Source organism: Bubalus kerabau, chromosome 18 (assembly GCF_029407905.1).
Source record: "Bubalus kerabau isolate K-KA32 ecotype Philippines breed swamp buffalo chromosome 18, PCC_UOA_SB_1v2, whole genome shotgun sequence".
Lineage (NCBI taxonomy): Eukaryota > Metazoa > Chordata > Mammalia > Artiodactyla > Bovidae > Bubalus > Bubalus kerabau.
Window position 1 is genome coordinate 25098512 of NC_073641.1, and position 144179 is coordinate 25242690.

Sequence of the window (144179 nt, forward strand, 5' to 3'; positions counted from 1 at the left end):
CATTTAACCTTGGTAGCAATTCTGTTAGGTTGGTACTGTCAACTACAAATTGGCATTTGCCATCTATCTCTACACAGATTAAATCATTTATGGCTGCAGCTGCTGATTTTCAATGCCTCCTGAAAGGAGTTCAGGAGGTCAGAGCAGAAATGAGGCATTCTGTGCTCTGGGAAAAACTGGCAGGACAGGTCTTCAGATGGTTAGGTATTTTTAGGAGCTGATTTCAAGAGCCCAATTCTTGTATCTCTTCATAGCTAGAAAAGCACTAAAATCCTTTCTGGTGATGACTGCTCCTTGTGACTAGCAGAAACCTGCAAAAAAAAAAAAAAAAAAAAGTGCTTTAGTGCACATACTTCCCTTTCACCAAAATCCCGGATATATGGATCTTTCCCCTACCTCTTTGAAGCAGTTTCTCGGAGGTATCTGAGGTGCTGTCTCCTGTGCTATTGTCTTCTGCTGCTGCAGAGTCGTGTCCGACTCTGTGTGACCGTATAGACAGCCGCCGACCAGGCTCCTCCATCCATGGGATTTTCCAGGCGAGAGTACTGGAGTGGGTTGCCATTGCCTTCTCCAGTGCAATTGTCTTCATTTTGCCCCAAATTAAACTTAACTTGCAACTCTCACATTTTACACTTTTTTAAAGTTGACAGTACTGTTTTCTTCTCATTTGATTGAAGAATCTGAGAAGACCTGCCCAAGTTCATAGACATGGAAGGTAGCAGCACCAGTATTCAAACCCATGCAATTTGAAAACAGAAAATACACGTAACTGGTATATATTGCCCCTAAATAAATGTCCATTAGATCTAAATGAAATTTTTAAGTTTTTTTTTTTTGGCTATGTTGGGTCTTTGCTGCTACATGGGTTTTTCTCCAGCTGTGGCGAGCAGGGGCTACTCTGTAGCTCTCTAGTTGCAGTTCGCAGGCTTCTCATTATGGTGGCTTCTCTTGTTGCAGAGCACAGGCTCTAAGGTGTGCAGGGTTCAGTAGTTGCAGCACATGAGCTCAGTAATTGTGGCTCCCCAGCTCTAGAGCACAGGCTCAATAGTTGTGGCACACGGACTCAGTTGCTCTGCAGTACCTGGGATGATCCCAGATTAGGGATCAAACCTGTGTATCCTGCATTGGCAGGTGAATTCTTTACCACTGACCCACCAGCTGGTGCTGCTGCTGCCAAGTCGCTTCAGTCGTGTCTGACTCTGTGTGACCCCATGGACAGCAGCCCACCAGGCTCCCCCATCCCTGGGATTCTCCAGGCAAGAACACTGAAGTGGGTTGCCATTTCCTTCTCCAATGCATGAAAGTGGAAAGTGAAAGTGAAGTCGCTCAGTTGTGTCCGACTCTTCTCGACCCCATGGACTGCAGCCTACCAGGTTCCTCCGTCCATGGGATTTTCCAGGCAAGAGTACTGGAGTGGGTTGCCATTAAGCCCCAAGTATTTTTTAATTTTAATTTTTTTAATTGAATAATACTTTATTTACAATGTTGTGTTAGATTCAAGAGTATAGCAAAGTGATTCAGTTACATATACTATTTTTTTCAGATTATTTTCCCTTATTGTTGGTGTTCAGTCACTAACTCGTGTTCAACTCTTTGAAACCCCATGGACAGAAGCACACCAGGCTTCCCTGTCCTCCACTATCTCCCTGAGTTTGCTCAAATTCATGTCTGTTGAGTCGGTAATACAATCCAACCATCTCATCCTCTGTTGCCCGCTCTCCTCTTGCCCTCAATCTTTCCCAGCATGAAAGTATTTTCCAATGAGTTGGCTCTTCAAATCATGTGGTAAAAGTATTGGAGCTTCAGCTTCAGCCCTTCCAATGAATATTCAGGACTGATTTCCTTTTGAATTGACTGGTTTGATCTCCTTGCAGTCCAAGGAACTCTTAAGAGTCTTCTCCAGCACCACAGTTTGACAGCATCAGTTTGGCGCTCAGCCTTCTTTATAGTCCATCTCTCACATCCATACATGAATACTGGAAAAAACATAGCTTTGACTAGACGGACCTTTGTTGGCAAAGTAATGTCTCTGCTTTTTAATATGTTGTCTAGGTTGGTCATAGCTTTTCTTCCAAGGAGCAAGTGTCTTTTAATTTCATGGCTGCAGTCACCATCCACAGTGATTTTGGACCCCAAGAAAATAAAATCTGTCACTGTTTCCACTTTTTCCCCCATCTATTTGCCATGGAGTGATGAAACCGGGTGCCATGATTTTAGTGGTTTTTTTTTTTTTTTTTCCATGATCTTAGTTTTTGAATGTTGAGTTTTATTTAAGCCAGCTTTTTCACTCTCCTCTTTCACTTTCATCAAGAGACTCTTTAGTTCCTCTTAACTTTCTGCCTTTAGGGTGGTATCATCTGCATATCTGAGGTTGTTGATATTGACTGTAGTTCCCTGTGCTATACAGTAGTTCCTTGGTTATCTGATTTATATATAGTAGTGTGTATATAAAACTCCTAATTTATCCCCCCTCATTTAACATTTTATAATTTTGTTTTAAAATAAATACACCCATAAAAGGCTGAGCTAGAATACAATCCAGTCACTCTCTGGAGGTTAGATACAGGATGACAGGAAGCAGCAAGAACCAAACACACAATGGAGCTTTGTCTCTTCTGCAGCACAACCCCCGAGCTGGCCTGGGACTCACTCCCTTAGCTAGACACAAAACAGGCCCACTTTCCTGTGTTTTAAAAATTATCTAATCAACTAGGAGATCATAATTTGCTTTGTGTTTTACTGTATCTGAATCCTCAATATAATGAAGAACCTTACAATTGTTAATTTATGGGTATAATGTGTTCAAGTCTATTATATCATTATTGCCCTCCAATAGCCTGCCATTCTTCCACAAAAGGCGCTGGCCTTGAGTGTGTTTCTTGATACACACACCATTTATCTTTTAAGCTTCTCATCTTACTTTGAAAAAATATTTATCAAAGTGAGCCTAAAGGTTCATTTTCCAGACCACTAGTGGGAAAGAGAAAGGTTGTAATGAAATTTGTTTTTATTTGGTATTTTTGTCACAGATTGGGAGGTACAAATTGCAAGAAAAACTAGTTTTTTAGCATGTCACCAACTCTGAGGTTCTCTGATCGATCACACCCAAACATATTTATTAACTTAAAAATATATATCATGGCAAGGTTCTTTTATGTAAGACTTGGACCGAAGCCGCCACTATCTGCGGTAATCTCACATGGAATTATTGTCACCGAGCCCTTCACGTTCCCTGAGGAACTCCTACGCTTCCCCAGTCCCCAAGGACAGCCGGCGGTCCCTCGCGGCTCCGAGGTCCCTGGGGAAGGCACTGAACGCAGGCCAAAAGAGCCGCGGCAAGAAGTGAGGACGGACGGCGCGGGTAGCACCCGAGCTTTAGTTCACGACCCCGTTATTCCACGGAAAAATGGAACATTCCGCTCCTTCCGCCCGCAGAGGGGAGGTGGGGGAACCCTTCGATCTAGTCTGGGAGAGGCGACGCGGGCGCAGCCACCGGAATCCGGGACGCCAGGAACCGCGTTACGGGAATAGCAGCCGCTCGGAGTACCGCCTCCTCGCCTTCGGGCTACAGCTGAGCCAATGCCGGAGCGCGCCGGGTATCACAGAGGCCAATCAGCTTACAGAGTCCAGGACCAAGTCCGGGGGCGGGGCGTTACGGGGCGCCGCGGGGCGGGGTCAGGGGGCGCCTTGCCCCGCAGCGGGAGGAGGGACGCGTGCCGCGTCTGCTGGAAGGTCTGGGGAGCTAGCCGGAGCTGGGGCGAGGAGCCGACAGGCCCGCGGAGCCGCGCGGGGAAGGCCCGGGCGCAGCTGAGCTTGGGGCCGGGGCTGCTGGCCGACGGAGTCGGCCGGGCCGGGCGCCGAGTGGGACGTGCTCTGTGGAGACGCGGAGGAGCGAGTCACCGCGGCCTGAGGTGAGGAGGGGCCTTGGCCGGGTTGAAGGGCCGTGTAGCCGGAGGGTGAGGGCTGCGTGGGGGCGGCCGGGTCGGGGGACTCGAGGGGGCCGTACTTCTCCGGGAGTGGGGCGCCCCGACAGCGCGCGCCCCAAACTTCTTGTTACCCCAGCCTGGAAATCCCCACATTCCTTTCTCTCCCTGTTCCCACATCTCCGAATTTGATCTCCACAAGTTTATCACCTAGATTTCCCAACGCTAAAAAAAGCCTCACTTACACAAACACACACACACACACACACCCCTTCTTAAGCCTCTAGTTTCCAACGCCTTTCTTGACTCTACCCCTTTTGGCTACCAAGTCCCCGGTTTCCTTCGGTTCCTCTTCTATCTCCCTTAAATTCCATTAGCCCCGCACTTGACCCTTCATTTTCATCTCGGAGATTAATTTCCTTTTCATCATTGTAACGCTTCAGCATTGCTGAAAGTTACACCGTGTACTAAAAGTCTTCACTAATGCCTCTTTTCATCTTTTGATTGCTTACAGAGCCAGGCCCTAATGAACCCCACATATCACTATATCCTAAAGGCGCCGGATTTTAAAAAAATTCTATCACCCCCTCCCCCAAGTTTAAAGATCATTCCAAGCAGCAGAGTTCTGTTTTTCAGTATTTTTTCGAACTGAAAAAGAACAAAATCTCAGCTTAAAGACAAGACCTGCCACTTTTGTTCTTTTCTTCTTCCCATTTCGGTTTAATTTGTGTAGTATTGGGCATTTCAGTGATTATACTGCTTTAAAATAATTGTTAGGATGCCAGGATGAAATTCTAAAAGATTGGAGTGTTTGGTTTAGTCAGTACTGTAAACAAACCCTTTAGACTGTGTGACTGCCAGCTTCAAGTTGGAACAACTCTTAATTTGAAATTACTGACTCAGATCATCATATGAGCTATTCGCCATTATCATAATTTCTTAAATTCATGTTAATTCCTATTTGGAAGTATTTTTGCACTGTAAACTGGAATACTACAATTATAGAACCAACTTGCTATTAGGTTAAATTGTGCTTTCCAAATATTTCTCTTTGGGGACAATTTTGAATACTTGTTTTTAATCACAAGTGGAAGAAAAAATTACTGGATGGAGAAAGTGTCATAAAAGATGAATTTTGTGGTAGAATTTTTCCTTCATCCCAATTCTGTGTTATTGACTCTACGTGTTTAATTTTCTCATAGGTAATTTAGAATATACATGGCTAATTTAATACATTTTCTTACGTACTGAAAAATGTGTTCAGTTATTTATGAATTACCATATTTTCAATTTATTTAAAATTTTTCCAAGGGAATTTACATTTCAGTTAAATGTTAGGGTGGATGTCAATTGTCCTATACCCGTGAAATTGATGTTACAGTACACGCTTTATAAAGAAGGAAACTAAAGCTCAGTGTCCCTTTGAAACCTAGATCTGTAATTCCAAATCCTGCACTCGCAATCAGTCATTTTGTCATGCTAACACGTTTCTCGTGGAGGGTCCACTGCTACAATTTGGTTTGGGAAGAACTCCCCAAAATTCCTCTGCAGGGAGGGTTTTTTTCCTCCCAGAAGCTATTTGAGAGCGGCTTATTTTAATGGGACTCAGAATTCCCTGGCGCTAATACATTTGCAGTTTGGCTCATAGAGAAGCATGGAATGTTCTCCCAGTCTTCTCCATTTCTTTGATTGCAAAGACATTTTGATCAGAGTTGAAGTTTCTACTGAGCTTTATTATTTTGCATAACAAGTACTAAGCACTTAGTTACTGTAAAAACTCAGAAAGGTGCATGAATTGTCCTTAGGACCTTCAAAGAGTTTACAGCAATTGGGTAGACATTTTGTGAAAAACAACAAGGATGCAAGGTAGTTTTAATTAAATGCAGAGTGATACAGAAGATGCTATAAGTATCCAGATTAGGAAGTAATCATTTATGGGTTGAAATGATCAAAGGATTTACCAGAGGTCATCAACCTTGAAACCTGAGTAGGTGGTGGTTTAGTTGCTAAGTCCGACTCTTTCAACCCCGTGAACTGTAGCTTGCCAGGCTCTTTTGTCCAAGGGATTTTCCAGGCAAGAATACTGGAGTGGGTGAAACCTGGGTAAGATTTGGATAAAGGGAAAAATGAAAGGAGCCCATTCCAAATAGGGGTCAATGTGGAAAGGGTCAAAAATAATCCAGGTATAGTAATCATAGTAGTACAATGTGTGTGTAATCCTTATTTTGTGTCAGTCACTGTTTTGAACACTTTGCTTATATTAATTCATTTAATCTTCATAACCTTATAAAGTAGATCTTATTATTTTCCTTTAATAAAGAAAGAAGCTAAGGCATAGAGAGCTTAATTAACTCATCCGGTGCCACAGGGCTATTAAGTGGTGGTTGTTATTGTTTATTTGCTAACTCGGTTTTGACTCTTTGCAGACTCGTAAACTGCAGCAAGCCAGGCTTCCCTGTCCTTCACTATCTTCTAGAGTTTGCTCAAACTCGTATCCATTGAGTCAATGATGCCATCCAACCATCTCATCCCCTGTCACCTCTTTCTCCTCTTGCCTTCAATCTTTCCTAGCCGCAGGGTCTTTTCCAGTGAGTCAGCTCTTCACATCAGGTGGCCTAAGTATTGGAGCTTCTGCTTCAGCATCAGTCCTTACAATGAATATTAAGGGTTAATTTCCTTTAGGATGGACTGGTTTGATCTCCTTACTGTCCAAGAGACTCTCAAGAGTCTTCTCCAACACCACAGTTGGAAAGGATCAATTCTTCAGTGCTCAGCCTTCTTTATGGTCCAACTCTCACATCCATATATGACTTCTGGAAAAACCATGGCTTTGACTAGATGGACCTTTGTTAACAAAGTGATGTCTTTGCTTTTTAATACACTGCCGAGGTTTGTCATGGCTTTTCTTCCAAGGAGCAAGTGTCATTTACTTTCATGTCTTCAGTCACCGTCTGTAGTGATTTTGGAGCCCAAGAAAATAAAATCTGTCACCGTTTCCACTTTTTCCCCATCTATTTGCCATGAAGTGATGGGACTGGATGCCATGGTCTTAGTTTTTGAATGTTGAGTTTTAAGCCAGCTTTTTCACTCTCACCTTCATCAGGAGGCTCTTTAGTTCCTCTTCTCTTTCTGCCATTGAAGTGATATCTTCTGAGGTATATCCAGAATTTATACCTAGACATCCTGACTTCAGAATCTGAGCTCCTAAAACTGGTAAGTATACTGCCTCTTCATATAGTATACTTGAGTGACAGCTGGAATAATATGGCCATTCCAGGAGGTCTTTTAAAACCCACTCTTAATTGTCCACTGTGTGCTTCAGAGGGCTTCCCTCTTGGCTCAGTGGTGAAGAGTCCACTTGCCAATGTAGGAGATGTGAGTTCAATCCCTGGGTCTCGAAGATCTGCTGGAGAAGGAAATGGCAACCCACTCCAGTCTGCTTGTCTGGGATATCCCATGGACAGAGGAACCTGGCAGGCTGCAGTCCATGAGGTTGCAAAAGAATCATACATGACTTGGCAGCTAAACAGCAACAGTCTGTGCTTTAAAGTATGTTAGATTCTCAGGATATAAAAAATATAAACAAATTACAATGCAAATGCTGTGGATCCTGTTAGGGAACTGTATACAAGTGCTTTGGGAGCAAAGATGTTTATGGGAGTGGGGAGGAATTCCACAGAAGAGATAATGTTTCTTCTGAGTTATAAACAATTAGTACAAAGCAGAGTTTGGGGAAAGACATTTCTAGAGTCAAGGATAGCATTTGTGAAAGCACACTCTGAAAAACATAGAGCTTGAGGGCAAAATCTGAGTAGAGGGTTTTGATTTTTCATAAGATGGACGTGAGTTTGGGTGAATTCCGGGAGATGGTGATGGACAGGGAGGCTTGGAGTGCTGCGATTCATGGGGTCGCAAAGAGTCAGACATGACTGAGCAACTGAACTGAACTGAAGAATAGATTTAAATATTAAAAAAGAGAAATTGGACAAGCACACTGAAACCAAATTTTCAAGTTCTTAAATAGCTAAAATATTGGGCATTATTATTTACCCTTTAAAAAGCTATGAGGAAAAGAGTGACAAGTTTGAAATATGTTTAGAGATATTTCACCCATCAGTAATAATATTCAGAATGAGTTGGAGGGAAGAAAGAGACCAGAAGGAGGAAGGCAGTTTGTAAGAACTGAGGTGATCAGTGCCTGAATTAGTTGGTCATGGAAGAGGGTAGAAAAGAAAAAACAAGTGGAAAAGATTATGAAAGAAGATTGAATAAGATTTGTAACTGAGAATAGCCAGAATGTAATGGGTAGGCAAGAGACAATGAGGGACCCTACTGTAGAAAATTCAAGAAGGATGTGTTTTTAGATGAGGAGTCCCTGATAGCTCAGTTGGTAAAGAATCCACTTGCAATAGTGGACACCCCGGTTTGATTCCTTGGAGAAGGGATAGGCTACCCACTCCAGTATTCTTGGGCTTCCCTTGTGGCTCAGCTGGTTAAGAATCTGCCTGCGATGCGGGAGACCTGGGTTCAATCCCTGGGTTGGAAAGATCCCCTGGAGAAGGGAAAGGCTACTACTCACTCCAGTATTCTGGCCTGGAGAATTCCATGGACTGTATGTATAGTCCATGGGGTTGCAAAGAGTCGGACAGGACTGGGTGACTTTCAGAAAGCTGATTTTTTTTTTTTAAGTGGGTGCATTTATATATTTATGTGTGTGTTGAATATGTATTTTTAGACCTATTAAACTTATTTGAGTTACAGGCAGAATATCCAAGATGATGATATATAACTGAACTTAGAAGGAAGATCTCAGAATATTTGAAATTATTTTGTGTGAAGGTAGCAGGTGAAGTCATACATTTTCAAAGAAGTTGGTATTTTAAAAGAAGAATAGATGTCAAATACTTTTGGGTACATTCATAGCCAGAAGATAAGACCTAGCAGAGAATGCTGTGAATGAGACAGTAAAGTGAATAAAGGAAAGAATTCAACCACTGATACGGTTACATAGAAACTGAGAGATATAAAAATTCAGGAAGCAGAGATAATGTGAAATGCTTCAGAATGTTTATGATATTGTTAAAATGGCCATAGTCTCTTTTTTATTCTATTTATCATATCTTAGTGCAATTTCATGAGAAATATTAGCCAATTGACATGAGTAAGAGAGCTCCATCCCTTGAAATGTGGTACATTATGGATTATTGTTTTAAAGCTGAATGTATATATATCCATAGAAGGAGCTTCATTCCTTTCAGCACAATGAATCTGTTGCCCTGTGAAAATTTGAAAATTCTGCTTGTAAATTCTCATTTGTTTTTGACCCAAATTAACTAGTTTCACCATTTGCTCTAAGATAGATTGGTTTTATCATTACTTCTGAATAATGCATTTCATATTGGTCTTCTTAGCAGTCTGTTTTTGTTTGGATGTTCTGTGGTCTGTGTTCCCCTATAGTAATAACTTGTAAAAGGCTTTCTCCAACTCTCAGGTCAAAAATATACTCTGTATTTTCTTCAGTAGTCCTACAATTTTGGTTTTGCATTTAGATCCTTAATCAATCTGGGATATATGCTCTTTGTTTTTTTGCTTGTGGAACCAGTTGTCTCAATGCTATTTGTTGAATATTCCTCTATTTCTCCAGTGATATCAGTAGCTTTTTTTCCCATAAAATATTAAATTCTTATATACACAGAGACATACACATACACACTTGTGTCTGTTTCTGGACTTTTTGTTTCTATGCCAATGCCATGTTTTAATTACTATAACTTTATAGTATGTCTTAATAGATGTAACATCAAGTTTCTGTTTATTCTTTTTGAAAATTGGCTTCTGGCTGTTCTCTAATATTTTATGTAAAATTTTAAGTTGGTTTGTAAAGTAAACCACATTGCAAGTTAAAATTGTATTGTATTAATATGTTTGTGAAGAACTGATGTGTCTATATGTGTGTATATATAATTTTTCTTTCCATGGTGTTTAGGTCTTACTAATGAACAATTTTTAGTAAAGTTTTGTAGTTTTCTCCATAAACTTCTTGCATTGCTCTGATTTTACTGTTTTGCTTAGATATATTTTATTATTTTAAATGCTCTTGTTAATAGGATTTTGGTTTTCTATTACATTTTCTAACTGGATATTGCCGGTGTATGGGAGAGGTTTTTTTCATCATCTTTTTGTTCAACTGTTCTGTTATGCTGTCAGTGGTCCTAGTAGTTTGTTAATTGATTCCCTTTGTTTTCATATCATCTACAAGTTTTTCTTTTTCCATCTTTATATCTTATCAGTTTATTATTTTTTAAGTCTGCTAGAACAATGTTGAATAAATGATGACTCAAAGCATTTTGTTTGAAGCCTGACCTTAGTAAATGCTTCTTTTTATCTTTAAATATAATGTTTACTATAGGTTTCTGATAAAGTACTGTGGCAGAAACAGCAAGAGCAGCACTGCTAACAGCTGTTACTGTTTATTGAGTATGAGGCAAATGGATTCTAAGCAGTCTGTGTGTGCTGACTTATTTACTCCTGACATTTCAGTAGGTGGTGGTATTATCCTCATTTTTATAGGTAGGGAAAATGAAATTTAGAGCTAATAAATAACTTGATTAAGATGTTTTACAAAAAAATAGAGGATCTAGAATTTTAATACAGGCAGTCTGATTATAGAGTCCATCCTCTTATCTATTTCATCAAGATAAATATCCATCTCTTTAAGTTTTAGTTTTCAATACTTTGTTGTTATTTAAAAATCTTAAGTGAACAGTTGTTGAATAGTATGAGTTGCTTTTCAGGCATCTAGTGCAATGATTGTGGTGTTTTCTTTTTAATCTTTTAATAAATCTAGGGGATAGCATTGGCGTATTTTCTTGTGCTGAAAGATACTTGTGTTGTTTAGGCAGAATACTTCTTCAGTTCAGTCACTCAGTCATGTCCGACTCTTTGTGACCCCATGGACTGCAGCATGCCAGGTTTCCCTGTCCATCACCAACTCCCAGAGCTTACACAAACTTATATCCATGGAGTTGGTGATGCCATCCAACCATCTCATCATCTGTCATCTCCTTCTCCTCCTCCCTTCAGTCTTTCCCAGCATCAGGGTCTTTTCTAGTGAGTCAGTTCTGCATATCAGATGGCCAAAGTGTTTGAGCTTTGGCTTTAGCATCAGTCCTTCCAATAAATATTCAGGATTGATTTCCTTTAGGATGGACTGATCTCCTTGCTGTCCAAGGAACTCATAGAGTCTTCTCCAACACCACAGTTCAAAAGCATCAATCCTTTGCTGCTCAGTTTTCTTTATTGTCCGACTCTTACATCCATACATGACTATTGGAAAAACCATGACTAGAGAGACCTTTGTCAGTAAGGTAATGTTTCTGCTTTTTAATATGCTGTCTAGATTTGTCATAGCTTTTCTTCCAAGGAGCAAGCATCCTTTAATTTCATGGCTGAGGTCACCATCAACAGTGATTTTGGAGCCCAACAAAATAAAATCTGTCACTGTTTACATTGTTTCCACATCTGTTGGCCATTAAGTGAAGGGACCAGATATGATCTTTTTTTTTGAATGTTGAGTTTTAAACCAGCTTTTCACTCTCCTCTTTCACTTTCCTCAAGAGGCTCTTAAGTTCCTCTTTGCTTTCTGCCATAAAGGTGGTGTCATCTGCTTATCTGAGGTTACTGATATTTCTTCCAGCAATCTTGATTCCAGCCGGTGCTTCATTTGTGTGGCATTTTGCATGATGTAATCCGCATATAAGTTAAATGACCAGGGTGACAGTATACAGGCTTGACGTACTCCTTTCTCAATTTGGAACCAATTTGTTGTTCTATATCTGGTTCTAACTATTGCCTCTTGGCTTGACCTGCATACAGATTGTTCAGGAGGCAGATAAGGTGGTCTGGTATTCCCATCTCTTGAAGAATTTTTCACAATTTGTTGTGATCCACACAGACAAAGGCTTTAACATAGTCAATGAAGCAAAAATAGCTGTTTTTCTGGAATGCTCTTGCTTTTTATATGATCCAGCGGATGTTAGCAATTTGATCTCTGGTTTCTCTGCCTTTTCTAAATCCAGCTTGAACATCTGGAAGTTCTCAGTTCACGTACTGGTGAAGCCTGACTTGGAGAATTTTGAGCATTACTTTGCTAGCATGTGAGATGAGTGCAATTGAGTGGTAGTTTGAACATTCTTTGGCATTGCCTTTTTTGGGACTCGAATGAAAACTGAGCTTTTCCAGTCCTGTGGCCACTGCTGAGTTTTCCAGATTTGCTGGCATATTGAGTACGGCACTTTCACAGAATCATTTTTTAGGATTTGAAATAGCTCAACTGGAATTCCATCACTTCCACTAGCTTTGTTCATAGTGATGCATTGTAAGGCCCACTTGACTTTGCATTCCAGGATGTCTGGCTCTAGTTGAGGTGAGTGATCACACCATCGTGGTTTCTAGGTCATTAAGATTTTTTTTTGTATAGTTCTGTGTATTCTCACCATCTCTTCTTAATATCTTCTGCTTCTGTTAGGTCCATACCATTTCTGTCCTTTATTATGCCCATCTTTGCATGAAATGTTCCCTTGGTATCTCTAATTCTTTTGAAGGGGATCTCTAGTCTTTCCCATTCTGTTGTTTTCCTCTATTTCTTTGCATTGATCACTAAGGAAGGCTTTCTTATCTCTCCTTGCTTTGGAACTCTGCATTCAAATGGGTATACCTTTCCTTTTCTCTTTTGCCTTTCACTTCTCTTCTTTACTCATCTTTTTGTAAGCCCTCCTCAGGCAACCATTGTGCCTTTTTGCATTTATTCTTCTTGGGGATGGTTTTGATCAACGCTTCCTATACAATGTCATGAACCTCCGTCCATAGTTCTTCAGGTGCTCTATCAGACCTAATCCCTTGAATCTATTTGTCACTTCCACTGTATAATAGTAAGGGATATGATTTAAGTCATACGTGAATGGTGTAGTGGTTTTCCCTACTTTCTTCAATTTAAGTCTGAATTTGGCAATAAGGGGTTCATGATCTGAGCTACAGTCAGCTCCTGGTCTTGTCTTTGCTCACTGTATAGAGCTTCTCCATCTTTGGCTGCAAAGAATATAATCAGTCTGATTTCGGTATTTACCATCTGGTGATGTCCATGTGTAGAGTTGTTTCTTGTGTTGTTGGAAGAGAGTGTTTGCTATGACCTGTGTCTTCTCTTGACAGAACTCTGTTAGTGTTTGCCCTGCTTCATTTTGTACTCCAAGGCCAAATTTGCCTGTTATTCTAGGTTTTTCTTGATTTTCTACTTTTGCATTCCAGTCCACTATGATGAAAAAGACATCTTTTTTTGGTGTTAGTTCTAAGAAGGTCTTTTAGGTCTTCATAGAAGGCAATGGCACCCCACTCCAGTACTCTTGCCTGGAAAATCCCGTGGACAGAGGAGCCTGGTAGGCTGCAGTCCATGGGGTTGCGAAGAGTTGGACACCACTGAGCGACTTCACTTCCCCTTTTCACTTTCCTGCATTGGAGAAGGAAATGGCAACCCACTCCAGTGTTCTTGCCTAGAGAATCCCAGGGATGGCGGAGTCTGGTGGGCTGCCATCTATGGGGTCGCGCAGAGTCGGAGACGACTGAAGCGACTTAGCAGCAGCAGCAGCAGCAGAACTGTTTAACTTCAGTTTCTTCGGCATTAGTGATTGAGGCATAGACTTGGATTACTGTGATGTTGAATGGTTTGCCTTGGAAATGAACCAAGATCATTCTGTCATTTTTGAGATTGCACCCAACTACTGCATTTCAGACTCTTTTGTTGACTCTGAGGGCTACTCCATTTCTTCTAAGGGATTCTTGCCCACAGTAGTAGATATAATGGCCATCTGAATTAAATTCACCCATTCCAGTCCATTTTTGTTCACTGATTCCTAAAATGTCGATGTTCACTCTTGCCATCTCCTGTTTGATCACTATCAGCGTACCTTGATTCATGAACCGAAGATTCCAGGTTCCTACGTAATATTGTTCTTCACAGCATCGGACTTTCCTTCCATCACCAGTCGCATTCACAGTTGGGCATTGTTTTTGCTTTGGCTCCGTCTCTTCATTCTTTCTGGAGTTATTTTTCCTCTCTTCTCCAGTAGCATAATTGGGCATCTACTGACCTGGGGCATTCATCTTTCAGTGTCCTATCTTTTTGCCTTTTCATACTGTTCATGGGGTTCTCAAGGCAAGAATGCTTAAGTGGTTTGCCATTCCCTTCTCCAGTGGACCACATTTTGTCAGAACTATCCATCGTGACCCATCTGTCTTGGATGGCCCTACACGGCATGGCTCATAGTTTCATTGAGTTAGACAAGGCTGTGGTCCAAGTGATCAGTTTGGTTAGTTTTCTGTAATTGTTAGCATACAAAGAATAGTCATAATCGAGAGACTCAACACTTGGTGGTGAAAAGCAATGATCTTGCAAGATGGGAAACAAGTGAGCCTGTGATTGAACTGGCTTACCACCTTGAGAGGGCTTCCCTGGTGGTGCAGTGGTAAATAATCCACCTGCCAATGCAGGAGATGCAAGACATGCAGGTTTGAGATCCCCTGGAGAAGTAAATGGCATCCCACTCCAGTATTCTTTCCTGAAAAATTCCATGGACTGGGGAGCTTGTACTGTCCATGGGGTTGCAAAGAGTGAGACAACTGAATGACTGAGCGTGTACACGTGAACACACACACACTACATTGAGTTTCCAAATCACGTCAAAGGTAGGGGAAATCCAGGTCTAGGCTAAGCCCAGTGGATACTCTTTGAGTTGAAGATGATGACTAGGGACCCCAAGATGGGTGGAGTTCATAGAAGAGAATATTGGAGAGCTCTTGAAGTAAGAGCATTCTTGAATGCTTCAGCTCCCCCCTTCAACTATTGAGCCAAGTACTGACCAGTGGATGCATATAAAGAAACTGCTGGAACTTCCCTGGCAGTCCAATAGTTAAGACTTTGCCTTCCAGTGCCAGGGGTGCATGTTCTATACCTGGTTGGGGAGCTTAAATCCCACATGCCTCCAAGCCAAAAGCCAAGACACAATATAGAAGCAATATTGTAACAAATCTATTAATGTCTTTTTAAAAAAATGATAATGAAAGATATTTTAGATATACAAAAATTCTAAAAATTTATCACCAGTTGACCCATATTCTGAAAAGAATGTTAAAGGAGTCCTTCAAACAGAAGGGAAGTATCATATGGACATGTGGCTCTTTACAAAGAAGTTAGACACTCTGAGAATGGTAACTACATGGGTAAATACATAAAATTTTCCTATTGTTTAAGTCTCTCTTAAAATAATTGTTCAAACAAAATATGCATGGGAAGTTTGTAACATACAAAAGTTACATTCCAAAATAGCACAAAGTCAAGAGAGGAGAAATGTATGTTTACTCTTAAGAGTTTACTTTACATGAGGTGATAACAGTATCACATGCTGGAAGATTGTGATATGTTTAAGATGTATGAAAGTGAAAATGTTAATCGCTTAATCTGTCTCTGTGATCCCGTGGAACAATGTATATTATAAACCATGAAGCAACCTCTAAAATAACAAAACAAAGAATTATAGATTATAAGTCAACCAAAGGTGACAAGTGAAAAACACACAAAAAAGCTCAGTTAACAAAAATAAGGACAGGACTTCCTTGGTGGTCCAGTGGTTAAGACTCTGTGCTTCCACTGCAGGAAGTACAGGTTCCATCCCTGGTCAGGGAATTAAGATCCTGCATACTGCACCCTGCAGCAAAAAAAAAAAAAAAAAAAAAAAAAAAAAAACCAGGAAACAAATACATGCTGCTTACAAAACCAAAGCAAAACAAACACCAGCAACAAAGAAGATAGTACTCTAAATATGAAGAGATAAACAGTCTAAACATAAAGAAGGGGGAAAGAGACATCTATCAATAGTGCCAAAAAAGCCAAAATATTTACTCTGTGGCACTGTAGGTAAAAAGCTGAGATATGTCAAGAACTATCAGCTGCCACCAGAAGTTTTGAATAGGCGAAGAAGAAATCTATCTAGAGTCTCAGAAGGACTTTTGATCTCCAGAATTTTAAGAGAATAAGTTTAAGTTTGTGGTACTTTGTTACAACTGCCCTAGGAAACTAATACTTTCTTGGTGTCCGCAAAATAGAGTGTAAGCAAATGAGGCAGGATCTTGTATGTTTTGCTCCATTCTATATTCCTAGTATCTAGAATCATATTCAGCATCAGTTCAGTTCAGTCGCTCAGTCGTGTCCGACTCTTTGCGACCCCATGAATCACAGTATGCCGAGCCTCCCTGTCCATCATTTATTTGTTGAATGAATAAACTGAGTTCATTTTTGAAGCAGGTGCATAACATATACTGCTGTAATAATATACATATACTTTAATTCGGGGCTTCCCTGGTGGCTCAGTGGTACAAGAATCCTCCTGCTAATGCAGGAGACATGGTTTTGATCCCTGGGTCAGGAAGATCCCCTGGAGAAGAGAATGGCAACCCATTCCAGTATTCTTGCCTGGGAAATCCCATGGACAGAGGAGCCTGATGAGGTGGCAGAGTTGGACATGGCTTAGTGACTAAACATCTTCATTGACTATGCTAAAGCCTTTGACTGTGTGGATCACAACAAACTGGAAAACTCTTCAAGAGATGGGAATACTGGACCACCTTACCTGCCTCATGAGAAATCTGTATGCAGGTTAAGAAGCAACAGTTAGAACCAGACATGGAACAACGAACAGGTTCCAAATTGTGATGGGAGTACATCCAGGCTGTATATTGTCACCCTGCTTTTTAACTTATATGCAGAGTACTTCATGCAAAATTCTGGACCGGATGAAGCACCAGCTGAAATCAAGATTGCCAGGAGAAATATCAATAACCTCAGATATGCAGATGACACCACCCCTTATGGCAGAAAGCAAAGAAGAACTAAAGAGCCTCTTTATGAAAGTGAAAGAAGAGAGTGAAAAAGTTGGCTTAAAGCAAGCTCAGCATCAAAAAATGAAGATCATGGCATCCAGTGCCATCACTTCATGGCAAATAGATGTGGAAACAATGGAAACAGTTATTTTCTTGAGCTCCAAAATCACTACATATGGTGACCTCAGCCATGAAATTAAGACACTTACTCCTAGGAAGAAAAGCTATGACAAACCTAGACAGCATATTAGAAAGTAGAGACATTACTTTACTGACAAAGGTCTAGTCATGGTTTTTCCAGTAGTCATGTATGGATGTGAGAGTTGGACCATAAAGAAAGCTGAGTGCCGAAGGATTGATGGCTTTTGAACTGTGGTGTTGGAGGATTCTTCAGTGTCCTTTGGACAGCAAGGAGATCCAACCAGTCAATCCTAAAGGAAATCAATCCTAAATATTCATTGAAAGGACTGATGCTGAAGCTGAAGCTCCAATAATTTGGGCACCTGATGTGAAGAACTGAATCACTGGAAAAGACCCTGATGCTGGGAAAGATTGAAGGAAGGAGGAGAAGGGGACGACAGACGATGAGATGGTTGGATGGCATCACCAACTCGATGGACATGAGTTTTGAGTAAGCTCTGAGGGTTGGTGATGGACAGGGAAACCTGGCTTGCTGCAGTCCATGGGGTCAGAAAGAGTCAGACGTGACTGAGCGACAACTAAACTGAACCATTCTGTCGGTTTTAAAACAGGATAAGCCCTCAAATCAAAAAAGCAAGAGAATTCGAGAAAAACATCTACTTGTGCTTTATTGATTAAGCCGAAGCCTTTAACTCTGTGGATCACAACAAACTGTGGAAAATTCTTCAAGAGATGGGAATACGAGACCACTTACCTTCCTCCTGAGAAATCTGTATGTAGGTCAAGAAGCAATAGTTAGAACCCGACATAGAACAATGAACTGGGACTTCTTGTTTCAGAGTTTTGTTATGAGACTATAGTGCATAAATAGAAAGATTGCCCTTTTTCAAAACTATAGAGAACCTCTCTACAGTGTAAACAAGGTACTTGCTAGGGTAGTGGGTCAAGATGACATGACCACATAGTACTCTGCATGCAAACTCAGTTGCTGTGGTGTCCGACTCTTTGTGACCCTGTGTATTATAGCCCAGAGGCTTCTCTGTCCATGGGATTATCCAGGCAAGAATACTGGAGTGGGTTGCCATTTCCTCCTCCAGAGCATCTTCCCAGCCCAGGGATTGAACCCATGTCTCCCACACTGGCAGGCAGATTCTTTACCACTGAGCCACCTGGGAATCCCCTCATAGTACTCTACCAACATGCTCATATATATGTATTTTTTGTTCTGTTGCTTTGATGAACAGTTGAATGACATGGTAGATTTTTCTATTCTAGGACTATTCAAAGTTGGGAAGTGAAGGAGTAAAACAGGTAGAAAAAAGGGATCCTGCAACTAGTTCTTTTTTATAGCTTTACCTGAGACAGTCTAAAGAGTTCACTATGAAATTGCTTTGTTATAGATTGACTATTACCTGGTTAGGGAATATAAAAGTGCAGTTAGTATTAATATTTCATAAAATAATACTGTGTTTCATGTGTAGTACTGTGAAGTTCTCATCAAGAAGTTAGTAGTTTTATCTGGGAGAGATAAAACTTCCCAGTTTTAAAAAACACATTAAGTGGTTTTTAATTTAAATTTTATTTACTTTCTAGTACTGAAGCCACAGGGTACTAAGTTGGAAAGGTACAAAGACTGTACTGTATAGAGGTTCCCTCCCAGTCTAGTGTCTCAAACAGCCCGTGGCAGCTAGTATTTGAATTTTTATCCTTCCTGAGATATGTTATGCACATATTTAAATTAGTATGTGTTTTGTCTTTTTTGCTGTGTCTTTGTCCATGAATAATAAATACACTGTTTATACTTTAGCAGTGTATTTTAGATACACTTCTATCTGTGCACTTCTATATCTGTACATTTTTTATGACTACAGCATACTATATTTGTATATGTCATAGTGTACCTAGTCCCTTATTCACAAACATTTAGGTTGCTCCTGCCTTTTACTGTTAAATTGAATGCTTTAGTGAATAACTTTGTATATGTGTTGTTTTGCTTATATCCATAGGATACTGTAGTAGAAGTAAAATAATTAGATTCAAACATGTGTACTTTAATTTTGATTGATAGAGCAACACTGGCCATACACCTTGTGTAGGTAGGGTTTTTGTTTTTAACTGAGGTCTAATGTACAAACAATGAAATTCATAATTTTAGGTGTAGGATGTGAGGGGAAGGCTATGCTAGTTTACACTGTAACTATCAGTGTATAAGAATGCTTTTATGTCATATTTCACAACACTTAATTACTTTTTAGTTTTTAATTTTTTTGCCAGTACTCAAGGTGAGAATATTGCAGTAATTTTGTTTGTTTACTATTTTTACGAAATACAACTTATACACAATGAAGTCCGCACACAGTGAAGCCCACAGATCATAGAATAGAGCCCATGGCCACTAACCCAGCGCGTCCTCTCTGCCCTTGCACTGCCCTCCCCACAGAAGTGACCACTGTCAGGACCTAGCCCCTTAGATTTAAGGTAGCCTGTTTTTGAACTTAATATAAAGGAAATCATATAGACCCTACTTTTATTGCATTTGGATTCTTCTGTATTATATGTGAAATTTAGTTATGTTTCTGTGAGTACCTTTAATTTATCCTTTTTCATTGCTGTGATTTAGTTAGTTGAATATACTGCAATTTATTCTACCGCTTGTGGATTTTTGGTTTGGTTCCTTCTACTTTTCAACTTTTATGAATACAACTTCTGTGAAAATTCTTGTACATTTCTTGAAGAAATTTAGCACTCATTTCTTTTGCTTGGACATGTTTTCTGCATAGGTTTTGTTTGTTTTTAATTGAGGTCAATTTATAAACAATAAAATTCACTAACTTTTAGTGTACAGTTATTTAGAAAGCAATTTCCCTTGGGTCTCTTGAATTTCTGCATGTCTTATGAGCAATAGCTCTAACTGCCTTTTCTTCCAGACTTATCTTTTCAAGGATATTGAAAGACAGAAATGGTATCTCTTCATAAAGCAAAGAGCAGGTGTCTGACAGCCGTGGAAAACAGATGCCATGTTTCCCTCCAAAGTAGAGGGCAGGTGTACTTGTGTGTGTGTGTTAGTTGCTCAGCCGTGTCTGACTCTCGGCAACCCCATGGACTGTAGCCTGCCAGACTTCTCCATCCATGGGATTTTCCATGCAAGAATACTGGAGTGGGTTGCCATTTCCTTCTCCAGCAGGTGTGCTTCCTGCCATTTTAAAAGATTCAGGTTTCCAATAAGCTTAGTCTTCCTCTCCTGGAACACAACCCTCTGCGTGTACAGGTGTTCCATGACACTTTTCACAGTGTTCTGTGAATTGGGGTTTGGGCAACTGGCACAGGAAAATGCTGTTAATTCTGACTGGTGTTCCTGGTATGGGTAATAAAATCGTATGTAGCTGACTCAAGAGTCTCGTGTCTTCTGCCAGTGTCCATGGAACTAGCAGGTTAACTTGTAAGCAGGATCAAATCTCAGAGCCTTCACAATTCTTGACACAATTTGGTAAATTTTGACAAATGTATAAAGTCTTATCACCACCGTAGTCAATTCATAGCACATTTCTGTCCCCACAAGCTCCTTTGTGCCCCTTTATATCTATTCCCCTTTCTCTAGTTTTGCCATTTGTTGAATTTCTCATACATAGAATTTTACATTATATCAGTTCAGTTCACTTGCTTACTCATGTCCAACTCTTTGTGACCCCATGGACTGCAGCACGCCAGGCCTCTCTGTGCATCACCAACTTCCGGAGTTGACTCAAACTCATGTCAGTTGTGTCGGTGATGCCATCCAACCATCTGATCCTCTGTCATCCCCTTCTCCTGCCCTCAATCTTTCTCAGCATCAGGGTCTTTTCGAATGAGTCAGTTCTTGGCATCAGGTGGCCAAAGTACTGGAGTTTCAGCTTCAGCATCAGTCCTTCCAATGACTGTTCAGTACTTATTTCCTGTAGGATGGGCTGGTTTGATCTCCTTGCAGTCCAAGGGACTCCAAAGACTCTTCTTCAACACCACAGTTCAAAAGCATTACTTCTTTGGCACTCAGCTTTCTTTATAGTCCAACTCACACATCCATACATGACTACTGAAAAAACCATAGCCTTGACTAGATGGACCTTTGTTGGCAAAGTAATGTCTCTGCTTTTTACTATGCCATCTAGGTTTGTCATAGCTTTTCTTCCAAGGAGCAAGCGTCTTTTAATTTCATGGCTGCAGTCACCATCTGCAGTGATTTTGGAGCCCCCCAAAATAAACATCTGTCACTGTTTCCACATCTATTTGCCATGAAGTGATGGGACTGGATGCCATGATCATAATTTTCTGAATGTTGAGCTTTAAGCCAACTTTTTCACTCTCCTTTTCCACTTTCATCAAGAGGCTCTTTAGTTCTTCTTTGCTTTCTGTCATAAAGGTGGTGTCATCTGTATATCTGAAGTTATTGATATTTTTCCTGGCAATCTTGATCCCAGCTTGTACTTCATCCAGCCCAGCGTTTCTCATGATGTACTCTGCATATAAGTTAAATAAGCAGGGTGACAATATATAGCCTTGATGTACTCCTTTCCCTATTTGGAATATAGCCTGTTTTGTATGGCTTGTTTCATTCAACATAGTGCTTTTGAGATTTGTTCATGCTCTTGCCTGTATCACTAGTTCGTCCCCTTTTATTGCTGAGTAGTATTCTATTGTATGGATATACTACTGTTTGAATATTTGTTTATCCTTTCACCAGTTGATTGACATTTGGATTGTTTCTAGTTTGGGGCTATTATAAGCAAAACTGCTGTAGGTTTGGATATTAGTCTTCATGTGGACATTTATTTTTATTTCTCTTGGATACATTATTAGGAGTGGAAATGCTAAGTCTTATGATGTGCTTTTAATTCGTAAAGAACTGCCAAATTGTTTTCCAAAGTGTTTGTATCATCTTACATTCCTGTCTGGCTTGTTTTAATTTGTATCTCATTATGAGTGAGATTGAAAGTATCATTTCATATGTTTGAGTTACTTGTGTTTCCTTCTCTATAAATTGCCTGTTTGGCTCATCTTGCATGTTTTCTTCTAAACAGGGAAGGTGAGGTGTTGGAATTTTTGTAATGATTTGTAGGCATTCTTCATATATTGGGATAATTTTGGTCAGGCTATGAATTACAAGCTTCTTTTTTCTTATTTGGCTATTATCTTTTGAACTTGCCAATGGAGAGGTTTTGCCATGTAGAAATTTGTCTCTCTGAACTCTTGAGTCTCACAGAGTATTTACTAGCAATGTAAGACTTCATAATATAGAAACAGGATTGCTCTTTTAATTGACCTTAAAGTATAAATTGGGCTTCCCTGGTGGCTTAGTCAGTAAAGAACATGCCTGCAGTGCAGACCTGGGTTTAATCCCTGGGTCCAGAAGATCCCCTGGAGAAGGAAATGGCAACCTACTCCAGTATTCTTGCCTGGGAAATCTCATGGACACAGCAGCCTGGTGGGCTCCAGTCCATGGGGTCACAAGAGTTGGACATGACTTAGTGACTAAAACCACCAAAGTATAAAGTATGTTTCCCAGCTGTATTTTATGTAGCCATAACATTAGGGGGAATAAAGAAAAATATTCTGAAGAGTTCAGTTTGTTTTCTGCATTCTCACAAGAATTTTACCACCTTTTAGAAAACAACTATACAATGGAAACAAAAGAGCTTTAGAACTTGTGTCTTTATTATGCATAGTAAGAGTAAAAATATTTAAAATAATATTGCATGTGTCTTTTACAGAAATATCTATGCAAGATGTTCACATTGCAAACTTGGATAGTGCAAGCCTTGTTTATTTTCTTCACCACTGAATCTATAGGTAAGGTTCATGAGATATCCTACCTCCCAATCCCACAAATTAGGTTTGTGTATTGCTGAATAATTATATAATTATGCTTACATATTTATTCTTTAGGATCATTATTGAAAGAACGATGTTGCCTTAAAAATGGACTCAAGTTAAAATGCTCTTGACAAATTATAATTTGTATAATTTGAGTTGAAGCAGTCAGTAATCTTAAATCTTGTTCAGCTGTACTAATAGTAAGTTTAATATTGAGAAGGAAAAAAGAGGATTTTGTTTATTTTTTTAAATAAAGAAACAGAATCAGGTTTGTTAACTTTTAGCACTTCACTCCTTAATAGCCAAAGATGTCACTGAGCAGCAGTGAGATTGTGATATCAGAAGAAAGATCACTTAGAGCAATATTGCTCCAACTGGTCCACAGCCTGAGAACTGGTTATTATTGGTCCATAATGAGTTGAGTACAGAAATTAAGAATAAAGGTTTAGAAACACTTTTAACAATTTGACATAGCCATGATATCTATGGCTATGTGATCAATGGACTTGCCTCATCAAACATAATATAAAACAAAAGTGTATGTCTGTAAAGGATTGGGTGAAGAAAACCTAAACTGATCCTTCACCCCAGATAATTTGAGAAGCATTGCTCTAAGTCAAACCCTCTTCAGATTCAAGAATGCAGCCTCTTTTTAAACACTGGAAATGATACAAACCTTAAGGTAAAATTTTTTCTCATTTAAAAGTCTTTCCTTAGTCTTAAACCCAAATTTTCTTCCTTGTAACTTTTCTCATTAATCTTAAAAATGCTTCTATTGTAGGTCCACTTTCCTTTTCCACTGTTCAAGTCTTCAAGTATTGAAGGAATGCTTTCTAACCTCTCTCTTGCCCAAATTAAATTTACCTAGTTATCCTAATTATTCTTTGTAGGACTTGACTTCCAGTCTGTATGCACTGATTACCCTCCTGACTCTTCCCTTGATTTTCCATATCATATTTAACATATAATACCATCCCACTTAATTCTAGTGAACAACAATGAAACTTTAGCCATCACTTAATCTGTGTCTCGGTTTCATGATCTGTAAGATGGGGATAGTAATGTCTCTAACTTCTAGGGTTATTGTGAGATTTAAATGAGTTGATACACAGAAGGCATTTGAGCAGTACCTGGCCCATAGTATGCTTTATAAAAAGGAATGTAATAATATATTTATTATTAAGGTTTGAATAAAATGCACTTAAGGAAAAAATATATCAGAACTCGACATATTCTGAGTATAGTGATTTTATTATTTACTTTTGAAGGATCATTTTTATTAAAGCAGCATAATTTTTTGCCAGTTAAGATACACTGTAGTTTTATGTTAAGCCATCTACCAGTCATTGAAAATTCTCAGATTGTTTTCACGTCAATTACTTTTAAGCCATTTCCCCTTCACTCTATATTTATTTATCAACCTAAATAGAAGATGATTTTGCCAAATTTATTAGCCTATCAGTCTAGTCCTTAAGCATAATTTTGAATCCTGACATTATCCAAATTGTGGGCAATCCATTATAATCTTTTGCTGATTTGATAAGTGTGTGTGTCTGTTTTTCCCCTAAGTTGTTGATAAAAAGGTTGAAAATAACAGGACTATATTATCTGTTGCTGCCAGACAGATTACTCTAAAGCTTCATGCCTTAAAATGGCATTACTTATTATTTCTCATGGTTTATGTGTGACAGGCTCAGTCAGACACACAGATTCTTCTTTTCTCTGTGATATTTGGGCCCTCAGCTAGAATATTCAGAGATGAGGAGCTGGAGTCATCTGAAGTCTCTTTCACTTATTATGTCTGGTGTTGATGCTGGCTGTAGATTCAGGGCTTTGGGGCTCTTGGCTACAACACCACATGTGGTCTGTCCTTGCGGCCTTGGCTTCCTTACATGTGGCTGGGTTCCATGGCAAATGTCGCAAGAGAAAAAGAGAGCTAGTCAGTAGTTGCATTTTTTTATGATCTAGCTTTGGAAGTCACTTAGCACACTCTGTTGGCTGGGGCAGGCATAAGCACCCTTAAAGATCTGAGAGCAAAAGGGAAACCTAGATCCCATTTCTTTGGGAGGAGTATTAGTCACTTTGTAAGATGAGCATGTTGAATGGGATACATTTATAAGTATGACCTTTGGAAAGTACAGTCTGCCCCAAGGTTTGAGGGGAGGCACTTCAGCATACTCCTTTAGCTTCCCTCTCATTGACTTATTTTAGTCAGTGATTTTTTTTATATGTAGGTAATCAATCAAGTGAAAATGTTTTAGTTTGAAGTTACAAAATATCTGTTTTTATAGATCAAGAGTAGTAAAAAAATCAGCCTAGTAACCCTGTAAAAGTAGGTTTCATTTGGCACAGGATGGTTTCAGTGAGCCTGTGCTTCATTTCGAAAACTGGAACATTTGCCTGTTTCTAGTATTTCTTATTCTGTGTGATAAAAAACTGTTATTTAGTCTCTGGCTATATCTCATGTTCTTTAGTACTCTGAAGTATATTTCCTAGGTAAGGTTCCTTCTCATTATTAAAGAGAAAGTCAAACAGGAATGATTTTACCAAGGAACAAAGTGCAATTGGAGGAGTTTTAAGGACTTGCTCATTGTCACAGGGTAACTTACTAGTCTGTCACAGGATGGACATTGAAGGAGCTTGTGCGCTAGGACTTGCCACAGCCATGCATCAGTAATGGAAGGCCACTCAGACAGGCTGCAGCATAAGCTTTGAAATAAACATTTTAACTCTGGGCCTTATGAGCTTAATGACAGATATGGAATAAGAAGTTAATTGTTTAGTTTTTAAAAGTACTTTTATCCTTTGTGCAGTCTAGCCTGGGACCAAGTTGAGAATTGGAAGAATCTGTTTGATATTTGAGATTTACTCCATAGAAGTATCTCAGCGTTCTTTATAAAATAAACAATTGAAGTAAATTCTCTCTAAGGTTTTTGTCAGTTTTTTGATTCTCTGGTTCTATACATCTTTTACCTTAACTGCTAGAACCAGTCACCTCTGAGAGGCCTTTCCAGAGTCAGTGTGACTAAATTACTTGTCTCTGGATAGTGGTAGTAATGATGATTTGTTGTTGTTTAGTCGCTAAGTCATATCCGACTCTTTTGCAACGCTAGGGACGGTAGCCCACCAGGCTCTTCTGTCCATGGGATTTCCTGGGCAAGAATACTAGGGGTTGCCATTTCCTTCTCCAGGGGATCCTCCCGACCCAGGGAGCAAAGCTGCATCTCCTGCACTGGCAGGTAGATTCTTCACCACTGAGACAGCAGGGAAGCCAAGCAGTGGTGACAGGCTGCCATTTACTGGAGGCCTTTTGAAGACCAGGCACTGTAGTAGGTTCTTTCCATAACTAATATCTGATCTCAGTAAACTCTCAAGATAGCCATTATTATCTTCATTTTCCAAGTGAATAAATTAAAGCTGTTAGAATTTCAAATTCCATTGGCAAATGAGATTCACTCAAGAAAACTGCCTTAAGTTTCTAGATAGTGAGAATAGAGAAGGAGCATAGAATCATGTCAGGTATTGAGCATTTTATCTTGATGGTAATAGGTAGGCACTAAATAATTTAAAATAGGTAAATGGCATAATCATTTTTGAACAGTAACTTTGGGAGCTGTATGTTTAAGATAAACTAGAAGGAGGTCAGATTGTGGTGTAATACGATAGCCTGAGTGCCAGCAGCCAAAATAGGGTTGATGAGAAGAGGTTGCTATACATACTAAGAATATAGAAACAAAAAGACCCAGGGAGTGTGGGAGGAGGCTAATTAGAGAGTGAGGACTGCAAGGTTATCTGGCCTAGGCGACCGGATGGGAGTAGTGTCTCAGCAGCAATAAAGTGAGAAGAAGAAAAAATAAGTTTGGAAGGGACTGTGATACATAGTCTATGCCTGACCAGTAATACTGAAGAAGCTGAAGTTGAACAGTTCTATGAAGACCTACAAGACCTTCTAGAACTAACACCAGAAAAAGATGCCCTTTTCATTATAGGGGACTAGAATGCAAAAGGAGGAAGTCAAGAAACACCTGGAGTAACAGGCAAATTTGGCCTTGCAGTACAGAATGAAGCAGGGCAAAGGCTAACAGTTTTGCCAAGAGAACGCCCTGATCATAGCAAACACCCTCTTCTAACAACACAAGAGAAGACTCTACACATGGACATCACCAGATGGGTCAATAGTGAAATCAGATTGATTATATTCTTTGCAGCCAAACATGGAGAAGCTCTATACAGTCAGCAAAAACAAGACTGGGAGCTGACTGTGGCTAAGATCATGAACTCCTTATTGTCCAATTCAGACTTAAATTGAAGAAAATATGGAACACCACTAGACCCTTCAGGTATGACCTAAATCAAATCCCTTAAGATTATACAGTGGAAGTGACAAATAGATTCAAGGGATTAGATCTGATAGAGTGCCTGATGAACTATGGATGGAGGTTCATGACATGGTACAGAAGGCATTGATCAAGACTATCCCCAAGAAAAAGAAATGCAAAAAGGCAAAATGGTTGTCTGAAGAGGCCTTACAAACAGGTATGAAAAGAAGAGAAGTGAAAGGCAAAGGAGGAAAGGAAAGATATACCCATTTGAATGCAGAGTTTCAAAGAATATCAAGGAGAGATAAGAAAGCCTTCCTCAGTGATCAATGCAAAGAAATACAGGAAAACAATAGAATGAAAAAGACTAGAGATTTCTTCAAAAAAATTAGAGATACTAAGGAAATTTTCAGGCAAAGATGGGCACAATAAAGGACAGAAATGGTATGGACCTAACAGAAGTAGAAGATACTAAGAAGAGGTGGCAAGAACACACAGAAGAACTGTACAAAAAAGATCTTCACGACCCAGATAATCATGATGATGCAATCACTCACTTAGAGCCAGACATCCTGAAATGCGAAGTCAAGTGGGCCTTAGGAAGCATCACTACAAACAAAGCTAGTGGAGGTGACAGAATTCCAGTTGAGCTATTTCAAATCCTGAAAGATGATGCTGTGAAAGTGCTGCACTCTATATGCCAGCAAATTTGGAAAACTCAGCAGTGGCCACAGGACTGGAAAAGGTCCGTTTTCATTCCAGTCCCAAAGAAAGGCAATGCCAAAGAATGCTCAAACTACTGCACAATTGCACTCATCTCACATGTTAGCAAAGTAATGCTCAAAATTCTCCAAGCCAGGCTTCACCATTTGGAACTGAGAACTTCCAAATGTTCAAGCTGGATTTAGAAAAGGCAGAGGAACCAGAGATCCGATTGCCAACATCTGCTGGATCATCGAAAAGGCAAGAGAGTTTGAGAAAAACATTTATTTCTGCTTTATTGACTATGCCAAAGCCTTTGACTATGTGGATCACAACAAATTGTGAAAAATTCTTCAAGAGAAGGGTATACCAAACCACCTAACCTGCCTCCTGACCAATCTGTATGCAGGTCAAGAAGCAACAGTCAGAACTGGACATGGACAACAGACTGGTTACAGATCGGGAAAGGAGTACGTCAAGGCTGTATACTGTCACCCTGCTTAGGCTGGATGAAGCACAAGCTAGAATCAAGATTGCCAGGAGAAATACCAATAATCTCAGATACTGCAGAAAATGAAGAGGAACTAAAGAGCCTCTTGATGAAAGTGAAAGAGGAGAGTGAAGAAGTTGTCTTAAAGCTCAACATTCAGAAAACTAAGATCATGGCATCCGGTTCCATCACTTCAGGGCAAATAGATGGGGAAACAGTGGAAACAGTGACAGACTTTCTTTTCAGGGGCTCCAAAATCACTACAATGGTGACTGCAGCCATGAAATTAAAAGATGCTTGCTCCTTGGAAGAAAAGCTATGACCAACCTAGACAGCTTATTAATAAGCAGAGACGTTACTTTGCCAACAAAGATACATCTAGTCAAAGCTGTGGTTTTTCCAGTATTCATGTATGGATATGAGAGTTGGACTATAAAGAAAGCTGAGTGCCAAAGAATTGATGCTTTTGAACTGTGGTGTTGGAGAAGACTCTTGAGAGTCCCATGAACTGCAAGGAGATCCAACCAGTCCATCCAAAAGGAAATCAGGCCTCAGTATTCATTGGAAGGAATGATGCTGAAGCTGAAACTCCAGTACTTTGGCCACCTGATGCCAAGAACTGACTCATTTGAAAAGACCCTGATGCTGAGAAAGATTGAGGGCAGGAGAAGGGGATGACAGAGGATCAGATGGTTGGATGGCATCACCAACACAACTGACATGAGTTTGAGTCAACTCCGGAAGTTGGTGATGCACAGGGAGGCCTGGCGTGCTGCAGTCCATGGGGTCACAAAGAGTTGGACATGACTGAGTGACTGAACTGAACTATGATACATATAATTTTAGACATGTTCATTTTAAAGTACTTAGGAAATATCTTGTAAGCCACTGAAAACAGGAAATTAGAGTCAGAAAGAGGGGTTTATATGTCATCAACATGGAGTAGGTCATAGGAATTAATTTTTTTATATAATTTGGTTCTTTGTTTTTTAATATGAGATTATATCCCATATACTTATTGTTAAAACCAGTGTATTTGGTCATATTATTTTACTCTTCCTGTTTTTATTTTGCTACACCCTTGCTCTTTACTTTTTGTCTGATTTTGATGTATGAACAACATATACTGTCTTTGCATGCCCCCATCTGCACCCTCAAAGCATTCAGGACTGGTGAGAAGCAGAGATCATTGCCTGTCTTCTGGTGGGTCTATTTAGTGTGAGTTGAAAAACAGAATTGGTGGCAGAGCAAATATGAATCCCCCTGCAGGCAAACTTATTTCCTAAAGCAAGGTAGAATGTTATAAAAAGGGCTGAAATTTGCATAGGTTTTTTTTCTTTTTTTTGGTAAAATCCAGTTCCATCTGCCACGTAATTGATATAATTATTTTCAAATTTAGACATTAAATTCTGGTGATACTAACTTTCACTGTGTTTCTTCTTTTTCTGTGTCTTTAGAGATATTTTAATGATGATTGAGGAACTGTACTGATATAGAATGTCATTTTGTACCAGAAAAATGCAGTCTATTCTTACATTTTCTGTTATTATTCCTTTCCAGGTGAACTTATAGTTCCATGTGCTCATATCCACCCTGAATCTTCAGTTGTACAACTTGGTTTGAATTTCACGGCAGTTTGTGTGCTAAAGGAAAAATGTATGGATGATTATCATGTGACTGCTAATGACATTTTCTGGAAAACAGGCCGTGTACCTATTCCTTATGAACAATATAGTGTCATAAACAGAACAGCATCTAGTGTCACATTTCCAAATATAACTTTAATAAATGCTCTGCTCACTTGCAACATTCGTATGTTTGGACAGATTAATCGGAGTGTTTATGGAATCAGAATCATTTCAGGCTGTAAGTTTTGTTTTACTTTGTTTATTTCAGACTTTGTCATGACTGTTGAATTATATCTTTAATGTCCATTTTCTTTTGGTCTTTTTGAAATGCAGTAACTGTCAGCTCAGTGAGTTTTGAACTGTTTTTTCTTTTTAATGTTTTAAAAAAAATAAGCTTAGAAGTAGAACTGCATTTGCATTACAAATATATAAAAGCCTAAGGAGTAACACAAGTTTAATATTTCTCCTGAAAGTCAAGCATCTGTCAGCTTTCTAGAAAAATACTTTGACAAGATATACCCACCAAAAATGTTGAGTTGAAATCTGTGACTGAGCTCATAGTAACTTTCAATATCCCTTAGTTGTGGAGAAAACACAGTGTAAAGCAACTATCTGAAGAAAGTGAATCAATACTGGAGAATCCTTTTACATTGAAGTAGACAAATAAATTTACTATGATCCAAGAATGTATTGCCAAATTTGTGGATCATCTAACACTATAATTTTAGCATTTGCTTTCTCTCCAGCAGAGTTTGGGAAGGGAGAGATATAAATGAATCATTTTTGCTTCTATTTACTTGCCTCTTACTAACATTCAAGTATTAGTTTCTAAAATACACTTGAGAAGTCAGTTGATAATGCTTTCCAGCTATAAATGAAAGTTGACTTTGTGTAGAAAGTTAATTTGAAACATAGCTATTAATGACAAGTATGATAGAAAATGTATGTTACTATCTAAAATGTTTGAATTTACTTAGAAAAGAAATTAGTTTTTTAGTCACCAGTTTTTCATGATGTCTTTTCTTGGTTTTGTTTTTTTCTGTCTGATTTTGGTTATCTTAAATGTCTAGAGGAGTATATAAATTGCATGCTTTTTGTGAATATGAAGCTTTTTGAAAATTGCTAATTTTTCCCTTTTAGTGCCTCCTGAAAAACCTAAAAATTTGAGTTGCATTGTGAATGAAGGAAAGAAAATGATGTGTCAGTGGGATCCTGGAAGGGAAACACACCTGGAAACAAACTACACTTTAAAATCCGAGTGGCAAGTTATTTTAAATTTGTTGTACATTCAATTTATTAAGTTTGCCTTTGTGGTAGAATTTTTATCTTGTGACGTAGTATTATTAAATGCAAAGTTTTAAATGTTTTATTTAACTTTTTATTTTAGAACACCTGAAACATGAAAGTAGAAAGAATAGTGTAAGAAATCCTCACACTCATCACCGAGCTTCAGTAATTATCAGCCCATTACCAGTCTTACTTTATATATACCCCACACTTAAATTGTTTTAAAGAAATAGACATCATCTCATCCATAAATATTTTAGTACTTTTATGGAAAAGATAAGGACACTTTATAAAAAATCCAAATATAATTGAAAATACTCTCATATTGTTACATTTTTAATTAGTGTTCAAATTTTCCCAGTTGTCTCATGAACGTATGTATATATTTTTATACTTGTCAAATCAAGATTTAAGTAATCACCGTATATTGCCAATTCATATATCTTGTCTGTCTTAACCATAGGTTCTACCTTCTTTCTTTGCAGTTCAGTTGTTAAAATAATGGTTTACATTATTTAACACATTCTTCTGTCCCTTTATTTACTATAACTTTCCATTAGATCTAGACATTTAATCAGTTTTTTCCCCCAAAAAAATAATTCATAGTAGTTATATATATTTTCATTAGGAACTACCATATAATGTTTGTTTTTGTTTTTCTTATATTAAAATTTAAGCAATGGTTTCAGGTATTACAGAATTTCCCTTTAGTTTTTTTTCTTCAAATATAAAGAAAAGTTGAAAGAATTTTACAGTGAACATTTATACATACTCATTACTTAGATTCTACAGTTAACATTTTATTGTACTTGTCTCCATCTACCAACCCATCTTGTTTTAATGAATTTCAGAGTGAGAGACATCCATATACTTCCACCCTTAATCACTTGAGCATTTACATCATTAATTAGATTAATTAATCCCTACATGACTGAGCGACTTCACTTTCACTTTTCACTTTTCATGCATTGGAGAAGGAAATGGCAACCCACTCCAGTGTTCTTGCCTGGAGAATCCCAGGGACGGGGGAGCCTGGTGGGCTGCAGTCTATGGGGTCGCACAGAGTCAGACACAACTGAAGCGACTTAGCAGCAGCAGCATCTTCCAAATTCCAAAGGTAGATGTAAGGGATTTTTCTCCTCATTCTGAATTCATATTTAAACATTTGATGTCTTGTTATTTATTGGCTGCACCAGGTCTTAGTTGCAGCATGCAGGATCTTTGATCATCTTTGCATCATTCAGGTTCTTTAGTTGCAACATGCAAACTCTTAGTTGCGGCATGTGGGATTTAGTTCCCAGATCAGGGGTGGAACCCTGACCACCTGCATTGGGAGTGCAGAGTCTTAGCTACTGGACCATTGGGAATTCCTGATTTGATGTGTTTTAATCCATTACAGTTATTCTTCTTAATACTTAAATTGTCCCATCTTTGGTTAGTGGGAACTTTTCAGATTGGCTTATCCTTTTAACACAACTTCATGAGTTCTTTGATACCTTCCTGATTTCTGAAGTGACAAGGTGTTCCAGGTTCATCTTAATATGTTTTCTGTTCCAGACCTAGAATCAACCAATTCCCAAGTAGTCATGGTTCCACTTAGTGTGGAATACAATTAATTACTGGGTTGTTATTTCTAGGCTTTTTTAGTGGAAAGAACTAAAAATGTTTTTAAGATAAAATACATCATGAACTCGTACTGGTATTTCCAATTTAAAATCCAGACTATAGGTTTTTAGTTAATTTATCTATCTAACATCTATATCTCCTTTCTTCGAGCTGTTTCATTTTGCTTGTGGTTTTTAAGAATTTTCTTCATTGTATAACGTAATAAATTAATCCACACAAATTTCTAAGACAAAGTATGTTTATAGAAGTCTCCGTTCCCTGTTCCTTTACCTTATTTACCCGCTCCTTCCAAAGGTTACCTGTTTTGGTTTGGTTTTGATTTAATATATATATGCATACGTATGCATATATATTCTTAATTGATGCATGATTTAAACGTATGTGAGTAAATTTAGTCATATCACTTTAAACTTTCTATGGTAATAGAAATTAGAAAGTGGTTGAGTGGTTGGAAAGGGGCTGAGGGAATTTTCTGGAAGGATAGAAATTCTATCCCTGCTCTATCACCTCCTAGCATATTGTGTTTTGAAAAAGCATACTGTGCTTAAAGAAAAACATTGCTGATACTGTAAAGATTCTGTTCAAGGAAAGGAAAAAAACTGGACTAATATCACTAATAAGTTTTGAAGAACAGTCATTGGGTTAGAGCATAAGATTCTAAATATGATATTCTTGGAGTAAAATTTTGAAAATAATCTTGTGTTTTAAGATATAGATCAAACTCAGTTTTAAAGAAAAACAGGTGAATTTTTAACAGATTTTGTTTCTAGTGTTCAATAGTTTGTTTTAAATGTATTGAAATTAACTTATTTATTCTAAGCTATGATAATCTGGGTCTCATCAAACTCTTTTCAAGTAAGTTTTTCACTCTAATTTATTCAAATCCATTTTTAATTACTGATTTTACCATTTTTGTATTTAGGGCAACAGAGAAGTTTGATGATTGTAAAGCAAAACGTGACACCCCCACCTCATGCACTGTTGACTATCCTCCTGTGTATTTTGTCAACATTGAAGTCTGGGTAGAAGCAGAGAACGCCCTTGGGAAGGTTGCCTCAGATCATATCAATTTTGATCCTATAGATAAAGGTATTTATAAACCTAAATTTGAGAATTCATTAGAATATACAGTGTCTTATAAATTAGTTTTGAGTTTAATATATAAATAATAAGCATTTATTTTCTTAGTGACTTCTACAAACTAACTTTATCAACATTAAAAATACTTTGGGGAAAGAAAAATATCCATAATCCAACCACACTGACAGCTGTTTTTACTTTTAATATTATCTCTTATATCTATTCAGATATCAAACATCTTACAGCATTATAGTCATAGTGTATATGCTTCATTTTTATACTTTTTAAAAATTCCATATGTCATCACTATTTAACTTAATGTCTGAACCTGAAAATATTAACAAATGTAATAAATTGACAAGGAAAAGAACTAGAATTTCTTTAGGAACCTTTTCCTTCCATTATTGTAGTATGGTATAGCATTTTTTTAGACAAATTTGTTCATTTGGTGAGAATAAATGCATAGCATATTATGAAATAAAATATAAAGAGTATATTGGACTTTGTAAGAAGTTGTAAAAGTAAACCATGGTAAACATTAGGATCTTTTTTATTTTTCAGTGAAGCTCAATCCACCACATATTTTATCAGTCAACAGTTCAAAGGAACTGTCTAGTATTTTAAAATTGACATGGACTGATTCACGTTTTAAGAGTTTTATAACGCTGAAATATGACATTCAATATAGGACCAAAGATGCCTCAACTTGGAACCAGGTAAATAGAAAGTTACTGTTTATTCAAATAGTCTTTTCTTTAACCCACTAACCTAAAAGTCTCAGTCATTTTCTGAATGTCTTAAATTTCTGGTTATGTGAAGTAGTTTGCTTGACATTTCTAGATCTGTATTTCAAGCAAGGACCAATAGGAAGACATCCAGACAGAGAATACAATTTTGCTCAGCACAGTAGATTTTAAGTGAAATATGGAAGTGATGCAGAATGAGAAGGAGTAGCATTTCTAGTGAGAGGTGAAAGGACCACAGATAAGAGGAAGCAGATTAGGTAGAGGAGTAAGAATGAAGAGATTATATGGGTAAGGTAGAGCAGGCATTAACAAACTATATCTGCAGGCCAAATTCAGCCTGTCATCTGTTTTTGTAAATAAAGTTTTATTGAAACACAGCCACAAACATTTGTTTACATATTCTTTCTGATGATTTTTGTGCTACATAGAAAGAATTGAATAACTGCAACAGAGACCATCTGGCCCACAGCCTAAAGTATTTACAGTCTAGCCCTTTATAGAAAGTTTGCCAACCCATGAAATAGAGGGATTATAAGATTGAAAAATAAAAGGACTGTATACCCAAAATTACAACAAACTGTGGAAAATTCTTAAAAGAGATGGGAATACCTTACCTGCCTCCTGAGAAGCCTATATGCAGGTCAAGAAGCAGCAGTTAGAACTGAACATGGAATAATGGACTGGTTCAAAATTGGGAAAGGACTACGTCAAGACTATATATTGTCACCCTTCTTATTTAACTTACATGCAGAGTACATCATTTGAGCTTTCCTGGTGGCTCAGATGGTAAAGAATCTGCTTGCAGTATGGCAGACTCAGGTTCAGTCCCTGGGTTGGGAAGATCCCTTGGAGAAGGGAATGGCCACCCACTCCAGTATTCTTGCCTGGAGAATTCCATAGACAGAAGGGCCTGATAGGCTACAGTCCGTGGGGTCGCAAAGCTGGACACGACTGAGCAACTAACACAGTAATTTTAACTTTCTTTCACATCATGTGAAATGCTGGACTGAATGCGTCACCAACTGAAATCAAGATTGCTGGGAGAAATGCAGATAATACCACCCTAATGGCAGAAATTTGAAGAGGAACTTAAGAACCTGTTGATGAAGGTGAAAAAGAAGAATGAACAAGCTGGCTTAAAACTCAGCATTCATAAATCTAAGATCATGGCATCTGGTCACGTAACTTCATGGCAAATAGATAGGGAAAAAATGGAAACAGTAGCAGATTTTATTTTCTTGGGCTCCAAAATCACTGTGGATGGTGACTGCAGCCATGAAATTAGAAGACACTTGCTCTTTGGAAGAAAAGCTATCACAAACCTAGACAGTGTATTAAAAAGCAGAGACATCATTTTGCTAACAAAGGTCCATCTAGTCAAAGCTATAGTTTTTCCACTAGTCACATACAGATGTAAGAGTTGGACCATAAAAGAAGGCTGAGCACCAAAGTATTGATCCTTTCAAACTGTGGTGCTGGAGAAGACTCTTGAGAGTCCCTTGAACTGCAAGGAGATCAAACCAGTCAATCCTAAAGGAAATCAACCCTGAATATTCATTGGAAGGACTGATGCTGAAGCTGAAGCTCCAGTATTTTGGCCACCTTGATGTGAAGAGCCAACTCACTGGAAAATACCCTGATGCTAGGAAAGATTGAGAGCAGGAAGAGAAGGCGGTAACAGAGGATGAGATGATTGGATGGCATCATTGACTTCGTGGACGTGAATTTGAGCAAACTTCGGGAGATAGTGAAGGACAGGGAAGCCTGGTATACTGCAGCCCATGGGGTTGCAGAGTCGGATTCGACTTAGTGACTGAATACCACCACCACCACCCATCTTATAACAGATGATGTTACAAGCAGAAGAAATACTAGGAGCTTTTAATTTAAAAGGTTATCATCATAGCATTGAGATCTGCATACTACTCTCTGCTGTAACTCCATTTAACATTAACAGTATGCCTTTGCTTTGTTTCTCTGGTTGCAATAATGAGCTCCGAAGGGAATTGAGCCCGTGACCTTCCTGCTTCTGTCCTCCATTCCACATGGACTCAGAATACAATCAGAAAAAGCAACAAACTAAAGTGGATTAATGCTTCATGTTGTACATGAGAATTGTACAGAGAAGATACATACCAGAAGTTCTTCAAAATTTTTTCAATATCATAGAATCTTAATCCACTTGTAGAAAAAAGACTGACACATTTTGTATTCAATATTGAAATCTCAGAGTGGTAGAAAGAACCTGTTATTTATGTTTGAAGTGAAGTGAAGTTGCTCAGTTGTGTCCTACTCTTTGCGAGCCCATGGACTGGGGCCTGCCAGGATCCTCTGTCCATGAAATTCTCCAGGCAAGAATACTGGAGTAGGTTGCCATTTCCTTCTCCAGGGGATCCTCCTGACCTAGGGATCGAACCTGGGTCTCCTGCATTGTAGGCAGACGCTTTACTGCCTGAGCCACCAGGCAAATCACTACATCTGTGTTTAGTCTACTCTTTTTTTTTTCTGAAAATCAAGTTTATCTACAAAGATAGCTTTTGTTTTTCGTAATTGGGCTGGTTATCTTCCTTTTGCCCGTCTAGATTTATATTCTACCTTTCTTCACCTACTCTTTGTCTTGGGATGCAGACCTGTATGGATTTTATCTGTTGGTTGTGGAGGGGTCTTGGCAAGAGGGAGGAGAGAGAGAAGTGAGATCATATTTTTTGTGCTGCTTCCTCCCTAAAGCTTTCCTGTCTCAACCTAAAGTCACTACTTCTCTCAAGTTAACCCTTTGTGATGCTGTTCTTCCAGGTTCTGGTACCACCCCTCTTCCCTTTGATTCTAAAGGTGGTAACACCACTAAGCCCCAGAGTACTGCCTGTACTGTCTAATAAGGTTTCCTACACTCTGCTCGTATTTCCTTTAGTAAGCCCTCCTTGAATTAAATTTTAATTGGAATTTCTCTTTTTCCTGTTAAGACCATGAGTGTTATAGGAGCATAGAAGAAAGAAATAAAAAAAGGATAAAAAGATTAATAATACTTGTTTCCATATTTCCCAAACCTATTAAGTTTTACTAATTTTGACTGCTTTTTTCACTTGAATTTATTTCTCTGCAGAGCTTGAGTCAAATTAGTCTTTTTTCATTAGTTATTAGGCTTGTTTCATTAATTAGCTTCTAAATATTAGGCAACTTAGAAGATCTGTAATAAATACCTCTGGATTTTTTGTTGGTCAATTTGCTTTGTTTTCAGGTTCCTCCTGAAGATACATCATCTACCCGATCTTCATTCACTGTTCAGGACCTTAAACCTTTTACAGAATATGTGTTTAGGATTCGTTGTATGAAGGAAGATGGTAAAGGATATTGGAGTGACTGGAGTGAAGAAGCAAGTGGTATCACATATGAAGATAGTAAGTAAATAAATATATGAAGAAAAAAAATTTTTGACTATAAATTTTATCTACTTTTAATAATATAGACTTCATTGCATCTTTTGTGATCATTTTATTCAAACTGATATTTTATACTTTTTAAAGGACCTCAAGATGTAAAATTTAATATACATTATTGATAGTACAAATCTGTTTAATATAATTAAAGGAAATTGTGAAATGGTATCTTAGCTACAATGAGAAAACCATTAATAGTTGGTAAATCCAGAACATTTTATTAAAGGAGAGGAGTCTCGAAATATCTCTAACTAGAGGATCATATCCTGAGTCTTTAAAATCATACTACCTACCAAAATGTGCATTAGACCTTCACTATCAAAAAGATAGCTGTACTGTAGTTTTTATTCATTTTTTTATCAGTACTTAATAAGCCCCTGAAAAAGCATCATTGCATTTTGATCAGTTGGTTTATTTTCATTTTCCCTTTGTTTTTCATGATAATACAATGCATATAGGTAGAATCCAAAAGGCATAAAAGGATACACAATATGAAGTAAGATTCCTTCCCCAAAGCATCTGATGTTACTAATTTCATCTATAACAATCAAGAAATAATCCTATGGAGGGGGGAAGACAAGATGGCAGAGGAGTAGTAGACATGGAGTACACCTCCACAAATGTTTCAGGAATACATCTTCAGATTCAGAAGATCTTTCAGAACACCAGCTGAGAGCAGGCAGGAGTCCCTGATCCCTGGAAAGGAATGTATAGATCCACACAAAACTTGGCAAGATGAAAGAAGGAAGTGAGAAAGAGGAGAGTAAGCAGGGCTGGACCTGTACTTGGAGGGTGAGGGAACTGAAGCAGGGGTCAGATCACCACATTTGGGGCATTGTTTGGGATGCAGGGAAGCATTTGAGGCTGTTAGAGAGTGCAGCAATTGATCTGTGACAGTCTGAATGGAGTGAGAACCACACAGATGATCCTCGACACATCCATATGTATCCCAGACAGGAGTGCAAGTCCTCTGGAATGCATGGTGGCTGGGAGCTGAAATGTAGGGATTGGGGAGCAATCCCAGGGTGAGGTCTGCTGTTGACTGCAGGGAGATGGCCCCTGGGGACGTGAGGGAGGAGATTGCAGAGGGGATTGCCTTTGGAGGAAAGTCAGGTAGTCATGGAGGTAAGGTGATACTGCTGAGTCACATGCAGGGGATGCAGCCATCACTGTAGTCTCTCTCCCCACATGCCAGCTGATTAACAGAGAAAGAACCCAGAGAGGGTGGCCCTTTGAGTGCCTGACACACTGAGCAACAGAGAAGCACCCCAGCCAGCTTCCCTGGTGGCTCAGACAGTAAAGTATCTGCCTGTTATGCTGGAGACCTGGGTTCAATTCCAGGGTTGGGAAGATTGCCTGAAGAAGGGAATGACAAGCCCCTCCAGTATGCTTGCCTGGAGAATTCCATGGATAGAGGAACCCAGTGGGCTACTGTCCATGGATTGTAGAGTCAGACATGACTGAGCGACTAACACTTTCACACTTCATCACCACCCTGGGGGGACCTCTGAGTGCCTTCTTTGCCAAGAAACAAGGAAAGGACCAGCCAGGGAGGCCCTTTGAGGCTACAGGCCACGAGAGGTTAGAAAAAAACTCTTAATAGTGCCACAGCTCCTGCATCTGGCATCTCTGCACACTTTGTGCCTCCAGGGTGAGAGGGTAACAGGCAGGAAGGCTAGGGGTCTCCAGACGGAGGAAATAGGCTGCAAGAGTCAGACATTTTTTCTCTCAAGTGGCAGGAGGAAACAAACTACAAGTGACAAGATTTTTTTTCTCTTCTCTATACAAAATTATACCTTTTGTGTATATACCCATATATATATATATACCCATATATATATATATATGGCTTCCCTCACAGCTTAGTTGGTAGAGAATCTACCTGCAATGAAGGAGACTTGGGTTCGATTCCTGGGTTGGGAAGATCACCTGGAGAAGGAAATGGCAACCCACTCCAGTATTGCCTGGAGAAGCCCATGGACAAAGGAGCCTGGCAGGCTAGTCTATGGGGTTGCAAGAGTCGGAAATGACTGAGCGACTAAGCACGCGCGCGCACACACACACACACACACACACACACAACCGATACTGGCTCAACAAACCGGTATGTTTTACTCATACAATTGTTCTCCTAATCTATGTTAATGAGACTATGTATTTTTTTGGAAACCTGCCTTGCTTCAAGACTCGTGTCAATCATTTTAAGGCCCAGGATGACTCACCTTGTGCCAGTGTTATCTCAGAATGAATGTTGTGGGTGAGGGGTCTGGTACCATTCTCTGAAGTTTTGAGACATTTCCTTTCTCTAATTAGCAGCCTGCTAGTAGGTGTATATATATAGAACTTCCTGCTGAAGACCAGCAAGGGAGCACTGTTTCTGCCCCCTTCTGATGTCTATGTCAGAAGTCTTCTGTCTCTTTTATACTTTAATAAAACTTTATTATACAAAAGCTCTGAGCGATCAAGCCTCGTTACTGGCCCTGGGTTGAATTCCTCTCCTCTGGAGGCCAAGAATCCTTGCGTCTTTCATGGCCCAGCAACAACCTTTCAAGGGTCCTCACAATCCAAGCAACTATGCTACCTCCACACTTGATCCCTACTGGGGCAGAGCTGCCCGAGGCTAGAAAAAACCCTAACAAACCTCCTGTGTCCATGGCCACAGGCTCCCCTGTGCTGCCAAGGTCCCCATGATCCAAGTAGCCTCACCACCTCCATGCTTTATCCTCTCTGGGGCAGAGTGGCCAGAGGCTAGAAAAACCCTAAGAGCACTATATCTCCTGTACCCGTGACTACCAGCTCCCCTACGTTCCTGGCACTGCCAGGGTCCCCATAATCGAAGCACCTCTACACCCTGACCTCACTGAGGCAGACCCAAGTCCTCCAAGGCAGCCTCAGGAGCAGACTCCTGTGGACAACTCACATTCAGAGGAGGGGATAAAACCACAATTGAACTGTGGGGGCAGTGTGGCTAAGGAAGAGGATTGAAAACCTTTCACCTTTCCACCAGCTGTACAAGCTGCAGATTAAACCTACACAGTCAAGTAGGCAGACTCTGTGTGTACGGAATATATAAAAGGAGAATGAGAATTCCCACAAAAGAAAATGCCTCACTCTGGCAGCTGTGGACATTGGAGGCAAGAACATTCAGGAATAGGGCCAGATTACAGAGTCTGAGCTGTCCCCACAGCAGGTCCAGAGACCAGCCCGATATTGGAGGGCATCCTAGGGAGGCAGAGGTGATTCATAGTGAGGGGAAGGATGCTGACAGTTGAGATCAGAGAAAAACATTATTATTCTGATTGATTCTGTAGTTGGTTCTGGATTTTTTTTTCCCTATTGCTGCAGTGGTTCATTTTATTAACTCTAAGCTTTGGAGAACTTTTTTTTTAATCACACTTTATATTTCCTTTATATACTTCTATGTCTGTGTTGTCTTTTTGCAGTTTTATGGGTTTTTTCTTTTAAAAATTGTTTTGCTTGTTTATTTTTCTTATTGTTCTTTTCCTGGTATATTCTTTAATATATATAAACCTTTTTAAAAATATACTTCTCTTTTGCCTTCCTTTTCTTTCACCCTGTTCATTAGTCTGTTTTGGTTTTTTTTTTTTGCTTTATTCCCCAGTTGGCAGTCTGCTTTTGTCTTGTTTTCTGATTTGTGTTTTGTTTTTAATTGGTTGATACCATTTTTGGTTTCCTTTGTTCACCACCAGGTCACTCTCTTATATTTTCTTTTCTTTTCTTTGGACTGTTCTGCGTGTGTGTGTGTGCGCGCACCTTTGTTTTTGACATTTGTCTGATTTTGTATTTACTATTTGGGATTCATTTTTTGTTTCTTGTTTTGTTTTCTGTTTTGTGTGTGTGTTGTGAAAGTGAAAGTCACTCAGTCATGTCCGATTCTGTGTGACCCCATGAAACTGCAGCCTGCCAGACTCTTCTGTCCATAGGATTCTCCAGGAAAGAATACTGGAGTGGGTTGCCGTGCTCTTCTCCAGGGGATCTTCCCGACCCAGGGATAGAACCTGGGTCTCCTACATTGAAGGCGAATTCTTTACTATCTGAGCCACCTGGGAAGCCCTGTGTTTGTTTCAGTCCTCTTTAATGCCATAACAAATGGCTTATGGAGTCTTGATTCCCTGGCCAGATATCAGGCCCTGAGCCTTTGGAGTGAGAGGGTTGCATCCAGGACCCTAGACTGCCAAAGAACTCCTGACCCCATGAAGTATTAATCAGTGAGAATTCCCATGAAGACTTCCACCTGTATCCAGGACCCAGCAGCACCCAGTGCAGGATTCTTCACCCAAAGAACAAGCAAAACAAAGACAAACCCAGTCATCGGCAGACCAGCTCCCCACAGACACCTGAGAATACCACCTTACACAGCCCTGCCCATCAGAGGGAAAAAAACTCACCTCCTCCCCTCAGAAGGCAGGCACAAGTCCTTCCCAACATAAAGCCTACCACTGGAACAACCTTACCCACAAAGGGCAGAAACCAAAAGGAAGAAGGAATACAACCCTTTATAAAGGCTGGGAAAAGGAGACTCAAACACAGATGTCATGACGGTATGGTACTGGCACAAAAACAAAAATACAGACTGATGAAAGAAGATAAAAAGCCTAGAGATAAACACACGCACCTATGGGCACCTTATCTTTGACAAAGGAGGCAAAGATATACAATGGAGAAAAGATAGTCTCTTCAGTAAGTGGTGCTGGGAAAACTAGACAGCTACCTGAAAAAGAATGAAATTGGAACACTTCCTAACACCATACAGAAAAATAAACTCAGAATGGATTAAAGACCTAAATGTAAGACCAGAAACTATGAAACTCTTAGAGGAAAACATAGGCAAAACACTCTTTTAACATAAATCACAGCAAGATCCTCTATGACCTACCTCCTTAAATAATGGAAATAAAAACAAGTGGGACCTAATTAAAAGTTTTTGTACAGCAAAAGAAACTAAAAACATGGCAAAAAGGCAACCCTCAGAATGGGGGAAAATAATAGCAAATGAAACAACTGACAAAGGATTAATCTCAAAAATAAACAAGAAGCTCATGCAACTTAATACCAGGAAAACAACCCAATCAGAAAGTGGGCAGAAGACCTAAGCAGACATTTCACCAAAGACGTACAGATGGCTGATAAATACACGCAAAGATGCTTAACATCACTCATTATTAGAGGAATGTAAATCAAAATTTAAAATTACGATGAGAAATCACCTTATACCAGTCAGAATTGCCATCATCAAAAAAATCTACAAACAGTAAATGCTGGAGAGGGTGTGGAGAAAAGGGAACCCTCTTGCACTGTTGATGGGAATGCAAATTGATACAGCCCACTATGGAGGACAATATGGGGATTCCTTTAAAAACTAGGAATAAAACTACCATATGACCCAACTGTCCCATTACTGGCATATACCCTGAGAAGACCATTATTGAAAAAGACACATGTACCCCAGTGTTCATTGCAGCATGATTTACAGTAGCAAGGACATGGAAGCAACCTAGATGTCCATCGATGAATGGATAAAGAAGCTGTGGTACATGTATACAATGGAATACTACTCGGCCATAAAAAGGAACACATTTGAGTCAGTTCTAATGAGGTGAATGAACCTAGAGCCTATTATACAGAATGAAATAAGTCAGAGAAAAATAAATGTTGTATATTAACACATATATATGGAATCTAGAAAGATGGTACTGATGAATCTGTCTGCAGGGCAGCAATGGAGATGCAGACATAAGAGAACAGGCTTGTGGCCACCAGGGAGAAGGAGAGGGCTGGACGAATGGAGAGAGTAGCATGGAAATATATATGCTACCATGTGGAAAACAGATCGCCACTGGGGATTGGCTGAATGACTTAGGGAGTTTAAACCAGTGCTCTGTGACAATCCAGAGTGGGATGGGGTGGGAGGTGGGAGCAAGGTACCAGAGGGAAAGGACATGTGTGTACTTACGGCTGATTTATACAGATTGTTACATGGCAGAAACCAACACAATATTATAAAGCAGTTAGCCTTCAATTAAAATAATTCTATGGAATACAGATTTTTTTCTGAACATTTTCTTGTCACGGTCACCCTCTTGAGGTGTGAGTGGCAGCAGCTATGACTTTGAAACCTTCCCTACCTCCTAAATGCCTTCACTTCCACAGAGCTCTGCCAAAGGTTTCGTGAAAGTTATGTGAATTGAGAATGTCAAACGCAGAAAAGTAAAGTACCATTCTCCACTACAAATTTTCTCTTATTCTGAAAAATGCCAAGAAAGAAAGTAATCCTACTCTTGCTGGTTTGGGAGTCAGATACCTTTGTCTTGGCTAAGTATTTTGAAACTGGTATTCTTGAAGAGTTTAAAAGTACGTTGATCAGTTTGGAGGAGTTCCTAAACTACTTTAAGATGTAGACGAAATATTGGGGTTCATACTTGTGTGCATTTTCTGAAGAGATGGCACATAACCTTTGTCAAATCAAAAGAGATTTCCTGGTGTCCAGAAAGCTATGAACAATTGGATTATGCATTTCTTCAAATTAGTGAAAGAAGCCAGAGTTTTTTTAACATCTGATATTAAAAAACATCAGTTTTTGACCATTTCTAGCCTCTAACATTTCCTTTATAGTTTTGTGTTCTTTATTCTCTCGGGGCACTGCACTGCACTCATGTATGTGTCTGTTCGACCCCCTGCACCAGCAGCTTTCCCCCAGCCTTTCTGGTGTGCCTTTCCTCTTTGTTTTGTCCGCCTGTAATTAACTTCTTCATAGTCAGCACAACACTGCTTAGATTTTACTCAGATTGTTTTTTATTCTATTTAATGCCATATTTTGCAATTATAAAATTTTTGAATTTTTAAAACCTAATTAGCAATCGGATTTGGTGTTTTGTAAAGTGCTTTTTCACATGGTTGGTGATTATTACAACAATTCTGTGAATTTATTTATATTATATTCCATTACATTGACTCCCACTATAAGGTAATAAACTTAATACTAGGCTTACTCCATTTATTTTGTCTTATATCCTTAAATATATTCATTTAGGGATTGTACACATGTATTTAAATATATTTCAGTTTGACTTTTAGCAATAAGAAAGTGATACATCTTTGGTTATTGCTTAGGATATATTTGTACCTTTACAGTTTTAAGATTACTAAAGAGTTGCAATATAATCTAAATTGCCTAGCTATTACCCTGATTAAAGGTATGAAGTCCAAGACATATGCTGAGGTGGGAAAATGCTGGTGTAAACAAAGAAATAGAGACACCATATCATTGAAGGGCAAGAATATTAGAAACAAAGTAAGAATAATTTCTAGGATTTTAGCTTATCTTGTTATAATAGAAACTTTTATTTTAAAAATTTTATATCATTTCTTTAGGACCATCCAAGGCACCAAATTTCTGGTATAAGATAGAGCCATCTCATGCTCATGGCACTAGATCTATACAACTCAAATGGAAGGTAAGAAAAAAATATTGACTATATCCTTTTATCTCATAAATATATTTTATATGGTATCATGGGTGGCGCTTAATTTTTGGTATCAAATAGTATTTGATAACTTTAATAAAAATGCAAAGCTTTATGTATACTAAAAAAAATGGTTCATAAACTGCCAGTGATACCTCATAGATATTTCAGCATAATTCTGTGAAAGTTCTATAAGGGGCCTGTGTTTTATCAAACTTTCCTCAGTGCCTCATAAAAAATAATTAACATTTGGGGTAGTCAGAATGTATGCTGGTAATAGGAAATAAAGTTGTTGTGCACTCCATAAATGGTCATGAGTGGATCATGCTAAAATAAGGTAGAAAGAAAAATATTCAGACTTAAAGTAGTTGAGGCCAGCATACCATCAGTGAAGAATTGTATCGAGAACTAATAGCTAACAGAATGGTGCTACTTTGCCTCTTCGTTGAAGCCATGCTTTTACTCTTCATTCGGTGTGAAGTAGTTTCCCTTCAGTAGTGAGTGCAAAGTAAGGTTGCCAGCCCCTTGCAATTAAATATTCAGAGATTTGACATAATAGAATTTGTGAACATGAAGAAAAACATTACCTTTATTCAAGATTTATGAAATATGTTTTAAAAGTAAATTGTTTTATTACAGACATTGCCTCCTTTCGAAGCTAATGGAAAAATTTTGGATTATGAAGTGACTCTCACAAAATGGAAATCACATTCACAAAATTACACAGTTAAAGACACAAAACTGACAGTAAACCTCACAAATGATCGCTATGTAGCAACTCTGACAGCAAGAAATCTTGTTGGCAAATCAGATGCGTCTGTTTTAACTATCCCTGCCTGGGATTTTCAAGGTTTGTCCCTAAGATGGAGCCTCACTTACGAATGGTAAAGGGTAGTTAGGTATGGACAGGACTCCTGTAAAAACATAAGTATCCTAAGACTATGTTCTCAGTATCTACGGTGGTTAAATTTTTAGAAATCAATCCGCAGCCAAACCGTTCCATCATTTTGTGGTTCACTTAAACTTTGCACTAAGCTACTTAGTTCGTTTAAGCATTTTATGATTATTTGTCTTTTTAAAAAAATATATTTTTTAGGTTTGAGGAACCTATTATATACATTTAACTTAAATATATTGTTTTTCTATAGCTTTATCTGTAGCTTTCAAAGAAGAAGAAAATGCAACTTATATACACAAAATACTTGCAGAATTTTGGGAAAGGAATTAACGTTTGAAAATAAATTGACTGTTTATAAATTAGTGCTTTTATTCATGGAAATACAGTTTAATCTTATGTGCTACGAAAACGTGAGAGCAAGATAGATCACATGCTTATGAAAATGAATGTAAAATGTTGGAACTTCAGAGTTTTAAATGTTCATTTATCATATCAGTGTTCATACTTTGTTTTTTTTTTTAAAGCTACTCACCCCGTAACTGATCTTAAAGCATTTCCCAAAGATAACGTGCTTTGGGTAGAATGGACGGCTCCAAATGAATCTGTAAACAGATACATACTTGAGTGGTGTGTGTTATCTGATAAATCGCCCTGTATCCCAGACTGGCAACAAGAAGATGGTATTGTACATCACACCTATTTAAGAGGTATATCTTGCTAGAAACACTTAAGTCGATGTCCTTTTTCTAGTTCTTTAGACAGATTTTTCTTGTACTTATTCTTTTCTGCTTTGTAGGCTTTGTGGTCCACTGAAAAGACTTCCAGTTTATCATTGTTACTTACTAGTTAACTCATGTTTACTAGATTTGTGACTCTCAGCAAGTCACACTTATTAACTTCACTAAACTGCAGGGTCTGTTTATGGACTGCTGCTGCTACTAATCTCTTCAGTCGTGTCCGACTCTGTCCGTGACCCCATAGACGTAAGCCCACCAGGCTCCCCCGTCCCTGGGATTCTCCAGGCAAGAACACTGGAGTGGGTTGCCATTTCCTTCTCCAATGCTAATTGGGGTTAATACTATCTTCTTGTAATACTCTCCTGTTGTTTTGATCATCAAAGGAATGCTCACAAAACTGTAAAGTAAGAAAAACACAAGGTAATCCAATCTCTGCTCCTAACTAGTATGTTCTCTGTACCTGATTTAACTTCATCCTTTAATGAGAAAAATTTCCCTGAGCATCTGGATGGCTTGTTAACTTTTTATAGCTGTTGAACAAGGGAAGCAGAATCAGAACTTAGATTTTCTTGTCTTTTAAACTGGAAGTACTAATGAAGGACAGAAAGTAAGCGCTCCAGTATGGATTGCTCTCATTGCAAGTTACTACTTTTCAAGTAGCTTTAAAGTGATAGAACAACTTTAAAAAGAAAACAAAGCACTTAGTTTGTATGTGTGTAAAGAGGATAACCATTAGAATTTAGCTACCATTTGCATTCAGCTATAAATAATATGATTAGTCACAGGAAAGGTGTTAAAAATATACTGTTTATATATAGCCATAAAGAGCTTTATTCATAACATAGGCTGTTTGGCCCTCATTAACCCATTATTTTGAAGAAGGCAATGGCACCCCACTCCAGTACTCTTGCCTGGAAAATCCCATGGACGGCGGAGCCTGGTAGGCTGTAGTCCATGGGGTCGCTAAGAGTCCGACACGACTGAGCGACTTCCTTTCACTTTTCACTTTCACGCATTGGAGAAGGAAATGGCAACCCACTCCAGTGTTCTTGCCTGGAGAATCCCAGGGACGGGGGAGCCTGGTGGGCTGCTGTCTATGGGGTCGCACAGAGTCGGACACGACTGAAGCGACTTAGCAGCAGCAGCAGCAGCCCATTATTTAACATATAATTTTACTAATCCCACTTGTCTAGTTGATCAGTCTTGTCCAAGTAAAAGCAAAGTAGAGCTAGAGAGGAAATAGATTGCTAATAACTGGACCATGGATGGCATACATGCTCAGTCATGTCGGACTCTTTGCGACCTCCTGGACTGTAGCACACCAGGCTCCTCTATCCATGGAATTCTCCAGGGTGGGTTGCCATTTCCTCCTCCGGCTCTTCCCCACCCTGGGACTGAACCCGCATCTCTTGCATCTCCTGCATTGGCAGGCAGATTCTTTACCACTGGTGCCACCTGGGAAGCCCTAGCTGGACAATAGCTGGACAATAGAGCAAAGGCTCTGGAGACCTTCCGTTTGTGCAGGTATTCCCACAGAGCTCAGTAGGCCTGGTAAAACATCACTGTATAAGCAGAATATAAAAATTATCTTCCTGATAATATTGAATCATTAAGAAAATGACTGTTTATGAAGACAAAGAAGCATATATAACTTCATGAATAAACAGTTAAGGAAATGTAAGTTCCTGTTGAAGGTGTAAACTGCAGTTTATAAACAAAAATAAATTTTTTGTTGTTGTGTGCTAAAGACAGAGTACTTTGTAAATTTGGAAAGACTATAAAGAAAGGAAGTATTTAAGATAATTTTTTCTTTTAAAATTCTGTTGTTGTGGGAAATAATACCTAATTCTCTTTTTCCCCAGTCACCGGTCCAACCACAGCCATTTGTGCTTTCCCTAGCTCTGATTAGTGACATCTTGCTCATAGGCAGTTCTCAATTAGGTAAAATGTACAAAAATTGTCAAACTATAAGAAAGACCCATTTGATAAATCCTGAATATAAATGCAGTCATTTGTTACTTTTATTGACAGTATAAATATTTTTATTCACTTACTGGCAATAAAAATAACCTTTTATTTTCATAAAGATTTACTCTGTTAAACTTGAATCTAGTACACAAAAGGCAATGTTTACTTAAAAAGTTGTAGTTTTAAAAGAAAGTTCAGTGGTAATCATTTCATAATGTAAGCAGATGTCAAATTTATGCTGAGAGGGATTGGAGGCAGGAGGAGAAGGGGACGACAGAGAATGAGATGGCTGGATGGCATCACTGACTCGATGGACGTGAGTCTCAGTGAACTCCGGGAGTTGGTGATGGACAGGGAGGCCTGGCGTGCTGCGATTCATGGGGTCGCAAAGAGTCGGACACGACTGAGCGACTGATCTGATCTGATCTGATACCTGAAATTAACATTGTATATCAACTGTACTTCAATTTTAAAAACATAAATGAATAAATAAAAGAAAATTCAGTGGTCATGAAACTATAATGTAAAAGTAAGCAGTAGAGTTATTTTTTTTTTTCATTATAAGGAAGAAAATGCTTAATCTACTATTCTTACTTTAGGAAACCTAGTAGAGAGCAAATGTTACTTGATAACAGTTACTCCAGTATATGATGATGGACCAGGAAGCCCTGAGCATATAAAGGCATACCTTAAACAAGCTGGTAAGTCCAGCCATACTTTCTTTGAAAAACCATTGCATTTTGTACTGACAAAGACATTTTTCCTTTTTAAATAAGGGTATGTCTCATTATGTTCAAATAATTCCATGATAATGAAATTTTACCAAGTTCTAATGGTTTACTAAATTCTTATGCTTTTCAGTTCGTAAATACCTTATTCTGTTTCAGCACCTTCCAGAGGACCTACTGTTCGGACAAAAAAAGTGGGGAAAAATGAAGCTGTCTTGGAGTGGGACCACCTTCCTATTGATGTTCAGAATGGATTTATCAGAAATTATACTATATTTTATAGAACCGTCATTGGAAATGAAATCGGTAATAAAGCTATATCAGTTATTAAGAATCAGGTGTTTTTTCTTAGGCTTTTAAATACTAATATAAGTCGTCTTGTGTTTTTTACATCTTAATATAGCATTTTATGCTCAGAAAAGAGATACGTGAAAATATGCCTTATGGTTGCCTTCATGATCCTACTAAAAATACATTGTTTTCTAGTGAAATATGGTTTGATTCCTTTTTCGTACTCTCCCAATGTCAAATATAGGCCAAACCATGCAAGAGTAGTTGGTTAAAGTGCACTTACTGCTTTCTTCCAGCTGTGAATGTGGATTCTTCCCACACAGAATACACACTGTCCTCTTTGACTAGTGACACTCTGTACATGGTACGAATGGCAGCCTACACAGATGAAGGTGGAAAGGATGGTCCAGAATTCACTTTTACTACACCAAAGTTTGGTAAGGAATAATCATGCTTGAGTTTTCCTTTTTTCTCTTTTCTTTTAAAAATTTAATCAGACTAAAAATGGGCTTAACTTACACGCCAAAATTTTGTTTAAAGTGCATCTTTGCTGCTAAGTCACTTCAGTCGTGTCCGACTCTGTGCGACCCCATAGACGGCAGCCCACCAGGCTTCCCCGTACCTGGGATTCTCCAGGCAAGAACACTGGAGTGGGTTGCCATTTCCTTCTCCAATGCATGAAAGGGAAAAGTGAAAGTGAAGTCGCTCAGTCGTGTCCAACTCCTAGCGACCCCATGGACTGCAGCCCACCAGGCTCCTCTGCCCATGGGATTTTCCAGGCAAGAGCACTGGAGTGGGGTGCCATCGCCTTCTCTTTGGATTCATATAAATGATGTGTTCATAAAATTTTTGTTTTGTTGTTTGGTTATTTCTTTAAACTACAGAAAATTTTTTCCATACTTTGCTGTTGTTCCTTCAACTGCTTCTAATTTCACCTGTACTCTATAAATCCAAAAATAATTTGTTTATCTTTCTAAATGGGTTCATTTTTTTCACTGGCAAAACTTGGGTATGGTCTCACTTAGTCAGACAGGCACAGAGACGCTTCTGGAAGTAACATCGAGTTGGCTGCCCAAGGAGAGCCCCAAGTTCAAACCTGTATTGGTTGGTGATGGTGGTACTGGAAAAACTACATTCATGAAACGTCATCTGACTGGTGAATTTGAGATGTATATAGCTACCTTGGGTGTTGAGGTCCATCCTCTTGTGTTCCATACCAACAGAGGACTGATTAAGTTCAGAAATTTGGTGGACTGAGAAATGGCTATTATATACAAGGTCAGTGCGCCATTATAACATTTGATGTAACATCAAGAGTGACTTACAAGAATGTGCCTAGCTGGCATAGAGATCTGGTATGTGTGTGTGAGAACATCCCAATTGTGTTGTGTGGCAACAAACTGGATATTAAGGACAGAAGGTTAAGGCAAAGTCAATTGTTTTCCACCGAAAGAAGAATCTTCAGTACTATGACATTTCTGCCAAAAGTAACTACAACTTTGAAAAGCCCTTCCTCTGGCTTGCTAGAAAACTGATCGGAGACCCTAACTTGGAGTATGTCACCATGCCTGCTCTTGCCCCGCCAGAGGTGGTCATGGACCCAGCCTTGGCAGCACAGTACAAGCATGATTTAGAGGCTGCTCACATGACTGCTCTCCCAGAGGAAAATGCTGACCTGTGAGAAAGTGAAGCTGGGCGCAGCGTCGGAAGGCTAGTTATATAGGCAACTGTCCTGTGATGTCACTGGCGCAGCGTGTTTGCCACTTTATTACATAGCTAAGCAGAACATGTGCTTAATCTTTGTTGCTGAAGGAGATGGATGGGCTTTGGAATGAATGTGGCTGTTTAAAAAAAAAGCTTCATTTTTTGGACCTGCGTATTTAGGCGTTTTGGAACACAGTTGTTTCCTCCTTGAGTTTCAAATATAAGACTGCTGTAGTCACGTGACTATATTGAGAGGTGAAATCTTGTTTGTTACTGTCATTCTTATTCCTTTTCATTTAGAATCAGGATAAAGTTGTATTTCAACTATTTTAAAAAACTTGGGTATAGTCTCTTCTCTTGTTCTTCCTTTAATGGGCAGGTTGCCTGGAAAATTCCACAGACAGAGGAGCCTGGCAGGCTACAGTCCATGGCAAAGATTTGGACACGACTGAGCAACTAACACACACAGGCTGTAAAGACTAATCCACGCTTGCAGTCTCATTTCTGTACCTCCAGCTCAGTTTTTAACCTGCTGAAACCAGATTCCCACCCACCCACCCACCACTCCACTGAAGCCTCTCTGCTGTCACACGTGGAAGACCTCTTATTCGTCCTGTCCAGTGCATGCTTTTTTAGTCATCTTTTTTCCTTACACTTGCCAACATTTGATCCTTCCTATTGGCCTGTTCATCCTTGAAACAGTCTCTTCCCTTGGTTTATTTTTCTAGTAGCAGTCTCCTGAGTCTCCTCCTTGTGTGGTACTTTTTTCTTGGTCTCCTTTTCTGCTCTTTTAAATGTTCTGTATTCTCCAGAGCTCTGTTCCTGGCACTGTTCTCTTATCTTCCATTTCAGAGTCCCTGTTTAAGACTTTAGCCACCCTCTCTGCTCTTCCCAAACAGGTTTCTTTGTTCTATGTCACAGCTCTTTGCCAAACCCAGAAATTTAGGGTTAGTTGTAGTAAATGTCTTCATCTCTTTTTTCACTTACATAAACTAAAGTTCAGTTGTTCATGCTTTCTAATTACTGCTTGTGCATGCCCTTTCATAATCTCTTTCTTTGACCCTAAACTTCATTTTCCCCGCCTTTATGTCTTTTCCCAGTACATTCCCCTATACCTTTTCTTGTTTTGGCTATTCCTGTGGCCTCCTTCGGAGAAAGCAATGGCACCCCACTCCAGTACTCTTGCCTGGAAAATCCCATGGACAGAGGAGCCTGGTGGACTGCAGTCCATGGGGTCGCTAAGAGTCGGACATGACTGAGCGACTTCCTTTCACTTTTCACTTTCATGCATTGGAGAAGGAAATGGCAACCCACTCCAGTGTTCTTGCCTGGAGAATCCCAGGGATGGCGGAGCCTGGTGGGCTGCCATCTATGGGGTTGCACAGGGTCGGACACGACTGAAGCGACTTAGCAGCAGCAGCAGTGGCCTCCCTACAGCAGACTTAAAATGCATTCTTTCCTGTAACTGCTACATTTTGAATCATTATTAAATTACCTTATTTTATTATAATTGTTTTTGTCATATCCAAGCACCAACACAGTGAATGATAAATAGTAAGCTCCATATTCCTTGTTGGTTGAATGTTTGCTGCATGAGCAAATAAGTGGATAAGTGACTACTACATAAGATAGATATTGAAAGATCCTGAGCTTTTCTGTGATGGCCAATAATGAATGTAGTCTGTGGGATAAGATTTGTGGTGACATGTTTGTAGAATATATATGTAACAAATACAGGTTTCCACCTCTAACCAAAAGTTGAGCATTCCTCTAAAACCTTTTATAAGCCAAAATGGTTTAGAGCAGAGTATCTCTCACCTTTGGCAAGTTTGCATTATGCCACTTCATTTTCATGAAAGACCTACATTAATACAGTAACAAGCTTTTTTTATAAATTTATTTTTGATAGCAAAAACAGACAATGTAATTTATGAAAAATGCTTTTTAGTATATAAGTGTAAGTCTTTTGTGAAAGTGAAGTGGTAAAATGGGAACTTTCTGAAAGTGGGGGCATACCTGTAATATTTGAAATAAAATTTTGTGCCATGATCTTTAGAAAAATAAAAGTAATTAACTTTAAAAATTTATGCTGTTAACAAAAGTAATGTTCATTATAAGGAATTTAGACAGTAAAGTAAAATACAAAGATGAAGAAAAATCACTCCTAATCCCTCATCCAAAATAATCTTTTAACATATTTATATATCCTCCTAGTCTTTTCTATGCATACATTTTTCCCCAAAACTGAGATCATACTTAATATTGCTTCATCCACTTTTCCCTCTGACTTATTGTTTTATGGATCCATTATACCTACTTCACATGGCTTTGACTTTGCCCTCAAGGACCATATAGCTTAGTTGAAGAAATAAAGTATAAGTAAACAATACAGAGAGCCATTTGAGCCATGCTACTAGTAAATAGAGCAAGAATTTAAAGATACTGGTAGTGGGAAGTTTCACCTTCAAAGATTTTTGTGGAGAAGACAGTACTTGAGCTTTGAAGTTAAGATGTGGACAGATAGGAAGAAGGAGGCATCCTGGAGCAGTGTGAGCGAAAGGCCCAAGGCGTGGCAGCTGAGAAGGAAGTTCAGCACCAGTAAAGGACAGGTCTGCCTGGATTTGATGTGTTGTATGCATGAGAATCTTCACATTCAGGAATTAATATTCTCCAACCTATAGTTTATTCCTTTGGTTGCTCAGTTCCTGTTATGCTTCACAGGAGGTAACGTTACTTACAAAGGGCTATGTGTGGTGGGAAGGTAAGACTGAGGAACGTGTAGCTGTCGTACTACTTGGATACATTTCTCCTGTAAAAGACTAATTGAAGGAGGGTTGGAGGAGTTTACAGAAACAACCAAATCATTAAAAAATCTCTAATATAAATTCTCCCAATTAGTGATTCATTTGATTACTAAGCTGTCTTTCAAATTCAGAGAGGGATTCATGTGGTATTTAGGAATCTGAGGCTTGCTGCTTTTTAGATGATACTATTCCTACTTCTGCCACTCCTTGTGCCTGTTAAGGTTCTCCTAAAATTCTTACCCTATATCAGTAAATAACAATTAAAAATTTTACCTGAATTTTACATTTTTATTCCTTATAGAAAGTTACATTTGTAGTTCAGTTATTGAAATCATTTAGAGCTTTTACAATTCTGCTCCTAGAACTCAAAAGTAAGTTTTGCTAAGATTCTGCTGAGTGCAGATGATAAATGTAATAAATAGTTAGGTTTGAAAGCTCTTACCAGGTATATTATCTATCCAATAAACTGAACTAATCCGTTTATTCCCCCAGCCAACTTCTATTTTATGTATACTTTGTGGTCAGGTTACCATGACCTAAGGCGTAAGCTACTAGGATATGATTTACCAAGGGGTGAGGGGTAGGGAGAGAGAAACACCTGTAAGTTTGAAAAGGTTGTAAAAAAAAAAAAGGATGGTATTTCATCTTTTCAACAGTAATCTGGTTGGAAAGTTGCATTATTTGTCTGTAGCATATGTGTCAACAATTATTTTCCTTCTTTCCGCTTTTTGTTTTTTAGCTCAAGGAGAAATTGAAGCTATTGTTGTACCTGTTTGCTTAGCATTCCTATTGACAACCCTTTTGGGAGTTTTATTCTGCTTTAATAAGCGAGACCTGTAAGTACCCTTGTTCATATTTTTGCCTTTTCCCCCACTTCTATTGACCTATAATTTACATTAAGTGAAATTCATCCATTTGAAGTGAACAGTTTGATGAATTTTTGTAGCTGTAAGTAGATGTTTAACTACCACCACACTTAGGATGGAGAACATTTCCATCACCCTGGAAACTTCCTCTTTCTGTTTTGTAGTCTGTCCTCTCCTTCAGCCCCTGGCCCCAGCCGTCAATCATCTGTGGTCGTATTTTTGCCTTTTCTAGGATTTCACATATATAGGAATCAAGTAGCATGTAATTTTTTGTGTATGATGTCTTTCACTTGACTTTTTTGAGATTCATCCATACTGTTGCATATACTAATATTTTTCTTCTTTTTATTCCTGAATCAAAATTTGTTTACCCATACATCTGTTATGAAAATTTAAGTTGTTTCTTTGATTTTTAGCTATTATGAGCATTCACATACATATCTTTGTGTAGGCATAGATTATCATTTATCTTGAGTCAATATTTAGCAGTGGGATTGCTGGATCCTATAATCCAGGATTACTGGATGCATATTTAACTTTATAAGAAACTGTCAAACTGTTTTTCAAAGTGGCCATATCATCTTGTATTCCCACCAGCAAAGTGAAAAGTTCCATTTGCTCGATATCATCCCCAGTTCTTGGTACTGTCAAGGTTTTTAATTTTAACCATTCTTTCTCAGGGGTTTATAGTGCTATCTCAGTGTGACTGTAACTTCTGTTTCCCTGAGGACTAGTAATAGATACTTTCATGTGCTACCTTACATCTTCTTTTGTGATATGTCTTGAAATCTTCTGCCCATTTTTAAATTGGGTGATTTGTTCATATTGTGCTTTAAGAGTTCTTTATATATCTTGTTACAAACTTTTTGTCACAAATGTTTTGCAATTCTGGACTGTGGCTTGCCTTTTTGGTTTCTTAACTGTGACTTCAGAAAAGCAAAAGTGTTTAATTTTGATCAAGTCCATTTTGTTAGGGTTTTTATTTTTTAATGGTTGTTGATTTTATGTCCTTTTTATGAAATCTTTGCTTAACCAAGTGTCACAAATATGTTCTCCTATATTTTCCTCTAGAAATTTAATGATTTTAACCCTATGCTGTGATCTTTTTAGAATAAATGTCTGTGCATGGTGTGAAGTCAGGGTCAAAGAATTTTTTCCATGGATATCTAGTCATTCCAGCATTATTTATTAAAAAGACTGTCTTTTCCTGTTGAATTGTCTTCAACCTGTACCAAAATCAATTATTCGTATAAGTCTAAATCTATTTGTGGACTCTTAAGCCTGTTCCTTTGTTATATATGTCTATTGGTGCTGATACTACATGGTCTTGATTTATTATAGCTCTGCAATAAGACTGGGTGGCAGAATTCCTCCAGTTTTTTTTTTTTTCCCCCAAAATTATTTTTTCTAGGTTCTTTGCCTTTTCATATAAAATTATCAGCTTATAAATTTCCCTTAAAAATCTGTTAGAATTTTTAGTGGAATTTTATTGAATATATACATCAGTTTAAGGGGAAATGCAGTGTGAACATGAGTTCACATGTTCATGAGTTACATACATCTTTCAGTACCTGAACATGGTACATTTCTTGTTTCCTTTTGCAGTGTTGCTTAGTGTTCAGGCTGTGTTAAATTTATTCCTTCCTAAAATTTTTTTTATGCTATTATAAATGGAATTTACATGTTTTTGTTTTCTAGTTGTTCATTGCTGGTATATTGAAAATTGATCCTTTTAAGCATATTAATCTTATATACTGAGATCTTGATAAATTAATTTATTGTAGTCACTTTTTAGATTCCATAGGACTTTCTGCATATACAGTCATGCTGCCTGCAAGTAAAGATGGTTATTCCAGTCTTTATACTTTTAGTTATTTTTCTTATTCTACTGGCTAAGACCTTCAGTAAGTACAATGTTGAATAGAAGTGTTAAGAGCCAGCATCTTCCCATTCTTCCCAATCTTAGGGGAGAGAGCATTCACTCTTAACACTATTGTATGTTATATTAGCTCTAAGTTGAGGAAGTTCTTATATTTCTGTTTTGCTAAGAGTTTTTGTCATGAATGGGTATTTAATTCTGTCAAATGCTTTTTCTGCATCTGTCGAGATGAGCTTATGATTTTTTTTTTCCTTTCATAAATATGGTGAATTTTATCATTGATTTTCAGATGTTATATCTTGCATTCCTTGGAATTTGCCAGATTCGGTGTGTTAACAGTTTTTGTATTTTTATGTTAAAAAGTGGCATTGACTTGTCCTTTTTTTGTGGTGTCATTGTTTAATTTTGGATTCAGGGTAATACTGATTATCTCATCAAATGAATGCCCTCTTAATCAGTACATATTATCTCAATTTTCTGGGAGAGTTTGTATAGGGTTTGTATTATTTCCTCTTTAAATGTCTAATGGAATTCACAAGTGAAGCTGTCTGGGGCTGCTCTTTTCTTTGTAGGGAGATTTTTAATTACAAATTGAATTTCTTATAAGTATAGGGCTATTGACGTTTTCTTTTCCAGTCTGTTTCAGTAATTGGTGACTTTCAAGGAATTCGTTTTTTTTGGTTGGTCAGTTTATTTAGGTGGTTAACTCTATTGCTTTTTCTATTATGTCCAGATTTCATAGTTGTTCCTGCTAGACAATCTGTTAGGATCTTACTGCCCATCTTTATTTTTTATTTGAACTTATTCTCAAGATGACTCATTTCCTGTGTGCTTACATACACTTGTGAACGTCTCATGTTGTGCTAGGGACTATATTAAATATTTTAAATAGGTTTTTGATGAAGGATATCTTGAATTAATTATTTTTGTTAGCCTCTTCTTCCTTGTGAAAAATCATATTATTTTATCTTGTACCAGTGTGATAATTTATCATTGTCAGAATTATTTAGGTTGGAAATTGAACATTTTGGGGTTTTTGTTTTGCAGAGGTGTGCCACAATGTTTTGTACCCCTGGCTAAAGTTTTTAAGTGGTTTTTATTGCAGAATTTGATTTCAGAGATTTTAAAAAATTGAATACTGATTACCAGCTTTAGTCATAAACAAACAGTTTTTCTTTAAGGATAAAGATTCAGATCCTTATGCATTTTTAAATAGTATTTTATTCTATTGGTTACAGGAAAAATGTTTTTGTTAGCTTTGGAGTACAGTAGGTATTTTTTGTTTAGTTGGTTTTATTCTTAAGATTTAGATGATCACGTTTATTACAAGCAGTTCTCCATAAGCAGTATTTCTTTCCTCTCCAGAATTAAAAAACACATCTGGCCTAATGTTCCAGATCCTTCAAAGAGTCATATTGCCCAGTGGTCACCTCACACACCTCCAAGGGTAAGATAAAATGTTTCTGACTACTTAGAATACACGCACATATTAGGATATATTTGTAGAGTTTAAGCAAAAAATAATCGGGCTGAATTGAAAAGTAAATGAAAATAAAATAGTACGTAAATTAGAATTTTAGTCAAAATTAAAAATAGTACTTACATATTCTAGGAGTTTATTATCACCATAGCATATTTGTCTTTATATTCCTAATTCTATTTAGTATACATTAAAAATATTTGACTGAACTTGTAAGTTGAAAGCCTAGTGTTTTAATACAGCTATGTGATAATTCTGTTGTAAGGTAAGCATTTTAGATTGTATATTAAAATCAAATTTAAAGGCTATGATTTTAATATGATTCAATGACTTCTGGAAGCCTATAATAAATTTCTTAAATTTCCTTAAAGGGAAGATTATTTGTATTTTTTACTTCTGACAGTCCTTCATAACCTATGAAACTTGAGTTTGATTTTTCTTAACGTTTTCTTCATTTTTCTATCCAGTTAATCCTAGGCTGCCTAGACTAGGAATGAAATATTACTTTTGGACTTTTGTTACTGTTGTTCAGTCCCTAAGTCGTATCCTACTCTCTGCGACCCCATGGACTGCAGCACACTAGGCTTCCCTGTCCTTCACTATCTCCTGGAGTTTGCTCAAATTTATGTCCATTGAGTTGGTTAGTTTATAAAAATGTAACACCCCAACAATATTGATTTGGAATTCTGAGGAAATACAGTCTAATTCTTGCCTTTTAGACAAATTTCACAAAATCCATGATTCAAATAGTTAGCAGTGACTTAGTGATATAGATTATCTTTGCACTATTAAGTTACTGAGAAGTTTTAGAGATGCATTTTATGACTTTAATATGTTAGATATAATTATTTCAGATTTTCTAAATGAATGTGTACCATAGATAATAATTCATTTTCTGTCTTTCTTAGCATTTTAATTCAAAAGATCAAATGTATCCAGATGGCAATTTCACTGATGTAAGTGTTGTGGAAATAGAAGCAAATGACAAAAAGCCTTTCCCAGAGGATCTAAAGTCTTTGGACCTATTCAAGAAAGAAAAAGTTAATACTGAAGGACACAGTAGTGGTATTGGAGGGTCTTCGTGCATGTCATCTTCTAGGCCAAGCATTTCCAGCAGTGATGAAAATGAATCTGCACAGAACACTTCAAGCACTGTCCAATATTCCACAGTGGTTCACAGTGGCTATAGACACCAGGTACCATCAGTCCAAGTCTTCTCAAGATCGGAGTCCACCCAGCCCTTGTTAGATTCTGAAGAACGGCCAGAAGATTTACAGCTGGTAGATAATGTAGATGGCAGTGATGGCATTCTGCCCAGGCAGCGGTATTTCAAACAGAACTGCAGTCAACATGAAACCAGTCCAGATATTTCGCATTTTGAAAGGTCACAGCAAGTTTCCTCAGTCAATGAAGAAGATTTTGTTAGACTTAAACAGCAGCAGATTTCAGATCATATTTCACAACCCTATGGATCTGGGAAAATGAAAATGTTTCAGGAAGTTCCTGCAGTGGATGCTTTTGGTCCAGGCATTGAGGGACAAGTAGAGAGATTTGAAACAGTTGGGATGGAGGATGCAGTTGATGAAGGAATGCCTAAAAGTTACTTACCACAGACTGTGAGACGAGGTGGCTACATGCCTCAGTGAAAGACCAGCTCCTGTTACATCTTCAGAAGTACCTGTAAAGTAAAGCTAAAAATACTTTATCTGTGATTTCAGATCTTCACTCGCTGAAGATGATCATTTGCCCTTAAGGACAAGAATGTACTGTCCTGCCACATGGGCTTTTTCCATCCCAGTGTATCTGGGATGCAGTTTTAAGCACTACATAAACTGACTTCATCCTCTGAATAGCTGAATGACTTTGTGCTGTTTCAGGATGTTTGCACTGAAGAAAAACAAAGCTTGTCTAAAATTTATAAAGTGAAACTTTTTGTTTTGCTGTCTAGAAAACAGAGGGTATTTAAATTAAAGCTAGTCATAAACAGCTATACTGATTTTAATGAGAATAGTCATTGAATATCAAATCTTAGGGAGAGAATTAACAAAAATTAGAAGAGCAAGGTCTTAGACCCTCTACTTTGGCTGACAACATGATTTAAAAAGAATCCAGATGATACAGCTAAGATGAGCCCAGCTTTTGTTGTCTGCCAGAAAAAATTCAGGTCATTTATAATCATACCAACATGTAAGATATTAGTCCTCTTCCATTGGTAGTGACACTGCCAGTTGCTGGAGAAAGGGAATTCTGTTTTAACACAGCAAACTAAAAATATTAATTTTTGAATATTAGACAATCAATAATTAAGTAAGTTTTCAAGCATTTGCTTTCTATTGTTATTGACAGCCTTTGAAGATACACTTCACAAACTCAGCAGAGTGTCCGGATAAGAGCTAGGAATGAATCTGACAGACTATCTCAAACATTCTATACCTGATATAAACTTTATTGACCCTTCTTTTTAAGACATCAGAGAATTTGGTTGATTAAGCACTTTATACAATATATCTTCACCTTAAAATGTGTTTTGACTTAATATGCTATTTTTCAGTAGGCCAAGATTGAGTTTGTTTCTTTTTCCTAGTAGGTATCTGAAGCAGACTAATAAGTTATAGGACTTGGGCGATACTCACCAAAACAAAACACCACCCCCAAAATATACATATTGATCTTCGTAAGTATCACAGTTGGCAAATATCCTTATTGTAGAGGGACTTAATGAAGAGATAGTATTTAATGTCTGCCAGTCCTGAGGTAGGTGGAACTTAGTTCCACACAATGATTTAGGAATATTTTAAACCTCTTCCCACATGTTCTGTTCTTCAGGGGGAAAGTGAGTTGAGCCTCCAGAGTTTAGTGCTAAACTCACTTTCACATTCACGTTATCCTCTACCCACCACCTTTGACAAGGAGGCAGGGCTAAAGCCAGGGGCTGAGTAAGTAAGAAGAAATAGATCATGTATTGACTACTGCTATCAAGTAAGTTTGTTTCTCTGCCATATTTAAGATACAGAAGCCAGGGCAACTTAAAATATTTGCAGAGGTTATTGAAGAATAAAAGGTTGAGGAAATTTAGTGCACATTTACAGATGAGATGTAAGTCTACTCATTACTCTCTCATCAGTATTGTTCACAGTGGATTTCCTGTTATGCTTTATCCTTTGTATTCTTGCCTAACACTTCACAGAGTTCTTTCACATATATGCTCTTTGTGAGACAGAGCAGATGTTGTATTCTGAAATATCCAGTTCTTCTTTAGGCAAAACCAACCTGAGATTGGTAGACTCAGAATTATGAGGAAAAGTAGGGACAGACCCCAAACTCACACTCTACAAGGTAATAGCACCACCACCATTTAAGTTGACCATCAAAGGCTGGTCCATATCAGGAAAGGATTGGTCTTGCTAAATGTCAACAAATTTATATCTACTACATTTTATTTCCTCAAAATAAGTAGTCATGTTGTTATAACCATGTTTAGCTCTGACCTTCCTCCTAACAAATAGCAGTGTTGTGAAGAACATTTTAGTGTAATGATTATACATGGCGGGAGGGAAGTTATAAAATGTGAACTCAAGATCTAAAGGAATGAGAACAAACAGTTATTTAAGAAAGGACATCATCATAAGTAGATTTGATGTTGAAACTTAACATACACCATGGTGCAGTGAGTGAATGCCCTCTAACCACAAAAACACTTTAGGCATATTAAATGGATGTTTGGATACTGTGCAAAAATTCATTCAGGAAATATTTATATACGTCTTTGCCCCAAAAGAGAAAAGCAGTCATGAAACTTGATCTAAGTACAAAATTACTTTCATAAGGCATGTCATAGAATAATCTGTTTTGATACATGTGAATTATACTTTAGGTCGGCAGAGAAATTAGGTTAATTTATGTGAAAATTAGACTGTGTTTAAGATAGTGGGTTTATTACTCATTAAATATCTAGTATCCAAAAATTTGATGCAGTTACCCTCTTGTAAGATTAAAATAATAATCAAGCACATGTTACATTTGTTGTTACTGTAATTTGATTATTCATTACTGGTGTCTTTGATATCTTACCCTCATCCTTCATAAAGGCACGATGCTAGATAACTCTTGGAAAACTATCAGATTTCAAACCTACTAAAACCTTAACAGTTTAATCCTTTTTTTTAACATGGATCATTCATCACTGGGGAATATACCCAACACATGAGTAGAAACAAGGGAAAAGGCAGAGTCATTCACATGTGTTGTGTTCACGTGTGCTCTTCACCTAGTTGTTTAAGTTCAGCCTTTTTCTTTGATGAGAGATTTTTTTTTAACATGTGAAGTCATCCAGTGACCCTAGTTTATTGTGAAAACATTTATTTATGAAAATTCACATTTGAAGTGGAACATCTAAAATAGCTCTATAAATATCAATCAAACAAGTTTTAAAAATATGTCTTTTTTCTGCTCACATAGTTAAGTAGTTAAATAATCATGACATAAATTTAGAAGTAGAATAATTATATAGTAGCATTCCCTAAAATATTTCTGTTAACTGGCATGTATTGACTAACTATAAATCAAGTAGGAAAGCTCTTCCTCAATTCCATTTTATTGTACACCAATCTCTTCCTCTGGTGTCAAGAACAAATTTCTATACCTTATACTTCTGTTTGTTGAAATGGGTAAAATGTCAACATAATAAGCTACATAAAACTTAAAAGTTCAGTTGTTTAAAAATATTGGGATAACTTTGTTGTAGGTTCTGTTTGATTTTGTTGCCCTCTAAGATTACTTTAAAAAGTTTTTTGCACTTTTTTTGTAAACTAAAAGAATATGAAGCCATACAATGGCAAGATATTTAGGTTTAAGAAATTTTAAACCAGCAGACTTAACAGCCTAGTTCTTTAAACTGGTCCTTGATAGCAGTTCCTTTCAGGCTATTTATAAGCAGAATTTAGATGCAAGTCAAAACTTTCCAAATCCAAATACTGATCTTTGGAGTTAATCTATTTTTTTCTTCATTGTGTATTCTATTTGTATGTGTATTCACATGATATTCTAATATACATTGCATTAAAAATGAAAAGGTGGCTCTGGATGAGCCCTTTTGTTACATATTTGTTCCTAAATTTTTAAAGGCTTTTTGTTGTTAAAGCAGGTTAGTTTAACTTAATTACCCAGTTCTTCTTTACACTTCATAGATCATGATGAAAGTGCATTTGAGGCCAATGGTGGTAGATGTTACAGACCTTTTATCCCTTAAACATAAGCTTTGACAATGATAACTACATATTTCAAATGCTATTACATGAATATCAAAATGTGATATGTCAGAAATAAAGGGATAATTTAAAGGTGGATATTTGAAATTTCTTTAGTCTTAGTATATATATATATATATATATGTTGAATAGTATACTCTAAAAATAAGTGTGCAATTTGCTAGTACTGCAATACAGTGGTTAGCATTAGGTATGTCTCCTCTTTATACCCTGGCTGTGTCCCGTTTAATTACAAGTGCAATCCTTTCAAGTTCACTTGCTCTTTTGCCTTGCCCTACTCTAACTTCATATAGAAGGCTTGTCTAGAAAGAGTAGTGTGTACTTTTACTTTTGCAGAATGAATTGCATGTGCAAATCGTAACCACAGCTATTGTTTTTATGTTGACATAACTAAATGTTCTATCATATATCAGCTCTAATCCTTTAAGTAAATGTAATAAATTCTTACTCAAATTTTTTCTGGGTGTGGTCACTACCATTTGATGTCATTACACATAATATTTAAGGTAATTTTATCATTATTGGTGTTGAGGCTTTGTGTAAGCTTGGTGCTTTTGGAGGGTTCTGTGGCTTCTGAATTCCTCATTTAACATAATGGATCAGGATTTAGAAGAAAATCAACACCCTACCTCAGCCTTAATAAATATAGAATTGACTTGGAGATGGCAAATTCATTTATGAGTTTTCTGGATTTACAAGATGATTTCTAGAATCCCAGAATCTCACCCCTCATTGGATATTTTTCACCGGGTTGCCCGTGAAAAGTACAGAGGTGCTGTGCCACCTCGTGGCCTGTGTGTACCCACACCCTCCTGGAGTCTTGTCACTGTGAGGCGTGAAGCCGATTGATCCAGCCCCACCACTGCTCCCCTGAGCTTATTGGGTATAGTGTATAAAAGTACTACTTCCACCTGGAAGGAAATCTGAACGACTAGAGTTCTGTAACTTCACATTGTGGTTTTATCTAAATATGCAGGGAGTGAAAAATCCACACACAAATTAACTTCATCCTTTCATACATATACTAGAGGTTGTAGAAATAGCATCTCAGCCTGGGGCTATGTGTTCATGTAAATCTTTGGTTAGGTCTCTTACAGGCTCTTATAGCATGACTTCTTTGTGATACTTCTTGTCTTATCCTAATTTATATTATGGGTCCAGTCCATCCTACTGCCAAAAAGGCATTCAGTTTTCCTGGCCCAGAGACAAACAATTTTAACTTCTGCTTTAAATTTTATTCTTCTTAATATACAACCTTCTTTCAATGCTCTCAAAATACAAACAAGAATAGTACAAACTGTGCTCTTAAATACGTCTGCATTGCATGTGTGCTTAGTCATGTCCAACACTTTGCGACCCTATGGACTGTAGCCCTAGGGGCTCCTCTGTCCATGGGGAGTCTCCAGACGAGAATAATAGAGTGGGTAGCCATTCCCTTTTCCAGGGGATCTTCCTGACCCAGAGATCAAACCCATGTCTCCTGTGTTGCTGGCGGATTCTTTAACCACTGAGCCTCCTGGGAAGCCCACATACATGTTTAATTGATGAGTCGCTAAGTCGTTTCCAACTCTGCAACCCCATGTGCTGCAGCACACCAGGCTTCCCTGTCCTTTACATCTCCTAGAGTTTGCTTAAACTCAAGTTCATTGAGTCGGTGATGCCATCCAACCATCTAATCCTTTGTCACCCCCCTCTGCCATCAGTCTTTTCCAGCATTAGGGTCTTTTCCATGTTTCAGTTCAGTTCAGTCGCTCAGTCGTGTCTGACTCTGCGACCCCATGAATCACAGTACACCAGGCCTCCCTGTCCGTCACCAACTCCCGGAGTCCACCCAAACCCATGTCTGTTGTGTCGGCGATGCCATCCAACCACCTCATCTTCTGTATTCCCCTTCTCCTCCTGCCCTCAATCTTTCCCCGCATCGGGGTCTTTTCAAATGAGTCAGCTCTTCACATCAGGTGGCCAAAGTATTGGAGTTTCAGCTTCAGCATCAGTCCCTCCAATGAACGCCCAGGACTGATCTCCTTTAGGATGGACTGGTTGGATCTTGCAGTCCAAGGGACTCTCAAGAGTCTTCTAAAACACCACAGTTCAAAAGCATCAATTCTTCAGCGCTCAGCTTTCTTCACAGTCCAACTCTCACATCCATACATGACCACAGGAAAAACCATAGTCTTGACTAGACGGACCTTTGTTGGCAAAGTAATGTCTCTGCTTTTTAATATGCTGTCTAGGTTGGTCAAAACTTTCCTTCCAAGGAGCAAGCGTCTTTTAATTTCATGGCTGCAGTCACCATCCCCAGTGATTTTGGAGTTGAGAAAAATAGTCAGCCACTGTTTCCACTGTTTCCCCATCTATTTGCCATGAAGTAATGGGATTGGATGCCATGATCTTAGTTTTCTGAATGTTGAGCTTTAAGCCAACTTTTTCACTCTCTTCTTTCACTTTCAGAGAGGCTCTTTAGTTCTTCACTTTCTGCCATAAGGATGGTGTCATCTGCATGTCTGAGGTTATTGATATTTCTCCTGGCAATTTTGATTCCAGCTTGTGCTTCCTGCAGCCCAGCGTTTCTCATGATGCACTCTGCATGTAAGTTAAATAAGCAGGGTGACAATATACAGCCTTGATGTACTCCTTTTCCTATTTGGAACCAGTCTGTTGTTCCATATCCAGTTCTAACTGTTGCTTCCTGACCTGTATACAGGTTTCTCAAGAGGCAGGTCAGGGGTCTGGTATTCCCATCTCTTTGAGAATTTTCTACAGTTTATTGTGATCCACACAGTCAAAGGCTTTGGCATAATCAATAAAGCAGAGATATATGTTTTTCTGAAACTCTCTTGCTTTGTCCATGATCCAGTGGATGTTGGCAATTTAATCTCTGGTTCCTCTGCCTTTTCTAAAACCAGCTTGAACATTTGGATGTTCACGGTTCACATATTGCTGAAGCCTGGCTTGGAGAATTGTGAGCATTACTTTACTAGCATGTGAGATGAGTGCAGTTGTGTGGTAGTTTGAGCATTCTTTGGTATTACCTTTCTTTGGGATTGGAATGAAAACTGACATTTTCCAGTCCTGTGGCCACTGCTGAGTTTTCCAGATTTCCATGTTTAAGTCTAGATAAACATGGTCTGGCTACTCAACAGAGTACAGAAGAGAAGGAGGCAAGGAGACCTGAGATAGAGAAAGAAGTGGAGAAGCAAAGGGAAGCATGTAGTGATTCCAGGTCAATGGGCTTCCCTGGGGGCTCAGACAGTAAAGAATTCACCTGCAATGCGGAAGACCTGGGTTCAGTCCCTGGGTTGGGAAGATCCCCTGGAGGAGGGCATAGCAACCCACTGCAGTATTCTTGCCTGGAGAATGCCCATGGACAGGGGAGCCTTGAGGGCTGCAAGTCCATGGAGTTGGAGAGTCAGACAGGACTGAGAGACTGAGCACAGCACAGCCTCTTTTCTGTGCTCCTTCTCACCAGAGGGGACACTCACATGCTTTCCCTCTGGGTGTGCATCTCTGCGTTACCTGTCTTAATTTCTCTGTGTGCTCTCCCACTTGTGCTGTTTCTAAAAATAAACTTTGTATAATATCTGCATTTACAGTTTTGCCTCAGTGATAAATGCATTTTTCACTGGGGCCAAAGATCCAGGGAAAACCAGCTTCTAGCCTTTAGCTTTTATTGGTCTGACGGCTAGGATTCCTGGTTTTCATCCAGGCTTCGTTGTTATTCAGTCTCTTAAGTCGTGTCCAACTCTTTACAATGTCATGGACCACAGCATGCCAGGCTTCTCTGTCCTTCACTGTCTCCCAGAGTTTGCTCAAACTTAGATCCATTGAGTCAGTGATGCCATCCAACTGTTGGAATAGTGTATAATTTCCTCGGTTCTGTCTTGCCTCAACAAAGATTTGAAATGGTGAACCAGTGTGATAGCTCAGTTACACCTCAGAGTTTCATTCAATAAACAAAGGATAGTACACTCTTGAGGCATGAGGGCAGGCCGACCCCAAAGGAGAGGTCTCAACCCATCTCGGCTCCCCATTTTTTTATACGTTTTTTCCTCCTCCCCCACCCCTTTGCCCCCGCCCATGCTATGCAAATGAGGGCTAGCCAGGAAGTGGGCATGTTTGTTTCATCTGAGGTTCTCACTCCAGTCTGTGGATTTTTCCTTTGTTCCCTTTTCGAGGGCTTTTCTGCTTCTTTTAGACACCACCATTTTGGACTCCTTTTTCCTATTCTAACTACCTAACACAACCATCTCACTGTCACCCCCTTCTCGTCTTGCCCTCAATCTTTCCCAGCATCAGGGTTATTTCCAACGAGTCGACCCTTCACATCAGTGGCCAAAGTATTGGAGCTTCAGCTTTAGCATTAGTCCTTCCAATGAATATTCAGCATTGATTTCCTTCAGGATTGGCTGGTTTGATCAACAAATTGACTGGTTTGTCCCTTGCTGTCCAAGGAACACTCAAGAGTCTACTCCAGCACCACAGTTTGAAAGCGTCAATTCTGACGCTATTTAGCCTTCTTTAGAATCCAAATCTCACATCCCTACGTGACTACTGGAAAAACCATAGTTCCAATTATACGAAATTTTGTCGGCAAAGTGATGTCTGTGCTTTTGAATATGCTGTCTAGGTTTGTCACGACTTTTCTTTCAAGGCGCAAGTGTCTGAATTTCTTGACTGCAGTCACTGTCCACAGCACTATTCCCATCTCTAAGAATTTTCCTCAGTTTGTTGTGATCCACACAAAGATTTTAGTGTAGTCAATGAAGCAGAAGTAGATGTTTTTCTGGAATTCCCTTGCTTTTACTATGATCCATCAGATGTTGCCAATTTGATCTCTGGTTCCTCTGCCTTTTCTAAGTCCAGAGCTTCCATCTGGAAGTTCTTGGTTCACATACTGTTAAACTCTAGCTTGAAAGATTTTGAGCATTACCTTGCTAGCATGTGAAATTAGTGCAATTGTGCAGTAGTTTGAACATTCTTTGAACATTGCCTTTCTTTGGGATTGGAATGAAAACTGTCCTTTTCCAGTCCTGCGGCCACTGCTGAGCTTTCCAAATTTGCTGACATTTTGAGTGCAGCACTTTCACAGCATCATCTTTTAGGATTTGAAATAGCTCAGCTGGAATTCCATCACCTCCACTAGCTACTTTGTTGCTCAGTCATGTCTGACTCTTTGTGACCCCGTGGACTGTAGCCCACCAGCCTCCTCTGTCCATGGGGATTCTCTAGGCAAGCATACTGGAATGGGGATGTTCCCAACCCAAGGGGTTGAACCCAGGTATTCTGCATTGCAGGTGGATTTGTTACCAACTGAGCCACCAGGGAAGCCCTTGTTCATAGTAATGCTTCATAATGCCCACTTGACTTCACACTCCAGGTTGTCTGACTGTAGGTGATTGACTGCACCATCATAGTTATCCAGGTTATGAAGACCTTTTTTGTACAGTTCTGTGGATTCTTGCCACCGCTTCTTAATATTTTCTGCTTCTGCTATGTCCTTGCTATTCTTGTCCTTTATTCTGTATGTCTTTGCATGAAATGTTCTTTGGTATCTCTAGTTTTCTTGAAGAGATCTCTAGTCCTTCCTATTCTACTATTTTCCTCTTTCTTTGCATTGTTCACTTAAGAGGGGTTTCTTATCTCTCTTGACTGTTCTCTGGAACTCTGCATTCAGTTGGGTATATATTCACCTTTCTCCATTGCCTTTCACTTCTCTTCTTTTCTCAGCTATTTATCTTCTCAGTCAAAGGCCTCTTCAGACCCCTTTTGCCTTCTTGAATTTCTTTGATGGTTTTGGTACTGCCTCCTGTACTGTGTTGTGAGCCTTCTTCCATAGTTCTTCAGGCATTCTGTCTACCACATCTAATCCTTGAATCTATTTATCACCTCCACTGAATAATGATAAAGGATTCGATTTAGTTATACCTGAATGGCCTATGGTTTACACTACTTAATTCAATTTAAGCCTGAATTTTGTAATAAGGAGTTCATGATCAGAGCCACAGTCGGCTCCAGGTCTTGTTTTTGCTGTCTGCATAGAGCTTCTCCATCTTTGACTGCAAAGAATATAATCAATCTGATTTCAGTATTGACCATCTGTTGATGTCCATGTGTAGAGTCTTCTCTTGTGTTGTTGGAAAAGGGTGTTTGCTATGACTGTGTGTTCTCTTGGCAAAACTCTGTTAGTTGTTACCCTGCCTCACTTTGTACTCCAAGGCCAAACTTACCTATTACTCCAGGTATCTCTTGACTTCCTACATTTGCATTCCAATCCCCTATGATAAAAAGGACATTTTTTTTTTTTTTTTTGGTGTTAGTTCTAGAAGGTCTTGGAGGTCTTCATAGAACTGTTCAACTTCAGCTTCTTTAGCATTAGTGCTTGGAGCATAGACTTGGATTACTGTGATGTTGAATGGTTTGCCTTGGAAATGAACCGAGATCATTCTGTCATTTTTGAGACTTCACCCAAGTACTGCATTTCAGACTCTTCTTGACTACGAGGTCTATTCCATTTCTTCTAAGGGATTCTTGCCCACAGTAGTAGATATAATGGCCATCTGATTTAAATTTACCCATTTCCAGTCCATTTTAGTTTGCTGATTCCTAAAATGTCAATGTTTACTCTTGCCATCACCTGCTTGATAACCTCCAATTTACCTTGATTTATGGACCTAACATTCCAGGTTCCTATGCAGTATTGTTCTGTACAGCATCGGACTTTCACTACCAGACACATCCAGAACTGGGTGTCATTTCTGCTTTGGACCAGCCTCTTCATTCTTTCTGAAGCTATCTCTCAGCTCTTGCCCAGTAGCATGTTGGACAACTACCAAGCTGGGGGAGCTCATCTTCTGGCATCAAATCTTTTTGCTTTTTCATACTATTCATGGGGTTATTGAGCCAAGGATGAGCTGTGCTGTGCTAAGTCACTTCAGTCGTGTCTGACTCTGTGCGATACTATGGAAGAGCCCACAATGCTCTTCATTCCATGGGATTCTCCAGGCAAGATATTGGGGTGGGTTGCCATTTCCTTCTCCAGGGGATCTTCCCAACCCACGGATCCTCTTAAGTCCCCGACCTGCGTTCTCTTAAGTCTCCTGAATTGGCAGGGTGGGTTCTTTACCACTAGTGCTGCCTGAGAAGCCTAGCACTATTCATGAGGTTCTCAAGGCAAGGATACTGAAGTCACTTGCCATTCCTTTCTCCGGTGGACCACGTTCTGTCAGAACTCTCCACCATGACTCATCCATCTTCAGTGGCCCTGCATGGCATGGCTCATAGCTTCACTGAGCTACACAAGGCTGTGATCCATGTGATCATGTTGGTTCACTTTCTCTGATTGTGGTTTTCATGTTCAGGCTGCCTCAGTTCAATTCCTGGTCAGGGAATTAAGATCTCACTTCACACCACTGCTCACGGCTGCCTTGTGGAGATCACCCTCAGCACACGCATTTGCTCTAGCCACATGTAGAAAGACCTAAGAGAGAAGTAAAGGCATCCCTCTTTCCCAAGCACAATGCCTGTTAACACAGCTTCCGCATTCTCACTGTGTGTGTGCTTAGTCTCTCAGTCATGTCCGACTCTTGGTGACCGCATGGACTGTAGCCCACCAGGCTCATCTGTCCATAAGGATTCTGCAGTCAAGAATACTGGAGTGGGTTGCCATGCCCTCCTCCAGGAGATCTTCCCAACCCAGGGATCAAAACCAGGTCTCCCACATTGCAGGTAGATTCTTTACCATCTGAGCCACCAGCGAAGCCCAAGTAGTCTCATTACTTTATTAAAAAAAACAACTCTAAACGGTGGAAACTGACAACTGCAGCCAGTGACCAAAAGATCTAGGGGAGGGCGTTTTTCCTGAGTGCTCGGATCACACTCCTCCTGTGCTGGTTGGTTCTGCCATGAACTTCACGTGTCTGCTGCTAAGCACAGGTACCGCCTCCCAGCCTGACCTCTTCAGAGGCCTTTTTTTCAAAGTGGTTTTCCAGCTGTACCTGCCCAACTCCAGCTAATCCACTAGAGGGCAGCATTGGCAGCAGGAAGGGCCCACTGAGGTCCTGCTGCTGCTGCTTCTAAATCGCTTCAGTCGTGTCCAACTCTGTGCAACCCCATAGATGGCAGCCCACCAGGCTCCCCCATCCCTGGGATGCTCCAGGCAATAACACTGGAGTGGGTTGCCATTTCCTTCTCCAATGCATGAAAGTGAAAAGTGAAAGTGAAGTCCTCAGTCGTGTCCAACTCCTAGCAACCCCATGGACTGCAGCCCACTAGGCTCCTCTGCCCATGGGATTCGCCAGGCAAGAGTACTGCTGCTCAAACCAAAAGGTCGACATTTGCTTTCCAGGCTTCATCTTCTGATCCTGTTTTTCCAGCTTCAGACAGCATCCTCTCCAGGTATACACTTGCTAGTTACCAGACCTTATTGTGTTTCTTCCTATCTCCTGGCCCATGCATATAATTTCTTCTAAAATGGTCTCCTGGCCACAATCCATAGCTCAGCTGGAAAATTCTTACCTCAGTTCAGTTCAGTCACTCAGTCGCGTCCGACTCTTTGTGACCCCAGGGACTAAAGCACGCCAGGCCTCCCTGTCCATCACCAATTCCCGGAGTTCACTCAAACTCATGTCCATTGAGTTGGTGATGCCATCCAACCATCTCATCCTCTGTCATCATCCCCTTCTCCTCCCACCTTCGATCTTTCCCAGCATCAGGGTCTTTTCAAATGAGTCCGCTTTTCACATCAGGTGGCCAAAGTATTGGAGTTTCAGCTTCAGCTTCAATCCTTCCAATGAATATTCAGGACTGATCTCCTTTAGGATGGACTGGTTGGATCTCCTTGAAGTCCAAGGGACTCTCAAGAGTCTTCTCCAACACCACAGTTCAAAAGCATCAATTCTTTGGCGCTCAGCTTTCTTTATAGTCCGACTCTCACATCCATACATGACTACTGGAAAAACCATAGCCTTGACTAGACAGACCTTTGTTGGCAAAGTAATGTCTCTGCTTTTTAATATGCTGTCCAGGTTAGTCATAATTTTCTTTCCAAGCAGCAAGTGTCTTTTAATTTCATGGCTGCAATCACCATCTGCAGTGATTTTGGAGCCCAAAAAAATAAAGTCTGACACTGTTTTCCCATCTATTTGCCATAGGATCAGATGCCATGATCTTAGTTTTCTGAATGTTGAATTTTAACCCAACTTTTTCACTCTCCTCTTTCACTTTCATCAAAAGCCTCTTTAGTTCTTCACTTTCTGTCATAAGGGTGGTGTCATCTGCATATCTGAGGTTATTGATATTTCTCCCGGAAATCTTGATCCCAGCTTGTATTTCATCCAGCCCAGCATTTCTCATGATGTACTCTGCATATAAGTTAAATAAGCAGGGTGACAATATACAGCCTTGACGTACTCCTTTTCCTATTTGGAACCAGTCTGTTGTTCCATGTCCAGTTCTGACTGTTGCTTCCTGACCTGCATACAGAGTTCTCAAAAGGCAGGTCAGGTGATCTGGTATTCCCATCTCTTTCAGAATTTTCCACAGTTTGTTGTGATCCACACAGTCAAAGGCTTTGGCATAGTCAATAAAGCAGAAATAGATGTTTTTCTGGAACTCTCTTGCTTTTTCGATGATCCAGAGGATGTTTGCAATTTGATCTCTGGTTCTTCTGTCTTTTCTAAAACCAGCTTGAAAACCTGGAAATTCACGGTTCACATACTGTTCAAGCCTGGCTTGGAGAATTTTGAGCATTACTTTACTAGTGTGTGAGATGAGTGCAATTGTGCGGTAGTCTGAGCATTCTTTGGCATTGCCTTTCTTTGGGATTGGAATGAAAACTGACCTTTTCCAGTCCTGTGGCCACTGCTGAGCTTTCCAAATGTGCTGGCATATTGAGTGCAGCACTTTCACAGCATCATCTTTTAGGATTTGAAGTAGCTCAACTGGAAAATTCTTACCTACTCACCAATAAAAGCCTCACACATATCTTCCTGGGTGAGACCTTTTCCATTCTCTTCCTCTCTCCTTCCCCATGGAGTTAAGGGCCTCCTGTGTCCTGAGACCAGATCGATGCCAGTGTTTATCTCTCTCTCTGACTAGGGAGCTGAACCCCCTGGAGGCAGGGTCCCTGTCTTACTTGTCTCTAAATCTCTGGCACCTAGTGTAGTGTTTGGTATTTATAGGTGCTTGAAAAATCTTGTTTATAAAAAGAGCCGGATGAATGTATAGACAGAACAGACTTTTTAATTCATTAGTGAATTTCTTTTAATTTTTAGTGTGTGTCTCAGATTCTGTTTTACCCAGAGTTGCATAGCGCCATGGGAAGTTAGAAATCTGCCCTCTTCTCCACCTCCAATGTGAAAGCTTCTGCTGATTTCCATCCCCAACCCCCTTCCACCCCTACCCAAGGGCAAAAGCTGTTTAAAAGCAGCACATACATTCAGCAAGTCAAAAAACAAAAATTCGAGAAAAAAAAGGAAAGCCAGTATGGATCCTTACAGACTATTTTATTCAGTCTTACCCTTGCAGACAAAGAAAATGAGAAAATGAACGAATGAAGTGAAACAGGAGTGAAAAACTCGATCAGGAGGGTTCTAATAGAAAAGAGGACAGGCTTGCTCTCAGAGGTCATTGTCTGGGATGGAAGATGAAATAGACAGGCTTAGGATTAGCCTTGGGAGAAGGCAATGGCACCCCACTCCAGTACTCTTGCCTGGAAAATCCCATGGACGGAGGAGCCTGGTGGGTTGCCGTCTATGGGGTCACACAGAGTCAGACACGACTGAAGTGATTTAGCAGCAGCAGCAGGAATAGCCTTAAAAAGGAACACATCAGAAAAGGCAAATAAGTCCAAGCCACACACCAGGCTCTGAGTTATCTCCAGGCTAAACAATAAGACAGCTCCAAATAGAGAATGATCTCCCGATTTCTCAGTGAGATCTTGAAGAAAATAATGTGAAAAGTTTGAATGTTTAAACTTCAGAGGTGTTGCTTAGGTAGTCAGATATCTACTTGCAGTCCATATTTTTTTTAAAGAAAATCTAGTATCTTTAAGGGCTTCTCTGGTGTCTCAGACAGGAAAGAATCTACCTGCAAATGTGGGAGACATGGTTTAGATCCCTGGCTTGGGAAGAACCCCTGGAGAAGGGAATGGTAACCCACTCCAGTATTTTTGCGTGGGAATTCCATGGACAGAGAAGCCTGGTGGGCTACAGTCCATGAGGTCGCAAAGAGTCAGACATGACTGAGCGACTAACACACACGCCAAGGTATCTTTTTAAAAAGTCATTTATTTTTATTTGTTTATTTTTGGCTGCATCAGGTCTTTGTTGTCACAGAGGATCTTGGTTGGGTCGTGTAGGATCTTTCATTGCAGCACACAGACTCCCCAGTTGTGGCATGCAGGCTTAGTTGCTCCGAGGCATGTGGGATCTTAGTTCTCTGACCAGGGATACAACCCAGAACCCCTGTATTACGGGAATATAGATAGGTAATGGAGCGGGCACTGTAGGTACTTCACCAAATATGGGAGAGGTCAAGTGGGGAGATAAGGCACAGGAGAGATTTTAAAAATAGATATGCATTTTGGCTTCAAAAATGCATATGCAGCATGGTAAAAAGAGGAGATTGAGGCTGAAGAGATTGGGCTAGAGGCCAGGCTTGAGAATGTAAGAATGTCACCTGTCATTTCAGTAAACAGAATGGCCATAAAGCCATCAGCCATTACAGCCACTCCCTACCTGAGGGGAATTCAGAACAGAAAAACAGGATACTGGCCCTAGATAGTCAAGATGCATACTGAAGGACTGATTATAAAAGGCCCAGAATTTCAAATTGCATAGATAGAAAAGCCTTAGATTCATTAACTTGAGATGTCTGGTTTTTGTGAATCACAGTAATCTTTTGATGTTCAACCATGTAGGTGTTTTTTGGCTTTTGAGGCAAAAATTTCTGTGTATCCTGGTTCCCTCTTTACCTCCTTGGAGCAGTTCCTCAGAGCTAACTGAGAGCCTGTCTCCTGGGCTACTGTCTTCAGTAAGACCAGTGAATAAAACATCATTTTCAACTCTTAGGTTGAGTTTTTGTTTTCTTTTTTCAGTCAACAGGTGATGCAGTTGTTTTTGTTTTGTTTTTTCTAATTTTTTAACCAAAAAAAAAGGTATCAGTAATTTTTTCCCAACATCTGATGAATCCTGAGTGAGAGGAAAACAGGAGGAAGTGTTGATGCAGGGCCCGCAGGCCCGAAGCAGAGAACCCAGCTGGCTCTCACGTTTCCCAATCTCAAAATCTCTAGAGCACTTCCTCTCCTCTCCTTCCCTTCAGCCAAACAGCCTCCCTCCCCTCCCTACTTGCTCCAACATTCCCACTGGAAAAGCTCAATTTCAACAACACACACGCCCCACCCACTGTTTCTATCAGGGTTGCCTCCTTCCCCCACACCAGGATCACCAGGACCCTACTGGGGCCTCTCCCTCCTTGATACTCATCCAGAGGGCCACACCCAGGATACACCTACTTGCCTGCCTCTCCTCCTTGTGCAAAATATTTTGGGGCGGACCAGCACAAGGTCCACCCAACTGCAAATATAAAATTATTCTTTCACCACTGCAAGAACTATTTCTTACCTTTCCTTCACTCCTCAAACTTCTATCACTGTTTACTTTCCTGTCTCACATTCAAAATACTGTTTTAAAAAAATCTTTTAACGCAAGTAATAAGCATATCTTTTACTCACTGGGCACTTAGTACATGCCAAATAGTGAATTCAGCTCAGAACCATCCTCACTTCATTTAATCTTCACCTAATTAAATACAGTGATACTATTCTCCCCACCCATTTTTTTTATTAAAGAAACTGAGGCCAAGGAAGTCAGGCAAGGCCACAGGTGAGCAAGAAGCAAGGCTCGGGCTCGAAGCAGGTTCTCTGCAATGATCCTGCTCCAAACACTCAGCTCTAGCCTCAGTACTGGGGATGTCCCCTCACAGGCCCAGGCCGCCAGGGGAACATTAAAATGACATCATCTTTGACCAATACACATGGCATAGAACCTGGGCACGTGCTAAGTCACTTCAGTCATGTCTGACTGTTTGCAACCCCATGGACTGTAGCCCGCCAGTCTCCTCTTTCCATAGGATTCTTCCGGCAAGATTACTAGAGTGGGTTGCCATGTCCTCCTCTAGGGGATCTTCCTGACCCAGGGATCGAACCCATCTCTCTTAAATCTACCTGCATTGGCAAGCGGGTTCTTTACCACTATCACCACCTGGGAAGCCCTATACCTGGTTCTTGTTAAATAAACACGTGCTCTGTATTTTTAGTTGCTAAATGTGGCTGCCCTGCGGGGATGCCAGTGTATCTCCCCATCGGTCAAGGTCCCAAGCGTTGCTTCCTGCCCCTGTCTCTGTGCATCCTCTTAGGTGGGCAGCTGGTGTCCTTGGCCTCCACACACAGTCAAATATGCCTGGAAAGTTGCACATCCATTGCAGAAGCCTGTAGCAATGACTAAGGGGTTTAAAAGCATAAAAGCCCAGGCCCCTTGTCTTGGCTGGGGACACACAATGGGGACCTAGCCACTTACCACCAGCGTCCTCTGTGGAGTCAGGTGAGGGCTGCTCTCCTCGGACCGTCCCTGAAATCCCACCCTCCTCGGCTTCTTCCTCTTTCCCATCAAACTTCCCTCACACCTTTCCCAGTGCCTCCTGGGAATGCACTGATAATAGATCTGTTACACCTGAACTGGAGTCTCAGAATGTTCTTTGGGGAAATTAACCTAAGGCACCCTCTGCCCTAGGGCTTCCCAGGTGGCTCAGAGGTTAAAAAAAAAAAAAAAGAAAATCTGCCTGCTAAAGCAGGAAACTCCGGAGATGCAGATTCGATCCCTGGACCAGGAGGATCTCCTGGAGAAGGAGATGGCAACCCACTCCAGTATTCTTGCCTGGGAAATCCCGGACACAGGAGCCGGGTGGGCTACAGTCTATGGGATCACAAGAGTGGCTTTTGACTGAGCACGCAAGGCACTTGGGGGACAAACAAACAGATAATGTTTTCTCTCTTAAATTTTGAATCAGCAGTATTAAAGATACCTCTGCAAAACCCAAATATACAAAAAAAAATATTTTTTTTAAATTTTGTAATTCACATGCACTTAGACATTTTTGGCTTGAAATAGCCGGCACAGCCATCTCTCAGATCCCACGCATTCCGCTGTGTACAGTACTTCTGTCACAGCTGAAAAGCATTGAGTAGTCCTGAAATATTAATTGTAATTTGTAATAAAGCTTTTATTCTCTTTAATAAAACACATTCTCTTTATCACAACACATACTCTTTATCACAGCCAACTGCTCCCGAGGATGTTTAAGGCATTCTCAGCAATACTGCAGACTCACCATGGACCACCTAACTTTTCTTTCTTCATTAATAAGTTAATAGTTCTGTAAAAGGGGGCCAATATCAGCTTGCCTGGGGCTTCCCAGGTGGCTCAATGGTAAAGAATCTGCCTGGCAATGCAGGAGACTAGAGATGTGGTTTTGACCCCTGGGTTGTGAAGAAACCCTGGAGGAGGGCATGGCAACCCACTCCAGTATTTTTGCCTGGAGAATCCTGTGGACAGAGCAGACTGGTAGGCTACAGTCCATAGTCACAAAGAGTCAGACATGACTGAAGTCAGAAGTGACTTAGCACAAGGAATACACATAACAGTATCTCTGAGCCCTTTATAGAACTAACCCCACCCGCCACCTGCCAATGAAAGATGTCAGCATTTTTCATATCAGAGAAAATCACCTAAGACTGGATTAAAGGAGTACACACACCATAATCTTGTCAGCAGCCATACCCTTGAACTATTGCTATAAAACTCCTCACCAAATCTTCCCAGGTTGGGACACACAGTTTTTGAGGCCAGGAGCCCACTGTCTCCCTCTTTGCCTGGCAAAGCAATAAAGCTGTTCTTTTCAACTTCACCCAAAACTCTGTCTCTGAGATTGGATTCAGCACCGGTGTACAGAGGCTGAGTTTTGGGCATCAATAAACAGGAATGCGAGCTGTAATTTTGGAGTTCTCACAGGAGAAGATGAGTGCATGTCCTACTCCACCATCTTGGACTGCTAAGAACAACCACAGACAGGAGAATGTTGGATCCAACCAAAAAAAGATACCCCACATCCAAGGGCAAAGGAGAAGCCCCAGCAAGATGGTAGGAGGGGTGAAATTGCATTTAGAATCAAACCCCATACATACCAGAGATGCTCGGAAGGCTCAAACAAAACCTTATCTGCACCAGGACCCAGAGACCCCACAGAGACTGAGCCAGAACTGTGTTTGAGTTTCTCCTACATTGGTACAGTTCAGCAGTGGACTGCTGCAGGGGCAGGGGCTCTGGGTGCAGTAGACCTGGGTATGGCATAAGCCCTCTTGGAGGAGATCACCATTAACCCCACTCATAGAGCTGCCAGAACTGACACCAGACTGGGAAACAGACTCTTGGGGGGCACAAACAAAAGCTTGTGTGTGCCAGGACCCAGGAGAAAGGAGAGCAGTGACCCCACAAGAGACTGATCCAGACTTGCCCATGAGTATCCAGGAGTCTCTGGCAGAGGTAAGGATCAGCAGTGGCCCGCTTCAGGGTTGGGGACACTATGTGCAGCAGTGCATCATGGGACCTTTTGAAGGAGGTCACCATTATCTTCATTACCTCCACCATAGTTTGGTCTCAGGTCAAACAACAGGGAGGGAACACAGCCCCACCCAACAACAGAAAATTGGATTAAAGATTTACTGAGCATTGCCCTGCCCATCAGAACAAGACCCAGTTTCCCCCTCCATCAGTCTCTGCCATCAAGAAGTTTCCATGAGCCTCTTATCCTTCTCCATCAGAGGGCAGACAGAATGAAAACCACAATCACAGAAAACTAACCAATCTGATCGCATGGATCACAGCCTTATCTTACTCAATGAAACTATGAGCCATGCCATGTAGGGTCACCCAAAATGGATGAATCATGGTGGAGAGTTTTGACAAAACATGTTCCACTGGAGAAGGGAATGGCAAACCACTTCAGTATTCTTGCCTTGAGAACCCCATGAACAGTATGAAAAAGCAAAAAGATAGGACACTGAAAGATGAACTCCCCAGTAGGTGCCCAGTATGCTACTGGAGAACAGTGGAGAAATAACTCCAGAAAGAATGAAGAGATGGAGCCAAAGCAAAGACAACACCCAGTTGTGGATGTGACTGGTGATGGAAGTAAAGTCTGATGCTGTGAAGAACAATATTGCATAGGAACCTAAAATGTTAGGTCCATGAATCAAGGTAAATTGGAAGTGGTCAAACAGGAGATGGCAAGAGTGAACATCGACATTTTAGGAATCAACAAACTAAAATGGACTGGAATGGGTGAATTTAACTCAGATGACCATTATATCTATTACTGTGGGCAAGAATCCCTTAGAAGAAATGGAGTAGCCTTCATAGTCAACAAAAGAGTCTAAAATGCAGTACTTGGATGCAATCTCAAAAATGGCAGAATGATCTCTGTTCGTTTCCAAGGCAAACCATTCAATATCACAATAATCCAAGTCCATGTCCCAACCATTAATGCTGAAGATGCTGAAGTTTAATGGTTCGACGCAGACCTACGAGATCTTCTAGAACTAACATCCAAAAAAGATGTCCTTTTCATTATAGGGGACTGGAATGCAAAATAGGAAGTCAAGAGATACCTGGAGTAACAGGCAAATTTGGCCTTGGAATACAAAATGAAACAGGTCAAAGGCTAATAGAGTTCTGTCAAGAGAATGCACTGGTCATAGCAAACACCTTCTTCCAACAACACAAGAGAAGACTCTACACATGGACATCACCAGATGGTCAATACCTAAATCAGATTCTTTGCAGCCAAAGATGGAGAAGCTCTATACAGTCAGCAAAAACAAGACCTGGAGTTGACTGTGGCTCAGATTATGAACTCCTTATTGCCAAATTCATACATTCCAAAGTATGGAAAAGCACTAGACCATTCAGGTATTACCTAAAACAAATTCCTTATGATTAAACAGTGGAAGTGACAAATAGATTCAAGGGATTAGATCTGATAGAGTGCCTGAAGAACTATAGACTGAGGTTCATGACATTGTACAGGAGACATTGATCAAGACCATCCCCAAGAAAAAGAAATGCAAAAAGGTAAAATGGTTGTCTGCGAAGGCCTTACAAATAGCTTAGAAAAGAAAAGATGCAAAAGGCAAAGGAGAAAAGGAAAGAAATACCCATTTGAATACAGAGTTCCAAAGAATAGCAAGGAGAGATAAGAAAGGCTTCCGCAGTGATCAGTGCAAAGAAATAGAGAAAACAATAACATGGGGAAGACTAGAACTCTCTTCAAGAAAATTAGGATACCAAGGGAACATTTCATGCAAAGATGGGCTCGATAAAGGACAGAAATGGTGTGGACCTAACAGAAGCAGAAGATATTAAGAATACACAGAAGAATTATGCAAAAAATATCTTCATGACCCAGATAACTATGATGGTGTGATCACTCACCTAGAGCCAGACATCCTGGAATGGGAAGTCAAGTGGGCTTTAGGAAGCATCACTATGAACAAAGATAGTGGAGGTGATGGAATTCCAGTTGAGCTATTTCAAATCCTAAAAGATGGTGCTGTGAAAGTGCTGCACTCAATATGCCAGCAAATTTGGCCTCGGCAGTGGCCACAGGACTGGAAAAAGTCTGTTTTCATTCCAATCCCAAAGAAAGGCAATGCCAAAGAATGTTCAAACTACTGCACAATTGTACTCATCTCACACGATAGCAAAGTAACGCTCAAAATTCTCCAAGCCAGGCTTCAACGGTATGTGAACCATGAACTCCCAGATGTTCAAGCTGGTTTTAGAAAAGGCAGAGGAACCAGAGATCAAATTGCCAATATCCACTGGATCATCAAAAAAAGCAAGAGAGTTCCAGAAAAACATCTATTTCTGCTTTATTGACTATGCTAAAGCTTTTGACTGTGTGGATCACAACAAACTGTGGAAAATTCTGAAAGAGATGGGAATACCAGACCACCTGACCTGCCTCCTGAGAAATCTGTATGCAGGTCAATAAGCAACAGTTAGAACTGGACATGGAACAACAGACTGGTCCCAAATAGGAAAAGGAGTACATCAAGGCTGTATATAGTCACCCTGCTTATTTAACTTATATGCAGAGTACATCATGAGAAATGCTGGGCTGGATGAAGCACAAGCTGGAATCAAAATTACCTGGAGGAATATCAATAATCTCAGGTATGCAGATGACACCACCCTTATGGCAGAAAGTGAAGAAGAACTAAAGAGTCTCTTGATGAAAGTGAAAGAGGAGAGTGAAAAAGTTGGGTTAAAACTCAACATTCAGAAAACTAAGATCATGGCATCCAATCCCATCACTTCATGGCAAACAGATGGGGAAACAGTGGAAGACTTTATTTTTCTGGACTCCAAAATCACTGCAGATGGTGACTGCAGCAATGAAGCTAAAAGATGCTTGCTCCTTGGAAGGAAAGTTATGACCAGCCTAGACAGCATATTAAAAAGCAGAGACATTACTTTGCCAATAAAGGTCCGTCTAGTCAAGGCTATGGTTTTTTCAGTGGTCATGTATGGATGTGAGAGTCGGACTATAAAGAAAGCTGAGCGCCAAAGAATTGATGCTTTTGAACTGTGGTGTTGGAGAAGACTCTTGAGAGTCCCTTGGACTGCAAGAAGATTCAACCAGTCCATCCTTAAGGTCTTGAATACTCATTGGAAGGACTGATGCTGAAGCTGAAACTTCAATACTTTGGCCACCTGATGCAATGAACTGACTCATTTGAAAAGACCCTGATGCTGGGAAAGATTGAAGGCAGGAGAAGAAGGGGACGACAGAGGATCAGATGGTTGGATGGCATCACCAACTCGATGGACATGAGTTTGAGTAAGCTCTGGGAGTTGGTGATGGACAGGGAAGCGTGGCATGGCAAGGAAGCATGGCAGTCCATGGGGTCACAAAGTGTCGGACACGACTGAGTGACTCAACTGACCTGAACTGAAACAGGGATGCAAACACCCAGAGACTACCATCAGTCACTTTCCCCCACTGACCCTCACCAGCGAAAGCTACCAGGCACCATGCCCCGAAAGGAATAGGAGGAAGCTGGGATGACCATTCACAAGACCTGAGGGTGGCAGCCCCCTGCCCCATCTCCCAAGTTTGGTCCCAACTCACATGTAGTGGTTCTGATGCCAGATGCCACCATCTGCTATCCCCAGGCTCTCACAGAGCCTCACTGCCTGCCCGACCCGTGAAGTCAAGAATGTGTCCATCTGTGGGCCTGCACATCCACTCTCCATGGGCAGCACAGCCATGGGTCCCCAGGACCACCCTGTCATCACCTGGGACTGCAGACCTTGGAGGGACCCTCCCAAGCTCATTTGCATCAGGCTTTCCCAGCCAAGAAGGGCAGAGGGTCCCAAAGGACAAGATGCAGATGGTAGGAGCCCTGGGTTTCATTTTGTTGTTTTCTCTTAGGATTGTTCCCTTTTGAAGTTTTTCCTTTGGGTTTGTTTTGTTGTTGTTGTTTGTTTGTTTCTTGTTTCTGGTTTTTGTGTGCCTGTTTTGGGGGGTATTTTTTTGTTTTTGTTTTGTTTTGGCAGGGAGAGGTGGAAAATATTGCTTTGGGTCCAAGAGACACTGCCTTTGTTCGGCACGTTCTCTGTCTGGTTTGAAGTATTATGTGTTCTCTGGCACCAGCCCTGAGATTTCATGGAATTGTCAGTTATCTTACCATCAGAAAATCTGCATTAACAATCCTAGAAGATTTTTCCTGGAACTCTTTTTTTTTTCCTAGAAGACAACAAAGGCTAGCTGATCAAATATGTCTTGGGAGGGGCTTGAGTTAAAGACACATGCTGACTCCTCTAAAGAAAATGTTCAACTTAGCTTCTAAGTAGATATTTGTGATTTATTTGCAAGGGCAAAGGGGGAGTTTTTTCCATCCTTCAGGTTGATCTCTATGAAGGAAAATCTGGAATAAAGAAACTCTGAGATGTGTATATATCACACCGTGGTTTCGACCCCCCAGCACCGGAGATTTTCCACTAGTTGGGATGTGCTTCCTTGGAGTGCAGAACCCTGCGGTGTCCTAAACATCAAGTTAGTACTTGGAATTCTGAACTGAGTGGAAGTTTATTTAGACCCAGCACAGGCTCCCCTTGCTCCTCTCCCAGGGCCTTGTCTTTGCAGTTCTGATGGGCCAAGTCTCTCAAGGGCCCCGGGGGGCAGCCCACGGTCTGGTTTCTTGGTGCATCTTTCAGGGAGCCAGCCCATCCAGAGGACTATGCACCCTGGTCAGCTCTCTGCCCCATAGAAAAGGGGCCTGTCCCTGCAGAGTGAGCCCTGTGGAGTCCAGATGGGCTCATAACCCAGTGTGTCTAATTCTGGGGTGACCATTAGTAAGTCCTCCGGTTCACAGATCTAGGCCAGGCACTCTAGGCAGCTTTGCTGGCAATAAGATTATTCAGGTCTCTGTCCAGGCATGGTCCGTATCTAGTTTCCATGGGACTCTGGTCTCAGACAAGTCTGATCCCTGGGTCAGGAACACTAAGAAGTAGATAAAGTTAATCAGACACAGAGTGAAGCTTTGGCTGGGCCTTTAGTGATGTGCTTCAGATCTCAGACTGAGCTCAGCCCCAGGGAGCAGAGGGAGACAGGACTCCATAAGAACCATCAAAGCGATGCAATGTTGCTGGCTTTGTAGATGGAAGAGGGGGCCACAAGCCAAGGAATAAAGGCTGCCTCTAGAAGCTGGAAAAAGCATTGAAACAGAAGGAGCACAACCCCGATGGCACCTTTATTTTAGCCCTGTGAGATGACATTGAACTTCTAACCTACAGAACTGTAAGATAAGTTCATGTCACTAAAGGCACTAAGTTTGTGGTGACCAACCTAGACAGCATATTAAAAAGCAGAGACGTTACTTTGCCGACAAACATCTGTCTAATCAAAGCTATGGTTTTTCCAGTAGCCATGTATGGATGTGAAAGCTGGACAATAAAAAAAAAAGCTGAGTGCTGAAGAATTGATGCCTTCAAACCATGGTGCTGGAGAAGACTCTTGAGAGTCCCTTGGACTGCAAGGAGATCAAACCAGTCAATCCTAAAGGAAGTCAGTCCTGAATATTCATTGGGAGGACTGTTGCTGAAGCTGAAGCTCCAATACCTTGGCCACCTGATGAGAAGAGTCAACTCATTGGAAAAGACCTTGATGATGGGAAAGATTGAAGGCAGAAGGAGAAGGGGATTACAGAGGATGAGATGGTTGGATGGCATCACTGACTTGATGGACATGAGTTTGAGCAAGCTCCAGGAGATGGTGAAGGACAGGGAAGCCTGGTGTCCATGGGGCCACAAAGAGTTGGACATGACTAAGCGACTGAACAACAAAGTTTGTGGTAATTTGTTACAGAAGCCATAAAAAACTAATATTTGTTAACTCTTTAAAAGTGTAGCACACGAGCAAATAATTTAAACAGAACCTTACCCATTACTATGCTATGGAGTTTGGATGTTACCTGTGGACCATTCAACTGGGGATTAGGAAGCAGGCTAGAGATGGAACAAGACATGTGCATAGAAATCATTCTAGAGGTAATGTGGAAGGTGGATTTGGGTGTAGAAAATAGGGCCGCAGCAAGGGAAACCAGGGAGGGGGCTGCTCAAAGACCCAGACCGAAGATGACCAAGCTAGGGGTTGGCATGGGATTTGGGTGAATAGAGTAGAGAGGCTTATGGGGGAGAGGAGTTTTGTAGAGAAAAGGGTAAGGATTCGGTGACCCACTGGGTGCTGATGGCAAGGAAGGAAGGAGCTTCAGTGACTTCAGGTTGTCCAAGTAGGAGAAAGGAGAAACAAGGTTTGAAAGAGGAGGGGTGGGTTGGTGATAAACATTCTTTGTCTTGGACATGTTCTTTTCAAGTGGAGATGTCTGATGAGCAATTGGAAATGCAGATCCTGGGCTCAGTGCAGATGGAAATTTGGGGATGACACAGATGCAGCTGAAGGCTGGGTGTGAATGACAAAGAGCATGTGGAGCAAGCAGTCCACCAGGGAGTCAATCTCCGGGATCTGTGAGGTTCAAATGGCAAGTCAACCAAGAGGAGTCTGAGAAACAAAGAGCAGAAAAATGATTAGGGAGGAGTGGAAAGAGCAAATTAATGGGAAGGGAAGGTTACATGCAGGGCCCTGTTCCAACTCTCATGGGAAGTCCCCTCTTCCACCAGACTTCCCTGTGTCCTGCCTGAGGGCCCAGGGTGTTCACAGAGTCTATCACTCTGTTGTGGCATCTTGTCTTGCTTCTGCAGCATCCCAAGTCCATCCAGAAGCTCAAGCTCCCTTGGGTCTTCTCTCTTCTTGTCATTCCCTGTTCTGAGAACGGGGACATAGTGCCTGCCTCCACCTCCACTCACTCCTGGATCAAAAACCAATCTCAGGGGTTCTGGCAGGCACTGAGAAAGAGAGAGGAAGAGTCTCCAGACCCAACCAGGAAGAGTCTCAAGGGCCCTCTGCACCTTGAAGAATCCAATCCTCTTTAACTCTCTCTGACCTCAGGAGCCAACTTGTTATTGGCCAGAGAGGCAGGGAAGCTCAGGGGAATTAGTGGCCCAGTTCCAACCCACCACTCCCCAGTTGCAGAATCTTGGCCAAGTCCCTGAAGCCTCTCTGAGCTCAATTTCCTTGTCTGTAAATCGGATAATGGTACTACTCTATTGGGCTTCCCTGGTGGCTCAGATAGTAAAGAATCTGCCTGCAATGTGGGGAGTTTGATCCCTGGGTTGGGAAAACCTCCTGGAGGAAGGCATGGCAACCCACTCTAGTATTCTTGCCTGAAGAGTTCCATGGACAAAGGAATCTGGCGAGCTACAGTCCATGCGGTCACAAAGAGTCACAAGCAACTAACACTTTCACTTTTTTCACTACCCTTTCACACCTTCACGAATCACAGCCTTGCGTGTCCCTTGGACTACAAGGAGATCAAACCAGTCAATCCTAAAGGAAATCAACCCTTGATATTCATTGGAAAGACCGATGCTGAAGGTGAAGCTCCAGCATTGGACACCTGATGCGAAGAGAGGACTCTGATGTTGGGAAAGATTGAAGGTAAAAGGAGAAGGTGGCGGCACAGGATGAGATGGTTAGATAGTATCACCGACTCAATGGACATGAGTCTGAGCAAACTCTAAGAGATGGTGAAGGACAGGGAAGCCTGGCGTGCTGCAGTCCCTGGGGCTGCAAGAGTCAGACGCGACTTAGCGACTGAACAATAACACTACCCTATTGATTGTACCCACCTTTCTGCAAGTTGGATAACAGTACCACACAGCATTGTGAGAATTGCTGGATGGTGCACAGAAAGCTCTTAGTAAGTGCTGTTAAGCATCAGATAGGAGTGACCTTAGTGATGAACAGAACAAAACCTGAGGTAACCCCCCCACCCCAGGGCTACTCCAACAACAGTGGGCAGACGTGTGCCTTATATTTGAACACTTAAGAAGCCAGTCTGAAGCCTTTGTTTCCAAATTGTCTGCTCCTAAAGCACTTTCTTTCTATTCCTCTAGAACATTTTATCAGTTCCATCTTCTCATTATTGAAAATAAAAATAAAGAAGTAGTTGAGCTGCTTGGAGAAGCTGCTGCTGGGGTGCGGCTCTTTCTACCTTGATGTTCAGTGGAGCCGTGGGGTCACAGACAGCAGAGGGGGAGATGGAGGCAGGCGTTTGCCGTCCTCTTCTCTTGGAAGCCTGTTCAGAGGCCTAGGGGGAGGAATTGCTGGAGAGGGAGAAGGTGACAGTACAGGAGAGGCCAAGGAAGGGATGGATGCGAGCTGGGGTCCCCTCCGCCTCTGACCTTCGCAGGAGAGATGGGCCTCCATGCATGGGGACCACGTCACCTGCTGATGTGAGGGGAGCGGTGAGGGGAGACCCCAGGGAGCTTGAGGAGCTGGAAGGAGTTTGAAACGCTGCCATGGGGAGGAATCACGTCGGAGGACAGCCAGGGCTCGCACCTGAGGCCCGGCTGGCTCCACAGTGGGAGATGTGCATGCAGGGGTAATTGCCCACCTCTGCTTCCTGGTTACCTGAGCTCTAGAGTTTCCCACAGTCACCCTCATGTCTAACAAAGGTGGTCTTTTACATTTTGAAGTCTTATTTTAAACATCTGAGTGGGTAAAACTTTAAAATGGACGTATACACATAACCTAAAAATGGTGTTACTGCTTTATTATTTGAAAAATCAAAATATAAATGCACTTACAATAAAGCATCTGAAGGCTATTCTCATTACAATAACCGTGTTTTCACACACATGAACCTTCATGCACATGCATTACGCATTACATCGACATACGAATAATCCATGGAAAAGACGACAGGCAGAGCCCACAAAGAGGCACTTCTCTGGTTCAGGGGGTCAGCGTTCCTCCCTGACATCAGCATTCCGGTATGCACGTCTTGATTTCTTTCTCTAAGTCCAGGCCTCGGGATATCTTCCTGGCATTTCACCCCCCAAGCTTGGCAGGACCTGGACCTGCCCCCCACCCCCACCACCACGTGGCTCCCTGTGGGCTGGCTAGCTGCTCTCCCGCAGGAGTCACTCCCCTTTCTCAGCAGCAAGGGGGCATCCCCAACAAGAGCACACTGCATGGTAATGCCACATACTTTGATTACAATTAGGCCTTGTTGCTAATTAGCATCTACATAAAACAATTAGCAAAATACATTAGCGTGAAATTTCTCTTTTAAAATGCCCCACACAACCCATATTTTTAAATAGTCAGCTGAAGGATAAAGTCCATCAATTGTTCTAAAATCCTGCTGAGCGCCTCTAGTTTGTAGCAGCTCAGCTGGTCTCTCAATGCCCTCGGGAGTGGAGAAAAAGAGAGCAAGCTGGGCAGTCAGGCAAGAAAAAGAAATTTATTAGAGGGAAAACAAGAGGATGACTGACCCTTAAGGAGAATCAGTGTCCTCCCTTTCTGATGGGGTCTTTCTTATACCCTGCCAATGAAAAATTCTCTGAAGGGATGGTTAATTTTTAGCCTGTGCTGAGTCCTGCTGACATGTAGCTGGAGGTCTGAAATCCAGTGGTCTTGTAGCCTTGAGAAAGTAGGGGCCAGTGGGAAAATAGAATGTCATTTGGGCAATTTGGTCAGTCTCAAGGATCACTGTGATTTTATTCTTTGTTTGTGAGGTCAACATAATGAGCCATTTCAACCATAAGCCCCCATGTGGGTGCTATCAGAATGTAGATAGGATCCCACATGTCTGTGGGCTGTAAAATATAAACGGGAAAAGTTTAGCTTCACAATGATTTAAGCAAGACAAATAACTATGAAGTTGCATTGATCATACCCAGTAAATCGACAAAATCCAGTTTGCAGCAGTGTCTGGCACTATTGCAAATCAGTGTAGCTTTTTGGGGGGGAGACAGTCATGCAATAACCATAATACTTTGACCCAGCAATTCTACCCAAGGAGTGAGGACAAAGGTGCGAAAAGAAAATTTTGTGCAACAACGTTTACTGAAGTTTCTCCCTATAAGAGGAGGACATTTAAAACAATCCATAGCAAACCACGATATGCAGGTACACTGAGAGGTTCGGTGTGGCCACTATGAACTGCATTCATACGTGAAATTTTATACATAAAATAATAAGTGACAGTAAAGGAAGACTCCAACTGAATCAATTTATCACTTGTAATTAAATGAAAACGTATTTCATTTAAGGGACACAGATCATATCAGAAATGAATTAAGAATGAAATAAACAATTGTCATTGAGGTTTTTGTTCTTGTTGCTGTTGTAAAGTTGAGTCCAAAACAAAATTTAATTTATAAAAAAATAAAAAAGGGAGACCCCTAGAGCTCTGTGTGGGCACTGAGCAGCCCCGTGGCCAATGCTATGGGTGCAGGGCAGAGGCTAGCTCAGTCAGGATTTCTCGCCTCGGCACCGCTGATGCCTTGAGACACACGATTCTGTGTTGCGGGGGCTGTTCTGTGCATTGTAGGGTGACCACTGTCTTTGCTGGCTCTTACCCACTTGATGCCAGCAGCACCCTCAGGCATTGCCAAATGTCTGACAGTCGAGGATGGGAGACGAAATGACCTGGGTCAAGAACCACTGGAGTGCCCGCTAAAAAGCCACAACTCTCCAGCTTAGCCACAGGCAGAGGCAGGCAGAGAGCGTGAGGGCCGCGGGGAGCCAGGGAGTATGTGACCTTTTAAGAGGTCTGTCCTGATCCAATTAGGACTCCAGAATGACACAGCCTGATTTTGTTTTTCCTTAGCAGATACTTCAAAGTTAAAACACTTTGTGCAGTCTGAGCCCTGTGTCTGTCGGCTTCACAGGGGTGGGTCAGCAAACTTTTTCTATAAAGGACCAGATGGTGACTATTTTAGGCTCTATGGAAGAAACTCTGTCACAACTACTCAGTTCTGTCTGTGTGCAGAAAGCAGCTGGAGATGATATATAAAAGATGAGTGTGACCGCGTCCCAACTAAGTTTCATCAGTAGACACTGAATTCTGTAGAACTTTCACATATCATTCAATGTTATTCTTTATTTAATTTTTTTTTTCTAGTCTTTGAAAATGTAAGAATCATTTTTGGTTCATGGGCCCTTCAAAAACAGAGCCCAGACTGGGCTCGAGGGCCAGTTGGCAGGGACCTGGGCTGAAGCATGCCGGCTGCCGCAGCAATAGCTAAGAGCCATGGAGACCTGGGGAGGGGACTGGGGGCGCGGGGGATAACTGGGGGTTGTTGGGCAGACCAGCACAGGCTTTCCCCACAAGAGGCAGGAGCAGCCCTGGGGGTGGCAGGACCTCCCCATCTTCTGCCTCCTTCAAAGCCCCACCCCCACCAGGACCCCCACCAGGACCCCCCACCCCACATGGTGTTACTCTGTGTTTTATTGCAGCTGCCCGAGAAAGAATGAAGATACCATCTCTTTTTTGAACCACTAACTGCTTCTCTGCCATTCTTTAAAAATTTTTTCTGATATTACTATAAAAGAAAGGCTAGTAACGGCACTAATGTAGCTGTTTGCGTGGTTCCCAGAGTCCTAGAAAACTCTAAGGAGAATTTTATCAGTTTTTAATGAGCTTGATAAAACAAGCTTTCCTGTTTGTGTCTTCTCAGTATCTCTCTGACAGCAACAGAAAAAAAAGCAGATGGCCCTCTCCATCTGCAGCCACAGAGGCAGCGCAGGACCCTAGAGCAGGGACAATCCGGGACCGGATTCCAGGAGAGGAAGGCCCCTGCTGGCTTTTCCCAGGCCAGGCCCCGTGACCTGCTCTGCAGAGCAGTGCTGCTCAGCGTGTTTGCTGGCCTTCCTCGGAAACTTGCCCCCTTTCCTGGCAGGAAACACTGATTCCTGCGAAACCCCCTTGAGCCATCTAGAACAAAACAGAGAACCCTAAATTTCCTAGCCCTCAAAGCTAGCAGAAGTAAATCTGGAGATGTTATAAGGGGGATAATGGAAAAGGGAGAAAGGGATAAAAAAGAAAAGAAACAAGAAATGGGAGAGGGGAAAAAAAGGAAGCGTTTAAAAAGATGCAAAGCTGCTGGGAATGGTGGGAAAAAAGGAGCAGAAGACAGGAGGCAAGAAGGAAAGTGAGAAAGGGAATGAAACAGAGGAAGGGCCAAGGGTGTGGTGCACGTGTGCTAAAGTCAATTCAGTCATGCCCAGCTCTTTGCGACCCACTGGACTGAAGCCCGACAGGCTCTTCTGTCCATGGAATTTTCCAGGCAAGAATACTGGAGTGGATTGCTGTGCCCTCCTCCAGGGGATCTTCCTGACCCAGGGATTGAACCCGCATCTCTTATGTCTCCTGCATTGGCACACAGGTTCTTTACCCGTATTGCCACCTGGGAAGCCCCAGGGCGTGGTATTTGCCAGCTATTCATCAGAAGCTTCAGGTGTTAACGAATGGTTAAGGGAGGGAGAGCAAGGGTAATGGCTTCATCCCTGAAACCCACTTCGATTTGTGACCTTTTCTCTCTCCCCACCATCAAATTCTTGGACTTTAGGTTCAAAAGGGTGTGAGAACAAGACTAGAGGACTCACTGGCACTCCCTGCCCCTCAGCTGGAGGCAGCAGAGGGTTTCTCAGAAGAGAGAGGAATGCGGGGTACCAGGCTAGGGCCTCCTGTGAGCCCAGAGATCAGAGGTGGGTGGAAAGGGCCTGTCTGGGGTTCTGGAAGATAGGGAGTTCACAAGACTGCCCACATCACAGGGTTGGGGAGGGAGGCGTCAGGGCTGAGAGCGCCCACCACAGCCGAGAGTCCCTTTCATTTGGTCCCTTTCTGCTCCCAGACCATAGGCTCCCAGCGCCTGCCCCAGGCATCCTTTATTCCTAGATTTATCAGTGGTCACTGCTCTGTGAACCAGGACTGAGGAATTTGGGGGGTGCTGTAGACACTGGAGACTTAATGAGGAGGCAGCTTTGGGAAAGCATCCTTGCTTGTGCCCATGATAAGGATGCAGTGATTAGAGGAGGGTGGCAAGGGACAGGGAAGAGGGCACATCTCTGCCCAGGGTCAGGCAGCAGACCTCACATTCCCCTGAATATCTGCTGGCACTCAGAGCCAGTCCCAGGATGGACAGGGCATCGAAATCCCATGTGAGCCTGAGCTCCAAACCCGAGGCAACTCAAAATCTCTAACTTGGGGTGGTTCCTTCTAAAGGTCAGGGGCTGGCACTGGAAATTAATCTTGGTTATCGGAAAGTAAAGCAATGTTTTTGCACACCTGAGTCAGTGGCTTGTGAAGTCTGTGACCACTGCTTGTGGACCACAGCACAGACTTCTCACTCTTGGAGAAAATACCAAGAAAGGTTGATACCTTTCTATCTGGCAAATGCTGGGCTCACCAGGCCCCACTGCCCCCAACCTCACCAGGCTCTCAGCAACCTCCCGCCATGGCCAGACGAGCCATCACCAACACCAGCAAGCCACTGTGCGCAGGGTGTGAGCCCAGGGCCAGCCGCAAGTTCCCAGGGGTCTGCCATCAGCCCTTGGGCTAGAGGTTCCAGTCCAGGTTGTGGGCTCCCCGCTTTGCTGGGTGAAGGCAGAGGAGCCCGGTGTGGGAGCAGCATGGTTACTAAGCATTCCACGTGCCCAGGCCCTGCTTGGCTGCCTCTGGGGAGAGGCCTTTGCAGGATGTGTTCCATAAGCATTCCTGGGCTCCGGGCCAGCATGAGGGACCAGAGTCCCTGTCAAAAAGCCACTTCCATCTACAGTGCCTTTCAACTCCCAGGCTTGGGTACAGACAGAGGGGCAGCAGGGGCCCCCGGAAACTGTTGGCAGGGCTGGGCTATGACCTGGACAGCGGGGCGGACCTGCCGGCCCAGGCGAGCGTCCCTTCCCCAGCGCCCTGCTGAGGCCCTCCCTTGTTCCTCCACCCCCCACTGCAGGCGTGGAGTGGACCAAGGGCAAGAGTCCTGGGTTGGTTGTTGCTGCAGACACTTAAGATTTAATGAGGGTAATGAGGCGTTTCAGGCACTCTATCTGGAAGGCCACCCCACTTGCCGCCTCTGTGTTGAAAGAGATTTAAAGCGACTCTAAAGCAACGCCAGCGCTGCCTCAGAGTGGAGTCTAGAGCCAGGGAAGTCAAGGTGATGGGAGAGCCCCTCGCCTCCCAGCAGGTCACCCAAGTGCCAACTAAACAAGGGTCTTCTGGCAACGGGGAAAGTCTCTCCTGGAGCTGTGAGGAGCGGCCCCAGCACAGGCCATGCCCAAGGTCCAATTCCTCGGGAAGGCCACATATGTCTGCCTCCAGTGTCTACTTTCCCTCTAAGTCCATCTGCCAGGGGCCTCAGTGACAGCTTGTTAGCTGAACAACAACAACAACAAAATTGTTCTTCGTCTGCAAAGTGCTCAGGCTGATCAGCATCCGTTCTTCTCGAGCAAATTCCACATCTGTACCAACCAAGTTTGGGGGTGTGCAAGGCTTTCTCTAACACAAGCAGGATGGGACGATGCCAAGAAAGCTCTTGTAGCCGTACCTTCCCCCTCTGTGTGTCACGCACACTGAGACACAGGGGGATTCAAGCCACGGCAGCTCTCAGACTTCTCTGTGGATTTGCTCTGGAAGTTTTTCAGACACGAGAAATTCTCTGGTTGTCACTGAATTTTTCAAGTATGGGTTTGGTGCTCCTTCCTCACAGAGATGGTCTGGCCCACAGCCCTGGGCGGGAGGGAAAAGCCGCTCTCTGGCTTCTGGGCAGGTCCCCTCTAGCATCCCAGAGCTCAGGCACTGGGGCCCTCTGGGTGGAATCTCGGTTGAAACGGTGGGACGGTAAGGCCTGTTTGGGGAGGCCACGTACTCATTCTTTTCTCCTCCCAAGATATTTTCACAACCCTTTCCAGGATTCTCAGTGGAAACCACTTCCAGAAAATTCTCAAAGTTCACCACCAGCTTGTCAATAAGGTCATTGGGTGAATAACATGGTTTTAGAATCCCGTCTTCTCTGTTCAAAGAGTGGTCAAACTCCTTCAGATTTAGCTTACCCTGGGAAAATGAGAGAGACACGCCCCCAATATTCATTTAGGGGCCACACATGATGTAGACAAAAGCTACTGGGCTTGGGACACCCAAAGCCCACCTCTGCACTGCTGCTGCTAAGTGGTCCCCTCCACGGGAGCTTGGCAAGAGTGGCCCATTTCCTGAGAAGAACACACTATATTTAAATAATTTCTTCTTCTAGGGAGCCCAAAGCTATTTTTCATATAATCATGGGTTCACAAAATCCCAGTGGAGATGGAGGCATCAAAATTAAAACTCTTACAGATGGAAAAACCACAGTCATAAAGACAAATGACTTTCCCAATGTCACCAGAAAAATCAAAGATGGCTTCCTGGCAGGGGCAGGGTCGGACCTCTTTGCATTCCCAGAGCCTAGTTCAATGCCTGGCATATATTGAGTCATTAATAAGTGGGTGCTACAGATAATTCAAAAAACATTTTAGACATCAGACAATACTTCCTATTAATTAATTTACTCTCTTAATAACTTTTGATCAGTGGGAAATGAAATAGGATAATACATGAATGATGAGAGAAGAAAATAGAAATAACAAAAATTTAATTAAATAAATAATAAAATAATTTTAATGTCCATGTTAAAAAAAAGTCTTCTGAGTGGAAATGAGGGCTAATACTAAAAATCCCTGCATCAAGGGATACTGAAAATAGTCCTTCAATAATAAGGATTTAAAGGTTATGCTTGATTGGGCTTATTTCTACTTAACCAAGAAATTAAACCTTAAAAATTTCAGAACAGTTTTCACTTTCAAAATGTATGTGAAGGAAACTTTCTATTATGAATAACTCACAAGAATACCCATTGCCAACTTCTCCAACCTGAGAAGAACAATTTGACGCACCCTGCCCCAGCCTTTGGACGGAAATTCACATAAGCAGTCCCCAGGTGGTTTCTGGATTAATTTGCTCTTGGCTGCTTTTTCAATGGCCTCCAACCTTATAACTGGGCTCTCCTGCTTTCTAACTGGACAGTCAGGTCCTTAAAGGTAAGGCCAGTGTCTTTCTTCTATGGCATCCTTTATAGGACCAGTTCTATGCCCAGCGAACACCAGGTTCTATGAGCCTGGTGAAGCCCTTTCCTCTTGTCCAAAGATTGAGGTCAAAGTTGTTCCAAGAAGGCTGATTCCACTTGTCCTTCCAGCCATTCCCTGGGATGTTTAAACCTCGAGTTCCCCTTATGTGAACCCTGTGCAAATCTCAGCCCAGGACTGCTCCCCACCTGCATCATCCTGTCCACCTCCCATAACCAGCCTGCTCACAATCTCCTTAATAGAAACAGGAGCTTTTACCTTGAAATCATCTCCACACCACGTGGCTATACTGCTTTCAGCAGGGTTGGGAACATCAGGCCAACATAGGTGCTTCAGTTTGCTAATAAGAGAGAAGATTTTAAAACAGGAAGTGAGTCCCAGAAGCATTTTACTTGTACTGCATGGCCAAGCCAAAAGAGTGTTAACCCGCCTTCCAGTGGAGGAGACGCAAGACCCAGGTTCACGTTGGGAAGATCCCCTGGAGAAGGAAATGGCATCCCACATCAATATTCTTGCCTGGAAAATTCCATGGACAAAGCAGCCTGGTGGGCTACAGTCCATGGGGGTCACAAAGAATCAGACACGACTGAGCACACACAAACATGTGGGGAACTGTACGGCTCCCTATTGAATAATGGCAAGCTCACAGCCTCCTGATGGAAACTGAGAAAACAAAATACTTTGTTGGGGGAGGGGGGTGAAACTGCAAGTCATTTGTGGGACGTGATGGAGGGAGACCTTTCCCCAGACAAAGCTACTCTTTCCCACTCTCCTGCCACTGCGTCCCCACCCCCTGGTCCTGGTGCAGGGAATCACACTATCATGGAGCCATTTGTTTGAGATTTATTCCCCAGAAAAGGTAACAATCTAAGTCTTATAAGATACCCATATTTTAGAGCAGTGATTCTCAAAGTGTGGTTCCCAACCAGCAGCATCGTCACCACCTGGGAGCTTTTAGGTATGCAAAATGTCCAAGAATTTGTGCTGAAGGTTCAGTTACAATCCACAGGAACTGAGGTTGACTTAGTTTGACCATATCTAAGCACAGCTTGGGCTTCCCAGGTGAGGTCAGTGGTAAAGAACCCACCTGCCAATGCAGGAGTCATTAGAGACGTGGGTTCCATCCCTGGGCTGGGAAGATCCCCTGGAGGTGGGCATGGCAACCCACTCCAGTATTCTTACCTGGAGAATCCCACAGACAGAGGAGTCTGGCAGGCTATGGTCCCTAGTTAGGTCTCTAGGGTCACAAAGAGTCAGACACAATGGAAGTGACTTAGCACACATGCACACGTGAGTGCAGCTTGGCAGAGAAGGCTCACAATTGTGCAGTTCTGGAGAGAGAAGTCTACCAGGGAGGGACCCCGTGACCCTCAGGGCAGAATGAGGCCCCCGGGCGAGAAAGCACAAGACCCTAAAGACAGGCTTCCTTCCCTACAGTGGCCAGAGTAGGCAGGACAAATGGCCTTCAGCCAGCCCTCCAACACTGTGTAAGGACCAGTCTATGCTGGGCATGTGCTAGCCAGTGCTCCAACGCCATGGGCACCCTGCTCCCTACTCTACCTAGAAGAGAAGCTGGCCACCTGGAGACCCTTTGTTGCTGCCAGTGGTCCCCACTAGACACTGAGAGAGAGGATCTTCTCCCCAGTCTCCTCTAGTCTCAATTGCAGAACATAGCAGATAAAGACTGTGAGGCAGCTGGCACTTCCCTGGCTTCAAAAAGTCCTAGGCCTGGTGCATGGGACTGTGGGGGGTGGAGGTCCTCTGCTCCAGTTAGAATTCCAATGTGCCACAGTGTAAGGCACAGGATAAATTCAGTAGCTATGTGAAAAACCAAAAAATGAATGAACATGCCTAAATGGCAGAGTGCCCTCTTCCACCCATTGTGCCTTCTACCCCATTTCCATCCCTGATTTCGAGGGCCCACATTGTTGTCTCCAAACTCACTTGGGCTTTTTGATGCCATATGCCACCGTCAGGATGATGAGAATAAGAAGGCCCCCTCCAACCAGAGAAGTTACAAGAAAAATCTCAAAGACACCTTTGGGAAAAGGAGAACAAAAGTCAGTAGTAGGCTGAGCTCCTTACTTTCTTGACAAAAATCAAAGATTAATATTTCCTTCTAGTAGTTTTATGCAGAGTACATCATGAGAAACACTGGGCTGGAGGAAGCACAAGCTGGAATCAAGATTGCCGGGAGAAATAGCAATAACCTCAGATACGCAGATGACACCACCTTTATGGCAGAAAGTGAAGAAGAACTAAACAGCCTCTTGATGAATGTGAAAGAGGAGAGTGAAAAAGTTGGCTTAAAGCTCAACATTCAGAAAACTAAGATCATGGCATCCCGCCCCATCACTTCATGACAAATAGATGGGGGAACAGGGGAAACAGTGGCTGACTTTATTTTTCTCGGCTTCAAAATCACTGCAGATAGTGATTGCAGCCATGAAATTAAAAGATGCTTACTCCTTGGAAGGAAAGTTATGACCAACCTAGACAGAATATTAAAAAGCAGAGACATTACTTTGCCAACAAAGGTTCGTCTAGTCAAGGCTATGGCTTTTCCAGTGGTCGTGTATGGATGTGAGAGTTGGACTATAAAGAAAGCTGAGTGCCGAAGAATTGATGCTTTTGAACTGTGGTGTTGGAGAAAACTCTTGAGAGTCCCTTGGACTGCAAGGAGATCCAACCAGTCTATCCTAAAGGAGATCAGTCCTGAGTGTTCATTGGTAGGACTGATTTTGAAGCTGAAACTCCAATACTTTGGCCTCCTGATGCGAAGAGCTGACTCATTGGAAAGACCCTGCTGCTGGGAAAGATTGAGGGTGGGAGGAGAAGGGGACGACAGAGGATGAGATGGTTGGATGGCATCACCGACTCAATGGACACGGGTTTGGGTTGACTCCAGGAGTTGGTGATGGACAGGGAGGCCTGGTGCGCTGTGATTCACGGGGTCGCAAAGAGTCGGATACGACTGAGCGACTGAACAGAACTGAAATGAACCAGTAGTTTTAGCAACATATTCCTTGTCAATTTTCTTTCAATTTAATTCAAAATCATTTCATTTCTCCTCTCCCTGAATAATACTGACAAATTATGTTCCCCAGGTTCATCCTCCAATTTCATTCATTTAATAAACATTTTATGAGCACTTATAATTTGGCAAACACTATTCTGAGTAATAAAATAAACAGCAAGAAACACAGGAATCCCTACTCTCATGGAGTTTATATTCTGGTACAAGAATTCAGACAATAAATAATGTAAGATTATTTCAGATAAAATGGGTATTTTAAAAATTATTTTTGTTATTAGAGAATAACTAGGGTAAAGTAGGATAGGAGTTAGCACCTTTAGATAGAGTAGCAAAGGAAGGCTCTTGGGAGAAGTGAAATTTGAGGTAATGTGAATAATGAGAAGGAATGAGCCATGTTCATTTTGGGGAAAGCATTCCAGGCAGAAAAAAGAGCAGATTCAGGAGCATAAATGGGAACATAATTGGGAAGTGGTGGGAGGTGAGATCAGGAAGGGACAGATGAGGAAGGGTCCTAAAAGCTATAGGAAGGAGTTTGGATTAAGCAGGGCGTCTAGGATTTTAAACTCTGGCTGCTGTGTGGAAAGCAGATGGTAGAGGATCAAAGATAGAAGCAGAGAGATCTATAAGAACCAAAAGTAAGAAACTTCTAGTCTCCAAGGTAGACTTTTGCCTTCAAGTTGACCCCTAGAGAAATTCCACCAGATAATGCAATTTGTGCCTAGTGTTTTTTTAAAAATTAAAAAAAAAAAAGATTTTTAAAAATTTTAAAGAGCAATATCAAAAAAGAAGTCCCTAAAGACAATGTTTCAGTCAATAAAAAACGAACGTGTTTTCTGTGTAGAAACACATACTGTACCCACATTTTCTAGAACCATAAACTGCTTTTCTTCTCTTGGAAACATGATAAACAAGGGACTTCCAAGAATACTTAGACTATTTCTAGCTTTTATTGAAATTTTGCAATATTCCTTCACTTTTAAGTTTCATTTTTAAGAACAGTGTTAGTATATCCTTACAATCAAATCTGTCATTCAAAGACTTGGAAAAATTAACCTGTTTCTCTCATCTTCCTTCCTTCTTTCTCCTTCATCTCCCTTCTCAGCCCATCTTCTTTCCCTCTTGAATAGCCCCCACAAGCATCATATGAATCACATTATATTTTACATTATTGTTGTATCTATTTAATTTTTCTTGCTCCCATTTTTAATATAAAATCTGATTACTAGAACATATTATGCACTTTCTTACTCAAAAGACTCCACAAATGTGGCATTAAGTGGGTCAATGGTGCAAGGTTTTTCCTTGTTTGACACACAGGGATTGACGACTGTGAACTGGGGACAGTCTTCGGGTGGGGCTGGTTTGAAGTGTCAGTAAAGTTGGCATTAACTTGATCCCTCCTCTCTAAGAAGATTTGGGGCCACCCCTGAGAAAGAAGCAAAACGAACCATCTTTCCAAATTCAGCTCTCAATCTTTCTGCTCTCCCTCCCATCACACATATGCTTTCCTGGAAGGCCAGTGAGTCAGAGAACAAATGGTTCTTCTTACTTCGCCCTTTCACTTGGCTTACTCTTGCCCCTGGCAAACACCATCTATGACTGGCCTAAAGGAAATACCAAGGAGACATTCCCAGGGACTAAAGGAGTACTCACTAATTGACAATGTCTTGAAGTTTATCCCGGTGCCATTAACTCCCCCAGCACTGGTGCTGGCCATGACCTGAACAGTGTAAGAGGTCTTTCGTGTCAGGGACTCCAGGTCATACTGCAGGATGCTGGAGCTGACTGTCTTGGCTAAAGGAAAAATACAGAAGTCAAACACCACAGCCAAACCCAAGTGAAAACTGTGCTTTATTGGAGCTCAAATAAGAGCACTGGAACCTGTGCTTCCAAGCCTGGCGATCTCACACTCCTATCTCTCCATCCATTAAAATTAGCTTATTAAGATGGATCAAGGACCTAAATATAAGAGTTAAAACTATAAAATGCTTAGAAAACCACACAGGGTAGATCTATATGGACTTGAATATGACAAAGACTTCTTAAATATGACACCAGCACAGAAGCAGCAGAAAGATTAAACTGGACTTCATGGAAATTAAAAGTTTTTGTGCATCAAAAGACACTATCAAGAGAGTGAAAAACTCACAGAATGAGAAAAAAATATTTGCAAATCATACATTTGATAAGGAATTTGTATCCAGAATGTTTTTTTTAAAAAAAAAAAAAACAAACCCTAACAACTCAACAACTGAAAGACAAACAGCCCAATTTAAAAATGAACAAAGAGACTCAAAGACTTTTTCTAAAGAAGATATACAAATGGCCAAAAACACATATAAAAGATGCTCTACATCATTAGTTATTACGGAAGTGCAAATCAAAGCTACAGTGATATGGCTGGTTCATGTTGACATATGACAGAAACCAACACAAGGTTGTAAAGCAATTATCCTTCAGTTAAATATAAATATATTTTTTAAAAAACACATTGAGATAGCATTTTATACCCACTAGGACAGCGACACTTTTTAAAAATGGAAAATAACAAGTCTTGATAAGGATGTAGAGAAATTAGAACTCTAATTTATTGCCGGTGGAAATGTAAATTGGTGTAGCTGCTATGGAAAACAGTTTGGTGGCTCCTCAGTAAGTTAACTTAGAATTCCCAAATGACCCAGCAATTCTAATCCTAGTATATACCCCCAAAGAATTAAAAGCAGAGATTCAAACAGATATTTATACACCCATGTTCACAGCAGCATTAATCACAGTGGCTAAAATGTTTTATCAACTGATGAATGGATTAAAAAAATGTTTCTTGATATAATAAAATATTATTCAGTCATAAAAAGGAATGAGGTGCTAATACATGCTACAACACTGATAAACTTTAAGCACATTATGCCAAGTGAGAGAAGCCAGGCCAAAAAAAGGTCACATATTGTATGATTCTGTTTATGTGAAATATCCAGAATAGGTAAACCCATAGAAACAGAAAGGAGTTTTCCGGTTGCCATGGACTGTGGGAAAAGGGTAAGGAAGTGACTGATGGGTACACGGTTTCTGTTTGGAGTGGAAATAAGTAGTGTTATGGTTACAACATTGTGGATGCTTAATACTTAATGCCACTAAATTGTATATTTTCACACGTTTGAAGTGGTAAAATTTACATTATATGTATTTTACCATAACAGCAAAAAAAATTAGCCTAAACAGAAACCCAGGCCTAGCCCACAACTGAGGATGTCAGGCAATATTGTAGATGAAGAAAAAGGCAGTGGACGGTAGGAGCCATTGTAAAGGGTCCTTCACTGAAGCAAGTGCCACCAAACAGGGTCTGTCCCCTCTAGCCTTTAATCTAGGCATGTCCCACTCTGGAGTAAAGGTCAAGAAGCTCCCTGGAGGCCCACTGTTCACAGCCTGATGGGCACAAATTGTATCAATTTCTCTGGTCCCTACAGGACTCTCAGGTACAGTCATTTCAATCTCATTTGACTCTTAAAAACTCAAGAGATGGACACCCTTCACTCTGTTTTCATAGAATCTCAAGGAAGTTAAGTGATTCCTGTAAAATAGAAGGGCACCCACCACAGGATCTACCCCGATAGCAGGTCTATCTGCAGCATCTATCTGGGGCTCTGGGTTCTTTCAGCTTGACTATAAGCTCACTTACAGAATTCCTTTCCATCTTCAGCTTGGTAAAATATGGTGTAATTGTTGATGAAACCATTTCTGTGACGCTTGGGAATCTCCTTCCACGTAATTGTGACTGTCCTCACACCAATGTTCTCCACCTTCGTCTCGGGACCTTCTGATGGAACTTTATAGGACGGGGAGACAAATGAACACCGAATCACACCCCAACAGGTCCTTCCCCTACGAAGTCTCTGCCCAGTCCTCAAACTGTAATCAGTGCTGGGGGTGGGAGGCGGGGCAGAGTAGGGAAATGATGAATCAATTTGTCTTGAGAAAACTGTTGTCTGGAATCATACCTCTCAAACAGGAAGAGAAACAGAGTCAAAGACCAGAGAAAGAGTACTTCCTCATAGACCTCTCACTAATTTGGCACCCAGCTCTCTCATCCATACGTGTAAATAGCTATTGTCAAACAGTTGAAGATTATGCCTCCGTGAGCTATCTTTGAGTGACAGGATATATTTCCTAAGGTTGAATCTGGAAGATGTTAACTTCCAAAAAGGTAGAAGCAAAGTCTGAGTGGTTCACCAATAAAACCTTTGCTTATTGCTATACAATCAAATATAATTTTATAGCATCTCCAAGTTACAGTTAACTCTTAGGGCCCCTAGCTTGGTCTTTTCTGATTATAGAGCTGTTAGTGCTGTTTCTTTGTGACTTTGGACAAGTTGGTTCACCTCTCTGAACCTTGCTTTTGTGAGATGAGGGACTTGGACTTGATGATCTCTAATGTCCACCACAACTTTAAAATTCAGTGACTCCATACTTGGACCACAACTGTGTCAACTACTACAAACTGTAATAAGTATACATAGCTTACTACAAGCTAAATGTGCAGCACGGATGAGCACGAAAGCAACTGTGAACAAGCTGCAGGCCTTCGCAGCCTTGGGTAAAGCATGGACAGGCCCCAGAGTCGCCTTTGCCCAGTGGAACCCTGTCCATACATACCACCTTCTTTGACATAAGCCTGGATGGAATATGGCTGGCCAACTCGGTTTTGCAACATTGGATACACAGAGATATTATAGCACCAGAAAGGTTCCAGTTCATCTGTAGAAAAAGGGGAGGTAGGCAGGGAGTGGGGCAGCGGGAGGGAAAGAGAGAGAAGGAGGGAGGGAGGGAGAAAGAAGCATTAGGTGCAGAGCACGGCATAGAAGAAGGAATGCTAGACTAAGACTTATGACCTATGACTTATGGAAGATATTTTATTTCCCTATCGTCTCCACATCTGGAAAATAAGGGACTTAAGTTGGATGGTCTCTAATATCTATGTTGGTTCTAACATTTTGAAACTAATTCTTAGAACCAAACCTGCACCACTCTGACAAAATGGTTGAGCCACCCAGGAAAGGAGAAGTAAGAGATCCAGGCTCTCCTTCATCACTGATTTTGTTACATCATTTGGGGGTGCACCACAGAATAAACTTAATTCTTCTTTCAATAGCATATCACCCTAGAGAACTCAGCTACCATAAATTCTAGCTCTTCTGTCTGTCTGCATCCCTACATAAGTATAGTTCTTCATATAGATGCTGCTAAGAATTAAAAAATGGTCAGAGTGATAGGACTGGGAGAGTGAAGCCTCACTTATGTGTCTTATATGGAGCAGGGACTTTCTTGAAAAGAAGGCTATTCTCTGTATCAGTCACTTGGGGAAGGGCCCTAGAACCTAAACAGGAGGCACCCTGAGTAGGACAGATGTGATACAAAGTCTGGTGTTTCCACACAATCACATGATTTCCACATTGCATCCACATGATCATGGTATCTGGGAAGAGCTCTCTGATGGTGGGTGTCCACCACCAAAGATGGTGCTCTCCACCTGGAAACACGTCAGCTGATGCTCATGGCTTCTTATTCCAGCATTCCAGGAAATGCCAAGAAGCACACATCACTAAGCTTGCCCTAGCCTGTCAAATTCTATTACTCACAATTTATAGGTATGAAGCCAAAATTAAGGATTTTAAAACTGGTGAAAACGAAAGTGAACCCTACACAGCAAGAACCTGTGGGGTCCGCACTGGCTACCTTGCTGGATTGTCCAGTTCCTGGCGTGAGACACAGACTCCCAGGAAATGGCCAAGGGCTTTGTGTCCAAGTCTGGGACCCACTCCACCACCCACATATCGACCTCCAAAGCAGAGCTTTGCCACTCCACCACCAGCTGGTCCTGAGTGAGACAGGTGTGCATGGCCTCGATGCACTGGAACGCTGAAAGGAGAGAAAAGGCTGCTTCACAACACCAAACTCATCCTCCAGATGCACCAACCACATTTACATCTGTTCACTGCCCAAAGTGTAAAGAAGGTCAAAGTTCAGGATCTCCACTGCCACCTTCCACTAGGATGCTGTTTGTAATGTTCTTATTGTATCCCTTTTCCTTACTCTTACTATTTGATGAAGTGCCTTTTGTTATCTTCCCCAAATTTGCCTGTTGCCAGCAGAGAATCTTACTAGACAGTTGATGACTAAGAAGAATTACCAGGCAGCTCTGGGGTCTGTGCAAGTCAAAAGGAAAGTAAGCCTGAGACAAAGAATGGATCTCTAAAGGTAGAATTTCAGGCATCTATAATTTTGTGACTGGGAAGCTGGAAGCTGGTGACCCTAAAATCATACCAGGGTGATGGCTTCAAATTTCGACCATCTAAACTGGTGCTATACAACCTGTCTATGCAGTCCCATCTTCAGGTAGGAAGAATTGTGTCTGCTGCAGAAGGATATAGACACACTCAACTGGAGCACCTAGATGTGGACAATAGGTAAATGACTATATTCCCTGCAGACCTAGCAAAAAGACAGGTGGGGAAACAGTCCACAGTGTTCTTTAGTAGAAAAGTTGAACATGTGGCTTCAAATCTAGTACCTGGGATCTAATCAGAATCAGAGAGTTCCTTTATTGAAAATGTTCTGGATATGCAGAAGAGAGGACTACTGGAGATGTGGGGAGAGAAGGAGGAGAAGGAGGGCATGAAGGAGTGGGGCTCAGAAGACCACAGCATGTGGCTTTCCCCTCTTCTATTCCTCACCACCTGCAACAACCCTGAGCCTCTAGAATTGGAATCCACAGGAAGCATGTTTAAATAAACATCAAAGATGGTCCTGGATGAGGGCAGAAGGGGAGATGGAGTCCCTCAAAAAAGCCAAAATGCCTCTTGAAGTTGGAAACTTAGGCAAGTATAGAGATTTGGCATAAGAGGCCAGGGGGTACTAAATTCTGCTATGCCTATGCAACAAATACATTACTATGTGTAAAATAGATAACTAATGAGAACCTACTCTATGGTAAAAGGAACTTTATTCAGTGCTCTGTGGTGACCTAAATGGGAAAGTGAAACTTGCTCAGTCGTGTCCAACTCTTTGGGACCCAATGGACTGTAGCCATGGAATTCTCCAGGCCAGAATACTGGAGTGGGTAGCTGCTCCCTTCTCCAGGGGATCTTCCCAACCCAGGGATTGAACCCAGGTCTCCTACATTGTAGGCGGATTCTTTACCAGCTGAGCCACTAGGGAAGCCCAAGAATACTAGAGTGGGTAGCCTATCCCTTCTCCAGGGGATCTTCCTGACCCAGGAATCGAACCAGGGTCTCCTGCATTGCAGGAGGATTCTTTACCAACTGAGCTATCAGGGAAGCCAAAGAAATGGGAAGGAAATCTAAAAATGAGGGGATATGTGAATATGTATAACTGATTCATTTTGCTGTACAGCAGAAACTAACACAACACTGTAAAGCAACTGTGTGTAGATTAGTCATTAAGTCGTGTCCAACTCTTTGCGACTCCATGGACTGTAGCCCACCAGGCTCCTCTATTCATGGGCTTTCCTAGACAACAATACTGGAATGGGTAGACACCTCCTTCTCCAGGGGAATCTTCCTGACCCAGGGATTGAACGCAGGTCTCCTGCATTGCAGTCAGATTCTTTACTATCTGAGCCACCAAGGAAGCTCCCCTCTCCAAAATCAACTATACTCCAATAAAAATTAATTTAAAATAAAAGGAAAACAACAACAACAACAAGCCCCAGAGGGTTGTGTATGTATTTAGGAGCCTCTGTTTTTGAAGGTCACAATTGATGGGAAAGGAGTCCTTTCCCCATACTGGGCCTTTATGAGAGACTCCAGCATCTGGTCTAGAAGCAAGGCCAGAGAATCTGTCAACTTGAAAGGGCAGCTCTGAGGAAGGGCAACTGAGACATGGGGAAATTGTGAAGCTAGAGTGGGGCAAGCAGCACAGAGCCAGGAAATCAACCCCACCTAAGGCCTAGCGTCCCAGCTCTCTACTCCCCACCCTTCCCTGCTCACAGCCTCTAAGCATCCTTAATCACTGTTGCAGTCAAGCTGAAAGTCCTTATTGGAGCATTTGGAAACTTAGCCCCTTGAAGCAGGTAACATTAGTGTTCCCTGATCCCCTCAGTTGGTAAAGAATCTGCCTGCAATACAGGAGACCAGGGTTCGATTCCTGGGTTGGGAAGAGCCCCTGGAGAAGGAAATGGCAACCCACTCCAGTATTCTTGCCTGGAGAATCCCATGGGCAGAGGGGCTTGCAGGCTATAGTCCATGGGGTCGCAAGAGTCGGACACGACTTAGAGACTAAATTGCCAACCAATCCCCTCTGATGCCTTTTTGCTGTCTTTATATGTTGCCTGCTTGGGATAACTTTGAGCTGTAACAAACTTCAGAGTTCCTGTGCAGGGTCAGGCTGGAACCACCCTCCCCAGGATTGTCAACTCAGATCGAACCATTATGGGTTGAATTGTGTGCCTGCAGAAGATATTCTTGGTATTGCAGAATGTAACCTCATTTGGAAAGCAGGTGTAAGTAGCTAAAATAAGATGAGAGTCCTTAGCCCAGTGTGACTGGTCTCCTTAAAAGTGGAATTTGAATGCAGAGACAGACACACACAGGAAGCTGGTCATGTGAGGAATGAGTTGGATTAGAATTATACTGCTACAAGCCAAGGACAGCCTGGGGCTTCCAGAAGCTGGAATAAAAAGGAAGGATCCTCCCTTGGAAGTTTTTGAGGGAGCACAGTCTTGCCAATGCCTGATTTTCAGACTTCTGGCCTGCAGAACAATGAGGCAGTTGAGTTTCTGTTGTTTGAAGTCACCTAGTCTATGGTGCTTTGTTGGGAAGATCTGGGAAAATCAATCAGCATCTTTGGCTCAGCCTCCTCTTCCCCCTCTTCCCTGGCCTTCCTTCCTTTTCTGATTAATAAACCACTTGCATGAACATCCCAACTTGAAGTTGGAAGTGCGTGTTGATTGCTAAACCACACACTCTTTCTCTTTAGCAGCATTGGAACTCTGAGGAGCAGAAGTCAGGTCTAAAGAGTTAAGAAATAAGCACAGATTCTGGACCACAGAGGGTGTGGAATAAGCCATAAGTCAGCCTAGCAAGATGAAAGGCCCTGGGCAGAATTGAGGGTTGTTGAAAGAAGTTTCCAAGTCATTGTTCTGCTGAATGTCGACTAATTGCCTCCATCACTCAATAATCACTTTATGAGCAACTTCTCCAAACACAATACACCCCCAGATGTGGTAGGAAATAGATCCCTCTTGAGAAAAGAGGAAAGGGACTTAGACTGCAAAAGCCATTAATTTCTTACAATTTGCATGAAGTCAGTCACTCTGGGCCCATCAAATACCATTCTCAGATGCTAGTAGTGCTTCATCTTTGCCCACCATCCTCGCCCAACTTGAACCCCACCTCAACTCAGCACCAACCTCCTCCTCGGACAGTTGGCCATGTTTTGCCATGTCCTGCCTCAGACCACTCCACAGCTGTCTGCTGGCTAAGGTCTCCTAGAAGCAGAGCTTCTTGTCTTGGGGCCAAAAGGAACCTGAAGGTGTTTCTATTCCAATTCTTTATTTGAAAGATAGGAAAATAGAGGTCCACAGAGGAAAATAATCGTTCAGTGTCACACAGCAGCTGTGATCAGATTTCTAAGTCACTTTACTAAGTTCACGGTTTTGGATAAAATATATTGGACAAGTTTGGAATCATGTAGACCTGTGCTTAAAGCCCACCTGAGAGATCTTTGGGCAAATTACTAAGCTTTCCTGAATCACAGCTTCATCAGCTAAAAAGTAAACCTGATGGCACCTATCCCATGGGTCATTTGAGGCTAAAATTAGATTGAACCATATCATTTTAGCACAATGTCTGACATATCCTAATGGACAATGCTGGATGATTATACCTAATGATTGTTAAGCTTACAATTATTATTATAACTATTCTCCAGGTGACTCTATTAAACAAAATTCTGTAAAACATCACATTCTTAGATGTCTTGGACTGGGAACTGCAAAGAGGTCTGTAAAGGGTCAAATAGTAAACATTTTAGGTTTTGCAGGCCTCTGTTGCAAGCAACACTGCCATTCCTGCACATTGTTGCAGAGACACAGGAGACGAGGGTTCAATCCCTGGGTCAGGAAGATCCCCTGGAGAAGGAAATGGCAACCCACCCCAGTATTCTTGCGTGGGAAATCCCATGGATAAAGTAACTTGGTGGGCTACAGCCCATGGAGTCGCAAAAGAGTCAGACATGACTTATCAACTAAACAACAGCAATAAGATCTATAGAGAAAATAAAGCCAGGAAGAGGAAATAGATTGCCTGCAATTCCTTGAATAAGACTCAAAGAAGCTATTTTATTCTGAAACAGGATATAAAATATGTTTGCATGAAAGTAGTAACTTTTTAAAAATTACTTAATTAAAGGTGTAATGAGCAATTATTGGCAAGAATAAACATTAGAGCCAACTCATTAGAAAAGACCTTGGTGCTGGGAAAGATTGAAGGCAAAAGAAGAGGGTGGCAGAGGATGAGATGGTTAGATAGCATCACCAACTCAATGAACACAAACCCAAACAAACTCCAGGGAGAAAGTGAAGGACAGGGAAGCCTATGGCATGGGGCAGTCCATGGGGTTGCAAAGAGTCAGACACTACTTAGCAACTGAACAACAACAAAAATTAACATTAGAAATATCCCTAACTAGGTAGTCAAATGGGAGGGAGAAAAGGAAGAAAACGGGAGAGGGAACAAATCAAGACTGGGATATAGTCAGCAATGTGAAGTGAAGATTTTGAAAAACATCTTTTAGCCACTGAGGATAAACATGGCAGATCTGACAGTTTTATAATGCTCAATCCAGCTTATATTCACTCAGAATAAAACAAATACACGCTGCACATAGAACTTCTAGGCTCATGACTGTGTCTCGTGTGATTTATGAAATCTCTGATTTTCAACACAGGCTTTATTCCAAAAGAAAAGTATTTCAAGAGGCTCATTAATTAATTGAAGATTATGATCACCCCACCTTAACCTAAAATGTCCTTACTTCATTTTCATTTTGATGCTAAAAAAACAGCAACCATTGAGAGGATAGGGACAACTCCTTGGCATATCAGATGGGGTTAGGCATCTAAACAAGAAGTTTATGTCATACTCACGCTTTTCATCAATAGCTGGAATCCTCAAGGTGGCCTCTGGCGATTTCCCAAGAGAATTATAAGAAATCACATGTACCCAGTAGGTCTGGTTTCCCAGGTACAGTTCAGGCTGCTGGTTAGTAGTGTTCATTGTCTCTGTGAGGTTAGTATTGTTTTCTGGAAAATACCGTATGTTGTAACCAAGTACTTTCTCCAGGACTGGGGTTCCTTTTGCCTTCTGAACACAAAGGAAACAAAATTTACTGCTAACAGCAAAGATAGTCACTGAGACAGTAATAAATGGTGGGAATCAGGGATGGGAGGTAATATTAACTATTAGGTGCTAAACTATGGCAACCCACTCCAGTACTCTCGCCTGGAAAATCCCATGGATGGAGGAGCCTGGTGGGCTGCAGTCCAGGGGGTCGCTAAGAGTCGGACACGACTGAGTGACTTCACTTTCACTTTTCAGTTTCATGCATTGGAGAAGGAAATGGCAACCCACTCCAGTGTTCTTGCCTGGAGAATCCCAGGGACGGCGGAGCCTGGTGGGCTGCCATCTCTGGGGTTGCACAGAGTCGGACATGACTGAGCGACTTAGCAGCAGTAGCAGCAGCAGCAGCTAAACTATAACCATGTGATGATCCCTCTGGGATGAGTAACATACCTTGTGCCATGTTAACCTTCCAAATGTCAGAAGAGGGGATTTCTTAATCGTCTCTTGGTATCAACCCTTGACATAAGTCTAATTCCACAAAGCTAAACTAGCATGATGCCCAAACCAATGCAACCAAACCACTCCTTATTCCTTTAGGCAGCATCTTTCTCTCTGTCTTACATGGGAGAGGTTGTTGTTCAGTCGCTCAGTCGCATCCAACTCTTTGCGACCTCATGGACTGCAGCATGCCAGGCTTCCCCGTCCTCCACTCTTTCCTGGAGTTTGCTCAGACTCAAATGCATTGAGTCGATGATGCCATTCAGCCACCTTGCCCTCTGTTACCCCCTTCTCCTGCCGCCCTCAATCTTTCCCAGCATCAGGGTCTTATCCAGTGAGTCAGCTCTTCGCATCAGGTGGCCAAAGTATTGGAGCTTCAGCTTCAGCATTAGTCCTTCCAGTGAACACCCAGGACTGATCTCCTTTAGAATGGACTGGTTGGATCTCCTTGCAGTCCAAGGGACTCTCAAGAGTCTTCTCTAGCACCACAGTTTGAAGGCATAAATTTTTCAGTGCTCAGATTTTTTTATTGTCCAGCTCTCACATACATACACAACTAATGGAAAAAACATAGCTTTGACTACCTGGACATTTTTAGGCAAGGTAATGTCTCTGCTTTTTAATACACTGTCTAGGTTTGTCATAGCTTTTCTTCCAAGGAGCAAGCATCTTTTAATTTCATGGCTGCAGTCACCATCCACAGTGGGCTCTTTGGAGCCCAAGAAAATAAAGTTTCTCACTGTTTCCATTGTTTCCCCATCTATTTGCCATGAAGTGATGGGACCAGATGCCATGATCTTAGTTTTCTGAATGTTAAGTTCTAAGCCAACTTTTTCACTGTCCTGTTTCACTTCCATCAAGAGGCTCTTTAGTTCCTCTTCACTTTCTGCCATAAAGGTGTTGTCATCTGTGTATCTGAGTTTATTGATGTTTCTCCTGGCAATCTTGATCCAGCTTGTGCTTCATCCAGCCTGTCATTTCACATGATGTGCTCTGCATATCAGTTAAATAAGCAGGGTGACAATATACAGCCTTGACGTACTCCTTTCCCAATTTGGAACCAGTCTGCTCTTCCATGTATAGTTCTAACTGTTGCTGCTTGACCTTCATACAGGTTTCTCAGGAGGCAGGTAAGGTGGTCTAATATTCCCATCTCTTGAAGAATTTTCCATCATTTGTTGTTATCCACACAGTCAAAGGCTTTAGTGTAGTCTATGAAACAGATACAGACATTTTTCTGGAATTCTTTTGCTTTTCCTATGATTCAATGGATATTGGTAATGGACAGAGAAGCATAAACTTAAAAGTTGAGGTATTTCCTCTGAGCCAATCCCAAGTCTGTTCTGGCCCTGGGTCATTTCTTTCCTGGAAACCTCCAGGGGTTGGAGAGTGCCCTGTCCTTTTATCTCCATACCACCCTCTCCAAGGAGAGAGCTAGCTTCCCCAACCAGACATTCCAGCTAAGAGGACTAGAACATTCAAGGTTACCCTACCAGACCAAATCCTTGGTGAGAAATGAAGGTGACCCCAGGGGCTCCAGGCCAACCTCTTTTTTTCAGCCTTGAACCTGAGCCCATGTTTTGCTAGAGATCAGCATGCTGAATATTTCTCAGGAATCAGAGGGCTTTCCTGTTTTTCTCTTTCTGTTACTGATAACACACAGAGATGAGCAGAATGACTGAATATAAGGTCAGAAGGACTTCAGAAGTCACTTTTTCCGACAGTCTTTCCGGTTTGAGAATTTCCTTTACACCTCCCATGACGTAAGAAGTCAGTTAAAAATCTTCCTAATGACTGGGAGGCATTTATCATTCATGATAACTCATTCTCTTTTTATAATAAAATCATAGTTTATTGAGATATAATTCACATGCCAGAAAATTCACTTTTTTGGAGTGTGACACTCACTGGCTCTTAGTATAGTCAAGAGTTGTGCAGTCATCACCACGATCTGATTTTAGCTCATTCTTTTTTAAGCAGCTCTAGTTCTTAGAAAACTCTACGGAAGCAAAAGGAAGACCAGTCCCCAGGTGAGGGGGAGAAGAAGAAGGGCGTCCAAGTCCATCTCACCTACTTCACCGGTTGGCCTACTTGACCTGTGTGTGTCTGGCCACTCACAGGATGTGCCCTGGTTCACTTTCCTTATCAGAACTACGTTGACAGAGTAATTCGTTTCCACACTTGACTGAGAAAGAACTCGACAACATCTGGGATCAATTCTTGGAGATTTCCCAACACCACGGGCTGTGTTCTCCCTTGCCTGCTGCCACTGAAGGTGTCCTTCTTGTCCTCGGGGTGGGGAGAGGAGAAAGGTAGAAGGATGCTCCAACCCTAAGGTAACTGGGAATGGAATGTCATTTGGAAAAAGCAGGGTGATTTCCCCATTTTCAAGAGCATTTGAAACTTGCCCAGACTTGAGCAAGTATGAGCTAACCCAATGAGTATTTCCTGAGAAATCTGGAGACACACCAAAGAATTGGGGCATCTCACTGCTCTCGCTCTCTTCTTTCCCCCACCTCCTCTCTCCTATTTTCTGGCTGGTTTTTTCCCCTCTGTTTGCCCTTTTCCTTTCCTACTGATTCCTTCTTCCCCTCCTTTTCTATCCTTTTTTCTACCATCACCTCTCATCCCCTCTTTCGTGTCCTCTGTACTAACCTGGCTCCTCCTTTGTTCCTCATTCCGAGGCCTCCATCCTACAAAGGAGCACTTGGCCCCTGTTCTATCCTTGCACCCCACTATCCCAGTGCTCTGGGGGGCACCTGTGCAATGACCTAAGGAACACTAGTAAGCTCACCCCCAAGCCAGCACTCTTCTCCAGCGTGGGGGTGGGGGCTATATAATTTTACATTGCCTTGGAGTGAAGGCCAGCCAGCGACGGTTTTCTCCAGAAGGTCAAGGTGCCTCCCGCACTTACACTTACACTTGGTACCTGTCCCAGGTGTTAACATTTCCAAGTGGTAACATTTCAGATCAAAGAAGAAGGCTCAGGGTCTGTATTGCACATTCAGGACATCTACAAAATGACACACAGGGCTTTTCTGAGATAGGAAATCATTGTGAGATTTGGGGCATCAAAGCCTCTAGGGAAGGAAATTAAGGAGGTAAAATGTCCATGATCACATTTCTTAGAGGTATAAGAGACCAAGGCTTTTACACAGAATTATAAATAAATAACCCAGAGAGAGGTCACCTTCAACAACAGCTGCACAGGCCTTTTTCCATCCACTTTGTCTGATCTCAGGACTCTCCATAGATCCAGGCCATGTGGAGCTGTAAAGAATAAGAGTGAGGTGTTCAGCAGAGACAGAAGGGAGCTGTAGCAGATGGTGAGATTAGTGAGGCTGTCTGTTTAGAAAATGCCGTTGGGGAGGATTTGCTTGAGGGGGCCAACAGGAGTAAGGTGGAGAATGGAAGACTTCGTTGCAGTGACGTCTTCATGCTGTGGTTGAAGGACTAGAATCAACCAAAAGTCAAAAAGAACAAAAGATCTATAACATTAATATCCTATATATAAATCACTCCTCCCCTGCAATGAAAATGTTGGGATTTTCTTGTATTAGAACACTACTATAATGTGGTAAAAAGCTTTGTATTTTGTGAAAAAAATAAAACCATAATCATGTAGGGCAAAAATAAAAAAAATAAAATAAAACTGCTCTTGGATCTGATGACTTAAGGTAAGCTAAAATAAAACTACAACAGATTCAACTGTAATATAATTTATCACTCAAATCTGGATTGGTATACGACATCTCCTGCCCTCTACCACTCACATACATGAAAGCTAGGAATAACATAGATAACTGCTAAAGAGATTTTATATATAATTTATGCCATATCTACTCTCCAAAGAGATGAAGCCACACACTTACAATGTTATAAAGCACAACAAAAAATCAAAGAAGAAAGAAGCAGAGAAATAATCTTTCCTAAGCCCCTCTGTGAGCTCTAAATTTAATGCTGATCTTCCAGGAAAGAAGAGTAAAAAAGATAAAATTTAGTTGTGTATTCCTTATGGACTGAAATAAAGAACACATAGAAATCATTGTGAAGAGGCAAGTTTTTTCAGGCTATGGGCATTAAATTCATAAATGGAATTATCTTGTAGATCCAGTCAAAAAAGACAAAAGATAACCTAAAAGCTGATGTCTGCAATCACAGTTGAACAAAAGTACATAAATATGGCAGGCGTACACTTCTCATGGTTGTCTTCTATGAAATACAAGGTCATAATGTGAAAGCTAGGTCCATGCCTTTCTCCAGTGAAAAACAACATACCTGAAGACAGCATAGTTCAAGTGTGTCAGCTTCTGATGATCTAACTATTCAGAAGTCTATTGGCCTGTAATTTATGAAATTGAGGAAATGTCTCTGAAGCTGCAGTTGATGAACACTAAATCTTTTCTTGAGGAAATCACATGGATGAAAAGAATGTAATTCAGTCTCCAAAAAATGGGGTCTGCCACCCAGGCCAAGATCTAAACTATTTTAGTACTGAGAGACTATTTTTAGGGTTTTTTTGTTTTTAATTCAGGTAATTGAGTGTTTAAAGTGAAATTACATACTGAACCCTAATTAAAGACAACTTCATAATGTAGAAAAGTACACTGAAGGGTAATTAAATCAATGACCTGTCTTGTCATCAGTGAAGGGTGACATTTCTACAACTATGTTTGCAGAAGCCGAAGTGTGGGTAACAGTCTAACTGCCAGGTTCCAAGTCTCCCAAGGAGACCTATTGTAATTCCATGTAGTTCCATACAAGGAAATTGAAACTATTTAAACTTTATACATGACCTAATCTGCATTCCATTGAAATGTTGTTTTACAAGCTCTGCCAGGAGTTTTCCCAAAGGTCTTTACCGAATCAAGAGACTGGACAGTCAGGACTCAACTTTCTCAGACACAGAGCAACAGGTTTCAGCCTGTCAACAGGTTACAGCCTGAGATGTCCCAGAAGGCGGTCTTCTCAGCACAAAGCTACAAAGTCATGAGACCTTCATAGGTGACCCACAGAACTGGAAAGACTCTCAATCCATCTCTTACTTGCAGAGTCTCTCTGTTCCAGTTACATGGAAGTCAGACTCTGGGATAATAATATTGAGAATAAGAAAGAAAAAACCTAAAGACAAAGTTTTCGTTACAAGCCAGTTCCAAATACTCATCTGAAGCATAGACAGAAACAAAAATAAACTGATAATTAAGTTATTAATCATTCCAGTCATTGATTAGAAAGAGTAAAATTCTACTTAGATTTACCCCATAGGCAGCCACTTAGTTCTAGTAGGTGGTAGCGGAGATGATGAATGAATTTAATCAGGTATTTTCTTCTTTCACTGTGGTCACTATTTCCTGCAGATGTGTTCCAAAGAGAAACAGTCTTTCTGATGTACTTTCCTACAGACGTGACTTTTAGTAAAACAAATGGCTAGCTTTTAAATTTTCTACAATTATGTGTGCATGCTCAATTGTGTCCAACTCTTTGCAACACCATGGACTGTAGCCCAACAGGCTCCTCTGTCTATGGAATTTTTCATGCAAGAATACTGGAGTGGGTTGCCATTTCCTCCTCCAGGAGATCTTCCCAACCTAGGGATTGAACCTGCATCTCCTGCATTCATAGGTGGATTCTTTACCATTTGAGCCATCTGAAAAATCCTCTTCTAAAGAGTCGGACACGACTGAGCGACTGAACTGACTGACTGACTGACTGACAATTATTACAGTCAATTTTCCATGATCATAAATTGATAATGAATAAATTAATAATCCAGCTTAACCAAATGGGGAAAAGTAATAATTCTGTATTTGTGAAAGAATAATACTAAGCTTTTACAAATTTGCCAAAATATTTACATATTTGTGGTGGTGGTTTAGTCACTAAGTCATGTCTGACTCTTGCGACCCCATGGACTGTAGCCCTCCAGGTTCCTCTGTCCATGGGATTCTCCAGGCAAGGAATACTGGAGTGGGTTGCCATTTCCTTCTCTAATTACATATTGGAGTTTACATATTCCAAGGCATCAACTGTTTGGACAGATGTAGTAAGAATCTGCTGCTCTGTTGTTCCAGTTACAATCTGGAAATACCCACAGTCACCACCAATCAGTACTTTAGACACGTTCTGCTGCCTTTGCTGAAGACTAACACTAAGAATCGCTCCCTTTTAGCAAGTGTCGCATACTAAGCATTTTACCTGAATCATCTCATCTAACCTCCACAGGCTTATAATTAGGTACATCAATATTACTATTTCCTCTTCTGAGGTGTTAAGAAGTGAGACAATTGCCCAATACAACTTTTAAGTAACAGAGCCAGGAATTGAATATTATTATATCTGTTTCCTGTTGCTGTTCAGTCACTAAGTCATGTCCAACTCTTTGTGATCCCAAGGATTGCAGCACTCCAAGCTTCCCTGTCCTTCACTATCTCCCGAGGTGTGCCCAAGTTCATGTCCATTGAGTTGGTGATGTGATCCAGCCATCTCATCCCCTGCTGCCCTCTTCTCCTTTTGCTTTAAATCTTCCCTAGTATCAGGGCCTTTTTTAATGAATTGGCTGTTTCATGTAGTATGCATGTTTCACGTAGTATATATTTATATGCTTAATTGTGAGTAAATAATCCTAATAATCAAAATATTGAAATGTAAAAGAGAAGAGTACCTCATATTCTACTTAAAACAGAAATTTTCAAATTAGAAAAGGTTTGAGGTGGTGTGTATAAAACAGCTGGCATTTCATTGTGAAACGGAAATATTTTATGAATTAGAAGAGGATAAATTAGGATTTGCTTGAGGTGGGTACATTTTCATTAGTTTCTTCTGGGATTCTGAAAAAATTAAGAAAAGCAAAAATTGTCCAGTGGTAATGTTAACAGATGTTCATTTTATTTAATTAGCACAGGCCACAGAGAACACTAGCATCTAGTGTTTTGGTAGTCAATCTTAGCCAAGCAAGCTGAAATAATAAATTAGTTGAAATGGTAAATCTAATTTCTAGCAATGAAACAAGTGTATTAAATTGACATTAGCAAGTGGTTGGACTGTGATGAACTTAAGACACTGAACCATAATGATGCTAGGTCTCTAAGCAGAATGACAGCTACAGGGAGAACTGTACAAAACAAGATCAAACCCAGGGTAGAACTCACTGTCCCAGATTGCCTGCTGAAAGGTGTAGCAGAGGGAGAGGGCAACTTGCACAAGGATATTGCTTGCATTTCGTTCTAATATTTTAAAAGATAGGGATCAGCCAAGCCACAGACAGCAATAACTGAGCACTCCAACAGATTATAACCATTGGACCATTTTATATTGTACAATTTATGTGTTGTTTGGTATTTGTAAACTAGTATATTTGTTTTAAGATTGGATTATTTGAGATGATGTCTATAGAGTGCTCCCAAATACGGCATATAATTTTAATCAAAAATTCACATTAGGTCCACAACTTGACTAGTTTTGTTTTAATCATGCACGTGTTTTTATTTATTTAAAATTTATATAGCACTTACCATTTGTAAGGCACTGTTCTAAGCATATAAACACATAATGATTAGAAATTTTTTATTACTTTTTTCTGTATTCTTACAGTTGAGCATGGAAGCTTGGATGCCTGAATGCCATAGATTAATAGAATCTCAGAGTAAGAAGGGACTTCAGAGGCCATCCAGCCCAATCCTTTATGTGTGTCACATGAATCTTTGTTGTAACTGCATCCACCAGTGAGTAGTCCAGACTAAGCATGAACATCTCCAGTGGGAGATACGAAATTCAGAAGGCACCAGATTATTCCCAGACATATGATCATATGGGCAAACATGCCAAATATCTGTTAACACTAATTTGGGTGTCATGGGAAACTCAACCAGGATCCAGGGGAATAAATTTTTGCCATATAGACCAGGGAGCACAGGAGCTGACCCCACATGTTGCCTAAGACCAGTGAGGGACTTGTAAGATTGATTAAGAAGGGCCTGAAATCATGCCCAGAGGCGGGGTGGGGGCAAATTCATGGTCTAGAACTTACATGTCTCAAACAAAGCTAAAGCCTCAGAAGGTTAGAATGATCAGCATTTTTCTGTTTCTATGACATATTTCAGAAGATGTGTGGCCCTTGATAGGTATTCATTTAATTAGTCATTCATTCACTGTAGTAGGTTGAAAAACAAACACCAAAGATCTAAGTACAAATCTCTATCACCTATAAACATTACCTTATATGGCCAAAGGGACTTTGTACATGTGATTGGGTTAGGATTTTGAGATGGGGAGATTATCTTGGATTATCCCAGTGGGCCCTAAATGTTATCACAATGGTCATTACAAGAAGGAAGCAGACAGATTTGACACGGAAGAGGAGAAAAAGGTAATGTGATAACAGAAGCAGAGTCTGGAGTAGTATGCTTTGTTCGTAGGAGGGGGCCACAAACCAAGGAATACAGGGAGCTACTAGAAGGTAGAAAAGGCAAGAAAATATATTCTCCCTTCAAAATCTCCAACTGTGACAACATTTTGACCTTAGTCCAATGAAACCGATTTTGGACCTTTGAATTTTAGAACTAGAAGAGAAAAAAAAAGTGGTCTTCCCAGGTGGCACAGTGGCAGAGAATCCACCTGCCAATGCAGGAGACACAAGAGAGGGGGGTTCAATCTCTGAGTTGGGAGGATCCCGTGGAGTAGGAAATGGTAACCTGCTCCAGTATTCTCGCCTGGAAAATTACATGGACAGAGGAGGCTGGCTTGCTATAGTCCCTGGGGTCACAAAGAGTCGGACATGACTGAGAAACTGAGCACACACACACACCCACAATTTGTTATGTGGCCACAGGAAACTAACACATTCATCAACCACTTATTGAACATCTACTGGGGTCAGGCTCTGGGCAAGGCTCCTGGTTTATGGAGCATGGTAACATGCTGAGTGACCCTGAACAAATTAACATCTCATCTATCTCACTTGCAAATGGAGGTGATTCTACATATTTCATAAGGCTTTTAGGAGAATTAATAACACTAATAGGAAATCTATCTATTACTGAATGTTGATTATGGGCTAAACACATTATTTCATTTAATCTTTAAAATAATACTAAAAAACAGGTACCACTATTAACTCAATTTTATAAATTATAGTTCATTATGGAAAAGGGGAAAAATTAGTAAGGAGACTGAGTCTTAGAGTTTGTGTATCTTGCCCAAAGTTACTCCACAGCCAGGCTGGATTTTATATGAAGCCCACAGATTTGAAGTATTGGGTTGGCCAAAAAGTTCATTCCAGTTTTTCCCTAAGAGGTTATAGAAAAACTCAAATGAACATTTTGGCTAACCCAATAGTATTCTTAATTACCATTCCTGACTCATGGTAACCATTCAATCAAGGTACAATCCTCTTCTCCTTCCTTCCTTCACTATAATTAAAGATGTGACCTTTTTTCTCATTAGTTATACCTTTATTTTTTAACAGTAGCTCAGGGTTTGCAACATCAATCTTTAATTTATCATAGGACATCTTTAAATAATATTATACTACTTCAAGCATAGTATAAGAACTTTATACAAGTATTCAAGATATGGTCCTTTGCCTTCAAGGCAAAAAGCTGCTAATGTCACTAACATCATCAGGGGAGGGCCAGCTTATCCTGTAGGCTCAGGCATGTGCCATGCATGCCCTGTGGAGGGGCACTGTACAGACTCTCTGGCTCTGGGATTGTGAGATTCCATGATTCCCAAGTATGGCAAAGTACTTGACAAAATCCACAAAGGCTCAGTTCAGCTTGCCCTAAACCACAGCAGGCAAAAAAGAAACCACAAGGGACCAACTTGCCTTCTTCCACAGTTATTCCCATCTTTTCTTGACTCCAGCCACTCCAGAACCTTGACTTGTGAACCACACACTGCAGAGCTACAACGTACTCTGTAAAAGCCTGCAGCCCTGTGAGGTTGTATGCTTCTTCTTCATTCTTACCGCTTCTGGTGAAGTTGACTTCCATCTAAAAGACAAAGACAGCCTTGAGCTAGATGGGAGACCACATGTTATCTTTCCATTTTTCTTCTTTACTTCCCAACCTTCTCTTACCTTTCTGAACTAGTAGCATTATATTTCAATTTTTTTAATTTTCATAAATAAACTTCTACACATGCCTGGAGACTGTTAGCATCAAATAGAGGTGAGTTACCCTAAGAACCACCACCCCTCCCCTTTCTTGTTTCTAAGCTTGTGAGGTAGAGATTCCTGCCTCTGGACTGGATGTGAGTGAATCTTGCTGTTCTGGAAGATGCAGAGTGGAGTCCTGGCACCCAATACGGGCCTCAGTTTAATTTCTGGAGGTGACAATAATACGTAGAGATAAGATCTCAAGGAACAGCATGTAAAAGACACCTTGAGAGTATTAAATTCAAACTCATGTCATGAATGAAACCCAGACAAGTTAAGTGATTATGGACTACCTCAGCATTTATAATCAGCAGAACTAGGATCAGAGCACAGATTCCCCTCACTCTCAGACTCTTTCCTTTTATTCAAACTTCCCATTTCAAATGATTGGTCTTTGGGTGATCACTCAAGTTGCTAAAGATCTTAGTATCCTAGATAAATAAATTCATTTTCACACTCTCTCAATGTGCAAAACAGGGAGAGGCAAATAAACCACCTCCCTTTTCTAGACCTCAGTTTCCTTGTTAGTAAATGAGCATGTTGCTTTCTACAAAGTCCCTCTGGACTTAACTCTCCACAAGAAACTAGAAATTCAGCTATGTCTTACTGAGCATGATCATTGTTGCTACAACATGAACTTCAAGCTGTAGGTTTATATAAATTTATATTGAGCTTATTAATGAAAATAAACTGTAATTACAGACATGACTACTTTGTGAAGACGCACACCAGCCCATAGAATCTGGCCAGAATAGGAAGTCCGGATATCGCTTATGTGTTCAACAACAGCTGTGAAAATAGGTACACAATTATAGGTGCTGGGCCTAAAGGAAACTGGGGCAAAATGAGGACATGCCTATGTGGCCAACAGCTGAGCATCCCAGCTGCAGATGGACGGTTCTGAACTCCCAGTCTAGTGAGATGGCATCAGAGCAAGGAAGCAGCATGCAGGCCTGAGGGCAATTTTGCTGCTGAACCCCAGGTTCCCTGAGCACCTTCCTGCAAAAGCCCCTGGAGACGTTGCAGTGGTAGAACAGGGCTGTTGGGAACGTATCTTGGGACAATTCATCATCTCTGGGGAAGTACTCTCCCCAGCTGACCTCAGTTATGGGGCTCAGTTAAAACCAGATTAAGACCTTTGAGAGAAGGTCAACCACATGGTACTCTCCATGCATAAATCAAAATAAAAACAGTATTAAGCCATAAAATATATGCAAGGGAGTCTAATGACATTCTATTTTACTTTTCATGCTTTTTAAAATACATAATATTCTTCTTCTATTTTTAATTTCTCAAAATTTTTCTTCTGCTTTGCTAGTACCCTCAGCACATGCTTGGTCTCTTGCTGGTTCTCCTCACAATCAGAAAGCTCTCTTCACAGTACCTATGCAAACCTGTTCTTCCAAGCCCTAGCCTCAGGGCTGTAAAAAATGCAGTTAAATTTCCAAAGAGTGCTCCTTTAAGGCTTCTTTACTGTGGCTTTTTTCCAGGCTATATGGCTTTGGTCCTCACTGGGTCCAAGATCAATTGATCCTCTATATACAGGCTTAAATCTAAAATTTCCTGAACTCAGTACAAGCAATGGACTCCTACCAAAACACTAATTAACTTTACCAGTTTTGTTTCTAGCAACCTGTATTTTGTGCCAAGTCCTAGCTTATTCCAAGTGTGTATGTGTTAAGAGATGAGTCAGAAGTTTTGGAGCAAAGCCTAAATCAAATTCTTAAAACAGTCTTGAAATCCTTTGGTAGAGTGTTCACATGGTTCCCTTTTATAAAAGTAGAAACCCTTTACACTAGGGCCATGGGAAGGTGGTTTGGAGGCTTAAGTATGGGCAAATGAATGACTGAACTTGGCCTCACAAAACCTGAGCTCAATTCTGTAACTTACAAATCTTGGACAGATGACCAAAGCACTCTACATTGCAATTTACTAATCTGTAATAATAATGGGGCTTCCTTGGTGGCTCAGTGGTTAAGAATTCACCTGCAAATGCAGGAGATGTGGGTTTGATCCCTGTGTCAGGAAGATCCCTAGAAGAAGGAAATAGCAACTCATTCCAGTATTCTTGCCTGGGAAATCCCATGGAGGAGGAGCCTGGTGGGCTACAGTCCACGGAGTCACAAAGAGTCAGACACAACGTACTGACTAAACAACAACAACAATAAGAAGAATAGTGATATCTTATTTATAGGAGGGGTTTCCTAGGTGGCTCAGTGGTAAAGAATCAACCTTTCAATGGAGGAGACACAGTTTCAATCCCTGAGTTGGGAACATCTCCTGAAGAAGGAATTGGTAACCCACACTAGTATTCTTGCTTATGTTTTCCCAGTAGTCACATATGGATGTGAGAGTTGGACCATAAAGAAGGTCCAAGACCTTCCAAAGAATTGATGCTTTTGAACTCTGGAGTTGGAGAAGACTCTTGAGAGTCCCTTGGACAGCAAGGAGATCAAACCAGTCAATCTGAAAGAAAATCAACCCTGAATATTCATTGGAAGGAATGATGCTGAAGCTGAAGCTCCAGTACTTTGGCCACCTGATGTGAAAAGCCTACTCATTGGAAAAAATCCTGATGCTGGGAAAGACTGAGGACAGGAGAAGAGGGTGACAGAGGATGAGATGGTTGGATGGCATCATCAACTCCATGGACATGTGTTTGAACAAACTCTGGGAGATAGTGGAGGACCAGGAACCCTGGTGTGCTGCATTCACATGGGGTTGCAGAGAGTCGGACACGACCAAGCGACTGAACAACAACATTCTTGCCTGGGAAATCACATGGAAAGAGAAGCCAAGCAGACTATGGTCCATGGGATTGCAAAGAGTCAGACACAACTTATTAAATAAACAACAACAATTTATAGGATATTTGCAAGGATTGAGTAGCTTAGAGTATAAAAAAGTACTCTGTAACCCATATATTGTGTGCGTGGGTGCTCAGTCACTCAGTCATGTTTGACTCTTTGCGATCCCATGGACTGTAGCCCACCAAACTCCTCTGTCCATGGGATTATCACAGCAAGAATATTGGAGTGGGTTGCCATTACCTCCTCCAGGGGATCTTTCCAACACAGAAATTGAAAACAAGTCTCCTGCAGTTCCTGCATTGGCAAGTAGGATTCTTTATCATTGAGCCACCTGGGAAGCAAACCCATATATTAGCATCATACAAATATGAGTCTTGTTATATGAACATATTGGGATTTTGAAATTAGTTTTTATGTGGTTTAGTTTAATCAAAAATTTATTGAGCATATGTGGCAGGCAATGAGAAAACTAAGATGAAAATCAAGGTCTCTGTGTTTGAGGAACTTATCATCAACTATGGGGAGAGATGAGTTTAAGTGACTATGTTAAGTGCAATGACAGAGGAGGAGCACCTATCTCAGACTCCCAGAAGAAAATATGTAAGACCAGAGTTCTGAGAGACGAGTGGATCGAGCAAGGTTTAGGCCAAGAGGAGACATACAAAGCAGAGAGCTGTTCTAGGCAGAAGCACAGAATAATGAAATGACATGACGCAAGGGAAACTAGCAATTCAGAATCACTAGAGAAGTGAGAGCAAGATGGAAGATGAGTTTGGAGGGGTTGATAGGGGCCAGGCCTTGGAGGGTTAAGAATTTAGACCTTTTCCATTGACAATGGGATGAGAACCATCCAGACAAGACTGGATTGGTTTAGTTGGATTTAGAACTGATTAGACTTGGTTGTGGTTGAGAACTGAAAGGAGAGAGATTCTGGTTGCACATTCCACTCTCTTTCCCACTTTCTCCAGGTTAGCAGGAGGAAGGACCTCTTCCTTCCAGGGGATTGGAAGGAGGGAGGCAAAGATGAATACAGATGCAGGTAAGTTTATCAAAGAGGTGGGGTACAAGATGCTAGGGATTGAAGTAGTTTGCATGTGTTGCCCTCACTTCATATTGTAAATGGTTTAGTAATTTTCCAGAGGAATATAGATCCTGGCTTATTTTTCTTGTTGGATTTTATAAGGTAGCCACAGGACTCTGGGATCAGACAAAAGAAACCACGGATTGCTAGACAGTAGATCACACAGAAGTTCCTCAGATTCACTGAGCCCATGATATGTGGTATGAAGATGAGCTTATGTTGTGCTGGGGAGTGCCCTCCTTACAGTTCCTTTCTGGGTTCCAGAAACTACCAATCAGTGAGTCTTATGTTCCTATGGTCAGTTCTAGGAGAATGGATCCAGAGTTGGCACAGAAAAGAAGCTGAGAGGAAGAGTGAACTCATTATTTCTCTTGACTTGAATATAAGACAAGTGAAACTTAACCAGTTTTCTTTTCTGAAAGAGTCCTAGTCCAGTGGAGGATGCAATAGATATAGTACGATGGGCTTCACTAAAGGAAACAGTCTAGTGATGGCCTCATGGCCAAGATGAAAAGAGGAGGCTGAATGACTGTGGTGGCCTTCTATATCCAAAGAAGCTTGAGTAAATGAGCTTCTTTTAGCTCAAAGGAGAGGCTGGTATCTTTGGATGGGCTCTGATATAGTCATTCTTTTTGATCAATGATTAGATGAAGGTATAAAAGTGTTATCATATCTTAAGATATTAAAAAAATTAAAAAGTAAAAAGTTAACTCTAAGGTTTATTGAAAAGTTAGAAAATAGAAAGTTAACTACAGGCTTTGGGTAATAGAATAAAGATTCTCAATAGGCCAAAATGATGGATAAGTCCAACCTGAATAAATTCAATAAGAAGAAATAAAACATCAGCATTTTAGGTTAAAAAGGGATAAGTTATAAGACAGTGGAAATGTTCTTACTAGAAAATCTTTTGTGTGTTGAGGGGAAAGTCAAAGATTTAAGTGATTTAATTGGCTGGAAGCTAAGAGTGAATAATGTAAGTTGGTTAGAAATAGAAAGTTGATATAAGATCAAACTGCATTATGGAAATATGATAATTATTTCTGAATTTTGTGGTAAGAAAATATTTCTCAAGATGCAAAAGACAATAAATATAAAGGAAAAGGTTGATAAAATTTGACAGTATTCATATTAAGAAGTTCTGTTCCTCTAAAGTTACCATTAAGAAAGTGAAAAGGCATGATGCATAGTGAGAGATGTTTACAAGACACATAAAAAATGAAAGACTCATAAACAGAATATGTAAGTAACTCCTATAAGTCAATTAAAAAATCAGATCATCCAAGAGAAAAAAGTGTGCAAAAGGCTTAAATCAATATTTCACAAAGAAGAATTCCAAGTGGCCAATAAATACATGAAAAGACATATAATCTCATTAAAAGTCAGGTAAGTGAAAATTAAAGCCATGATTCCATTGTGTACATGGAACAGAAGACTACACTGGAATAAAAATGTATAAACTCCAGCACTGTAAAACATGAATGGATCTTAGAAGCACAATATTGAGAGAGAGGAGTCAAACATAAAGAAAATACAAAATATATGGATTCCATTTATATACTGTCTCCAACTACATTGTTTAGGGATGCAGGCTTACATGGTAATACCATAATAAAAAGCAAAGAAGTAATTACCATGAAAACTAGGATAATCATGAGTTCTAAAGGCAGGAGGAGTGTGTCATCAGAAAAAGGTAGGCAGGGGGCTATAGCATGCTATTTTTTATATCAGTGGTTTTTACATGCACACTGACTTAATTTGTTAAATGCAATATTTATGTTTTGTTCACTTTCTAAATATGTGTTATAGATCACAAAGGTTAGAACAATTTAAAAGGAAATTCCCAAGCTATAGACTTTCAAGAACCAACGTAGCTAGACACAAAAGAGAATGAAATGCAAAAATAAAGATGCATATAGTAAAACACTTTTACAATCTAAAAGGCCCAAATGGGAAACTGGGGAGAAAAGTATTCACTATTGTCTCTCTTAAATGTAGAAAATGGAAAAAATGATTCCAGATCAACAAACGTCAACAATTCTCTTAGAAACATTATAATGGCATAACTTACCCAGTAGGTACTATTTACTGCTCTGAATCGAAGTGTATAATTTAAAGTAGATGACTTAGGTGCCAACACAGGCTGTGTCCATTTTATTTGAACCATTTGTTTGAGGCCCCAAACTGGTTTCACACTGGAAATCTTAGGTGGCTCGATTTTAGCTGAAGAATAAAAATCATACAGTTTTTGTATTTGCACAAAGACCAGAAAGTGCTAATAACATCCACCCAGAATTGCAAAGGAAATCATAGTGCATATTCTATGATTTAGTGTATGCAAAAGGCATTAGGAAAGCAGGGCAAAAAGAATGCTGCCTCCTCCCACCCCTTCAGAAAAGAATGTCCAGTGAGGAGAGGGTTTTTTCCGTGGGTTTTTTTGTTTCTTTGTTTGTTTTTAACAAATCAGCCTTTTACTGACTGGGTCAGATCTTTTGTCAAACAGAAGGGAGGTAAAAAGAAACTTCATGAACAGAGAATGGGTGGTTCCTCTTGTCTATTCTCCCCATCTCTCTTTCTTTGACCCCCAGGATGAAGAAGTGCCCAGTAGAAAGCACCTCCCCTGAACACTACAAACATTCTCACCCTAAATCTCTCCTTGAAAAAAGGGGGGGTGGTTATAAAAGTAACATAGGCTCATTTCAAAAATTATTTATTTAAATTTATTTATTTGGTTGTGCCAGGTCTAAGTTGCAGCATGAGAACTCATAGTTGTAGCTTGTAGGATCTAGTTCCCTGGCCAGGTATTGAACCCACACCCACTGCACTGGAAGGCAGAGTCTTGACCACTGGACCATTAGGGAAGTCCCCCCCCTCAAATTTTTTAAATATAGAAAAACTACAAAGAAAAACTTTAAGTCAATCATAATTCTATCAACCAGCATGCATGCTAAGTCACTTCAGTCATGTTGAATTCTTTGTGATCCCATGGACTATAGCCCACCAGGCTCCTCTGTCCATGGGATTCCCCAGGCAAGAATACTGCAGTGGGTTACCATGCCCTCCTTGCCATCATCCAGAGATCATCATTATTAGCATTTTGGTGTATTTCCCGGCTTTTACCTATACAAAAATTTGTACTTTTTAAAAGAAAATTGATGTTATTCTAAATAAATCTTTTGTCTTTATGAAAAACATTATGGAATCAGCAAACATCCCTTTGCATTAAAATTTTTCAAAACATGTTTTCAAAGCTTCATAATATTCTCTTATAGAGAAACAGAATTTGACACTTTGTCTATTAGTGTACTGTACATAGTGTTTCCAATTTCTTGTTTTAAAGCCCCCCTGAAAACAGAAGCTGAGTCTCAATCACAAGGCCTTGGATTAACACTTGGCACTTAGCAAATTTCAGATATTTGTTAAGTGAACAAGTAAGTGGATAATAGTTGCATCTCTAGTTGTATCTCTCACAGCTTCCTTAGATCCCCTAGGACAGAAGGATTAAATTAAAAAGTATAAACATTTTGGGGCTTCCCAGGTGGTTCAGTGGTAAAGAATCCACCTGCAAGTGAGGGGATGTGGGTTTGATCCCTGGGTTGGGAAGATCCCTTGCAGAAGGAAAGGGCAACCCACTCCAGTATCCTCGCCTGGACAGAGGAGCCTGGCGGACTAGAGTCCATTGGGTTGCAAAAGAGTTGGACGTGACTTAGTGACTAAACAACAAACAACAACATAAACATTTTTAGGGCTACTTTCCACAAAATGTCATTTTGCTTTCCTAAATAGCTACAGTAATTGCAATGTATGTATATAGCACAATTTCTTTATTCATGCCTCTGTTGGTGGGTATTTGGGTTGTTTCTATATCTTGGCTATTGTGAATAATATTGCAATGAACATGGAAATGCAAGTATCTCTTTAAAGATCCCAATAAGATCCTATTTAGATAAATACCAGAATTGGAATTGCTGGTAGTTGTATTTTCAATTTGGTGGTTGTATTTTTATTTTTTGGAACTTTCATACTATTTTCCGTAATGGTTACATCAATTTACATTATTGCTAAAGTAATATATGTTCATGTTAAGAAAGTAAAGATAATAATAAAATAAAAGTTTGTGTTTACGAAGTGAATAACCTTGCCCCTTTTAGGCCCATCGACAGGAGGTAGAGCCAATGTTAGCAGTGTGATGTAAGCCTTTCAAAAGGAGTTCCTAAAAATGTTTTAAAAGAAACCCAAGTCAAAACACTTCATAAAAAGAAAATCTGAGGCCCAGATATCTACACTGGGGAGATGTACCAAAGGTTTAAAGATGAATTACCACTGATTTTTCAGTTCAGTTCACTTCAGTTCAGTCGCTCAGTCGTGTCCGACTCTTTGTGATCCCATGAACCGCAGCATGCCAGGCCTCCCTGTCCATCACCAACTCCCGGAGTTTACCCAAACTCATGTCCATTGAGTCAGTGATGCCATCCAGCCATCTCATCCTCTGTCATCCCCTTCTCCTCCTGCCCTCAAACTTTCCCAGCATCAGGGTCTTTTCCAATGAGTCAGCTATTCCCATCAGGTGGCCAAAGTACTGGAGTTTCAGCTTCAATATCAGTCCTTTGAATGAACACCCAGGACTGATCTCCTTTAGGATGGACTGGTTGGATCTCCTTGCAGTCCAAGGGACTCTCAAGAGTCTTCTCCAACACCACAGTTCAAAAGCATCAATTCTTTGGCACTCAGCTTTCTTTATAGTCCAACTCTCACATCCATTCATGACTACTGGAAAAACCATAGCCTTGACCAGACGGACCTTTGTTGGCAAAGTAATGTCTCTGCTTTTTAATATGCTGTCTAGGTTGATCTTAACTTTCCTTCCAAGGAGTAAGCGTCTTTTAATTTCATGGCTGCAGTTACCATCTGCAGTGATTTTGGAGCCCAAAAAATAAAGTCAGTCAGTGCTTCCACTGTTTCCCCATCTATTTGCCATGAAGTGATGGGACTGGATGCCATGATCTTAGTTTTCTGAATGTTGAGCTTTAAGCCAACTTTTTCACTCTCCTTTCACTTTCATCAAGAGGCTTATTAGTTCCTCTTCACTTTCTGCCATAAGGGTGGTGTCATCTGCATGTCTGAGGTTATTGATATTTCTCCAGGCAATCTTGATTCCAGCTTGTGCTTCATCCAGCCCAGTTTCTCATGATGTACTCTGCATCATGCATATAAGTTAAATAAGCAGGGTGACAATATACAGTCTTGAAGTACTCCTTTTCCTATTTGGAACCAGCCTGTTGTTCCATGTCCAGTTCTAACTGTTGCTTCCTGACCTGCATACAGGTTTCTCAAGAGGCAAGTCAGCTGGTCTGGTATTCCCAACTCTTTCAGTATTTTCCAGTTTGTTGTGATCCAAACAGTCAAAGGCTTTGGCATAGTCAATAAAGTAGAAACAGATGTTTTTCTAGAACTCTCTTGCTTCTTTGATGACCCAGCAGATGTTAGCAATTTGATCTCTGGTTCCTCTGACTTTTCTAAAACCAGCTTGAACATCTGGAAGTTCTCAGTTCACGTATTGCTGAAGCCTGGCTTGGAGAATTTTGAGCATTACTTTACTAGCATGTGAGATGAGTGCAATTGTGCAGCAGTTTGAGCATTCTTTGGCATTGCCTTTCTTTGGGACTGGAATGAAAACTGACCTTTTCCAGTCCTGTGGCCACTGCTGAGTTTTCCAAATTTGCTGGCATATTGAGTGCAGCACTTTCACAGCATCATCTTTCAGGATTTAAAATAGCTCCACTGGAATTCCATCACCTCCACTAGCTTTGTTTGTAGTGATGCTTCCTAAGGCCCACTTGACTTCACATTCCAGAATGTCTGGCTCTAGGTCAGTGATCACACTATCATGATTATCTTGGTTGTGAAGATCTTTTTTGTACAGTTCTTCTGTGTATTCTTGCCACCTCTTCTTAATATCTTCTGCTTCTGTTAAGACCATACCATTTCTGTCCTTTATTGAGCCCATCTTTGCATGAAATGTTCCCTTGGTATCTCTAATTTTCTTGAAGAGATCTCTAGACTTTCCCATTCTGTCGTTTTCCTCTATTTCTTTGCATTGATCGCGGAGGAAGGCTTTCTTATCTCTCCTTGCTATTTTTTGGAACTCTGCATTCAAATGGGTATATCTTTCCTTTTCTTCTTTGCCTTTCACGTCTCTTCTTTTCACAGCTATTTGTAAGGCCTCCTCAGACAGCCATTTTGCTTTTTTGCATTTCTTTTTCTTGGGGATGGTCTTGATCCCTGTAACCATTTCAAAAAACAGGACCAGGAAACACTTTCCAACTCATTCTGTGAGGCCAATATTTCCATGATGCCAAAAAATAGACAAAGATATCACAAGAAAAGAAAGCAAGAGACCAATATCCCCTATGAAGATAGAAGAAAAAAATCCTCAACAAAGAAACTATCAATCCAAATTCAGCAACATACAGAAAGGATTATACACTTACAACTATGTGAGATTTATTTCAGGAATACAAGTTTGTTAGTTTTGTTTAAAAATTAACTCAGAAAGGATCATAGAAGTAAATGTAAGAGCTAAAGCTATTAAGGTCTTTAAAAGAAAACAGAGTAGAAATCTTTGTGATCTCAGGTTTGGCACTAGATTATTAGTTCTGACTTCTGAGCACAAGCAATAAAGGAAAAAAGAGATAAATTATAATAAAATCATCAAAATTAAATTATGTTTTAGTTTCAAAGGATATCATTAAGAAATTGAAAACATAACCCACAGGAAGAAAGAAAATATGTGCAAAATATATCTTATAAGGAGCTGATACCCAGAATATATAAAGAACGCGAACTTCCCTGGCAATCCAGTGATCAAGACTCACTCTTCCACTGCAAGGGGCTTAGGTTTGATCCCTAGTAGGGATCTCACATGCTGCAGAGCACAGCCCCTCACAAAAAGAACTCTTAAAATTGGACAATAAAAGACAACATATTTGTAAAATTGGCAAAGGTTATGGATTAACATTTTTCCAGAGAAGATGTACAAATGGCCAATTAGCACATGAAAAGATGCTCAGTATCATTAATCATTTGGTAAGTGCAAATCAGAACAGTGAAGTATGATGTAATACCCACCGAGGAAGTCCCCTAATACCCACTAGGATGGTTATAATAAAAAAAAGTGCAATAACTATTGTTGGTGAGGATATGGAGAAGCTGGTAACTTTATAAATTGCTGGTGGGAATGTAAAATGATACAGCCATTTTGGTAAAATTCAGCAGTTCTTCAAAAAGTTAAAGACTGAGTTATATGACCCAGCAATTTCATTAGGTATATATCTAAGAGAATTGAAGCCTATATCCACACAAAAATTTGTACACAAATATTCATAATTGCAGCATTCATAACCAAAAAGTGGAAACAACTCAAATGTCTATCAACCAATGTGTGGTTAAACAGAATGTGATATGTCCCTATGATGGATTATTATTCAGCTATAAAAAGGAATAAATGCTACAAGATGGATTGAACCTTGAAAACATTATGCTGTGAAAGAAATAAGATACAAGGACTATACTGTATCATTACATTTATATGAATTTTCAGAAATAAGTAAATCCATAAAGACAGAAAAATAGATTAGTGACTGCCAGAGACCAAGGGGAAGGTAGAATTAAGGATTTCTGCTAAGGGGCATGAAGTTTCTTTGAGGGGTGATGAAAAGTTTCTGGAACTAGATCCTGGTGATATTTGTATAACTTTGTGAATATGATTTTTAAAAACTGGTGAATTGTCATTTTTAAAAGGTGAATCTATGGGGTGGGAGATGGGATGGAGGTTCAAGAGACAAACAGAAACAAAAACAATATTGTAAAGCAATTATCCTCCAGTTAAAAATAAACTAACAAAAAAGGTGAATCTTATAACGTGAATTATTCTCACAAACTATGTTATTTTAAAATTAAATAGTAAAAATGACTCTTTGAAAAAGAATTTGAAAGTAACAATCAGTGAGATATTTTTTAAAATAAGAGTTTTACTTTCTCCTACAGGAGCAATAATGTTTTGAAGGAGAAACACTGTTTCTTCTAATATAATTTATGGTACAAACTGCATGAGAAAATCAAGGACCAGCAAAACGTTTCTTCTCATTCATTTTTTTTTTTTGGTCAGTTCCCTCCTTCCTTTCTTTATTCTTCCCTCTGACCCTACCTCTCTTTTCCTTCTTCAAAAGAAGACAAATTTTCCAATATATCCATAACATACACCTATGTGCTTGAGCTGTGAATCTGCTTTTGAGTTTACAGATATCTCTTTTAAAAAACAGAAGAAGAGGGTATATTTTAATTAAAAAGTTCATAAGAATATAAAGTGACACTTACTTATGGTATTTAAGTCCCAATATGTTATATCAGATTTAATTATGCCATATGCATTTTCAGCTTCCACTTGAATAATGTAAATATCTGGTGTTGTTAATCTTGAATAAAAAGAGCATGAAGAACCATCTTTACTTGTAGAATTACAAATATCATTTTCACGTAAATAACACCTTTGAAGGAAAAAATGATTCAGCATGAGTTTAGTACAGCAGTTTAGAAACATAAGCATATTTAATATATTAAGCATGTATTTGGTAGCTTCCTTCTGGGTCTCTCTTGAGAACTGTATAGTCCAGAAATTGATGTTTATCTCTCTAGATTCCTTCCTCACCTTGGAGGAGAGAGAAAAGTTACCATGGAGACATCCCTGGGAACCCTGTAAGTTCATCAAAAGTTACACTCATACAATGCATTTCCTATTGGTAAGAAATAATGAATAGGCTCTTGAAAATGTCAGATTCTAACCTTGAGAACTTATTCTTAAAAGAAAAAATAAAAAGAATTTGTTAAATAAATTACAGTAGATACATAAATATAATTTAAAATGATAGTTTTTAATACAACTATATTTATTGATATGGAAAGATGCCTGGTACTCTATTAATGGCGAAAAAAAGAAAGATGCATATTATGTAAATAATGATTACATTAATATGAACTTACATATTTACATAACTCTTCTTAAAGGTGTCTAGAAAGGTCTTCATCAAAATGTTAAAAATTATTACCTTTGGTGGTGGGATTTTGGGTGATTTTTTATATTCTTCATATTTTTCAGATTTAATTTTTTGCCATTGGTGTACAATGTTTTCAGAAAACTCATTACAATTATTTTCTTAGATAGATAACTTAAACCCTATCAAGCTGTAACTTAATGAAAACAGCTACACATATTGGTAGGAATCAAGTAGGTGGCTATTGCTAGAGTCCTCTGGGGACCATGTGGGAGATGAAACAGGCTGAGACCAGAAGAGGGGGCCCACTGTGTAAGGATTTGCAAAGGCAGGGGTGAGGGAGCAGAGACTGAACATACAGAAATATAGAATCATGGAATTTTGAAAGCAGAAAGGATCTCAGTGTTTTCCATGGTTATCATAGAGTGCAAAAATGGCCTACAGGGTAATGTTGTGCCATGGTTATACAAGCATCCTCCCACCCTCTTAGCTGTAGATCCTATCAGTATGGTTGCAAATAACCAAGATATCACCCCAGCCACTGGATACAAATAATGGTTATCTAGAAGCTATAATGAGAAAACATTTTACTGTCTAAGTGACTTGAGTCATGAGTTAAAGTGGGAGCCTCTGCCTCCTCCCCTTACTCTCCCTGACGGCACACAAGCTCCCGTACTCACAAAGTTCTTCTGACTAGGTATTTTATAGAATTAACTTCTTTCTCTGGACTCCAGGTGCAAGTAAAATTTTTCGTATAGTAGAAGACGCAAGAAATGTTCTCAGGCTTAGCTGGCAGGTCTAGAAAAATACACAAACACAATAATTTTAGTGCATGATAAACATTGCCAGCATTAACGAGTTTGATGAAAACAGATTAATCGAAAGCTGAATTTCTTGGTAAGTTACTAGGTACAATAGGTTCTCCTTATCAGGGCCATGAAAAGAATCTAACTCCATCTCTGCAGTTACTCCCTTTAAACAGCTAGATTTTGACTTAAAAAACACATCTTATATTTTTATTCAAGGAAGTTCCTACCAGATAAGAAGTAAGAAGTCCATCACTTGTAGCAAGTAAAATATTGGAGCAGGGTAGTGAAAATAAGATGGAGCAAAGAACTCGGATGTCAGTGTTCTTGGTGCAACAGTACAAACACGCATGAGCCTGAAGAACCAAGGTCATTTGGGCTGGTGGCCTGTTTCACCAGGCATAGCAGGTCTAGTCGGAGCCTCATGTACCACTCAGCACCAACTCCAGCATGATATGGAAGTCCTAGCACTGCAGAAAGAGGGCTGGGGACGATCTTCACATAAGCTCTGAACAGGTGAGAATAGCAGGCAGGGATTCAGAAGTCCCCAGTATCTCAGGGTAAGGAACTGTGGGTGGGTGTAGATGTGTGGGGTTGGTCCAGGCCTGGGATTCAGAAGAGATCAGGCACGTTCAGGGTGATATGGCTGTAAATCAGGGCTGGGATTCAGATGAAGAGGCTTCTGTGCACAGGGGGATGTCAACCACAGGCAAACAGCTGGGGCATGAACTTCAGGAGTGCGTTTGGCAATGATACCCCAAAGCCCATGCAAAGCTGGCTGCCCGGCAGCAGATAGCAGAGAAGGGATAAGACCCCAGCAGAACGTCCAGAGGGAAACAAAGACTTGCTCACACAGATTTAGGAGACCAGGACTCTGAAGTTACGTAAACCCACTCATATGCCCAGACACCACCCTAGGCAGGAGTAGGGGGACAGGCAGAAACTCTGGAACTGTGCACAGTTACCCTAGAGAGACTGAATCAGCTGGAAAACACTATAAATCAGAAGAAATGGAGACAATGCTAACAAATGTAAGTGCTGCCTGTGCTGTCCCCTTCCTCAGCCCTGCCTGGCTTTCCAGGGGAGCAGGGACTTTTTGAAAACTGATTAGCTTATTCCTAGAAAATAAGGATGTTATAAAATATATCTGCATATCTGACTAATGCATACATTTCAACTCTTCCAGAGGTAACACCTTCTAATAGGAAGTCAGTAACAAACAGTTTCAGAATGGGTTGTATTCACTGCTTAGATTTGGGACTTTCGGGATTTGTATATTCATTCATGGGTTTCCCTGGTGGTTCAGATGGTAAAGAATTTGCCTGCAACGTGGGAGACTGTGGTCTAAGAAATGAGAATTGTCCACATAGGTAAAGCAGCCCCTGGGAGAGACAAACAAGAGTGAAGCAGAGCAAGGGGGCCTTCATGTCATGGCCACATTTCCAGCTTTTTTCTGAGAAGCCTTCCTCTGAGTCCTTCAGATGAGCCTGATCCTGACAACACCCTCTAGTCGGTAGTTAAGCCAATGACTTTCTATCTATGCTACTTGCATGCTGAAAACCATGAAAAAGCTGGTGATCTCCAAGTCCAACTGCCTAAAGGACCAAAGTTAACTGACCTGAACCAAATAATACTACACGGTAAGTGGAGATCAGAAGGTAGACCAATTAGCCCAGTAATTCCTGAGAGAGCCCACATAGCTTGAAAACACTCCCTCAGGATTCCTCAGGACAGCAAGCAGAATATTAACAGATACACACTTCACAACTGTTAGTGGGACAGGCAAAATCCTATAAGAGGGTGAGCAAACGGTTAGCCAACAATGTCCCCAGGGGAATAGCTTTTACACTGACTGACTCACTCTCTGGCTCAGAGATCTTGGCTGTATGTGTTTGTGCGTACATGTGGGTCTGTCTTTAGTCCTCTGGCCAATTTCCTTACAAATAGTCATCCAAAGCTAGCCTGCCCTCCACCTCCATTTCACTCATACCAGCACATGAGCTCTTAGCAGGATATCAAAGTTGATCATTGGCTGGAAAACAAAGAAATAAGATGTCTTTCCCTGTCTACTCAGAATAGTCTTTAGTTTTATACTCTTCTCATTATGGCCCCCTACAGTCACATTTTATTTTCACCTTCCTTCTCGGTCTGCCTTGCACAGGCTAACTCCAAAGACAGCCACCAAAAAAACCAGTGTAGAAATAGATGGACAGAGGTGCCTCGGACACGACTGAGGTGACTTAGCATAGCACAGCACAGGAATAGATCCTTGTGGATCTAAACATATCCCCATTGAACCATGGTGAACTCTGGTCTTTACTATTCTTCCTTGAATATCTCTCTTTAGCTCTTTCAGAAGCTTTGATTAATATCTATAAAAACCATAGGTCAGAGGGGAATCCAACCTCTGGTTACCAGAACCATCAGTGTTATCAGATATCAGAAGAGAGAGTAGTCCTAAAAATGATTTTCCTCTTCACCTGAGCATTTTTTAAGGAGTTACATTTGTTTTACTCTCACTGTTTGGTACACAGCAAGACAGAAATATTCTTGGAGAGGCCACTTGATATTGGTATAGAGAAGGAAAAAATTCTGTTTCCTTTCACTCTCCTAGGCTCTCCAGCCGGGGCCCTGTAAAATCAGACTGACAAAAGACAGATTCACAAGAGAAAAACATTATATTAATGCATGCAGTGGAATTACACAGGCGAAAACTCAATAAAGAGTAATTTAAAGGGGTGGTTAGAACTTCGGTTGGTAAAGCATCTTAAGACAAAACCAATAAATCTGTAGAGAACTGACAGGACAAAGGAAAATGAACTTAGGTTTTCAAGGGTGGCAGACTGTGAGAAGGTAAATATATGGGAGACACTAAGGGAGCAGGGTTTACAAGTGCAGATCCATCCTGGCACTGATTTTCTGTCTTCCTCATGGTCATAAAACTCCTCCAGGAGAGGAGATTTATAGCAGTCCTCACTTTTCAGAAGTTTCTTCTTTTAAACAAATAAAAGAAGTTCCACAAAGACTTCACTTCTGCATCTGTTGATTCTCTTTTGACTCCAAATCAAAATAAATCCTTATGCCAAAGTGGTATATTTTGGGGTGTCATATTCTGATCCCCTATGTTGGTGTTATGGAAGAGATTTATGATAAATAAAATGAATGCCCAGGAACATTTCCAGTACTCATCAGTATTTCCCCTTCCTGGACATAGGGGAAGATTTTATTTCCTTGCTTCCTTGAAATTGGGCATAGCAATGTGACTTCTTTGGCCCCTGATATGAAAGGAGACTAAAGCGCTGCTACATTATTATCCTTTTTCTCTTCCCTCTACCCTGCACACCCTGCAAATCCATGTTGAGATAATGAGTCTTAGGCTAGTACAGCCTCCATCAGCCTAGGTCCTGCTTATCTGTGATGGACATATGGACTTTGTTGTCTTAAGCACTAACATTTTGGGCTTGTTTATTTTCACTGCATAAACAACTTTCCCTGCCTCATGTGAAAACTAGCTTGTCTGAAAATCCAAGATTTTAGGACTTGGGAGAGGAATTCATTTAAGAGTAATTTTCCCTCTTCTCTTTGTTATGTCTTCATGACATCCTAACTCTGCATATAATCTCAGGGCATTGTAGATTTGTTTGATCACAAATGAGGGTGCCAAGGGGAACTGGAATAAAAAAGGAAAACCAGATCAACAAATAGCTTCAGTTTTGCTTTCTTGTGGATCCCATACATCTGAACTGCCCTGACTTATGTAAAGAACTGCCAGTGAGTAGCAAGACTTATACATCTGTTGTCCTGCCTACCTGCTGGCAACTTGTGTGCCTATTTTAAGTCTTCTTCAACTTACCTCTAATTAGAATATAAACTCTTCATCAAAAGACTGTCACAAACATTATATAATTGTGATAAAGCAATAGAGGGCATTTTACCTCTGTTCTATTTTTCATAAAACCCCAAGAGTACTCACAGAACTCTTCAAGACTGCCACAGTCATGAGAAAAAAGGGAAGACTAAAGAGTTGTCATCCACCAGAAGAGAATAAGGAGACAGGACAATTCAGTGCAATATGCTACCCTGAATTGGATCCCAGAACAGAAAGAGAACATTAAGGAAAAACTGGTGAAATCAAGTAAAGTCTGGAATGTACTTAATAGTCATGTGTTAATATCAGTTTCTTTATTTCAGCAAGCATACAATGCTATGACAAAATATTAGCAATAAGGGAAACTGGATAAAGGGTATATAAAATTCTCTGTACTATCCTCACAATTTTTGTATAAATTTAAAACTATAACAGAATGGTTTTTTTGCACGTGGACGACTAAAGCCTACACTTGCCCCTCACACACATGTATCCTTCCACATGTTAAGCAAAAGCATATACACATATTGCCACATTTCTAGAAATAACTATTTCCCCTATTTTTAGAAATAAGCAGTAATATTCAGAACTTTTCTCTAAGAAGGACCAGGAGAATGTTCTTGCTTATCAGCGAATTTCCTATATGCAAAAAGAACATTTTTCAAAATTAAAAAGATCTTCTCAATCTCCCTTCTTCCTCTCTACGCTCATAACACTTTGGTGTCATTGCAAAGTTAAATTTTGTTGTGAACAGTGTCTTGAAATAAAAGAAGCACAAGGCTGAGCCCAAGGGGAAAATTGTCTAGAAGGGAAGTAGTATGGAAACTAGAGTCAGTTATACAGGAAATGGTATTAATGAAAGGTAGTAAGAGAAGACAGACATACAAGACTGAAAATGACAAGTTGAGGGGAAAGGTGTTATGATGCTTATAAGCAGAACTTTAAATTGGACAATTGGAAGCAATTGGGGATTTCTGAGATGGCCAAAAGAGACTGAATGAGACAGAGACACACGGCCCTCCCTGCCTATAACGCCTACAAAGCTCTGGAGTGCCGCAAGTATAGCCCCAGGGACCTGCAAGGCGGGCCAGGCCATGCCAGAAGTCTGGAAGACATTCTCATTATCTCTGCATCACAACTGCCTTCTGGGTGACCTCCGATTATGAGACGTTATGGGCTGAATTGTGTCCCTCCTCACAAATCTCATATGTTTAAGCCCTACCCTCTCTCTGCTGTGCCTCAGAAGCTGACTGCATTTGGAAACAGGGAATATAAGGATGTATTAACTAAAATGGGACCTTTACAATGTGTCCTAATTCAATCTCACTGGTGTCCTTATAAAAGGAGATTAAGATACACAGAGGGATGACCACATGAAGAGGCAGCAAGATGATGGTCATCAACAAGTCAAGGAGAAAGGAGTCAGAGAAAATCAACTCTGCAGACACTTTGACCTTGGACTTTCAGTCTCCAAAACTGTGAGACAATAAACTTCTGTTGTTTAGGCTATCCAATCTGTGGTATTTTGTTATATAGCAGCCTGACCAGACCAATATTTATACTACATGCCTTGTCTACATTCCCAGTGCTCAATCACCATTTCTTTTAATCTGGTCTTATCTTTTTTAACATAATATGTGATCTAAGTAATACATCTTAGATCTACAAGGTATTATATGGCCATTAGGCCCATAGTTTTGAGTTGGACCATTGTAGTGATTGTTTCATTTCCCTTTATACCCTTGGAATTTATGGCAAATAGTGTGAAAATGTATATATGTTTCTATGTGTGCATCCTATATGAACCAATGCACACTTCACACAGGAATCACCAAGATAATCACCTACTATTACTCTAAAACAGTGAATCTTGACTTTCAAAGGCTCATATCTCCCTTTGAAAATATGATAGATCATCTTGCCAAACTTGCACATGCATAAGTATACATCAACACACACATACAACCCCACACAAATTTAGGGAGCTCACAAATCCCCCATTGTTCATCCATGAATGCCCATGTCCAGCTGCCCCTTTGTTCTCAAGTTAACAACTCTTATCCAAAAAAGGCAAATAGAATCACATAATCCATAAAAGGGCACAGGCTGACCTACCTGCCAGGCCAAATCTGCAGAGTAGAGGGAGCGTCCACAGTGTCCAGGCCCACATTGTTCCCAAATAATGCAGGGAGGCTGGAAAGAGAACAGAAAATATCATCAGTCAAGAGTTAGTTTGCTTCCTGCCTCTCCTCAACAGCTCTGTTTCTAGTGATAAATGGATTCTGGGAATTTTGAGGAAAGGTATTTTATTTTACATATTTTGAATTACATTCTATTTTGTTACATTTATTTGGTTAGCATCACATAGATCCCTCTGTGATTATTCCATTACCCCAGTCAATTTTTTGTCCACAGTTAACTCTACTATATAATACAAAAAGTACACCAGCCAGCAAGAATACACTCCAGAAAAACAGTACTGTCCTCCAGTCTCTGCCTCAGTTCCTGAGCACTCCAGCTAAACAAGACATCTTGTAATTTCCCAAAAGCACCATGCAATTTTACATCTCCATGCTTTGTCCATGTGGTTCCTTCTGTCTAGAATGTCCTTTCTTCCCTATTCCTGACAAAGTGATCCATCTTTCCAGACTCAGTTCAAAGCTAGCCTTCTCCAAGCACCTTCCCTGAACTCCCAGATGGACTCAGCCCGCCAGTTGGTCTCTGTGCCCCACCCACCCTCCATGCCATCTGTACTGTGCACACAGCACTCAGAATGGTCTTTAGTAGTTTACCCGCTGGCTTCTCTACAGATAGGGAGCTTCTGAAGAGTGGAGCTTCTCTCTCTGTGAAGCCTGTGTGTTGAAGGCAGTGCCTGGTACCTGGTAGACATTCACTATTGTTTGTGGAATAATTAGAATAACAAGGCTGCTGGCTCCTCACGTCATCCCAGATGAGATGGTGAGATAGTCTAAGGATTAAAGCAAATGTAAAGGCAATACCTCGCTTTCAGAAAGAAAGAAATGATGCTACATTTTCAGCTGATATATCATCATGGGGGGAAAAGGAGAGTTTTCAGCAAAATAAATCATTTTAGGGAAAGTTGAATGCTGCATTTCTGGACGAAAACCACAGGGATAACTTTTTCTCACACACAAACCAGTCGAAACACCTAACGAACTGAAAGTGCCTAAGGCAAAATAAAGCTGAGTGAGAACTTGGATCCATAGAAATACCATTATGAAACAATAAAAGACTAGTTACGTAACAGCAATAGTTAATGCCTGTTACTCAAGAGCTGTGGCTAATCTCTCCCAAAACAACCATTTTGATTTAAATGAGTATAAAACTTAGGAAGGTTTAAAATTTTTCAATGAAGAATAAATGTGTTCTTTGAAAATTAATTATAACAGCAATAGAATTTTCTTTTTTTGTCCTTGAATAGAATTTTATTTATTTATTTATTTATTGGCCTTGAAGCATGTGGGATCTTAGTCCTCTGACCAGAGATAGAATCCATGCCCTTTGCAATGGAAGCCCGGAGTCCTAACCACTGGACCACCAGGGAATTCCCAGTAATAGCACTTTTTAACATCCAACTATTCACAATGTTGTTTTAATTTTCTCCAGTTCTTAGCCAAAAAACATGCCTTTACAAGTTTTAAAAGCATACTGGAAAGGGAGAGAGGCCCAGTCATGAAGACATTATTAAAGACATGATGCTGACAGTCTCAATGATTGAATAAATAAACAATTATAGGCGCTAAAGCTCAAATTGTTATTCCAACACAGGGTTTTGCATTTTAAAATCTTATGAATATTAAATATTGAATATTTTGTACTTAAAATATTTTGCTGCTGCTAAGTCGCTTCAGTCATGTCCGACTCTGTGCAACCCCATAGACGGCAGCCCACCAGGCTCCCCCGTCCCTGGGATTCTCCAGGCAAGAACACTGGAGTGGGTTGCCATCGCCTTCTCCAATGCATGAAAGTGAAAAGTCAAAGTGAAGTCACTCAGTCGTGCCCGACTCTTAGCAACCCCATGGACTGCAGCCCACCAGGCTCCTCCATCCATGGGATTTTCCAGGCAAGAGAACTGGAGTGGGGTGCCATTGCCTTCTCCGTAAAATATTTTAATTAATTGTAATTATTGCATCTTTACTTTACAGTGAAAATACTCACCTATTATTTGTGAATTTTTAAAGCCTTAACAAAAAAACAGCAGTACTAACAGTACTAAATTATACCCAGAGACAAAGCTGTAGAAGAACAAAGGGTTGAGAACCATTAATCTACTTGCAGCAACAGAGCATGGATAGTCATAGCAAATATCACCTGGTAAGTGCTGCAATTACAACAGTGCAAGGACAGCACAGAATGTCCAAAGAGAGGAAAGAGCTCATGACTGGGGAAAGTCAATAAGCTTTGTTGAATGACAATGCCCTAACACCTGTTTGTCCTCCGGTGCCTTTTCCACTTCCCCTCACACACCAGAGAACAACCACTCATGACTGCTTATTGGCAGTAAAAGTGAACAAATGTGAGGTACCTCCCAGGAACTTAGAAATAAGTTCAATTGAGAGTTCAACTAGCAAAATGTGTGCACAGAAGTGACCCTAGTTAACTGTGGGAGTAAATCAAGAATGTGTTTGTAAAATGGTATTTGAAGAACTTGAGTTCACTCCGAGCTTCTTCCAAGGAAGCCTGGATGTAAACTCAAGAGAGTTGGATCTGGAAAATTAATATTGTCATTTAGTTGCAGGAATTTATTCAACTAAATGTATCCTAAATGGAAGGAGACTATGGGAATGGAAAGGAGAGGTCACAGAAAAAAAAGTTGGCAGTGTTCACCTGTGTTTATTGGGCTTCCCTGATGGCTCAATGGTAAAGAATCTGCCAGCCACACAGGAGATGCAGTTTCGATCCCTGGGTCAGGAAGATCCCCTGGAGGAGGAAATGGCAACCCACTCCACTATTCTTGCCTGGAGAATCCCATGGACAGAGGAGCCTGGCGGGCTACAGTCCATGGGATCACAAAGAGTCAGACACAACTGAGTGACTAAGCATCCATGGAAGGAAATTATGAAGTTTTCCATTGCTGGAGTGACATACAGCTGACCTTGAGCAATGCCGAAGTTAGGAGCACAGCTCTCCACACAGTCAGAAATCCACTCACATAACTTCTGTCCATACACACAGTTCCTCCCCATCTGAGGTTCTACAACCTTGGAGTCAACCAATCACTAACAGTGCAGTACGACAGTATCTACTATTGAAAACAAGACCACTTACAAGTGGACCCACACAGTCAAAATCCATGTTGTTCAAGGGTCAGCTGTACTCTATAACAGGACAATCATCAGACTTCACCACAGCCTTGATACAAGATATCTCAAAACCCCAAATTTCCATGATCGCTCTGATTCTGTGAAGCCGTTTCTGATTATTAATAATTTAGCAGAAGTTCAGATCCTGAACAAAGGATGTAAGCCTTCTAGTAATTAGAAAAGACTACCCTCCTTTGTTTAACATACCAGCCTCATGAAGTCTTACATGAGGTAATCAGCCTCCCCAAATCTGAGCAATTCTGGGTGCAGCAAGACTGTGGGCTATAGAAAATTCATGAAGATT

At 40.7% G+C, this 144179-nt stretch overlaps 2 protein-coding genes, 1 long non-coding RNA gene and 1 pseudogene across 5 annotated transcripts; 2 read left to right on the top strand and 2 right to left on the bottom strand.

Moving 5' to 3' along the window:
- The first annotated feature begins 3672 nt into the window (after positions 1 to 3672).
- On the top strand, positions 3673 to 64712 carry IL6ST (interleukin 6 cytokine family signal transducer). Of its 3 annotated transcripts, XM_055555157.1 has the most exons (16): positions 3673 to 3911; positions 22736 to 22814; positions 29910 to 30215; positions 31118 to 31238; positions 33813 to 33979; positions 34532 to 34686; positions 37952 to 38111; positions 45543 to 45625; positions 46274 to 46484; positions 47057 to 47239; positions 49837 to 49938; positions 50125 to 50271; positions 50553 to 50693; positions 55504 to 55600; positions 58875 to 58956; positions 59898 to 64712. In XM_055555157.1, exons 2-16 carry the CDS (start codon positions 22751 to 22753, stop codon positions 60633 to 60635), a joined length of 2757 nt encoding a protein of 918 aa, XP_055411132.1. In that variant the 5' UTR covers positions 3673 to 3911; positions 22736 to 22750; the 3' UTR covers positions 60636 to 64712. The 3 variants fall into 3 exon arrangements, with proteins under 3 accessions (XP_055411132.1, XP_055411133.1, XP_055411134.1); XM_055555158.1 differs by lacking the exon at positions 22736 to 22814; XM_055555159.1 differs by lacking the exons at positions 55504 to 55600; positions 58875 to 58956; positions 59898 to 64712 and adding an exon at positions 50797 to 50946.
- LOC129633271 (GTP-binding nuclear protein Ran-like) lies at positions 51098 to 53089 on the top strand (annotated as a pseudogene).
- On the bottom strand, positions 60256 to 78797 carry LOC129633272 (uncharacterized). The gene is made up of 3 exons (XR_008704990.1): positions 77831 to 78797; positions 60598 to 60667; positions 60256 to 60462 (listed from the first exon to the last, which is right to left on the bottom strand). It is a non-coding gene; the product is annotated as an uncharacterized LOC129633272 (long non-coding RNA).
- A 15586-nt stretch (positions 78798 to 94383) lies between these two features.
- IL31RA (interleukin 31 receptor A) lies at positions 94384 to 140740 on the bottom strand. Its single transcript, XM_055554853.1, has 14 exons — positions 140667 to 140740; positions 134558 to 134675; positions 133204 to 133373; positions 126899 to 127050; positions 120610 to 120775; positions 113977 to 114056; positions 110093 to 110309; positions 104662 to 104844; positions 103582 to 103683; positions 102608 to 102754; positions 100585 to 100725; positions 97839 to 97932; positions 96153 to 96234; positions 94384 to 94830 (listed from the first exon to the last, which is right to left on the bottom strand). Exons 1-14 carry the CDS (start codon positions 140719 to 140721, stop codon positions 94384 to 94386), a joined length of 2154 nt encoding a protein of 717 aa, XP_055410828.1. The 5' UTR covers positions 140722 to 140740.
- Between the last annotated feature and the right edge of the window lie 3439 nt (positions 140741 to 144179).

Excerpts from the sequence above, each read along its gene's own strand:
- IL6ST (XM_055555157.1), top strand. The coding sequence starts at position 22,751 with ATGTTCACATTGCAAACTTGGATAGTGCAAGCCTTGTTTATTTTCTTC. Across the intron at positions 45,626-46,273 it reads CTATACAACTCAAATGGAAG|ACATTGCCTCCTTTCGAAGC; the intron begins GTAAGAAAAAAA and ends GTTTTATTACAG. Across the intron at positions 49,939-50,124 it reads GGCATACCTTAAACAAGCTG|CACCTTCCAGAGGACCTACT; the intron begins GTAAGTCCAGCC and ends ATTCTGTTTCAG.
- IL31RA (XM_055554853.1), bottom strand. The coding sequence starts at position 140,721 with ATGTGGGCCTGGACACTGTGGACGCTCCCTCTACTCTGCAGATTTGGC. Across the intron at positions 127,051-133,203 it reads TTGGGACTTAAATACCATAA|CTAAAATCGAGCCACCTAAG; the intron begins GTAAGTGTCACT and ends TTTATTCTTCAG. Across the intron at positions 103,684-104,661 it reads GAACTGGACAATCCAGCAAG|ATGAACTGGAACCTTTCTGG; the intron begins GTAGCCAGTGCG and ends CTTTTTCTACAG.